The 134,871-nt window shown below is 37.0% G+C and overlaps 21 protein-coding genes, 1 long non-coding RNA gene and 2 other non-coding genes across 37 annotated transcripts in view; 10 read left to right on the top strand and 14 right to left on the bottom strand.

The window, feature by feature from the left end:
• LOC113743738 (eukaryotic translation initiation factor 1A-like) overlaps positions 1 to 406 on the bottom strand; it is a 719-nt gene extending 313 nt beyond the window's left edge. The window contains exon 1 of the mRNA XM_027271819.2: positions 1 to 406. This exon is cut by the window's left edge and continues 313 nt beyond it. Coding sequence (XP_027127620.1) covers positions 1 to 221 — 221 coding nt within the window. The 5' untranslated portion in view covers positions 222 to 406.
• Positions 407 to 803: 397 nt separating this feature from the next.
• LOC113688930 (putative BPI/LBP family protein At1g04970) lies at positions 804 to 6,269 on the top strand. 2 transcript variants are annotated; one of them, XM_072049329.1, is made up of 7 exons: positions 807 to 1,252; positions 1,358 to 2,148; positions 2,714 to 2,853; positions 3,734 to 4,085; positions 4,290 to 4,538; positions 5,178 to 5,303; positions 5,812 to 6,269. In XM_072049329.1, the coding sequence occupies exons 2-7, from the start codon at positions 1,735 to 1,737 to the stop codon at positions 6,004 to 6,006; spliced, it is 1,476 nt and encodes a 491-aa protein (XP_071905430.1). In that variant the 5' UTR covers positions 807 to 1,252; positions 1,358 to 1,734; the 3' UTR covers positions 6,007 to 6,269. The 2 variants fall into 2 exon arrangements, with proteins under 2 accessions (XP_071905431.1, XP_071905430.1); XM_072049330.1 differs by having other exon boundaries at positions 804 to 2,148; positions 5,792 to 6,055.
• Positions 6,270 to 7,493: 1,224 nt separating this feature from the next.
• Positions 7,494 to 15,175, top strand: LOC113688320 (uncharacterized). 2 transcript variants are annotated; one of them, XM_027206117.2, is made up of 8 exons: positions 7,494 to 7,603; positions 7,789 to 8,256; positions 9,695 to 10,064; positions 10,566 to 11,872; positions 12,322 to 12,435; positions 13,259 to 13,413; positions 14,138 to 14,263; positions 14,827 to 15,175. In XM_027206117.2, the coding sequence occupies exons 2-7, from the start codon at positions 7,846 to 7,848 to the stop codon at positions 14,184 to 14,186; spliced, it is 2,406 nt and encodes an 801-aa protein (XP_027061918.2). In that variant the 5' UTR covers positions 7,494 to 7,603; positions 7,789 to 7,845; the 3' UTR covers positions 14,187 to 14,263; positions 14,827 to 15,175. The 2 variants fall into 2 exon arrangements, with proteins under 2 accessions (XP_027061918.2, XP_027061919.2); XM_027206118.2 differs by lacking the exon at positions 7,494 to 7,603 and having other exon boundaries at positions 7,688 to 8,256.
• A 1,583-nt stretch (positions 15,176 to 16,758) lies between these two features.
• Positions 16,759 to 20,410, top strand: LOC113688179 (protein HOMOLOG OF MAMMALIAN LYST-INTERACTING PROTEIN 5). The gene is made up of 6 exons (XM_027205891.2): positions 16,759 to 17,071; positions 17,248 to 17,348; positions 17,812 to 17,921; positions 18,749 to 18,824; positions 18,949 to 19,089; positions 19,498 to 20,410. The coding sequence occupies exons 1-6, from the start codon at positions 16,978 to 16,980 to the stop codon at positions 20,296 to 20,298; spliced, it is 1,323 nt and encodes a 440-aa protein (XP_027061692.1). The 5' UTR covers positions 16,759 to 16,977; the 3' UTR covers positions 20,299 to 20,410.
• Positions 20,411 to 24,249: 3,839 nt separating this feature from the next.
• On the bottom strand, positions 24,250 to 27,082 carry LOC113687727 (indole-3-acetate O-methyltransferase 1). The gene is made up of 4 exons (XM_027205266.2): positions 26,911 to 27,082; positions 26,100 to 26,510; positions 24,866 to 25,141; positions 24,250 to 24,751 (listed from the first exon to the last, which is right to left on the bottom strand). Exons 1-4 carry the CDS (start codon positions 27,019 to 27,021, stop codon positions 24,395 to 24,397), a joined length of 1,155 nt encoding a protein of 384 aa, XP_027061067.1. The 5' UTR covers positions 27,022 to 27,082; the 3' UTR covers positions 24,250 to 24,394.
• Positions 27,083 to 37,626: 10,544 nt separating this feature from the next.
• LOC113687903 (65-kDa microtubule-associated protein 1) lies at positions 37,627 to 42,715 on the bottom strand. The gene is made up of 10 exons (XM_027205432.2): positions 42,530 to 42,715; positions 41,512 to 41,594; positions 40,977 to 41,180; positions 40,588 to 40,836; positions 40,280 to 40,495; positions 39,689 to 39,844; positions 39,288 to 39,599; positions 38,837 to 38,924; positions 38,219 to 38,367; positions 37,627 to 38,104 (listed from the first exon to the last, which is right to left on the bottom strand). The coding sequence occupies exons 2-10, from the start codon at positions 41,581 to 41,583 to the stop codon at positions 37,802 to 37,804; spliced, it is 1,749 nt and encodes a 582-aa protein (XP_027061233.1). The 5' UTR covers positions 41,584 to 41,594; positions 42,530 to 42,715; the 3' UTR covers positions 37,627 to 37,801.
• Positions 42,716 to 46,957: 4,242 nt separating this feature from the next.
• On the top strand, positions 46,958 to 51,522 carry LOC113688138 (phosphatidate cytidylyltransferase 1). Its single transcript, XM_027205816.2, has 12 exons — positions 46,958 to 47,023; positions 47,773 to 47,901; positions 48,351 to 48,604; positions 48,703 to 48,854; positions 49,001 to 49,142; positions 49,690 to 49,846; positions 50,006 to 50,053; positions 50,134 to 50,220; positions 50,337 to 50,465; positions 50,554 to 50,610; positions 50,785 to 50,868; positions 51,129 to 51,522. The coding sequence occupies exons 2-12, from the start codon at positions 47,830 to 47,832 to the stop codon at positions 51,225 to 51,227; spliced, it is 1,281 nt and encodes a 426-aa protein (XP_027061617.1). The 5' UTR covers positions 46,958 to 47,023; positions 47,773 to 47,829; the 3' UTR covers positions 51,228 to 51,522.
• A 95-nt stretch (positions 51,523 to 51,617) lies between these two features.
• Positions 51,618 to 56,634, bottom strand: LOC113688137 (trigger factor-like protein TIG, Chloroplastic). Of its 2 annotated transcripts, XM_027205814.2 has the most exons (13): positions 56,278 to 56,634; positions 56,013 to 56,096; positions 55,654 to 55,782; positions 55,417 to 55,505; positions 55,015 to 55,198; positions 54,815 to 54,905; positions 54,203 to 54,357; positions 53,630 to 53,722; positions 53,443 to 53,535; positions 52,893 to 52,973; positions 52,624 to 52,773; positions 52,391 to 52,486; positions 51,618 to 52,054 (listed from the first exon to the last, which is right to left on the bottom strand). In XM_027205814.2, the coding sequence occupies exons 1-13, from the start codon at positions 56,566 to 56,568 to the stop codon at positions 51,977 to 51,979; spliced, it is 1,614 nt and encodes a 537-aa protein (XP_027061615.1). In that variant the 5' UTR covers positions 56,569 to 56,634; the 3' UTR covers positions 51,618 to 51,976. The 2 variants fall into 2 exon arrangements, with proteins under 2 accessions (XP_027061615.1, XP_027061616.1); XM_027205815.2 differs by lacking the exons at positions 51,618 to 52,054; positions 52,391 to 52,486 and having other exon boundaries at positions 52,631 to 52,790.
• Positions 56,635 to 57,647: 1,013 nt separating this feature from the next.
• Positions 57,648 to 59,616, top strand: LOC113743196 (uncharacterized). The gene is made up of 3 exons (XM_027271152.2): positions 57,648 to 58,120; positions 58,652 to 58,810; positions 59,301 to 59,616. The coding sequence occupies exons 1-3, from the start codon at positions 57,851 to 57,853 to the stop codon at positions 59,349 to 59,351; spliced, it is 480 nt and encodes a 159-aa protein (XP_027126953.1). The 5' UTR covers positions 57,648 to 57,850; the 3' UTR covers positions 59,352 to 59,616.
• A 383-nt stretch (positions 59,617 to 59,999) lies between these two features.
• Positions 60,000 to 63,158, bottom strand: LOC113743195 (grpE protein homolog 2, mitochondrial-like). 2 transcript variants are annotated; one of them, XM_027271151.2, is made up of 6 exons: positions 62,845 to 63,155; positions 61,953 to 62,193; positions 61,672 to 61,865; positions 61,149 to 61,316; positions 60,856 to 60,984; positions 60,000 to 60,474 (listed from the first exon to the last, which is right to left on the bottom strand). In XM_027271151.2, exons 1-6 carry the CDS (start codon positions 62,989 to 62,991, stop codon positions 60,379 to 60,381), a joined length of 975 nt encoding a protein of 324 aa, XP_027126952.1. In that variant the 5' UTR covers positions 62,992 to 63,155; the 3' UTR covers positions 60,000 to 60,378. The 2 variants fall into 2 exon arrangements, with proteins under 2 accessions (XP_027126952.1, XP_027126951.1); XM_027271150.2 differs by having other exon boundaries at positions 61,672 to 62,193; positions 62,845 to 63,158.
• A 3,397-nt stretch (positions 63,159 to 66,555) lies between these two features.
• LOC113743642 (EH domain-containing protein 1-like) lies at positions 66,556 to 69,631 on the bottom strand. The gene is made up of 6 exons (XM_027271689.2): positions 68,646 to 69,631; positions 68,517 to 68,556; positions 68,351 to 68,415; positions 67,715 to 67,828; positions 67,503 to 67,606; positions 66,556 to 67,409 (listed from the first exon to the last, which is right to left on the bottom strand). The coding sequence occupies exons 1-5, from the start codon at positions 68,670 to 68,672 to the stop codon at positions 67,529 to 67,531; spliced, it is 324 nt and encodes a 107-aa protein (XP_027127490.1). The 5' UTR covers positions 68,673 to 69,631; the 3' UTR covers positions 66,556 to 67,409; positions 67,503 to 67,528.
• Positions 69,632 to 69,752: 121 nt separating this feature from the next.
• Positions 69,753 to 71,349, bottom strand: LOC113743643 (upstream activation factor subunit UAF30-like). The gene is made up of 3 exons (XM_027271690.2): positions 71,056 to 71,349; positions 70,386 to 70,577; positions 69,753 to 70,166 (listed from the first exon to the last, which is right to left on the bottom strand). The coding sequence occupies exons 2-3, from the start codon at positions 70,557 to 70,559 to the stop codon at positions 70,038 to 70,040; spliced, it is 303 nt and encodes a 100-aa protein (XP_027127491.2). The 5' UTR covers positions 70,560 to 70,577; positions 71,056 to 71,349; the 3' UTR covers positions 69,753 to 70,037.
• A 476-nt stretch (positions 71,350 to 71,825) lies between these two features.
• TRNAG-GCC (transfer RNA glycine (anticodon GCC)) lies at positions 71,826 to 71,896 on the top strand. The gene has a single exon. It is a non-coding gene; the product is annotated as a tRNA-Gly (tRNA).
• Positions 71,897 to 72,849: 953 nt separating this feature from the next.
• TRNAG-GCC (transfer RNA glycine (anticodon GCC)) lies at positions 72,850 to 72,920 on the top strand. The gene has a single exon. It is a non-coding gene; the product is annotated as a tRNA-Gly (tRNA).
• A 3,588-nt stretch (positions 72,921 to 76,508) lies between these two features.
• LOC113690549 (EH domain-containing protein 1) lies at positions 76,509 to 81,505 on the bottom strand. Its single transcript, XM_027208509.2, has 16 exons — positions 81,289 to 81,505; positions 81,081 to 81,160; positions 80,651 to 80,719; positions 80,505 to 80,562; positions 80,287 to 80,342; positions 80,158 to 80,197; positions 79,992 to 80,056; positions 79,376 to 79,489; positions 79,162 to 79,264; positions 79,019 to 79,068; positions 78,648 to 78,776; positions 78,290 to 78,541; positions 78,109 to 78,188; positions 77,304 to 77,430; positions 77,040 to 77,183; positions 76,509 to 76,962 (listed from the first exon to the last, which is right to left on the bottom strand). The coding sequence occupies exons 1-16, from the start codon at positions 81,371 to 81,373 to the stop codon at positions 76,777 to 76,779; spliced, it is 1,638 nt and encodes a 545-aa protein (XP_027064310.2). The 5' UTR covers positions 81,374 to 81,505; the 3' UTR covers positions 76,509 to 76,776.
• A 1,460-nt stretch (positions 81,506 to 82,965) lies between these two features.
• LOC113690548 (uncharacterized) lies at positions 82,966 to 86,722 on the bottom strand. Of its 2 annotated transcripts, XM_027208508.2 has the most exons (5): positions 86,069 to 86,722; positions 85,829 to 85,972; positions 84,308 to 84,757; positions 83,906 to 84,215; positions 82,966 to 83,476 (listed from the first exon to the last, which is right to left on the bottom strand). In XM_027208508.2, the coding sequence occupies exons 1-5, from the start codon at positions 86,237 to 86,239 to the stop codon at positions 83,340 to 83,342; spliced, it is 1,212 nt and encodes a 403-aa protein (XP_027064309.2). In that variant the 5' UTR covers positions 86,240 to 86,722; the 3' UTR covers positions 82,966 to 83,339. The 2 variants fall into 2 exon arrangements, with proteins under 2 accessions (XP_027064309.2, XP_027064308.2); XM_027208507.2 differs by having other exon boundaries at positions 85,829 to 86,722.
• A 6,397-nt stretch (positions 86,723 to 93,119) lies between these two features.
• LOC113690547 (ethylene-responsive transcription factor 3) lies at positions 93,120 to 94,618 on the bottom strand. Its single transcript, XM_027208506.2, has one exon. It carries the CDS (start codon positions 94,250 to 94,252, stop codon positions 93,527 to 93,529), a length of 726 nt encoding a protein of 241 aa, XP_027064307.2. The 5' UTR covers positions 94,253 to 94,618; the 3' UTR covers positions 93,120 to 93,526.
• An 11,614-nt stretch (positions 94,619 to 106,232) lies between these two features.
• Positions 106,233 to 108,307, bottom strand: LOC113688069 (glucan endo-1,3-beta-glucosidase 13-like). Its single transcript, XM_027205707.2, has 2 exons — positions 106,828 to 108,307; positions 106,233 to 106,558 (listed from the first exon to the last, which is right to left on the bottom strand). Exons 1-2 carry the CDS (start codon positions 108,266 to 108,268, stop codon positions 106,524 to 106,526), a joined length of 1,476 nt encoding a protein of 491 aa, XP_027061508.1. The 5' UTR covers positions 108,269 to 108,307; the 3' UTR covers positions 106,233 to 106,523.
• A 5,998-nt stretch (positions 108,308 to 114,305) lies between these two features.
• LOC113743506 (small ubiquitin-related modifier 1-like) lies at positions 114,306 to 116,099 on the top strand. Of its 2 annotated transcripts, XR_011814604.1 has the most exons (4): positions 114,306 to 114,518; positions 114,943 to 115,092; positions 115,197 to 115,443; positions 115,586 to 116,099. XR_011814604.1 is itself a non-coding variant. In XM_027271552.2 (3 exons), exons 1-3 carry the CDS (start codon positions 114,444 to 114,446, stop codon positions 115,260 to 115,262), a joined length of 291 nt encoding a protein of 96 aa, XP_027127353.1. In that variant the 5' UTR covers positions 114,306 to 114,443; the 3' UTR covers positions 115,263 to 115,457. The 2 variants fall into 2 exon arrangements, 1 of the variants encoding a protein (XP_027127353.1); XM_027271552.2 differs by lacking the exon at positions 115,586 to 116,099 and having other exon boundaries at positions 115,197 to 115,457.
• Positions 116,100 to 117,483: 1,384 nt separating this feature from the next.
• Positions 117,484 to 121,484, top strand: LOC113688166 (endoglucanase 11). Its single transcript, XM_027205859.2, has 5 exons — positions 117,484 to 117,785; positions 117,947 to 118,159; positions 118,513 to 118,713; positions 119,040 to 119,294; positions 120,567 to 121,484. The coding sequence occupies exons 1-5, from the start codon at positions 117,549 to 117,551 to the stop codon at positions 121,230 to 121,232; spliced, it is 1,572 nt and encodes a 523-aa protein (XP_027061660.2). The 5' UTR covers positions 117,484 to 117,548; the 3' UTR covers positions 121,233 to 121,484.
• Positions 120,473 to 124,451, bottom strand: LOC113688167 (uncharacterized). 7 transcript variants are annotated; one of them, XM_027205871.2, is made up of 4 exons: positions 124,291 to 124,451; positions 123,240 to 123,451; positions 122,953 to 123,105; positions 120,473 to 121,166 (listed from the first exon to the last, which is right to left on the bottom strand). In XM_027205871.2, the coding sequence occupies exons 2-3, from the start codon at positions 123,429 to 123,431 to the stop codon at positions 122,965 to 122,967; spliced, it is 333 nt and encodes a 110-aa protein (XP_027061672.2). In that variant the 5' UTR covers positions 123,432 to 123,451; positions 124,291 to 124,451; the 3' UTR covers positions 120,473 to 121,166; positions 122,953 to 122,964. The 7 variants fall into 7 exon arrangements, with proteins under 7 accessions (XP_027061672.2, XP_071905428.1, XP_027061662.2 ...); XM_072049327.1 differs by lacking the exon at positions 120,473 to 121,166 and adding an exon at positions 122,048 to 122,393 and having other exon boundaries at positions 124,279 to 124,450; XM_027205861.2 differs by lacking the exon at positions 120,473 to 121,166 and adding an exon at positions 122,048 to 122,393 and having other exon boundaries at positions 124,291 to 124,450.
• Positions 124,452 to 126,357: 1,906 nt separating this feature from the next.
• Positions 126,358 to 127,306, top strand: LOC113688241 (uncharacterized). 2 transcript variants are annotated; one of them, XR_011814603.1, is made up of 2 exons: positions 126,358 to 126,616; positions 126,721 to 127,306. XR_011814603.1 is itself a non-coding variant. In XM_027206001.2 (2 exons), the coding sequence occupies exons 1-2, from the start codon at positions 126,527 to 126,529 to the stop codon at positions 127,021 to 127,023; spliced, it is 387 nt and encodes a 128-aa protein (XP_027061802.2). In that variant the 5' UTR covers positions 126,369 to 126,526; the 3' UTR covers positions 127,024 to 127,306. The 2 variants fall into 2 exon arrangements, 1 of the variants encoding a protein (XP_027061802.2); XM_027206001.2 differs by having other exon boundaries at positions 126,369 to 126,610.
• Positions 127,307 to 127,498: 192 nt separating this feature from the next.
• On the bottom strand, positions 127,499 to 130,580 carry LOC113688240 (aspartate carbamoyltransferase 1, chloroplastic). The gene is made up of 6 exons (XM_027205998.2): positions 130,183 to 130,580; positions 129,192 to 129,740; positions 128,982 to 129,121; positions 128,433 to 128,606; positions 127,999 to 128,235; positions 127,499 to 127,902 (listed from the first exon to the last, which is right to left on the bottom strand). The coding sequence occupies exons 2-6, from the start codon at positions 129,724 to 129,726 to the stop codon at positions 127,795 to 127,797; spliced, it is 1,194 nt and encodes a 397-aa protein (XP_027061799.1). The 5' UTR covers positions 129,727 to 129,740; positions 130,183 to 130,580; the 3' UTR covers positions 127,499 to 127,794.
• A 2,554-nt stretch (positions 130,581 to 133,134) lies between these two features.
• Positions 133,135 to 134,620, bottom strand: LOC113743769 (uncharacterized). The gene is made up of 2 exons (XR_003461195.2): positions 134,177 to 134,620; positions 133,135 to 133,579 (listed from the first exon to the last, which is right to left on the bottom strand). It is a non-coding gene; the product is annotated as an uncharacterized lncRNA (long non-coding RNA).
• Between the last annotated feature and the right edge of the window lie 251 nt (positions 134,621 to 134,871).

The raw sequence follows: 134,871 nt of genomic DNA, 5'->3' as shown, positions 1-134,871 counted from the left end.
CCGGTGGTGATCCAGACCTTCTTGTGCATTTTCCCTCTAATGTGACAAAGTCTCTTGTTCTGGTCAATGCACATGGCTTCACAGCGGCCATTACCTAACATGCGCAAAACCTGGGCATACTCTTGGCCGTCTTCTTTGAAAACCAGCTCTCGCTTCTCGTCGTCCGCCTCATTCTTTCCTCTCTTCCTGTTCTTGCCACCTTTGCCCTTGTTTTTTGGCATGATGAATGAGGTGAAACTATAAAACTGCAAGTGCAAATGGGCTCTTCTTTAGTGGGGGATGCGGCGGGCGGGGGGCGGGGAATTTGCTATTTTTACGGATATTTTGTGGCTTGCGAGTAGTGACCCAGACCCATGAGGGAGGAGAGGCAGGGAGAGTATTGTGCTTTTCTTTTCAAGAATGATTATGTCTTTGGTCAAGGACTCTTCTTGGTGCCGTGGCTTCCATTTGGTATATCATTTTGGGTACCTTACGGAATTTGCTATTCCATGAATTCCTGTATCATTTTGGGTTCCGAAAGGTCAATTGGACGTGAGTTTTGCAAACTGTAACTTTTGAAATGCCTGAGATTTATAGCTACAAATCACTCAATAACCCCACCCCCCCACCAAAAAAAAAAAAAAAAACAAGAGAAGACAGGCATTGGTAGCCTATGGAAGATTATTGGAATATGCATTTTATAATCCAAATTTAATGACTGTGGCAAGGGAGCTCTGTCAATTCTCAAATGGTACTTAACCCATTGGTGAGTTGTCAACAAGAAATCATATTAAAATCGCAATTCCAACTTTGCAAATTAGGGTGGGTTGTTCTAGGCAACCCACAAGTTTGCAAATCGCAATTCAAGTTTTGTGGAAGTAATTTTGTGAACGTCCGTCCATCCAAGCATTAAATGCTTCTTAGCATATCACTCAAGTTGATTTTTGTCCAATTTAGTGGAATTGATATAATTCTCGCGACTTTTGATACAATAATGATTTCTACTTTAATTTAATTGTATGAGTTAACTAAATTACGTATACACAATTGCCACTAATTTTACGCTAAATATTACTAGTACAGGAGTGATGTCGGATGAGGTACGGTAATTAGCAGCAACTGATCCATTCTCAGCTACTCACAACTCTTCTGAATTCTCCCGAGCCTCGACTGAGAGAGAGGAAGACAGCGAATAAACGGATCCCCATCCCAGACGCCGGACTGGTGGCAGGCTTATTGCAGTTAGAAGAATAGAACTAGAGATTGAATGATGGTAATTTAGTACCACTACTGTGCTCCAGTCTTCAGCTTTTAATTTTACTCAGATTTACTGCTCAATTTCTTGACCGATTATCAACGTCAAGTATTCTTTTCCCAGATTACTCATTGGACGCTTCTTTCTGTTCATATCCACCGGTTTTGATAATCTGGTCACCCTTGGAGCTGAAAAGCGTGCTCCTCTGCTGATGATTCATCCCTCCTCGTTTACCTCGTGATTTATGAAGTTCCAGCCAACTCCCGAACCAGAAGTAATATAGAAAACTCCAAAAAATCTTATCAACATAGACCCCCTTTTGCATTTAACTCCTCCTGCGTCATGACCAACATACCTGAGAGTTGCTTTCAAGTTTAAATGTACAATTCTCTCCCACACACGTTCTCATCCTCGACAACAAATACCCAATTGAATTATTCACGAGGGATTCAAATTTGTTTCCATTTATTGAGGTGTTTGTCTGGTTTGAATTTTACTTCATGGGACATTCAGTCGATTCAGCTGGATTATTGGTAGTGCTGTGGTTAATGATTTCTTCTTGGGCCTATGTTGGATCTAGTGAAGGGTACATATCTTATGAGATATCCGATAAAGGTCTCGACTTTGTCAAAGATTTGTTAATTGAAAAAGCCGAGACTTCCTTGGTTCCACTTGAGCTGCCTAATATTGAGAAGACTGTCAAAATTCCAGTGATTGGTACAGTTAGCATGGAGGTTTCGAATGTTACCCTCTACAGGGTTCATGTTACTTCCTCAACTGTTAAAACTGGTGATACTGGCATCCTTGTTGATGTTGCTGGCGCCACCGCTAATTTGACTTTGCACTGGGGGTATTCCTACAGCACCTGGTTGCTTCCAATCTCAATTTCGGATCAAGGGGAGGCAGAAGTTCAGGTGATACCACTAATAAGTCTCAGTTTTGCTTGCTATACTTCTGAATTATAATTCATGTACATGCCATTGAGCTTTCTTATACGTGTTACTCTTTGGATTAAGCTTGTGAATGATGATGCAGTGTAAATATGCTTTGCATCGCAAAACAAATTATGCGAGCTTACTACTTAAATCCTATGAGTTCATCAATTAATTACTAGCAAAATTGATGCCTTTGTATTGTTTGTTGCCAAAGCATTCAGCCTTTTGCGTGAGGATGTGCAGTTCCTCCCTGCACTGGCTTCTCAGGAACTTAGATCATGTAGAATTGATGCATTATGGAAGCATTAGCATTTTGCGCTAGCAAACATGTCAATGTTAGTGCTCGTGTCCGGACATTCTTTGTCATCAGCTGAGTAGTTCAGCTGGAACTAGCTAAAACTAAATGTAACAGTATAGTTAATGTAGCTGCTTACAAAATACCATGTATACGGTGTTGCTTTGCTCTCGTAACATCTCACAGTCATGATTGCCTATTAAATTTTTGTCTTTACAAAGAGAATTGATGAAAGATACGTCTTCAAAGATTGAAGGTATGGAAATTGGGCTTTTGCTTGATTTGAAGAATCAGCAAGGATCTCTTAAGCTGTCTCTCGTGGATTGTGGTTGCTATGTGAAAGATCTATCCATTGATTTGGCTGGTGGAGCGTCCTGGCTATATCAAGGGTAAAGAGTCATTTGATGCCCTTCCACTTAAGAAACCTCTCTCTCTCTCTCTCCCTTTTCTGGATGCCTGAAGTTATTTTTTCTGTCATTCAAAAATGTGATTTGGACCTAAAACTAAATGAAATGTTGTTGCTTCACTTCCATCAGACAAATGAGAAATTGATCATCTCATTTTGCTTCACAACATCAGGAAGTTTTTCCTGATATTGATTATTTGCTTCTACCATTTTTAAAGATTCACAGTTCACCCGGTATCCAAAGTCCCTTTGACAGAAGATGGAAATCAGTCCATCAAACTTCAGTCCATCAGTTTGATGGGCAATTTAGCACGTCATTGCAATTGAAACCAGTGAAAAGCCATGAGCATAGTTCAAGGAAATTTGTCTTATGTTCTTTGATTATCGTTCTCCATCCCCTTGCTTTCAGCGAGAGGGGCATGAGGTGTTGTCAACAGAGATAGAAAGCCTACTATATAGGTTTCCTAGGAAAAAACACATTTTATAATTGTGGGCACAATGCACTTAGGCGATAATGGAAGATAATCATCTTAGAACTATAATCTCTATCTTATCATGATAGTGATCCAATTTAATGTTTGGCTTATTATACTCCTGATGAGATGGGGGCTTGTAAAGAATAAACAGACTTTCCTATGAACACACCTGCTGCTTTAGCTTAATAGGGCTACTATGGTTAGCATTATTTTGATCGTATTTCTTGGAACTGCTTTGTGTTGATACAACAGACTAATCTAATGAAATTATCAGGCTACTTAACACACACACGATCCTCATTGGTTTTGCATGACTTTCATTTTGCCTGTCATTATTCTGTTTGAGCTTCCAACTATCCCTATACTGATTCCTTTGTTGTTTTCAAGATTGGTAGATGCTTTCGAAGATAAAATAGCATCTGCAGTTGAAGATGCTGTTTCGAAGGAATTAATAGATGCAATTCAAGAGCTTGATTCTTTTCTGCAATCTCTGCCGAAAGAAGTTACAGTAAACAATATTTCTGCTTTAAATGTCACCATCGTCGGTGACCCAAAATTAAGTAACTCTTCTCTTGAACTTGAAATCAATGGTTTATTCAGTCTCAAGGATGAAGCTGCAGTTTCCAAACTTCAGCATGAGAATGTTCAAGTTCCATTTTCCTGCAATGGTCCAGCTAGGATGGTGGGGATCTCAGTGCATGAGAATGTCCTCGAATCGGCATCTGCAGTCTACTTTGAAGTAAGTCTTGAAAGAAAAGTTTCATAAACTCTGATCACTTTCTTTCTGTTAGCTATTCCTTTGGTTCTATGTTTTGTGTTGGTTATTGATTGCTAGCATCAGCTTGTTATTTATAATATCTTCTGATTAGTTGCCAGGCAATATTGGGGTGTTAATTTACCTTTTTGTTGGACATCTGTCTAATGATTTTAATTTCGTGTTCAGGCCAATAAATTGCATTGGATTGTTGACAATATACCTGATCAGAATTTGATGAACACTGCTGAGTGGAGGTTCATTATTCCTCAGCTCTACAAACAATACCCAAATGATGACTTGAACCTCAATATTTCTGTGTATTCCAATCCAATATTAAAAATTGGTGAGAAGCAGATTGATGCAACAATCCCCTTAAAAGTGATAATTGATGTGTTGGACGATGGTCAAGTAGTACCGGTTGCATGTATTTCTGTGGTAAGCTTCTGGATGACATTGCATCCAAATCTTGTGAACTTTCTCATTTCACTTCTCAGGTTGACCGAGTTTGGTTGATGCTAGTGTTCTTTTACAAGGATACTCTGACCCACGTACTGAACTTAAGTTGTCTAAGCTTTCCCATGTTTTTAAGGGTAGTCGTGGACATAAATTTTGATCACATGATTGTGTAATTGGACCGTGCTTCAGTTTAATTACCGTGCATTTCCTGACTGAAAGAGGAAGATGGGAGGGAGACCTTTTGTTGTGACAGACTAGGTCTGATTATGCGGGTAGTGTTTTGAATTGTGGAAGCTGTTTGTTTGAGGATTATTACACCATATCTTCAATACTTAAATACGGGTGGCCTTTGTGATGATCTACCCATTTAGATGGAATGTGACGACGCACAGCTGTTTTAGATACATCATTCATCTGTGATCTTTTGAAAAAGGGACTTCATTTTCCTAACAGCATCGGGATTGGAATGGTCAAGTTAATAGGACTTATGATTCTAGGGGTTGATTTACTTGCAGAAGGCAGTTTATTTTGCCCGAGTTAAGACTTTATTGTTTGTGTTTGTCCATCAAAATTTGGCACTGTCTTCCAGACCTTATTATAGCTTCGTTATCTTGCCAGGTAATTAGCGCTGCTGCTTATCCAGAAGTCTCACGTAATGCTCTAGCTGTCAGCGTGAAGTTAAATGAATTTACTATGTCCCAGGATTGGAGCAAAATTGGTAACCTCCACATGCATCTTGTTCAGGTATGTCCATTCAAGTGCTCATCCAACTTCTTCCTAATGCTGTGATGCGCTTATAACATCATCCTAGTTCCAGCAATAAAACCTAACAAGCGTCAGGCATGTCTGTCCAGATTCATTTATAACTTTCTGAAATAATCGTAATCAGCAGACTTAATTAGCAAAATTTGTGAAAGGAAATTGTTATACAACTCGTTTTTGTACTGCTGCTGAATAAAAAGGTTGCTTGCATGTAGCCCTTGTGCAGAACGTGAGGGTAAGATGTCTCGTATAGCCGATAGAAGTGTATCTCATACCAGCAAGTCAACATCTTAGAAATGGTTAATGATGTGATCGATTTCCATTTTTAACATGACAAAGTGTCGCGCTTTACATACGTTCCTGTGATTCACACAGTGTACTGATTTGGTATACGTTTCTCTCCTCTTGTATGCTGTGAAAGGACTGTTATAAGTCAGATAAACTGCAGTAATGGCGTCTAATTTAACCAGGTTTTGGCCCCTCCATGCAGCCTGTGATCTCGACGTTGCTGAGAACTGTCGTCTTGCCTTATATCAATTTAAAGCTGAGCAAAGGATTTCCAATACCAATTTTCCATGGTTTTGAGCTTCAAAATACTGAGCTGCTCTGTACTGATTCCAGGATCATCATTTGCAGTGATGTGGCATTCATTGAAACAGCGCAACCTCATACGGTCTTTGTATAATACTAACTAGATCTGCATGGCGATATAGAAATTTATTTCAATACTTAAACCATTATTATTATTATTATTATTATTGTAGTCTTCCATCCTGTGATATATCCACAGTTTGCTTAGACTCGATCGGGTTGCTCAATGTGTACGGTAGTTTGGGGGGATGACATTTGTTAGTGGTATTTGTAACATGAAGAAGTTGTGCTGTGCATCCTAAAAAAAAAAAGAAAATGGAAAATAAATTTCTGGAGTGCTAGCTCGTTCTTCTGCCATTTCACGTAGTATGTCTTCCTTGAAATCTTCGGAGTATTGACGGCTGATATCAAATCAGCTCAACATCATTTCCATCACATTTCCAACTCCATCTTTTGTGGGTTAGATGTCAAAGCTCATGTCTTATTCACCCAAAGTTTATGACTCAGCTCAGGCAGCTGTCTCCGAGGTCCAAGTTGATGTCTCGTTAACCTGATATTAAAGACGAAGGCCACTTAATTGTAGCCGGAATCCTATGGACATTTTGCCTCTCAGTTTCAGACTTGTATAATACGAGTAATAATTAGTTGCTACTCTACATTTAGATCCAACAAGAGGTCTAGAATATTTTGACTGTACCTATGAGAAGGAAAGGATACCAGGAAAGCAAAACGTATTGGTAAGGACAAATGGAAAAGGTGTTTTCTTTGATGAAAAGAAAGAAAGATGACCATTTTTTCAGTGTAATTATGGGAGAACTAAAATATATCAGTAACTTTCGAGTAGAAGCAAGTTTATTTATGGACAGATAAGTTTTTAAATTCTGATTTTCAGTTTGACCAATTATCATTTATGATGTAAGTATATTAAAATGTGCCCGAAGTCGAGGCTAATAGTATATATTGATAAATACGTGTGTATTTTGTGAGACTGGAATTATAAGTAAGTATTGTAGATATATCGCTTTGTGTGTAATAGTAATGTAGTTCAAACCGCTCTAATTTCATTAAATAAGTCACGGATCTATTTGGTAAGAGAACAAGAAGAGCATTAGACTATTAAAAAAGGCGTGTCATTGCTAGGGAGAGTTTTGTACGAGTAGTGAAGATAAATTAATGCCGAAATTATTGTAAGTAAAGCTAAAAGCTCAAGCAAAGCAAACCACATATGACCATAAAACTATCAGGGATTCATGTAACACAAAAAAAAAAAGACAATTTATGATAAAAAAAAATAAGAGTGATGCATGCGCTCATATTTCTTTAAGCATTTTTCTTCCTTGATTTCTTATTTATCTTTCTTAATGTCACAATAAACCTATTTATTTCCATCCCAACTAGTATAATATTAATATTGAAAAAAGAAAAAGAAAAAACAAACTAAGCATCCTTACTTATGAATTTTAGGAGCTAATCGAGAACCAATAAAGATTTAGAGGAAAAATTATAAAATCGTACAAATTGAGGGGGCAAAGTGAAAAATCGCTTAATATTAATACGATCGCGTTTTCTCTATAATCTCTCCCTCTTTGCCCTGCACATAAGTTTTTGCTGCCCTGTCAACAAACAATATGCACCCCGGCCTCACCATAACAACAACTCGCAGCTCTATCTCTCAATTACCCGCCAAAAAGGTAGTATAATTCTAATTTTTAATTTTTAACGCATCGCAAAATTTCTCTTTTTTATTTCCCAAATTTCATCTCAACGTCTCTCTTGAGTCTTTCCTTCCCGTCTCTCCTCTTTTCTCTTCTCTCTAGGGTTTCCCCGTCCTCCTGTCTCCTCATTTTATGGCTTCTCATCTCTCTTCTCTTTGCAGGTTTCTCCCAATTCGACGCCGTTTATGGTTTTGGCTTGAGTTAGGGTTTTGTCAAGGATGGATTCGGTTGAATCCGGAGTGAAATTGGGTGAGAAAAGATCGGCCGAGGATACCGCTGGAGGAGGAGGAGGAGGAGGAGAAGATGTTCCGCCGGCGAAGAAGCTGAGGCATGGAGGCGCTGTGGTTGGTAATATGAGGAAGGTGGCGGAGATGGTTTTGGTGTTGGCGGCCATGGGGAAAATGAGGGGAGGCAAGGTTCCGACTGGTGTTGAGAAGGAGATTATGGCGGCCGCTCGAGAGAAGTTAGTGGAGGTTTGTGAATTGTTTCCGCCCAAGGATGTGTTTCCCAGGGATGTTTTTGGGGCACTTATTGAGGATCTCGGGCTTAATAAGGCGAGGGAACAGAGGTTAGGGTTTCGGCCGCCCAAGATTACCATTGCTGAGAAGTTATTGCTTTCCAAAAGAAAGGTTGGTTTGATTTTCTTTACATGATTTTGAACTCTTTAGTTTTTTAGTTTGTTGGTCTAAATTTTGTTTGGATTGCATTCAGTTGGTGAAATGTGCTGTTATTGAGTTTGGAAACAGAGGAGAACACCTTAACAGTTCAATTTGACTGTGACTATCATACCGTTCTGGGCTGTAAAGAGAATGTTCATTTAAACGATGGGTTGTGGTGAGAACTTGCACTGAAGAATTTGGCAGTGATTTTCCGAACAAGAAATCTACTAGTCTTTATGGCTAATCAGATAATCTGTATTCTTCAACTAGTATTGCAAAGCCATGATTAGTTCTGTTATAGAAAGCTTGTGTGAATGTCCATGTGAGTAGTTGTCCAATCCATTGGCTTAAACAACTTTTTACAAGATGATACCGCTAAAAAGGAAATTTTGAAAAGTCAAATTATAGGCGGGAAGGCAGTGCTTGTTATTTACATTGAAGTCCTTTTATGATGCAGTTATCTTCTTTTGTCATTAGGGGAAAATACTGTTGTTGAGAAAAGTAGATGGCTCGTAAGATGACAAATTTAGGCTACTAAAGTTCTGCTTGCTCATTTACTTGCTCGATTTTCTAAGAATTGACTTTTAGCTGTATTTGTGGATCCATGTGCCGAGTTAGAATATGGATATGTTTGAATAAAACGTGTAGTTGTTCCATGTAGCGAACATTTAACGGGCATAAGAATGCACATCCATGTGTTTGCATGCCGTCATTATTAGCTTTCCTTAGTTTCATGCTATCTCAACACGTTACAAACACTTTTACTTTACCCGGTGTAAAAGTTAATCCTTCTGGCGGTGGGTATTCATAATCGAATGTAAAAAACAATTATTGTATTTCACTTGTTTGTCGGGTGTAATTAAATGCACATTGCAGCCAATTACTCTTTTTATTTCTGGTACTATTAGTTCATAGTATAAGTTCCTGAATATGCTGAACTTTGAAAAATTGAGATTACTTGGTAATTCTGTTGTCCTTGAACTGATTTCCTGTGGTTAAAGTATTTTCTTTGAGGTCTCAACTTTAGCACCTTCTGTTGAAAATTATTTGGCTTAGAAGATCAAACTTATTTTGCTTTTTTTTTTTTGAAAAATTTTCTTCTAAGATGTTTCATTTTTTGTTTGATGTATTAACTGAAGGGTACTCAGTTAGGCGCTAATATCTTGTGTGTGTGCTATTATTTGATAGCTTTTTGACTGTAATTATTTTTTCTTATTATGATTAACAGTTTCTTTTGATATTATCAGCATAGGGTTTCTCTTTTCTAAGCAGTGTCAGAATTGGATTCTCATGTTATGCAGCATTAATTGATCACTTACATGGTTGTAGAATGCTGTTTACAGATCTTGGTTTACATATTTTTCCTTATCTTGTGCATAATCTTCCTTGTTTTTGGCTGCACCTTTAGATGGAAAAAGCTGAGGACTTTACTCTACCTTCTGCTCAACACTCATCGCAAAGATTGCATACAAAGTCTGGTGTGGCGGTTGAAAATCGTGCTCCACCCCCTGCTGGCCGTGTTTTTGCCACAGATAAACCTAGTCATATACCAATTTCTTCTGGAAGCTTCCAACCTTCACCTCTAGGTCATGTAGCTGGTACAACATTGACATCTTTACCATATCAGCTACCTACAAGTGAAGTAAGACCAACAACTCCCAGTGGATTGCCCTCCAGTAATATGGCAAGGGATGCTACTCCAGTTGCATTGCCTAGGATTGAAAGATTCAGGTTGGATGGAAGACCAAATGGATCTTTGCCAACATCACAAGTGCAAGGTAGCAATCACTTCCTTGTTTTAATCGAGGAATGATTAGTGATAGGTACTTTTGCAATTAATTACCTGATATCTACAAAAGCAATTCTTTTCTGAGTTGAATGTGCTGCATACTATTTGGGTTGTGCATTGGTCTCAACATATATATTATCAAGTAGACTAAGCAGACCCTTGCACAGAGTAAGTATTGAATTTGCTTTAACTACGCATACTTGGTTGTTGGATTTTCTAGCTGATGCCCCTTGCAAACATCTGGCTTTTATGTCTAGAAGTGGTTTCTGGTATTTGTACCTTAATAACTTTCCTGGATTCACGAAAAATCTTTACGTAGGATTTCTGTTTGTGAATAAGATGTCTTTGGTGCTCTATTAATGGAACTTCAGAAACAAAGTCTTCCCTGGAAAATGGTTGGTCTTAATTGTACCGATCTCTGTGGTGAACTATCAGGTCACCAATTTCCATAGCATTGTAAAATGATGTGTCATGTTCTTTTGATGTGCAGCAAATTCTTCTGGGGATCAGCCCTCTGTCAAAACGCCAGCTTGGTCTCTGCAACCCCAATCTACCACCGCACCCCCTAAAATTGGAGCTGAGAAGGTGCCTGCGAAAGCTACCGTTAAAGTTGAGGGAGCAACTGATGCCAAGTCCAGAATAGGCCCACAAATTGCAATATCAAAACCACCAGTAACTCAGATTACAACTGGAAATCATGCAGTTGGTGTAAATCAGCATTTGCAAGGCACAAACACTATTCCGGCTCCCATACCAAGAAATACCCATGCTGAAATTGGTAAAATTGTTCAAAAGTTATTACAGCCACGGGTTTCTGAGCGCCCTGTCTGGACTCCACCGTCCAGGGATTACATGAACAAGGCTTCGACTTGCCAAACATGCAAGTCTACCATAAATGATGTGGACAGTGTTCTTGTTTGTGATGCTTGTGAGAAGGGTTATCACTTGAAATGTCTCCACATAAATAATCCAAAAGGAATTCCTAGAGCAGAGTGGCACTGTGTAAAATGCTTGCAGTTAAGCAATGGGAAAGGCTTGCCCCCTAAATATGGTCGTGTCATGAGAAACAATAATGTTCCCAAAGTGCCTTCTAGTGCAGCTGCTCTCCCATCAACTCCAGATAAGAAAGCAGCCGCTCTAGATGTGAAGGTGAACCAGCAGAAGATAATGGTTAATGGGAATGCTGCAAGTCAAAGGGCCTCTACTGGTAATAGAGTAAGTGGTCATAGCGATCCAACATCTGCATTGAAGGTGGAAAATACAACCGAAATACGAGGGAATACTATTGTTGGCAAAGGAAAGATGGATGACAAGTCATCTTCACGAATTTCTTTAAATAATCTAACAGAAGCCTCCTGTCCAGTCTCTGTTTCTCCTACTTTGTCATCAGTTAAAGGCCTGTGTGAAGAGAAACTGCTAGAGTCGAATTCACAGACTCCTTTAAAATCTGAGACAGTTCTTAGTTTCTCTTCTCCGTCGCAGTCCCCTGGCAACGCACAAGATAATCGCCAGCCAGGGGCACCAAATAGTGCTGTTCTGTTGCAGCAATCTTCACAAAATGATCAAGGGACTGTGCGAGCTATTCCTGCTGAAACTTCTGCAGCCAGTTCTGGACTTGCAGAGCATGGAAAGTTTCTACCAGATTATGTACACAATGTGGATTGGATCGGCGGTATACTTAAAGTCGATGAGGAGAAAGCTTTCTACCAGTCTTGCTGCATTAGAGGAGTTGTCTACAAACTCCATGATCATGTTCTTATTCAATTCAATGATAGATTGATTCCGTCAAAACTTCAGGTACTAATATAGGATAATTCAGGTCTTGTGGGACACCTAAATGTTTTGCAAGTTTCATATACTAATCCACAAATTACTTTGTATAGCTGATGGGCAGAAAGCAATCATAGGGATGCTTGATTCTACCCTATGAGTGGTTGACATTATTCTAAATTTAAAAACTGCATGTACCAGCTAGGTCTGTCCGTTGCCCTGATATTTGTCCTATGAGTGGTTGACATTATTCTTTTGATATTTTTCATCTCATTTGCTCTCAATTTCTGAGTTGCCACTTCCCTCAGCTCTGCACTAGAACTGCTATGTACTTGGTAAAAGTAGAAGGTTGCTTTTTGAAACAAGTTAATCCCTGACCTTAATGGAGTACAAAAAAGGTGAAAAAGAAAAGACGTGAAATAGCAAATAATTATTGGTGATCTTTTTGATTGGATTGCCTTGTTTTCCCTTTGCAGGCCATGTGGGAGGATATTAAGATGAAAACTAGGTGGGTGAGTGTCAATAAGTGCTACTTTCCTGCTGATTTGCCACAAGCCGTTGGCCGTCCTTGTGGCCTGGAAAGCAGTGAGGTGAATTTTAGCTTTTATTTCCATGCATTTATTATCTGTTATGTTAATCTTTTTCCCGTGCTGACCCAGTTACAAGCTTTCAGTTCCTATTGGCTAGCATCTTCCTTAATTACTTTTATCCATTAGAAGATGCTAATAAATTGAACAAGGTTTCTGTAGATATAGTTGACAGACTTTGAGACAAGATATAATGTTCAAACACCTTATTAAAAATTAGAAATGTGGAAGAAATTGGTTGGTTAAGCTTTCAGGTTCCCAGGCGACAATTGACTGGAGAGTACACCAAAAGTTTTACCTAATGAGAAGCTTTCCTTGTGCTTTTTCTAAATCATGTTGTGTAATGATTGGATGGCAGAGTATTAGCCAATATCACCAAATGTAAAATGAATAAAGTTACGGTCTGTCTGATATATAGTGGGCTTTAGGGTAAATTGAAGATGCAGTTAATTGTAAATTGATAAGCCTAAGGAACTTGTCAAGAACTTTACAATTGATGGAGAATTCGATGGTGGTGGTTCTATTGCGGTCTGGAGTTGGATTTTTAATTTCAAGTGTTTTATCGATGAAGAAGAGAATGGATTAGGGCATGAACAAAATTAACTACTTAAAAGTTTCACTTGTTACTTGAGAAAATCATGTCATTGGAGTGATTAAAGTTTAACAGCTCAGAAAATTTTGATAAAGGAAAATCAAGAACTAGTTCTCTGCTTTATGAATTTACAATTTAGCTAGACAATTTGGCCCTTGCAATGTCTGGTCTGACATGTTTACTTTACTAGTTAATGTATGCTCAACTCCTTAACTTCCGTCTTGCTCTCTGTAGGTCTATGAGTCTACTATTAGTTGCACAGTAATGGCTGGCTTGGTACAAGGCCTTTGTGAAGTTCTTCCTCCTGGAAGATTCATTGAAGAAAAAGAAAAGAGAACCAATGGAGGAAAAAGGCCGAATGAGAGTTTACAGCCACTTTACGTATGCAAGTATGTTGCTACATAGTTTTATTGTTTAATCATGCACTAATCTTCTGTCAAAGGTCTATGATTGTGAAATATCTCTGTTAGCACCTTTTGACTTTCTCATCTATTCTTCCAGTACGTGTATCTCTATTATATCGAAGCTTGTTATGAGTATTGATGCATCTATTTTTATTTTTGTCTGACAAAAATTCTAGCTCTCTTTAATTCTTTAATTTTTAAATGTCTGAAATTGAAATGGTTTAGCAGTGAAACATTTATTTTCTTTGATTAAAAATCTTTGTTGTGTCCATACGAAGAGCCACCTTCTCATGCCATGAACTGTCTAGGAGTCCCTCCTGTGTCTGTTGTCTCTTTCTCTGTATGCATTGTATGTGTGAGTATAAGTGCTTGGAGTGAGGAAAATTGATGTAGATATCCAGCATTAAGAGATCGGATAAAGATGGTTTGTGCTGGGGGAACTATATTTGTGCATATATGTACACTAGTACCTATAATTTTCAGGAATACTGATCAATATATTGGACTGCTTTGTCAAATTTAAAGCCAAGCAAATTGTGGCTGTTCTATTGTTGATGCTGGATGCTTCGGGTCAGAATCTTGAAATTTAACATAACACTTATTACAGGAGGGAAAACCTATTGTCATTGACACTTGCACCACCGATTATTGCTGTTTTTGTCCTTGTTGCCTTGTTTTGGTCTCTGATTAATTCTTAAACTTTTGGCAGATGGATTTATGATGAACCAAAAGGGCTGTTTCGTGATGTTAACTGCTAATCAGTCAATTACCAATCATTTTGGGTGTCAATGTCCTTGGGCTTTGGATGCAGCTACCCTCTGTAGACTTTCTTCAGGTAAAACATCTCCCAGTTCCTTTTTCCCTGCCAGGAGGGGTTCACGGCAGTGGATGGGGAGGGGGGTGTAGGGTTTAGGCTGTTGGGTTTGGTATTCTGGCGATATAATCTTTCATGTTCCTTTGTAAGAGTAATTTGATTTACAACCTAAATCCAGCATTTTGGTTACGTAGATTCGGCTTGCATGTCAAGTATTGGCAATGTAAGCATCTTTTTGGTCTGATGAAAAGTTTGGTCGCAATTCTGCTCCAGTGTCTTTTACTTGTGCCCTTCTATCACAATGCCTAACATTGTGGAGTGCCAGGCCAACTTATCCAAGCAATTCCCCACCCCACCCCCCCCCCCCCCCCTGCTTCTTCCCCTTTCTGCCCTGACAACATTGGCCATTGAAAAATCCAGACTATTGATGAGTAATATTTTGTTTGCATTCTTCTGAAGTAATGGACATGGGGACTTAGGCCTAAGCTGTCAGAAAGAAGTACTTGAAACTTTATCTAAAACTAGAATACCGGTTCCTCTTTGATTTGTCTGCAGCTGATTGTAAGTTGTGGGCTTATGAACAGGTGGTGGTGGCAGCAGAGGCCCCGGGACAACTAATGGTGGAATATTCAGTTCGTGTACAATCTGTAGTTCTTTTAATTTGGTTTTCTTTTGGGCTAGAAATTATAGCTTTTACAAGTACATGTATCGGTTCTCATAATAGTTTATTGAAAATTTTCTAGTTGTAGTCCAGAGTAGGAACCTTGTCATGCCCTTTTCTTTTTTTTTTTTTGGGTCAAAATTACTCGACATCCTGGGTGGCTTGGCGTATCTGATAACTGGCTGTTTTCAGCTCTCTTCCGCAATTGCGTAATATGTTGTCCTGGATGAAGACAATCACAAAGTTAGAAATTAATATGTTTTTTTCGATCATTATGAATTATTCGTGCATTTTTCGTTTGGGGCTGTAATAGTAACTTTTACTTCTTAACAACTAGTCCGTCGCCAGTGGGTGTTTTTATTGAACTTCAGTGTAGAAAAATAATTGTTATAGACGGTTAGAAGGTGTGTGTTTTTTTGGCTTTTTGGCTTTTTTTTTGGGATATTTTCTTCGTTCCCTTCTCTGCCCCTCCCCCTACCTACTCCTTGCACCCCCGTAGATGACCTATCCATCACTATTGCCCTCTTTCACCGCTATCCCTCCCTACTCCCTTCCCTATCTTTTGTCCTTGCTCCTTTCTTCCTTTCCCTTTCTTTCCTCCTATTCTTCGCCCACCATCCACAATCTAGACCAGATCGGTTATGGTTGGATTTGGATGCGAATGGCTGAAGAGGAAAAAGAAGAAAAGAGGAATAGGAAAAGGAGAAGGAAGAAGGGAAATGTGGAAAAAAAGGAACAAGGAACAAGGGAAAGGGTGGTGAAGGATTTAAGTGGAGGAAAGAGTGGATGAAGGAGAGTAGAGGGCGTGGGTTTTTGGATGAGAGAGGGGGAGGGGGAGAAGTGAAGAGAAAGGGGCTTATTTCGAGTGGTAGTAGTTGGGAGGAGTGAGAGTGTGGTGGTGGTGGTGGTGGTGGAGAAAGAGGTGATTATGTTGTGTTGGTGTGTTTGTAGATTTTGTTGGAAATAAAAACTATTTTTTTGACAAAAAAATTTCAATTCAAATGCACCCAAAATATCGAGTTATTATTGATAAAATGGCAATCTTTTCTTTCTAAAAAGATTACCCAAGTCAATTCAAGAATATAATTGTTTGGATAAATTTTTGTTTTTTGCTAATAAATTTCGGGGAGATTCTAAAATTTGCTTTGGGTAATGAAATAAGTGTTATTGACTCTTAGGTTATAACAAGTTTATAAATAAATCAACAATGAAATAAGTGTTCTTAACATTTACATTAACAAGTTCATAAATAAATCAATATCATCACTGATGAATATATATTGAGAGAATAATATTCTAACAGACTATAGGATTTCGTCCAATTTAGATGCATAACAAGAAATAATTCTTTGTCAAGTTTAAAATTTGAACATATGATATACATACAAATAATTTTCTCAAGTTTGGATGCATAATAAGTAATTTTTATTCAAGTTTAAAATTTGAACATGCAATATATATCTACAAATATTAGGATGAAAGAATAAATCATTACACTATTAATCAAGAAAAAATTAATTTGTAAACTCTGGGGGGGGAGGGAGGGAGGGGGGGGGGGAAGGGGGGGGTTTTTGTGAAATATGAATTAAGCTTGTTATTTTATTCATTACTAATCAAATTAAGGTAAGACAAGGTTTAATATTGATTGGCTCTTAGATTTAACTTGAGTTTGATTGGATAAAAGAATAATGTGTTTGGATTGAGTATTATTTAAAATAATTATTATAATATTTTTTTTTATAATTTGATACATGTGAAATAAAAAAGATTATCGGAAACATAAAAAAAAAAAAAAGATTACTGGAGAATATTTTATAATTTGTAACACACAGAAGAAATGTGGGCATTTGAACTGTAACATTTTTTTCTTTCACTTTCTAATCATTCTCAAGTTTCTCGACCCGAAAGAGGCAGAGAGACATTTAGCACCCCACACGCCATCGCCGTCTTTCGGTGCAAATAATTACATAAACGTCTTATGAGGCAACCAATTTAGCAAAAGGTTAGAAAAGACAAGGAAAACTTCTTACATCAAATTTGAAGACGCTTTGTGTGCGAGTTGAGAAGAGCAAAGATGGCAGGGGAAAACGAACCAGCAAAGCTGTTATTGCCTTATCTTCAACGAGCCGATGAATTGCAGAAGCACGAACCCCTCGTTGCTTACTATTGTACGATCATATTCTATACTTCTTTCATCATCGTGCATATTTTTTTTTAATTTTTAAGTTCAAATAGTGATGTACTTGTATTATTGTGCTGATTATGCAATCAGATTAGTACTTTACTTAAACCCTAACTTTTGCTATTTGCTGATTTCGGAAATTCGACGTCTTTTGGTTGTTAGGTCGATTATATGCGATGGAACGAGGATTGAAGATCCCCCAGAGCGAGCGTACTAAGACCACCAACTCTCTCCTCGTTTCCCTCATGAATCAACTTGAGAAGGTTTTTACTTTCCCCTTTCTTTTGTATTTTTTCTATGTATTCTTTTGTACAAAGCCGATCATTTGAGAGATATTATATGATGACGATACTCCATTTTGGAGTCTTGTTGGAGCCTTTTTATTGGTTATCTCTCTTTCTAATTTGCTTTTATAGATTCTTCGTGAGAATGTTTATGCAATTAGTTGATGATGTATGTTACGTGTATCAGGATCAAGCTTCTCTTAAAAAATAATACCCTTTTTTCTTTAATTTTTTTAAAGTTTTTTATTTGGTTTTGGAAGAGATGGACTTTGTTGTTATGTACAAAAGAAAATGATTGAATCTTTCATATCTCTGAGGGGATTGGTTCGTCTTTCATTAATATTCCTACTGCCATACTTCAGAAGTTGGTTAAACTTTCAGGAAGAAGAAAATCTCTTACTACAGGTAGTTTCTTTCCTATCTTCTGCCCTTTTTGGTACAGGACAAAAAGTCACTGCAGCTGGGGCCTGATGATCATTTACACCTTGAGGGATTTGCCATGAATGTGTTTTCTAAGGCAGACAAGCAGGATCGTGCTGGAAAAGCTGACCTGTATGATACTTTGCTTCCACTTCACCTCTTTAATCTAGGCAGTGATATGATCTTCATATTATGCTTAATGTATTTTTAGGCCAAGGTCTGATCTGTGGCTTCTGGTCAATGCTTCAAGTATTAAAATCGCTGGATTCGTTACTGTTGAGCTTGAGGCTGTCATGATGTAACCATGTGTCTCTTGAAGTATTCATTTTATTGTTTTCTGATTATGAGAAAGAGCTGAGCTTTTCTTAGAATATCAGACCTGAAGTTTTACTTAGGTAATTGAACTTGTATTTGTCGTGCATGCAAGCAGTCACTTTGTCACATTGCTTTCTTCAGCTTTGTAGTGACAAGAACATACCTGTTATTTTTTCTATAACCTTCATATACATGAAGTTCTGGAATCCAATTTTAAGCTATATTGGCTATTGATGAGAGTTAATATAGTCGTCCCACTTGATATGGTTATGCGATAATTGTTTCTTGGACATTTTTATATATTTTTTTTTATGACTCGTGCCAATCATCCCGGCTAGATTTACTGATTTTGTTGTTTTCATGTGAAAAAATCTATGTCTTGGTGTGATGAATATGTATTAGCTATTTTTTGCATAGGAAGTTTGCTTTTGATGATTGTGGCTTTAGAAAACACATACACATAAAGGGTTGCGTTCATGCTTGGTTGATCAGCTTCTTACTTGCCTTTTATGGCATTTAGTCAATGTTTTGTTCGTCAATGAAATTTGGTTTTCTGTCAATAGTTCCTCGAGATTTTGTCACTTCCACATTGTCAATCCACACAATATGTCTGTAAACAGTATAATTTGCTACATCTCCTACAGGAACACAGCAAAGACTTTTTATGCTGCTAGCATTTTCTTTGAAATAATCAACCAGTTTGGTGAACTTCAGCCTGATGTGAGTTTCTGATGAAAAATTTTGATAGTTTTGTTTGTTCATCCGTGATTGTTTACATTTGAAGGTAATTTTATGATCTATATTGCTAACACTGTTGAATTTGCTTGATCACTTCTTTTATCAGCTTGAACAGAAGCAGAAATATGCGGCCTGGAAAGCAGCAGATATCAGGAAAGCTTTGAAAGAAGGGAGGAAACCTGTACCAGGTCCTCCCGGGGGTGAGAAGGACTTATCTGTGCCACCAAGTACATCAAGTGGTGAATACGTATGACCTCAACCCCTATTGTATATCTTTAGTTGTTGCAATCAATGTGGCCTAGAGGCAAGTTGAAACTTTATTCATTAAGAAGTAGGGACCACTAGAATGAGATAGGCAGAGTTTGGGTTTCTCAAGCTATCATGGAAAATCATTTACTTCTAAGTTTGGAAATCCCCTCTTAGTTCTGCTGTATATCTTCTTCCTCTTCCATTTTTTGCTTTTAAGGATTAAGTAATGGATCACTAAGTTGGTTATTATACTCCTGGGATTTTGAGTTATGCATGAATTTCTGGCTCAAGGTCAGACATACTATTTTATGAAGTAGCATGAAGAAATCCAAAAGCTGATTTGAACTTCTTTTTGGGGCAATTGAGTTGGTGTGCAGGCTAGTGACGCTGACCTTGCTTTTTTCAGGACCTTGAATCAAGAAGTAGTGACCCAGCACTTCAGGACCTTGAACAGAGAACTGATGTGCCTTTCCAGGACATTGAACCGAGAAGTGATACCACCATTATTAGACCCTCAACCGGAGCTGATTATCCACCTCAACCGGGAAGTGATGCTGCTACGAGACCTACATTTGAGTCAGATTCGTCTCCTCAAACATATGACACAGTTAACTTCCACCATTCTGCAAATATTCCTCCCCCTTCCAACCTAGTGGCATCACCTTCGTCAAATTTACCTCCATCTCCTTATCCTGCTGATGATTATCCTTCACATACTTTCCATCAGCCTCCTTCAACCAACGGATCTGAAAATTATTCCCAATTCTATCATCAACAAGCATACCGACATGAAGCCCAGCAGCACTATCCTTCACATGATGTTCCCTCTTACTCATATCCCCATTTTCAGTCTTATCCTAGTTTTACTGAGAGTAGCCTTCCCACTGCTCCATCTCATTATCCTTCACAATATCAAGGCTCTGATGCTTCCTACTCTACAACATCAGCTCCTAGTACCACCAATTATGCATCAGGTACACAGTATAATTCAGCTGGTGGAAATGGGAGTGTTTCAGAACCTAAAATAACTGCTGCACAAACATATCACTATGACAGCAGTTACCAGCCTCCGCCTGAAAAGATTGCTGAAGCACACAAGGCTGCAAGATTTGCAGTTGGAGCCTTGGCATTTGATGATGTTTCTGTTGCTGTGGATCACCTTAAGAAGTCACTTGAGTTATTAACACTTCCATCTGCTGGTCACTGAATTCTTGATTTTGGATATTTGCTTTGGTGATGTTCCTTTTATGGCCAGCTTCTTTTCTTGTTTACTTGTAAAGATGGGTATCAGTTATTGAGAAGTTATTGGATTTTGTACACTTGCTGGTTTGGAAGTTGGTTGTGCATTAAGAAATTTGTGCGTCATTGTTGGAAGCGTGAAGAAATGCCCCGTGCTATGGACCTTCAGTAACCTTCCCTTCCCATCCCACATTTCTCACACCCCATGTCTAATGTGTACCAACTGTAGTGCTTTTGTAACAAAATTGCTGAACGCACCGAAAAATTGATGCTTTTATCTTCCAACCATTAGATATGTACCTTTTTTTTTTAAGACGATGCGTTAGTTGGAATCCTTGCTGTCTGCAGCACAGCACCATAATTAAAAGCAGATTTGCGAGTATTTATTTAGATCCTTTTAGTTCAGGGATTTCGAGGGCAAAATAAATACGCAGTTTACAAGGAAAAAACCTTACGATTTGTTCTTTTTGAAATATAAGGTATAATTAGAAGTTTTCAGATGCTTCTGCGGTTGAAACGACGTAGGAACAAATTTTATGATCCGTCCCTGCGATCTTCTCGTAGTTTGTAAGATTGTGGATCTCAGTTGTCAAGTCTTTTAATTTCGGTCTTTTAATTAATTCAACAGCCTTCATATCTCTATTTACCGTAACTGGAAATCGAAAGTGTATATGTCTCGCTAAAATTAGCAATTAGTGACCTTCGGGAAACCTCATAGGAAATTGATTTTTAATCTTCGAGATTCCAAGGAAAGGTTTCCAATAACAAGATACCAGTTTTTCATTTTTCTGCCTTTCTTCTTCTGGGGTGGGCGTGGGGGTAGAAGAAGAGGTAATGAAAGTTTCTGTAGATGCGGCCGGCAGGCCTTTTTAATTGCTATTTTTAGGAGTTATTTTTTTTTTTTTTAAAAAAATATACTATAATAATTTAATATATGTGAGATAGAAAATATAATTAAAAAATGTGTTCGTGAAAAATAATTAAAATTTTTCTATAGAAAACTACAATCCAAACGAGAAAGCTATGGCTGGATTAACTTTATACCTGTAGAAGGAAGCTATGAATCTTGATTTCTTTATAGTTGATGCCACATTCTTGAAGTCCTTGTAGAAGTGTGCCAATGCTTCACTAATATTAACAGCACAAAGCTTGTTCTGTTAGCACTATTTACCCGCTGTACAATGCTTGTTCTGTTCTAGAACCAGGCCGCATACGAAGACGCATGACAATAGTTTTCGTCTGATTTTGAAGAAAAATTCAAAGGATTGGATTGTTTGGACGTAACTCACGGAAGCGACGAGGTTTTTCTTGTATCGTAGAAATAGTATCGAAAATTATCCACAGAGGAATCTGAATAATATTTGCTTTGCTTGGGGACAACCGATGGATAACAAAATGGAGTTTCAGAATCAATCCTAATAATGAACGTTTCTGCCTATGAAAAATGGTTCCCTCTTGGAGTACCCGCCCGAGTTCCGTTTTATATTCTTCGTCATCCTGCAATCAAAACCATCTCATTAATTTCCTTGAGTTATTTTTTTTTTCACGAATATTAGGTGCGACATTAATTATTTGAGCAGAAAATAGTATGAAATCAAATCTTAAAGGTTTTCGCGAGAAGAATGCCAGAGGATCATCTAAACAAGAATCTGAAGTTGGTTTAGCAGCATCCATAATCAATTTTGTGAAGCAAGGATGCCTAGGCGGAAGCACAACACAGAAAAGGGGAGAGAAGAAGTCCCATCCGCAAAAAAAGAAGTATCATGGGTCAAAGAATAAAGTACAGTTGGTAACTCTGGAGGAATGGATTTTAGCATCACCTTGCTTAAGTCACGGTAAGGAAGCTGGTGATCACCATCAGTTTGCCCTCTCTAAGCAAGCCAACAAGAGGGTCTATCCATCACTTGATCATACAGCTAATGACGAAGGCTGCTTACCTAATTCTAGAGAGAATTCCGTGCTTGAGAGATCATCTTCGATGAAATTTGATAGACTTGATGGAGGAGAGATCGGAGATTCCTCGTTCTGCCGAACCCAGAGTGGGAAGTTGAAGAAGAAGGTGAGTTTTAGACGACCAGAAGTGGCTCATGTATTCATATTGGACTCATGACCCACGGTGACAGATTTGAGAATGTTTGGAGATTATGTAACGCTATTCTTACACTTGCATCCGAATTTTCCTCAACCTTACCTTACGTACTCTTTTTCTTTTTTTCTTCTCCCGGGGGAAAGTCTTTTTTAACTTTATGTGATTATATACCTTGAAATTAAGTGTGTAATGGCAGTAATGATTTAGCAACGCTGATGGGTCTTGGAAAGAAGGATGGCTGGAGTTGGAGATTCGGAGTGATGGTGCATGGCTGCTTTTACAGGGATTTAGCAATGTCGTGTTTTTAGCAATTTTGTATGACTTTACAGTAGGGGCTTGATCTGATATAGGCATCGAAGTGGTTTGAGTTGGAACCTGGAATCGTATGGATCAATGAAGAAGTCTTCACATGCTGATTATTCAAAGATTGCTGATTTGGCAGAACAAGCTCGATTGTTATTGAATTCATCATCAACATGAAAGATTGGACATGTACGCAGGACAGGGATAGGGAATGCTACTGCTGCATATGTCCTTTGCTGATTTTGATCGGGTTTAGTTGAAGTCTAGGCTTGTTTGGTGGGATTCTCTCCCATATTTTCTCCTACAAAGTGGTGCTACAAAGTGGTGGTCTTTAAAAATCTCACTTCGTTTGGTTGAACTAGTGGAGTCAAGCCTTCAAAATGGTAAATACAATGTTCTAATAGATCCCACACCATTGAATCCACCATGTCATTTATTCGATTTCCCTTTGCTTCGACGATGATGATTATTATCATTATCATTATCATTATTATTATAACAATAAGGGGTTATTATAACTTTGAAACCAAGAGAATGCACTAGGAGCATACAGTTGCAGACATGAAACTTGGAACCGTAGGGATTTGGAAGGGTTTTAACCGAAGCATCAAAATTTACTTCCAATCCAATTTAAGATCGTCTATATTGTCCACCACAGGTACCCGTATCCATTTTACGATTTGCGACTAATTCTGCTTGAGTCGGATCGAACTTCTTACGAGGAAAATTCTGCTAACGTTATTATTTTTATTTTCATAAATTTCAAACCCGAGACTTCATAGTTAGAAAGTGCAACCCCCCTCCGCTTACGCCAACGTCCGTTTTGGTGTTCATATTGTAGTATGATGCTGCAATTGCAAATTTGCAACCCTTTTCGGTTCCCGATAGCTAACTGCAGCGTGAGCCCAGTTAGACAAAGGCAGTCTCGATTTTCGAGAACTGATGGAACGTATACAAGAAAAAAGAAAGACTAAACAGGCATTCCAACTGTGGAAAGTTTCCACAAAAGCGCTATAATTGTTGTTTCACGGCAAAAGGAGTCATCCAATAGATTCCATTACGATGTTAATTAAAGGTGATTTGATTAACACAATGTTGGATAAGATGGATCCACACCTCATTGACTCTCATAACTTTTTTTTTTTTTTTTTTCTCTTTGCTTTCTTCTCATTTTGCTTTTCCTTTTGGGCTGAAAACCATGTCGGCTGTTTCCTCTCTCCAAATCCGCATAAGCAAGCAATATTTCAATATGGGAGATTATGCCAATGTACTCTACATACAAATAAATATAATATATTCTCTGAAGCTTTTCTTGGCACTACAATTGTGAGGCTCAGCTGTCCTGTTGATAATTGAGTTGAAGCCTGAAGGAAGTTTCAATCACTTTATTTACTTAATGAAGTGATTTTTTTTTTAAACTGTATTTCCAAATTTAGAAAAGAGAAAACTTATTCACTAATTCCACAAAAAAAAAAAAAGGAAACACGAAACCAGCAATATATATATATATATATATATATATATATATAAAAGAAAAGAAAAAATTATTATAACTTGACAGGTGCAAACAAACAGTCCCTATACGCATACATAAATATATATATATATAAATATATGGACTGGAAGTACAAGATCCTCCTTCCAGTATCTGCCTTTTTGTGGCAATTTGAGACTATATAGCCAAAGAAAGAGAGGCAATTATATGAAAGAATTGGAGGTGTTCTAGTATGTCTTTAGCGTGGCTTGTGGCTCGGCGCTGGACACGGGAGAACAGCTCCTCGCTGAGGTGATCGCCTAAGTGGGCATCGACTAGGACTCCACTGATGCTCCTGCAGCTGTTGGCTAAGGCTCGGCCCACCTCAGCCGCATCATCTGGGTGATTCACCACCAGCGGGCTTCCTCCTTTGAATACTTCCAGCTTGTTTATGACAAACGACCCATCGGCTTCCACTACCTCCTTGAAGTCTTGCAGGCTCGGCGCGTACACCGGAATGTTGAACTTGTCCCTTTTCTCGCTCGTGATTAAACCCTGCTCGATTAATACATTGTATTACCATAAACCCTGCTCGGGCATGAATGAATGTTTTTCTAAACCAAACAAATTATCCTAATAATAATGATGATGATTTGTGGTTATGATTACCTCTCGGACAAGATCATCCCAGGCATCTTGAAAGTCAGCCCCAAAAAGAAGCCCTGCCCCACCTTGGTCTGTGGGGTCGAGTGAAGTTTTGCCTAAACAGGCCAAGAACATTGATCCGCCCCTCTTCATTTCCACTGATCTTGACCTGAGGAAACCGGCTAAATCCGTCTGGAACTGCTTTCTATAGGCGTCTGCTGTGATCTCATTTGCACCGTGGATGAATATTCTTCCTTTGTTGTAAGCCGCTGATCTATTGTCCACCACACCATCGGGCACCTGCACCCCACTTATATTATTATTATATTTATTTGTGATGACTTGCGCCACCCGGCCTATACATAGTACATACACTACTGCTAGCCTGCTACTAATCCACAATAGCCAGCGCTGCAGTAATTAGCACTTCCGAAACCGAAAGAAGAGGATGACTAATTACCCCATGATTTGTCATCGGATGACTAATTAGCCCATGATTTGTCATCTTATGATAACTTTTTCTTTCTCAAATCCAAATTTATATAGCCACTAGCTAATTTTTTCAAATCTTTCATTTGACTCTCTGTCCTATCAAGTAGGGTAGGAGTAATTTAACTTCCCTCTGACTCCTGATAATAATTCCACTTACTACTTATGTCAACAATATGAACATTTGAAGGCGTGTTTTGGGAACTTACAATTGAACCCAATTTGAAGGGGATTTTGTTGAAACCAAAAGAAAGTTATTTGCTTTCATAAACTGATACCATATGCTACTCTACTATAATGAAATCAAAAGGGTCGAAGATGGATTCAGCAAGTCTTTGAAAGGCGGTTTTGAAGTTTGATTAAAGCCAAGGCGCATTATAATTATTACCCTACTTTTTTACTTTTTGACCTTCTCAAAGTAAATCAGACGGTACGTTTTGATCGTTAACAAGCTAAAGCAAATGCGTGATTACTTCACTTGGTATAATCAATCAATCTGGTTTAGTGTCATAATTAAACTGCAAATCATCATCGGGATTCGAGAATAAAACAAACGAAGTTTTCTTAAACTATTATTAGTTAGTCTAATTAGGCAGCAGTATTATATATGAACCTTTTTCCTAAAATATTTCATTTGCTGTTTAATCAACAATGAATCATGTTGTCCTACTCATGAAAGTCTACATACAGTAAAGGTCATCAAAAGGTGCTTCTTCTTCTTCTTGTAACTTTGAAAAAAAAAAAAAAGGGTCATATGAGAAATAACTACCTGAGAAAGCCAGTGCAGGGAAAACGCAGAGTAAAAGAAATCAACTGATCTAGCAGGGAAGAGGCGGCGGTAAAATGAACCAGGAACTCCAGCAGCAAAATACGAGCGGTGGCTGTCGGAAGCGAGGCACTCCTCCATGCTACCGCCGTAGGGTGGGAGGAGCTGAAAAAGAGTGTTGAAGTCGTTAGAGGGGAGATCAGAGAAAAATGCTGAAAACTCCGGTGGCTCATCGTAGCCTAAGGCCTCGTAACGCTTGATCATGTGCTTGATGATCACGTCAACGATGAAGAGAGTGTTGCTGCCGCAAGAGCATCCCAAATCAGCCACCGCGAAAGGGGTTTCCGGGCTGTTTAGTTGGACTACGTCCAGGGTGTCTTTCAGAAGATGGAGCATGGACCGAGCATGTTGAGCCTGCAAAGGTATATTTATGGAGAAGAACCATATATAAAAGGCAGAAAAAAGAAACCCTGAAAGTTAAAGAAGAGCCATGTATAAAAAGGTAGAAAGAAAAGAAAAAAACAAAACCCTCTCTGATTTTATGCGGTCATGTAATTTTTGTTATGGATCAAAATAACGATGTATTCAGTGGTAGTTATGTTTGCCAATATAGTAATGCATATGTTAGATTGATGATCGATCAACATCTGAAGATGAAATGAAGGCATTTGGACAGGGACCAAAAGTTTGCTCTCAAGTAGTACTAAATCCAACGTGCAAATTTGGAGTTTTACTAGTCCAGGTTGTCCGCAAACTACCATGTCAGGATACCAACAAAGTACTAATAAAAAAAAAGGTTGGGAGAACGAAGAACCTGGGCTTGAGAGTTATTGACATAGCTAGCCTCTCCCTTGCCTCCTTTCATGCTCAGCAACTTCTCAAGCTTCTTGTGTGGAACAACAACGTTGTCTTCCGCAGGAGCCATTTAGAAATTTTTCGTCGATATCTAATCTAATCAGGAGAATTGCTTTGGTAGTTAATTATGTGGAGTGAAAATGGCTTCCAAGAGTAGAATATATAGGTGGTTGAGAAAGTTCTTATTCTACTACAAGCCCTATAAGTTACGGTATTGTAGTACAACCCCCTCGTCGCCCCACCCTCACCCACCCAACCAGCCAAAAAAAAAAAAATTGAAATTTGGTAATGTAGTACGAAACATCATATACAATTTAAGAAAGTAAATTATGGGGTGGTAAACTGTTGAGTATGGGTCTCACGTGCATGTTCTTTTTCTTTTTTATTTGAGAAAAAATTGGAAAATGAAAAAAAAATGGTAAATAAAAGCATGTCCGAGATTGATGCCGGAATCCCGGTGAATATCCCATCTCCGGTGAATATCCGACTTCAAATTTTCAGACAAGAATTCGTGTAGTTAGTTTAGTATGGACACCATAGAAAGAGGCAGGAGACCGGAGAAGAGAACTAGTCTAAGCAACTGAATCGATTCATTCAACTCTTGACAAGTGTTATGCATTCCACGTATACTGATACACAAATGTGCTATTAATCCTGGGAATACTTGTGGCATAAGTGCTTTTACTTATACCTTACTAGTTTTGGGGTGCCACGCCAATGCCCAGGTTTGTGTTTAGTATGTATAATTTTAGTGTTATGCAATGGTGTGGCAGGGCTTAGTTATTATGGAAAATTTGTTATTTATTAATCTTTATTGTAACGTTTATTGAAAGAATTGAATGGAGTGCCAGCCGCTTGTCTGGATATGTGGAGATTTGAGATACATGACGTGTCAATTGAAATTGGTTGTAATTCTTGCATGAGTGCCAAATATTTTTAGTTTGTATGACACTTGTATGTATATAGGTGACAGTTGTAGTATGTTTACATGTGAATACAAATGACCCAAAGTCTGAGCAGGAACGAAGCTGAGCAAAAGGAAACAACAAAAGCAACTAAAATTTTAAATGGATACAAGGCAATGTCCACTATGAGAATGAACACATCTCCAGCAGCCAGCTCAACAATGACGGAACGCACCATATAAAATATAGCGCCACGCAATCACCAACAACAGCATCCACTAAGAGCATTTACAATGGTTTATACTCTTTAGAGTGTAATTCACATGTTACGTCAGTATTTCACTTTCTCATTTTTTATTATACTCTCACTCATAATGGATTACACTCCACAAGGTGTAATAGCATGAGTCCATAATTAAATCAAACATTTATTTTAATAATGCATAACTCATATTTTATAAATAAATAAAGTAATTTTTTTAAAAATAATTTCGTTATTTTAAAAAATAAGTTATTAACTTTCATTAAATTTTTTACATTTTGAATTTTTTTTCTAAAAAATAATATTATTAATTTCTAAGTTTGGACAATATATCTTTTTCTATCTCTCAAAAATAATATATTGTTATTTTTTGAAAAATAATTATGCAATTATTAAACAAATATGTGATACCTGAAATGCGAATATATCATAATAATCCATACTTAATTAATAATTCTTTATGTAATTAATTGAACTCCATAACATAATATTACATAATTTAAATCAAATAATAACAAAATGAATACTACCGATGAAAATTAGTCTATTGCAACTTAAAAAAATTTGTCTGACCCACCATTACATGCATCATCAGAATGATGCATGTAATGGACCTGTGTCATGGGATTTATTATACCTCCCATGGCACTCCAATGTAGATGCCTTCACATTCACCCGATTCAATAAACCCCGCTAAGGCCTCCTCTTCCGGGGTGCAGGGGATTAGTCGGGCCCCGTAAGGATTGACCCGGACACTCCTGTGTCGACAAAAAAAAAAAAAAAAAAACCCCCACTAAGAGCACCCACTAACAATGGTTATTGGCACCACCGTAACCAAAGGCCTCTCAAATTGATGAAAATTACTGCAATAACCGGACCACAACCAATCCCAATTGCTACAGTAACTTGAGCTTGGTACTTTTATATCTTGTAAGATTAGGGATGGAAACGGGTGCGGGTGCCCGGGGTCTATTGGGGCGAGGTGGGGGGCAATTTTTTCCCCCAGTTTAGAAACGGGGTGGGGGTATACTCCCCCGCCCCACTCCCCGTCCTGCCACCCGTTTAGAAAATAAAAAAGATATATATGTGCATAATTATATATATAATGATATTATCAATTATACTACTAATTATACATGTCTATTAATGAAAATTATTAATTATTTATACTAAATTTATTAATACATTTATATTAAATTCTTAACTACATTTAATACAATAACACGTTTTTCTGAAAAAATACAATAATAATTTAGTGATTGTATTTGTATCAAAAGTAAAAACTTGATTATTTTAGTTATATTTGTTTTATCATATTAGATTGTATTCAAATAACTTTTGTTTAATTATTTTTATGAGTTTCAATTGTGAAGTTGCAATGAATAATAATTTGATGATATGTTGATATTTTAGTACTTGATTATTTGTTCAAAATTAATTATAATAAAATTATATAATAAATTTTTTTTAACCCCGCAGGTGGAAACCCGGGGGGGGGGGCGGGGAGAATTAATAGGCAACAGGGTGGGGGAAATAATGGATACACAGTCGATGACATAGAATGTTTTTTTTTCATCAACGAATAAGATCTCTAAATCACACTTTCCATCCAAAAGGTACATTTGATGATCTAATTGTTGTACAATCTCTGTTCAAAAGTAAAGTTAAATTAAAAAGACAGTACTAAATGTCTTTGGATAGTAGAATATTTGAAATAATTTTTCAAAAAAAATTAATATTGTATCACTTCTTTTTAAATGTGATGTGCGTGAAATAAAAAAAGTTATTAAAAAATATGATAATGATTCAAGCAAATAAATTTTGATAAATAAAGATAATCCAAAAAAATAAGCCTGTATATATACAAATGTTGGAAATTTTTCAAAATTTGTATGATGTACATGCATGTAATTAATGTATATTCATTCATGTTTTGATACATGTATAGTATTGTGAATGTTTCTAAAATGTACATTCATTCATGAATATATTCATGTACGTGGGAATTCTTGAATGAAAGGATAGATTCATGTTTTGATCTTAGGATCATGAGATGCATGAATTTGTACACAATACTTTGAATCTATTCATACAAGTATTTAATGAATTCTTTTGTTTCTTAAACAATCTTTCCTATATAAAGAAGCCAAGTAGAGAGTGCATATTAGAAAATATGATAATGATTCAAGCAAATAAATTTTGACAAATAAAGATAATCCAAAAAAATAAGCCTGTATATATACAAATGTTGGAAATTTTTCAAAATTTGTATGATGTACATGCACGTAATTAATGTATATTCATTCATGTTTTGATGCATGTATAGTATTGTGAATGTTTCTAAAATGTACATTCATTCATGAATATATTCATGTATGTGGGAATTCCTAAATGAAAAGTTAGATTCATGTTTTGATCTTAGGATCATGAGATGCATGGATTAAAGTGCATGAATTTGTACACAATACTTTGAATCTATTTATACAAGTATTTAATGAATTCTTTTGTTTCTTAAACAATCTTTCCTATATAAAGAAGCCAAGTAGAGAGTGCATATTAGAAAATATGATAATGATTCAAGCAAATAAATTTTGACAAATAAAGATAATCCAAAAAAATAAGCCTGTATATATACAAATGTTGGAAATTTTTCAAAATTTGTATGATGTACATGCACGTAATTAATGTATATTCATTCATGTTTTGATACATGTATAGTATTGTGAATGTTTCTAAAATGTACATTCATTCATGAATATATTCATATATGTGGGAATTCCTAAATGAAAAGATAGATTCATGTTTTGATCTTAGGATCATGAGATGCATGAATTAAAGTGCATGAATTTGTACACAATACTTTGAATCTATTCATACAAGTATTTAATGAATTCTTTTGTTTCTTAAACAATCTTTCCTATATAAAGAAGCCAAGTAGAGAGTGCATATTAGAAAATATGATAATGATTCAAGCAAATAAATTTTGACAAATAAAGATAATCCAAAAAAATAAGCCTGTATATATACAAATGTTGGAAATTTTTCAAAATTTGTATGATGTACATGCATGTAATTAATGTATATTCATTCATGTTTTGATACATGTATAGTATTGTGAATGTTTCTAAAATGTACATTCATTCATGAATATATTCATGTATGTGGGAATTCCTAAATGAAAAGATAGATTCATGTTTTGATCTTAGGATCATGAGATGCATGGATTAAAGTGCATGAATTTGTACACAATACTTTGAATCTATTCATAAAAGTATTTAATGAATTCTTTTGTTTCTTAAACAATCTTTCCTATATAAAGAAGCCAAGTAGAGAGTGCATATTAGAAAATATGATAATGATTCAAGCAAATAAATTTTGACAAATAAAGATAATCCAAAAAAATAAGACTGTATATATACAAATGTTGGAAATTTTTCAAAATTTGTATGATGTACATGCACGTAATTAATGTATATTCATTCATGTTTTGATACATGTATAGTATTGTGAATGTTTCTAAAATGTACATTCATTCATGAATATATTCATGTATGTGGGAATTCCTAAATGAAAAGATAGATTCATGTTTTGATCTTAGGATCATGAGATGCATGAATTAAAGTGCATGAATTTGTACACAATACTTTGAATCTATTCATACAAGTATTTAATGAATTCTTTTGTTTCTTAAACAATCTTTCCTATATAAAGAAGCCAAGTAGAGAGTGATTTGCTGCAGAAAATCACTTTCCTATTACTGTATATTCTCTCAAAAGCACTCCTTAGTTCACAAGGGTTTGTCTTATTTGTGTAAGAGTTTAAGACAAACAAATTTCATCTTATCCTAAATGATATTTGTCCAAGGTTATTGCACGCTATACAGGACAAATAAAGCCTAAAGGAAATTGATATTCTATCACGATTTGAAGCAAATTCTTGTCACAATATTTGCCGGTTCGTTGCAATATTCCCAATAACAAATAAATTGAGTGTACTAATTAGTACCTTTGAACATTCATTGAAAATCTTATTATTTTAGCGGGGTTACTGTTTGTCATATGGACCGGTAGCTGTTGTGCAATTTCCGTTTAAAAGAAAAGTTAGAAGTGTCTAAATAAATGTGAGGATAAAAATAAAAGTAAGTCCCTAAATATATAGGGCTAATATTGTATATATACTGACACCGAATATTGAAAATTATAGATGCACGCCACATGTGTAAAAGAAAAAAAAAAGTAAAGCTCAAATTCAAATTGAAATTAAGTAACCTGCATCCAAGGGTGTCCCGTATACAACAATGTGAGTGTTTACAAGATTATTCCACGCATAAATGATAAATTTGAGCGTGTCAAATTAACACTTTTGAACATTCATTAAAAATCATGTCATTTATGGGGTACCATCGTCAGTTATGGATGAGACGACTAAAATAGTGAAGATTGGTGAAATCAATTGAGAAATGAATGAATTTGACAATGGACAACACATTTTCCTTTGATTATTCTCATGATAAACATTCACACCAGAAATTAAGGCTAATCTCAATCTCCATCGTGCGCCTAATGATGCTTGTTAACTACCATTAACACTATAGCTAACATCACTGATGATACCGTAGAACTGTTGGAATCTGCGGCAGAATCTAACGCAGATCTTTGCGGAGATTGGGAGAGGACCCAAAACACTACTGATGAATATGATCGATCGCTCAAACTCGTACAAAAACAAACGGGATTTAAAGTGGTTCCTCTAATAGCTAGGCTGGCTGGCTGGCTGGAAAATTCAGGACATTCCTCTAATAAGTTCTTTGTACAAGCTATCGCATCAACTCTCTTTCTCCACTTGGAACCAGTAATGATTACTCTATGAAAATTCCCAAGCATTAAGGAAAAGATGAGTCGCAAAACCTTTTTTGTTGATGCCCAAGACCTTAAAGAAATGAGCTGAAAGCTACAAAGGATGCATAAATGAGGTTAACTTTTTTTAATCTGAGGCTAGATTGTCCGTTGTCTTATAATTCACACTTGAAGGCAGTGGTGTTAAAAGATTTGATTCTGCCAATTTCAGAATTAAGGCAAATTTTATAATTTCACTTCGCATTCGTGGCCCCATTTGCTGCTTTGGAATTTTCAAAGAACCATAAATACATACAAGAATCTTGTGAAGCAAGCAATATATATATATATATGTATGGATGGGCAATTGAAGTAGTGGTAGTCTGAACTGAATACCCGGAATCTTGTTCCAGGACTCTTTGTCCAACATCATCGTCTCTCTCCCTTCCTTTTCTTTTCAGCACCAAAAAGTCCAAACGGCCGTGATAGTCGCCGATTCACGTGATACTAGGCCGGACTATTTTCTTCTTCTACCGGATGGATCTCTCAGGGAGCAACTTTTTTATCTTTTAACGATCGACCTGAATTTTCAACTACCCTATTAACTATCAACTCCTTTTTTTTTTTTTTGGGTTTTTGGTTTTTAAAGACAAAAGCTTTTGACTTGCATGTGGTAGTTATTACTGTGCAGCCCGACCATGCATGCAAAGGAAATATTTTCACTTTCTTCCTTTTAACTGTTAACGGAATTTAAGATAATCAAAGATTTGAGAGAGTTGGATTAAGAGCCCCGCTTTAGTAAGTAGTAACAGAGCATTTCTTTTCTAGAGTCTAGACCCCTTTTTCCATGGACAGTGCTGAATGTCGGTTGATTTTTTTTTATAAATTACAGCGCGGATCAATAGCGTATGCTTCATTTTCTCATTCGTCAATATACTACATTCTTGATTAGGGAAAAAAACTGTAGGTAATTAAAGAATTAAGATGTTAAGGCCTCTTCTATGATTATGGTCCGGTGTCGACGGCATACTACACCAAAATTGTACCATTTTTCTTTTTTTATATATAAGAAAGAAATTTGAATGGATTCGATTTCTATCTTCACTATATGTCAGATGTCATCGTTGGTATACACTATATATAGCGCAAAAGCCATTTTGGACATTTGCAGTGATTAAATTTTCTTGCCCTCAAGTTTCACAAACCATACAGTGTGAGAATGAGTACAATAAGTAATGTGTTTCGAATTGACCATACAGTGTTTTGCTTTTGCGGGTGTTCCCCTTTCTTGAGAAGAATGAAACTTTGCGCTGAGGGGGGGGGGGGGGGGGTCAAAAGGGATCGCAGCAAATGGCGAGTAGTTATGTTTCCTTTTGCCAGTTTTTGTGTAACATCATCTTTGTGAACCCCACTTTGATTTTTGTAGGTGATGATGGATCGAATAGTTTCCTTACTATTCTTTTTCTTTGTCAAGATGAATCACAAAGTTATTACTAAAAGATTTGGAATTTGAATTGGCAAATTGGGCGGTTGCTCCTGCTTGTCTGCAGACGGAAAGAGTTCGCAATTTGGACCCAACACTCAAATTCTACTGTTCTACCTTGTGGAAAGAAAGACAAAAGTGCATGCAACAACAACCAGCACTATTGCTGCAAAGTCACAATATGTGCTTTTTTTTTTTTGGTCTCGCTGTCTGATGGTCAAAAAAAAGACCTTGCTATATTGACCCCCACCTACAAATACGAGCTAGGAAAGGTTTCGATGATCGGCTGCTAGAAGCCTACAGAAACAGCTTTCATAAGATCCATCATGATGTTCAATTGGCCAGCAATGCAAACTTCAGGTGCCACACTAGAAAAAATAAAAGAAAAATGTTACCGTTAAGTAGCTACAATTAAGACTTTTCTACTACTCGATCACTTTATGGCCTTAGGCCTTGCAGTTGCTTCATTTTTTTTGTGGGATTAACTATTTAAATGCTACAGAAGTGGGATAGTTAAAATCAATGGCGTGGACTCTAAAAACAAAAAACTTTTGTTTTAAATTTTATCATCTCATCCCTCTCCACATCCTTCCTATCCCCTTAACTGTCAGGATTTGAACCTTGAATCTGACAGAGAGGAAGAAAAAAAAAAAAAAAAAGTGGCCTTGTTAATTAGTAAGTGCCAAAACTGCATGATGGCTTGTTAATTAATTTCATGGGTACTTGCACAACTAAAGATAGCTAGACTTATCTGGTGCTCTTGGTTTTGAAGTCATTCACATTTTTGAAGATACTTGATCATTATACTGTCATGTCCCCTCTTTATTGTTGGGGGGCAAGAAAAGTTTATCAAGAAAAAAGAGGAACAGAATGATCCAGGGCGGACATAAAATCAATAGAAGGCCTTGGTTTCTTATTACTTTTTTTATGATGCGGACTATAACTTGCAAGTTTAGCTCAACAAATTAAGCGCAGCCTGTAAAATCTAAAAGAGGAATTTGGCAAAAGCAATTGATGCTGAAAACCAGCATGCATGTCTTTTTGAATACCGAATGCACATATCTTCTCGATCTGCTGCTTGAACAAGAAAAAAGAAAAGAAAGTTAACAACATATTAATGTTCTCTACATCTCAGACAAGAAAGGCGCTTTTCCTATGGGTTGAAAGTTGAAACGAATTCATGCTTTCGTTTTGGATCTATCAGGCGAAACCAAGAGCGAGCCAAAAACTTCGTGGTCTTGATCCAAGGGCACGCGGGCACTTAGCAGAGTAGATAGGTTTGATTTGGTCAATGCTGGATATATAGGGACTAGGGAGAGAAGATCTTAAAATTACTAGCTAGGTTGATAGGCTGCACGTTCTCTTCTCAACGTCCTCCTGCATGCATGGTTACTTGTACATGAAGTGGTGTACTTGATATTGTTTACTTACAACTGAAGAAAAATTGAATTATGTAAGCGTTGATTGTGTACTAATTTTCGGCTTCTCTAGATCTCGAGGCAGTTGATTGCTAGCTCTTACCCTCCAAACTATTCAATGCGACTTCAATATTTGTCCTATTTATCCCAGAACCAATCCCCTACTTCCGCAATTCAGCCATAAGAATATTCCAACCGATTAACTCATATGGTAGATAATTCTGCTCTCTTAAGCGTAACATATAATTGCATCTTCTGGCGAGCAGCGGGTGTGGCAAAACCTGCTGTGTCTAGATGATAAATTGCTATGATTGTTATGAGTAAAGTCGGGAAGCATTCAAGAATTAATGACCTCAGGTAACGTTCAGATCCAAAGTAGCCAGTTGCTTGTGAAGTTAGAATAATAGTGTCTCATTCCCCACCCTGGGTCTCTCCCGACAAGGAATTATTCAGTGGATAAATGTGTCATGATAAGAACAAGCAAGCAGTCGTGCATGCTGGTGCGGCCTTGTGGATGTGGCTTTGAATTCCATGAGAGCAAGCACTAAATATCAAACTTCTTTTGGGAATGGATAATGTCAACGACCAAACCTTTTCTGATGTTATAGCCTACCAATGAACTTGAGGCCAGAAGACATGGGAAACTGTAGACATGCATGTAAAATTGGGGAAATGTGGTTCAATTGTCAGAGGACAACATCATGGAGAAATGAGGAAATGGATGTAATTTATCTCCTATCATTATTTGCATGTGCCTGTTGTGTTCTCTCATATGATTAGAACTTCAGACTGGCATGTCAATTGAGGACCTCATGACATCTTGTAAAGTTGAAAATTCAACTTATTCCTGCCTGAAATTAATTACCAATAAATTATCTAAATCTCCACAAATGTCCAGGGCCATCGCAGAGGGAATTTTAAGCTGTGATGGGATCTCTCGATCTGGAGGTAGAAGCATATATATAATTTTCCCAAGGAGGTGATACATAAGCCTTTCCTACCTTTTAGACTTTTGATACGGAAAAAAAAAGGTAAAAAAAAAAAAAGGGAATGTTTTCAGTGGAGCAAAGATGCAGCAGCATTCGGATATCTTTAGCATTTAAACTCAAGAATTTGATACCGCAGGCACTCATATGAAAGGATTAGCACTTCACGGTGCATCATCAAGGGAAGGATTAGTCTCTCGCAAAATATAGAATCTGAAAGTGCAGGCCGAGTGCTACACAAGAGGAACTTGGACTCTTGTGCATCTCTCGGAATGTGACATAGGAGCGTCTAGGGGACATTCCATCACGACCCACTTCCGTAATTGGTTGTCATCACAAAGATTTTAGAGGACAAAAGGCAGACCCCAGGACGAGATTGGCCCAATTGAGGATATCCGTTGTCTAATCGTCGTAGAGAGCTGGCCTAATCGGGCTGCCTACAAGGCCTGCCAGTTAGTAGGATAATGAGCTTTTACACGGTCGCTCCACCTCTAAAATGCACTACATCGGAGGTACGCCCAATTTTTCGTTAATTATTTTTCCAAGACAATGAATGGGTAGCGCGGTCTTGTCGGGGTTGTAATTACTAGTCATTGCAAACGGAGCAGCATTGCACTTCTTTTTCATTTTTTTTTGGGTCTATCGCCAATCATCTACTTTATTCCTATGCTATGGGAGAAGGGAGAACCCAACCCCTAAATGCACCAAGCGGGAATTAAATCCCCAACTTGGTGTACCACAGTGCTCTAAGAGGCTCTCTCTGATCACCGGACCAAAGACCAGAGGTTGAGCAACATTAATCGAACAGCCCTATTTGATACAACGAGTATGACACGGTACAGTTATCTCAGTCCCTACAGTATCAAAATCACTTTTTGTCCCAAGATGTATACTACAGCAACTAAAGCCAGTAACAACAAATACACAATGCCACAAATATCAGATCTCTCGAGGCAGTTTACTATGGTGTACTTGGAAGTGGTTCGGTGCCCGAAATATGTGATGCAGCATCTTCTTTCGATATGGCAACATAATTCACAGGAGCAATTGGCCTCGAGCTATCTCTCTTCCCGTCCTTGTTAATTGACCTAGAACCATTTTGATGGGCAGGAAGAGACAGTCGTCTCCCTGCAGTTCCATTAGCACCTCCATTTGCCCGTGGACCCACCACCTTCTTCACACCAACCTGTCGAGCAGGGCTAGGTGTTGTACCAAACATTGCTTCTTGTTCCTTGCTCAGCTGCTCATGGAATTTCTTTTGATCCTGTGGAGGGCAACATATAGATGTTATATACTGTTACTATGCCAGGCATAGATGGGCTCTAAATCATTTGAACGTTACTAATGTAGTTTGTCCTGCCAAAGATGTTTGACTTACCCTCAACCTTCTTTTCTCTTCTTCTCTGTCATGTCTGAGCATTGCATATTCATCTAGCATCGCCAGTAGTGGAACACCATCATACGTGAATGATATGCCACGATCTTCTTCCCATGCTCGAGTCTTGGTAACCAAGGTGTCAACAAGAGCTACATGCCGACAACCAGATTATACAGTTATCCATAAAATGCTCCATATAACCACACAAGCGTTGCCATCCAGAAGAGATCATATTTGAAGATTGTTTTAAAGCTTTCTTGTTAGGTAGCGGAGTAGTCATACAAGTCATAAAAGAAGCTACAGTATTCCAGTACATTATATGCCACATAAACTTCAACTCAAAACAAATTATTTTATCATTGCACCGGTAATCAGTAGATCTATTGTCCACTGGCTCACTGAACTGTACAACAGCATTAAAGAGCCAAAATTCACTTAATGCAACCATTCAGACATGCAAAAAAATATATGCTGCTTGATGGGTATCACTCACATCACTTTGTAATTGAGTGTCTTTCATCCTTGACTGAGCTCAATATGAAAAAATTCATTTATAAATGAAAAGAAATATAATAATCCAGCAAGTAGCCCAAACATACCAATAGATCTGAAATGTACCTGGTATTTTGTTTACTAATACCCGAGCCTTCTCAGCACGCTTGAGATTCAAATGTGCACCACGACTTGCATTGTACCTGTTATCATCCTGTTCAAAAAAGATGCAAGTCATCACATATTTGGTACTGAGAAGAGTAAAAGAGAGAACACAGAAAGTACATGTAATCGCAGGATTCTTTAACTTCACGTATCCTATTTTTCCCTGGAAGAAACCCCAGCCTTGGCCATTCAAGAATAAAATTGCAAACAACAAAGAAATATCTTGGGGGCCTGAAACAAGCTTTAACTAACTTGCATTAAAATACTAAACAGATAGGCTGATCTTTTCTTGGATACCATAGAAAGCAACTACAAGGAAGAAACTGGACTTCTAGACCATTGACTTTTTATCCATTCAAATGCATGTGATGAAAATACACATAAAAAATGGCACGCCAGAGAAGAAAGTTACCCTATTATAGTCCTCAAGCCAGCTCTCTTCTTCACAAGCTGACATCCACTTCTCAACCTTATCCAATATCTCTTTCCTGCTCAAAGCCTCGTCTTTCGCCTTTGCAATCTGATTATCCATGTCTGCCAGTAAATCTGCAGGCTCAACATTCCCAGAATCAATGAGAGCCATAATTTTGTCTCGAGCAGCCTCCGAATCAATCTCTATGTGAGCACGAGCAAATATCTCTTCAAGCTCAGCCTGCCTCTTGAAAGCAATTTCCTTCATTCTACTAGCTTTTAGCTGATCAAGCCTTTCAACCTCCACCTCAGCCTTAACAAGAAGTAAACAAGATGAATACTTGTGTTTTCAGCTTCCATGTTAGAACTTAAAGCACAAGAAAAAAAAATAAAGGCCTATACCTGTTCAATCAGATCCAGCGCAAGGGCCCCAGGAATGGTAACTTCATCAACTGAAGCTGATATATTACAAGTAACATGATCAAATAAACTCCGTTCTTCTTCAGGGGTATCCATCAAATTCCAAAGATCAGTTAGCTGGGTTGCTAATTCTTGAAGCTGCAAGAAAGGCATGTCTTAGAAGGTGAGTACATGGCATACAGATAAGATGAAAGGTAATACAAAATTTGCAAGCAGACACCAGAGTACCATAATGGAAATAAGCCACAGAGTGTTATTATTTCCCATAAATGCCAGACTCAGATAACATGCTAAAGTTACTGATCACAAAGTAAAATTTCTAAACGAACTAATCCTGCAGTGCTAGAGATATCCTTTTTCTTATTTAGATGCATATTGTTGAAATAAGCAGAAGTACAACATAAAAAAATCCAGATACCCCCTACATGCAATTGATTAGTAGTTGTGATTGGATGGCTAGTGTGACTGTACAAGCACCATTCATGGCAACTTTCAAATGATAGTTTACCTTCCACAAAACAAATATCTATCAATGCAACAAAAATACAATGTTTCACACACTGAAACAATTACCTTATGCAGCCTCTGTCTTTTATCCTCCTTTAGTGCTAGGACAGTCTTGGCCAATCTTGACAGTGTGTCATTGCTTATGCTTTTAGATTGGACACCAGTAGAATCATTCAAGCTAGGATGCACTTCTGTCACAGTACTGAAGAAATCCATCCCAAGCACAGCACAAAGATCGTGCACGGTGCTGACAAATTCAAGTACCTTGTGCAATCTCTCACTCTGCATTTTAAAAGTATGGGCCTGTTAAAAACTCAAGACGGGCAAACCTCTTTAAATACAAAAATTCGACCTTAACAGCAGAGTGACGTGACCTTTTCTTTCTGAAGTTCTTGTAGATGAGCATGGAATTCATCTAACTTCTTGAGCGATAAATCAGACTCATCCACGGACGGTCTTTCAACCTGCTCAGTTGTCCCAGCAATCTCTCCACATATTTTTTGTATTTGTGACTGCACGTCAGAAAACTCTTTTATCCTCTCTTCTTTCAGTTTCATCAATTTCTCCAATGCCGGTGCTATAGCAGCAAGTTGTTCCTTGATTGTTCCAGTAGTCTTCTCAGGCTGCACAATCAGAGCCAAAAGAAGATAATGAACTTCAGCTCAAGGTTGAATTGGATGTTAAGTTGACACTGATCCAAACATCCTAATTTCCTAATTACCTAACATTTATGAAAGAATAGCATCAATAGGCGGCTACTTACAATTCCAACAAAACTCTTCTCGCCTAGTGCAGATAAAAGACTTGAGAGTTCAACTTTGGCATCAGCTAATGCCTGAAGAAGGTGTGCCCTGGACTTTGCAGCCTGGTCAACCTTTCTCTTGTACACATCCAAGCACTCTTGCTCCAACTGAAGAAGCATCTTATCCCGCTCCTCATCAGTTTCACCAACCTCATCCCAGATTAGCTGCACTAAGACAAGGATTTCAATCATTGAAATGGTAAATGCACGAAATCATTGAGTAATGCTCAAGTGGCAAACAACTCTAAGTGCTAAACTGACAGAATGATGTGCCATTATTTTATAAGAGACACAAAAGGCCAGTATTGCATGCACCACTTTACTTGCCTAGTGTGTTTCAATAGAATATAACATGTCATCAAGTGGGTTTTCTGAGTTTCACCAGTTGTCAAGACTTCCCATGGCTAATTATGCGCTTAACTATTGTTCATGTCATGAACATAAGAAAATAATAAGTTGAAAAATATGTAGTGTGAGTCAAATGAAGGGGAATTGCCTGCAATTGCTGCAGTAAAGAACCACAGGTAGTCTCTCCTAGAAGAGGACATTGGGCGTCCACTGCTGCCATCCTTTAACAACCTAATCAAAATCATGTGAGATTCGAAATTAGTCCAACAATCACGACACGTCACACTTAAGGTAAAGTAATGTCAAGCACAAAACAGTGTGTCTATTTTCTATTTTTTTCAAAGAAAAAGAAATGAAAAGAAATAGCATCTCAAATGAAAAAAATAAATGCAGAACGAAAATGTAAACCTCAACTAAAGTCAAAATCACGTAGCAAATGCTTATATTGACCTAAAATGAACAATGAAATGCCAGATATTCGCCAGTGATTTTTTTTTTTTAAATCAATTGAAATGTAAGATGCACAAGCTATTAACGATGTGAAATCATTCTAAGCTTCATCATCTCTGGCAACCAAAAACCACGCTGAAAAGAAGAAACAAACAGGTAATTGCCATCTCGAGACTGTAGAATACAAGTTGAACACCACCAACATTATGGCATAACACCCGCAATTTTAATGGTTACCCAGACCACCAACTCATTATGAACATCAAATAACAAAAAATGCCAGGTTAGAATGTAAATTTCCGCCTAGGGGATGAATTCCAGCAGCCAAATCTTTCACAAAAACTCAGCGAATCCTAGTTAAAGAACTTCATTTTCACTTGCACAGACAAAATCAGGTCCCACAAAAATAAAAGAAAAAGCAAAAAGAAGAGTTCCACTGTTAACGATAAACCCGAAATTTCATCACACAATTGAACCCCGCAACCAGCACTCATCCAATACCAAACCACAAAAACAAAGTAAATGCTGAGACGACGATATCACATGGAGTTACAAATACTCAGATCTCAAAAGAAGCACTAAATTCATCAACTTTACTACATTTTCTCGACAAGCGATCAAAGTAGAATTACAACTGCGAGTTTGTGCGTGCACTATGTGAAATAATTTTCACGTAAAGAGAGAATAAAAAGGCTGAAAATGTAGATAATACTTACAGCGATCGTACTGCTAGGATGGAATTTTGGATGGATTTAGGGCTCAGATCTGAGGACCTTTGTTCGATTTTTTGGTGTGTGTGTGTGTGTTGTGCGTGTTTTTGGCAAGGACAGTGAGAGTGAAGCAGAGGAGTGAAGAAAAAGGGCAAAAGGACAGACTGGGACTGAGACTGATATATATTATTTATTTATTTGTGCATAGATTTTAGATGAGGAAGAGGAGACTGATTGTGAGTGGGGCCCCGGTTTTCTAACGTCGTCGTCCAAAGGCGTTAGAAAATTACTCCTATGATTGTCGCGAAGTTTTTTGGTTATATTCTGGCCCGTGGTTTTAGGGACTATTTACGATATTTGACACTGTCGGAGGATGTGAGGTACTCATTTTGCCCTTCACCCTTTGACCGCCGTTGTTTTTCTTTGACTCGTCCCATTGCTCGAACGGGCCGGGCCCTTTCCGCCTCTCTTTCTCTCTCTCTCCTACTAGAAGACTTATTTCCCAAAATTCCTTTTGACCCGTTATGAAATTTGAATTGAAATTTCACACATTTATTTCCTTACTTAAGTTCCGCGGAAAATGCATACAATTGATTGTTTGAAAGTTTTCCTTTTGGAAAAAAAATTATGGAAGCAAATATAAGTGCAACTGCTTTCAATTTTTACATTTGAACTGAATATTTGCAGTATTATTTGATGAATATTCTCCTAGTACTTCTTTTACATTTATGCATTACTAGAGAGGATATTTCATTATATATTGAGTTGTCATAAATTTCTTTAATCGGATTCGTATTCAATATCTACTAAAATATAATTGGTTTGAAAATTTGAACATAGCACATTATACCCATATAATTTTTTTGCAAAAAATTTTATAGTAAACGATAACACGATTTGAGTGATAGAAATAAATTAAAAGATAGCTTATTCCCTTGTTTTGAGGAATTGCATGTTGGTGATAGAAATATCGTGATTTTCAGTCTTTTTTTATAGGTAGACTCTCTTTTGTGAGCTCTGAAAAAAAAAATATTGTTTCTTTGTAGTTCTACATTATTGTGTTGGGAAGCTAAATTATATTATAAGCATAGGAACCCTTCATAATTCATATGTGCTCACTTGTTTTGAAACCACTTTTATATGCCTTCAATTTTTTGTTGAAATAATATAATACTAGGATAGTTTTAATGGAAAAACATTAACAATAACCAATCAATAAATAATATAAATCATTACAATTATAAAAACTAGGCAATTCAAACATTTTCCTATTTTGAGTGAAGAGCATTACTACTTTTTCATGTGACATGCGTAACAATTCATGTATATAAAAAATCCATAGAACGAATTATATTGCCTTGTGATCACAGCTATATATCTAATGACATAAATAAACAACTTGTTTGGAAATTAAATAATAGGACGGAGAACATTTGAATTGAGACTATTCAAACAACACCTCAAACATTGGCTATGGTACTTGAGAAAATATGAAAAGGAGGGGGGCGGGGGTATGTGATATTTTTAAACTTCATGGAAGGCCAATGATATTGGCAAAAAGTTAAGGGAAGGTTTTTGGAATTATCCCATTTATCATTTATGCGGCCACTGAGAACAGGGCAATTACGTTATTATCTTCCAACCCGATGGCCTATATCGTAATTTAAGGATGGACACGGTGCGAGCAACGGTGCATGGAGGAATAAATAAGATTTTGGGGGCAAAACTCAAAAGTCGCGATCATTACCGGGTGTCATCACGAACCATTGTGCACGTCTTTATTATCCGGATACACTCCATCGCAAAAGTCATATTGCTGTCAATTGCAGATCACCCTGTTGATAATTTTCAACTTAAATTTTGGACCCAAAAAAAAATATATATATATAGAGAGAGACAGTTAAAGACAACAATTTGTATCATAATCCCTGTGAGGCCGTGATGATGCATAAAGAGCGAAGGAAAGCATTAAATAAGAAAATTGAAGCTTAGATAGCCGACGCATAATTAATTGCTGTACTATTAATCAAGTGATCTCTTTGTCATTTTCCTTATCTTGGACGCCTAGCTAATCAACTGCACTTAGCTTTCTGCTTGGCTTGTAAAATGAGGAGAAATTTGGTTTTGTTTGGATTGTATTTTTAAAAATTTTTTTTTTATAAAAAAAAATTAGTGTAACGATTTAATATGCATGAGATAAAAAGGTGATTGAAGTATGTGTTCATAGAAAATGTTACAATTTTTTTTAAAAAATTCCTTTGAAACAAACAGAATTCGAAGTTGTTATGGCCAACAATAAGGGCATACCACATAAATAATTAAAAAGTACAAATCACACTTCTAATTAATTAGTTTCCCTTTTCCCGTGACTGGCAAATGATGATTAATTAATTGTTTCTTTCTTTCTTTCAAGTTATATATATATATATATATATATATATATATATATTCTACAAGAGATTTTTCACTTGCGACTTATGTCATGTAGTAGTATTTTCATTTTCCGCATCATCAACTTGAGTCAGTTTGAATTTGTGGGGGAATATAAGGCCATGCTTGGATTGCTTGTTTCCGTCGGAAAATATTGTCGTTTTCCGTGATCACATTTCCCTATCACCTTTTTCCCTCACATATATCAAATCGCTACAGTAATTTTTCCATGAAAAATGACGGAAAATGCAATCCAAACACAACCTAACACTACTTTCCGCTTCCCTCGTTTCTTGACCATGCAAGGTAGGAGTTCACCTAATCATCCCATGAGTAGGTCAAAGTTGAATCTATTAATCTTCACAGCCTCTAACAAAAAATAATATTGAGATTCAAGCAAATATAAACTAGATCCACAAATTAAAGCTGAAAGTAAAGGCAAAGTGCAAGCCAGTGATGCTTTCAGCTACCAACTTTCGCCATTCTATCTCATCGTGTCACATTTTACGAGAGTTTCACGTTGTCATCAAGAAGAATGTTACTTGGTTAAAGTATAATTAATGTACCGGGTTTAGCCATTAATTTTCTAATGCTCCAAGACTGCTCGGTAATAGGCTAAGCTGGAAAACCTGAGGCAGAAAAAATTAGGAGGTGCTGTGCAGACTGCAGAGCTGTGTTTCAACTTTCATGTGACCCTGAATGCTCAATGCTATGGCTAAGCAGGGAATGAATGAATGAATGTGCGTATGTATGGGAGACTTGTTTGCTTGCATTGAACCCACCGCCGCCGCCCGCCAGCAAACAAGGGAAAGGACCGTCACATGCATTTCCTCATTATTAGCAGTACATTTCTTACCCAGTACTAGCTACTATCAGGTAGGTCTCGACCAATCCAAAATACCAAATGCTAAGTGCAATTTCTGATTTCTTAGTGCACTTTCTTTGCCCACCGGGAATTGTGGGGGACTTTAATGAAATTGAAGGTTAGGCTTTTCCTGACTGCCGAAAAACGTCCACAGGCTTACTACAGAAACTTCACAATCTTAGCAAAGCACTTTGGGGGCTATGTCTGGATAAGCCTTCATAAATCCGGATAATATTTTATCTCATTTACAGAGGCTCCCGTCGTACCAAGAAAATATACGGGGATTCAAAACTTTCTCGATGCAGAAATTACCATTTATATGTTGGCGTAGCATAAGCCATTGTTTTTTTTTTTTGGATAAATAAATGTTTTTTGGATAAATATATGTTGGCGTAGCATTCAGCTTTGATCGCTGCTACTACGAACATGTTTCAGAGATCGCCCACTAATATAACTCTTACATTAACAGCAAAATTCGAACATGCACGACCTATGTAGTCAAGCAGCATTTCAAAGTTTCCAAGGAGGACAATTCCTTCAATGCCATACACCTGCTGAGGTATGAAGTGGCAAATTATACAACATATTTCATAATTATGCTTATGTATTATTTAGAGTGTAATTCCGGGGAACAATTCGTTTGTGTTCTGTTGCACTTGTATGATGGCAATGGTATCCTTTCAAGTCTTAATAGCTTTTCCAAGAGAAAGGGGTTATTAGACATTATTAGGGAAGAAGAGTTTGGCAGCGGAGTAAAATTATACTAGCTTCAATTCAATGCAAAAAGGTGCTTACCGTAATCAACCCTTCTAATTTTTATTTATTTCTTTATTGAGAAGGACCCTTAAATGATTGAACAATCTTTCTGCTCTACCCGATCGATGAAAATACTTTGCCATGAAGATCCATGATTACCTGGTTTTAGCTTCTCTTGGCTTTGGGCATGAACACTTTTTTTAGAAAGCTCTTTTTCATGGGATTCAATACGGTGTCCAAAACCCACGTGTCATTAGTGGGACTTTTTCCGTTTGGTTGGAAACTTTAACTCTTCAAACTTTAACCTTTCCGCTTTTTCCTGCAACTTTTCTTGAGCTTTTATTCCAGCAGATTGGGTTTTTTTTTTTTTTTCCTTCCTATCTCTTTGATTGAGAATCCGGTGATGTAGAAGCAAGTATTGGAAGCTCAAATCCAAATCCATTGTTTTTGTAAGTTCTCTTTTGTCACTTGGTTAATGTTTTTGCAATTCTTGAATAGCTTCTTTTCCCACTTCTCCGTTGGTTAAGCTGGCAGGCCTTCTTTTTTTTTTTTTTTTGGTTAATCATTTTACTCGTATGATGCCATGCATAATGAGACAGAAGGCATCTATTGCTCGCTGCTGGGAATCATTAAAACAGGAAAATTCAACCAAGATATTTAGGTGATAACATCATTGCAGCCTGCCCCCAGCAGAAAGATTTTGGGATTAGTTTTAATAGTACTACAAAATACGACGATGACTTCTTTTGTCCGGATTGCCTCATTGTATGGGGTACCTGTTGCTCTGTTTGGTGGGTCTTATACAGGGTTACGATTTTCGTTATGACTCTTAATTGAACAGCATTAGCCTTTTCTTCACCAAGTAACATAAATATGCGGAGAGGGATAGTCCTTTTTAAAGCACAAATCACTTAAATCATGTAAATTTATGAAACTAAGCAGGAAGAACTTTGCTAATTGACGGGGTCCGAAACGGGCTCAGTCTGTGGAAACTTGGTCATACATGGTAGTGAAAACTTTGATGCCTCTGAATTGATCTCAATGAGGGACAGAAAATAATATCATATTTCGTTTGCTGAATTTCTTTTCAAAATTTAATCTGTTTTCACACAAATTCAGTAGATGGTCGTTCAGATTGGATCATTTCTTTTTATAGATTCTGTTGCATTATATGATATGATGTTCTTCTATTGGTCAGGCTTATTCACTCTGCAAAAAAAAAGAAAAAAGTCTTCCAACAAAATAATACAGAAGGATGACACAGAGGGATCATGGTCCTGCTTCTCCATCTACTCCTAGATTTCGTCATCGTAGGCGTTCAACTGAGGTGAGCGATCAAACGATAGCAACCTATTAGTTTCTTCTAACTTCTAAGGTCCTTTGAGATGAGAACGTTTTGATTGTGCGTACTAGGATCGTCCAAGAAATGGAGGCCCATCCTATATATACCTTAATTCCTAACTTACGCTTTTCATGCATTTATCCCGTCATTTAGTCCATTTCAATACTACCAATATGTCATAATTGAATGAGGTTGAAGGCACAGGGATTTCTGCTTCTGTTATTGGTTTTCGGAGAAGCCACGATTTTGCATGTCTTGTCTTGCCACCACAGTAAGTTTAAGTTATGGCTTCAGGTTGGGGATCAAATTGCCCCGGCTTGCAGTTAATCCAAAGAGTGCGTTTGATCTAAAATTTTCTCGGCCATGTAAAACATTTATTCCTCATCAACTTTCATGGTATATTTAGAAAACTAAACATTTCATCCTCTCTTCAGTCTTTTCCGGATGTACGCAAATTGAGCGGAAGCTACTTACTCGTTGATGACGAGAACAAGTACAGATCAATGCGGATCCGCACAGCTTCTACGTTTTGGATGCTTATAAGTATACTATTCATTCTTTACATGGGTCATCTTTATATCTGTGCCATGGTGGTTGTCATCCAAATATTCATGACTGGAGAGCTATTCAGTTTATCGAGAAGAGTCAACGAGGAAAGGCAGCTTCCAGGATTTAGGCTGCTAAACTGGTAATGATTCAAATCAGCGTTCCTTCTCGTTTTGAAGGCTTGTTAATTCCTCGCGGCAGAAGATTAAGGTCTAAAACTAAGATGATGTGTTGCTCCAGGCATTTCTTCTTCACAGCAATGCTGCATGTATACGGCCGTATCCTCAGTCAACATCTTGTAAAAACTGTAACGTCTGAAAGGGCCTTCTATAAGCTGGTGAACAAGCTTGTAAAATACCAGATGGTCATTTGCTATTTCTTATATATTGCAGGTTGGACCATGCTGTTATGAGTCCTTACCTTAGGTCTTATATTTCTCTCCTCTTTGATTGGTTACTAAATATTGTTGCATGCATCTGGCTTCATGTTTTATTTGCACATTTCTTTATGAAAATGAACGTTTAGCTCAATGTTACAGGAGTCGTGTGCTTCATTCTCACCCTGAAGAAGAAGATGTACAAATATCAGTTTGGTCAGTATGCGTGGACACACATGATCCTCATTACGGTATTCATGCAGTCATCGTTCACTGTAGCCAACATTTTTGAAGGAATATTCTGGTAATGTTGGGCCCCCAATTGTTCATTTTTTCGCTGCATTTTTTTTTTCTTTCATAATGAACTTCTGAAGCAGCAGTTTTTAAGAGGGAATCATCACTTTTAACACACTTGGTTAGGTGCTCTATTGTCGTCGAACAACAAAGATTAGCAAAGCTACGAATTCCCTGGAGACAGTTACATTATATGCCTATTTTTCTGCTCGACTTTGGCTAACCTAATGAATGAACCTGCAGTAGAAGCCCGAGTTACACAGAAATCTGATCTTTTGGTCTTTCTCATTTTTTGTTATAGAAATTTATATATGATGTTCCAGAAATGTGCTGATAGGATTTGGGGTTCCTATGGATGTAAACAAAGTACCTCTCTTTTAAAAAAAAAAAAAGGAAATAAAATCCAGATGAATATTGATTTCTTCAAAAGTTGTGGAGATTTCAATCTCTTTATGCTTTTCAACTGAAGAATTATGTGGCCAATTTGCAATGCTATCAATTCTTCAGTTCGTCTTTATGCGAGTGAAAAAACAAGTTGATCATCGTGATTGATGCAGGTTCCTTTTGCCTGCATCACTTATAGCTATCAACGATATAGCTGCTTATCTTTTTGGTTTCTTCTTTGGAAGAACACCACTGATCAAACTTTCTCCAAAAAAGACCTGGGAGGGTTTTATCGGAGCATCTGTTGCAACCATGGCATCAGCATTTCTGGTAAGCATCTTCTGGTGCTTTATGATGACGAAAAGTAAACAGAAAATATTATGTTCTGCCCTGCTAAATGCCTTTACTACCTCTCGACTTCCAGGATTTCTCAGACAAATCTTGTCCTTAGTGACTATATATATATATCCTAATAAATTTCACATGCAGCTTGCAAACATCATGGGCCGTTTTCAGTGGTTTACTTGTCCAAGAAAGGTGAAATTCTCCATACAAACCATTTCCCAATGGTTGGAAACTAGGTTTATGACATGACATTCTAAAATAACCAAGTGCAGGATCTATCAACCGGTTGGCTCGAGTGTGAACCTGGTCCATTGTTTAAGCCGGATTACTACTCATTATCTGGGTTGCTTCCTGAATGGGTAATTTACAGACTGTCAAATGCTTCCATTGAAATTTTTAATACTACTTTCTTGCTCAAATATCTTGCTGAAAGACACGGTAGTGTAAATCTGTTTTAACAAATTAATGGGTGCAGTTCCCATGGAAGGAGATATCCATTTTGCCCGTGCAGTGGCATGCTTTATGCCTGGGCTTGTTTGCATCAATGATAGCACCTTTTGGAGGTTTCTTTGCGAGTGGATTCAAGAGAGCTTTTAAGATCAAGGTAATCATTCCTATATTATTGTCTCTGGATATTAAAAAAAAAAAAATTGTGGAAATCATACCCGTCTTTTCCTCCATTTGTTATTCAGGATTTTGGTGCCAGCATTCCTGGACATGGAGGTTTTACTGATAGAATGGACTGCCAGGTGAGCTACCAGAATCTGTCTTTGAACACTTCTCTCGAAATTCCCTCTTTCACGAAAGGGTGCAAAACATACCTATATTTCTTTTCATCCTTGCATTTTCTCATCATCGATATGGAGTCTTGCGTCTGATCTCAAGCGGAGGACACTGATGACCAATGCCAACCTTCAATGCAGATGGTGATGGCCATATTTGCTTACATCTATTACCAGTCTTTCGTTGCTTCCCAAGACAATCCTGTCGAGATGATCTTGGATCAGGTGAACTGCTCATTGTTGGAACAGCTACTTCATATAGATTTGAAGATACTTCATTTTCAGTTTTCAATCTCGTGACAACGGTGTGGAAGTTAACAATGCCAAAGATTTGCCTGTGGCATTAATCTTAAAAAACACGAACATGCTACAAAAATATTGCATTCAATTATTAATCGGGAAAAACATTAGAAACTAGTCCAGCCACGAGTATTACTTGATTTCCCAGTCCATACTCCTAATATGCTGAAGTTTTGGCGTTGCAGATTGTACGGCATCTCAGCTTCGAGGAGCAAAACGCACTCTATTTGAAGCTCAGTCAGATATTCGAGGAGCGGCAGTTTATCACTTCCTTGAGCAGATAATTCTCAGTTTCGCTTGGATAACAATTGTTGGCAATGGCTATGAAGCAACTTCAAGGTTATAGGATTCAATTGTTTCGTCTCCAATTGCCCAAGGTTATAGGATTCAATTTTGAAGATAGGCAGGATCCCATTTACAGGTTGCAACCATGGTTTGGAGGAAATAGAATAGAGATTAGAATGGTGGGATTGCTGACGTTTTATTGTAAACTAAGGACATGGGGCAATCCCGAACCACCCCAAGAACATGAAACAAACGAATAACTGTGTGCTACCTTGCACGAGTTGCAATTTTCTATCTCGATCTTTGTCATAACGTTTTTTGGTTCTGCTTTGTGGAGACCGAGGTTTTGAATGCTTGGTCAGAACTCACAACAGAGTAGCAATCTCAAGGAGGAAAAAGGAAAGCAGCAGGTTTTTTTTAAAAAAAAATCTGTTCTTGGGGATTTGTTCAATATGGATCATTAAGCTTCGCATGTCCAACGACCCGAATGCTAAACAATACGGATCATTAAATGCTATAATTTCTCTGATTCCGTAAAGACAACCCCAAAACAGTGGACCTGAGACCGGCAAGTCCAAGACGAATCTTGCAATAACTTCGCATGTCCGGCCGAAAACATTGGAGATGTCATCTCTTCTCATAGTTCGCGACCAGAAGGTGGACCGTTCTTAAAAGTGAAAGCCACAACAGACATATATCTCCTTTCCTTGCTATCCAAAACCATGCATTATTTTCTAATTGCTTTTATCTACCGAGTTGTGTATTGTATTTCTGCATTTTCTCTTAGCCATTCTAGCACTTTTGCCCCCTCCAGCACCTCTTGCACCTGTACGAATTTTCAAAGGGAAAAAGAGCAAGTAAAAGCTTTGCCACTTGGTACACCTTATGCACAGATTTAGGATGTTCCTCAACAGGCCGGAGATTGAATTCAGAGCAAAGCAGCCCATTAAACCACGTCAACATTCCTTTTACTTCTTTTCTATACAATTTCTAATAAAGGAAAATTGCTCAGCTCTGAATCCCTTTATCTACCAAAATTTCTCAAGGTTTCCCAATTAGTTCAAAACATAGTTTGTCTGTGGACCCCAAACTATTTAGTCTAAAAGAGAGATCAATTTTTTTAAAGTGGCTATGAGGATTACATCTTGCGTAGTGTACTAACCTGTTCCTTCACACGCTCCTCATCGTATTCCTGATTATGTCTTTTGAATTCGGCAATTGAGTTTTTTACTTCTTTCACCAGCTCTTCTGTTGAAAACTGCAGCATGGGAAGGAAGTCATAGATGAACACTAGGTTTTCCAAACTAAATGGTTAATGAAAATATACGAGATAAGCAAAGGATGAGTAGTTTGAATATCACGGAGAAAGAATCAGAGGGGGATAAAAGGGTGCACCTGCAAATTTTCACGTTTAAATATGTCACCAACAGCTAGATTCTGCTTTATCAAATGATTTATGTTTTCCTTGTTGTTCTCCAAGAACTCATTGACTGCCTTGGCACTTGATAAATATGCCAACTGTTGATCATTCAGCTGCCTATTTGCCTACTCCAATTACAGTGCTTAAATGAATACGTGTTTATTAGATGCATAATGATGTCAACTTCTAGCATTCTAAGAAAGTCAAGAGTGGCCTACAAGAAAATAGGATTGGAAGTAATCACCTGCATTTGCAAAAGTTGGGCTCCATAAAGTTCCCTTCCTTGTTCCTCAAACAAAGACCGAGGGATGTCCACTTCAACCATCTTTAGAATGCCAAAGAGAATAGCTAGACTTGTAGTTAGAAGAATTTACATGGGTACGAGAATAACCAAACTGCTGAGGTCATGATGGTTAAAGTTCAATTGAAAAGAAAATTCTCTTAAGTGCCCACTTGTAAAAAAATAAAAAATAAAAGTGCCCACTTTTAGATACCACATAGAGTTGGTGACATGGCCCTCAGTCCAGGAGAACAGGGAGGGGGAGGAGAGATTATTCTCTTATAGCTATTATAATGCCATAAATAACACCATCATCACACTACATCAAATGTCGACTTGAATAACATATAAAAAGACAACGAAAAGAAATAAAAGCAGACAGATCAACAAGATAAAGTCCACTTTAACAGCAAGGGTAACATGTAAGTTGGATAGGATAAACTGCAGCCAGAAGATGTCAAAGTGGATATTTCTGATATATCTAATGTTCATCATGCCTCAAAGTATAGAATACCTTGCATAGTCGATCAAGAATCGCATTATCTGCTGCTTGTTCTTTGGCAGTTTGCTCCACTTCTAGGCACTTCTCCAGTAATGCTTTCTTGACCTGCAGGCACATGTAGCAAGTAACAGTGTGAAAAAAGGATGAGCAATTACATCAATCACCTGAATTTAATTACAACAGGACTCTAAAAGCTCACCTCCTCCAGTGTAGTGCACCCAGGAAGTAGCTTATCAGCAATGGAGTCATCAAGATTAGGTAGATCTCGATGAAACAGTTCCTTACATTCCACCTAGAGTAAGTGAAGCATTACACTGCATCATTTTCCTCAAAATGTTCCATTATCATGTATAAGGTTGCATGCAGAAATATATTAAACTATTGAATAAAGTTTAGATGAATCAAAAGTGAACATTAACCTAACAATTTGATAATTCTGTCAAACTGATTAAATAACACTTGTTAGATGCATTGACAACAAGGAAAACTTTACACGAAGGTACCCTGTCTCAATATTGGTAAAGTTTCAGGGGACTCTGCGAGTTCTAATAACAGCTAGTATCAGCAAAAATGAATACCAGTATGTTCAAAATTGCTCAGGCTTTACACAGGCTAGAACAGTTACGAATTTCACAACTCATCTTGTGTACTAAAAGGCATAAATGAAAAGACGAAAGAAGAAAATAAGCAAAGCTTATCATGTAGAAAATAAATGAATTTACTAGTCAGTTTCATCAATCTGAAAGACCCTTAAAATAGGAATGTGACTCACGGTAAATTTAGCTTCAATACCCCGAAGATTTTCTTGTGCCCATGATTCAGGAAATACATACTGAAAGCTCTTTGTTTCACCACGTTGGATCCCAGTAATCGCCTCCAGGAAACCAGGAAGGATTCTATCTCCATCTTCTGTATCAAATTGAAAACCTACAAACAGATATTGAAATTTAAGTATTTCACCATAGTGTCAACCTTAATTCATAACTACAGTAAGAAAATGCCTTAAACTTTTATAATCATGAAGTCTAGAGACTGATCCATCATACTGCTCCTATTTGCAATAAAACATCAAGCATGAAATCTGCAAAGTTTAGTACTGCAGACATCTTCATAGTTACAGCTTTGAGATGCATGGTTACAGCTTTGCATCTTCATACGTAATTTCTAAGGGGATACTTGAGAATAAAGTCCATTCACACCAGAACATATATGGATAGATCTTGGAATGGGAGTTCTTTCTTTCTATCGCAAAAGTAGAGGCATGCACCAGAAACCAAATAAAGTGAAAAAAAAAGGATATATAGTTAAAACAGACAAATAACATCTTGATCGGAAGATAATCAACTATTGTTTGAAGAAGAAATATGGTCGAGGATGGGCAAACCTCTACTCTCTGCCGATGGAATGCTTTTAGCATCTGAGTCATCTGCCTCTATTGTTGTTGCAGATATATCAAGTACAGCAACATCCCCAAGCTGTAGAAATTTACTCTCAAGTCCACAATACATTAGAAAGCAAGAAGACCTATTTCAGTTACTGAACTTGGAATATGTATCATTCCTACGAAATAAAGCATGCTTTTACCTTTACTCCTCTGTCAGTTACAATTCTAAGTGAACCTAGAGACTTATGGCGACGCCTTAATTCTTCTTCAGAAGCTTTCTTGGCATCTATCTCGCTGTCTATCTCTACAACAATCTTCAAATTCTTGTACCCATATTCAGGAACCCATTTGACTTCAGGCGCCACATCAACAATGACGTCATATCTAGACCCCACTAAAAAATTGCATGAGCACACGGAAAAATGCATATGAAAGTAAGAAAGTATTGAATTTCCATCACTATTTCCTTGCCTCTGAATGCAGTAATACTATAACAACATTCTACCATAGGGAGCTGTAGCTACCTAATAGCAACTAAGTTCATAAGCTCCATTACATGACATGCAAGGGTGAAGTTACTTGAAGTTAATACTTTAACAAACCTCAGAGAGTTCAAAGAAGAGTATGTATTCTCCATCTCTGAAAATTTTGTCACAATACGAATTGAATCTTCCAAGGCTTTTCCAGTCATCTGTGAAATAGCATTCGAAATATAGTCAGCAAACCAAGTAATGAGCAGTTCCAGCAGAAAGAGAAGCGCGCTATGCATTCCATGTTCGCTAAGAAATAATCTAGGAATAGTCGTTAACAGATGAAACCAAATAGAAAAGACAACCTACCGAAGACATAGCATGTGGAAGGGTTCTCTTCAAGATAGACTCAACAATAGCCTTCTGGATATTCTGTTTACCTATGTAATTGATAAGAATGCTTTCTGGAACATTCTTCCCAGGGCGAAACCCTGGCACCTGCACCCAGTAGCAATATACCAATCAATTTGCAATTCGTTTTGCCGTATTCACAAAGGAAAGCTCAAATTTGACACTTCCCATTTCACATATCAGAGAGCTTCTCTCAAAATCGCTTCTTTTTTTTCATTCTTCCTTCTCTTTTGACAGACAGAGATAAAGATTCTTATAAAGACTATAACAATTTATTGGCAGATATTAACAGACTGATAAAGCAAGGCAAAAAGCACCTTTGCCTTCTTCATGAACTCTCGGATGACTCTGCTGTAGCAATCCTCACAAACAACAGGGGGGACTTCTACGCTCAACCTTACCTGCAAGCAAGAGTTCAACGATAAAGAAAAAGCTCGTTAGCAGCATTCAAGAGGTCATTTAAAAATTAAACACAAAGAAAACATGCGTATGGGATGTTCTAAACAAAGAAATAAAGTTTTCACCTTTTACTGAGATTAGAAATACAGTAAGGAGAAAAAAAAGGCGCACAAGATTACTCACTCTAGAATTGGGTTCTTCGGTTTCAGTAACATTGAGATCAGCTGGAAGTTTTTCAACAAGGGTATCAACTTCAGCAGTAGAAGCTGAAGCTTCAAAGGTCTTTGAGATTTTCTTGAATTGCTGAGACGGTGAATTACTAGTAACGTGTTTAATAGGAGGGAACAAAATTGTGTTCTTGACGGGCTGAATAAGAGGGTTCACAGGTCGGGAACTGAAAGAAGGGCAAGGGGAGAGAAGAGAGGCCTTGAATTCGAGTAATGTTGATGCTGTTGCTGTGCCATAGAGCACCATTTTTGGCTCTGTGGAACAGCGAAACTGTTAACCTGCCGGGGCTTTTGAAGTGAATGATGGATAGGATGTCCAAGTAGTAAGGTATTGACATGGTCAGGCCTAAACGACACAGTTCTGTATTTCAGGAATTTTTTTTTTTTTAGTTTTTGAGGAAACTGGAGATCTTCGGTGTAAAGTGTAAACTAGCTGAGCGAAGCGCAAATATTGCCCAGCTTGAGTAAAGGCTCGTAAATTTCACCAGTACTGTTCGAAATTTGATGATGGAATTTGCCTCGATAACATCATAAAGAAATTAAATTAGCGGAGTTTCACTGGTGTTTAGGTCAATAGCAAGGAACTCAAACCAGTAGTTCAAGTCAAGCCCTAGTTTGGTGTTAATTCAAACGAGTATTTTGATTGTCAAACTCGACTTGTACTTAACTTGTCAAGACTCGAGCTCGCTCGATTTAGTGAACGAGTTTTAAAATATACTCGAACTTGACTTGACAAATAAGACATGTGATTCAAGTTCGAATTCGAGCTCGACTAATTTATCGCAAACTAGTCGAGATCGTACGAATTAATCACCATAAAAATATATAATTTTTAATTTTTATTCTTTTAATTTATAAAATGACATATATACCCTTTCATATCAAATTCAAGCGGCCTACTCAAATATTAAATGGTTCGAACTTACGCGAATCATTAATTAATCGAATAAATTTTTAATTCAAATTTGATTGATTTACGAAAATTAATGAGCCTGATTCGAGGTTTATCAAGTCCAACTAAACTGAGAGTTTTCAAGTTGCTCGTTTTATTTAATAGCCCTATGCCCCAGTAACTTCAACCTCGTTAACGTACGAAACCAAACATCCTCCCTAGTCAGCAGTCAGTAGTCCCTACCTGCATGCGAAGTTGCAACACTGCCATTGGAAGGGAGGACAAGTGGACAGGACAACTGGAGGGTGGAATAGCAAAACGGTACCAGGTGGCCCCCGCTAACGGGGCAAGCTGCAATGCAGATCATTATTTCCGTACTGATATACGACGTCGCTTTTCGTTTTTCGTTTTTGTATTTTTTTAAAGATCTTTTCAAGACTGAAGTCTGAAAACTGGTGAAATGGAACCTTTGCAGGCTTTGCTTGCTTACTCCGCCGCGATCACCAGCCACCCATAGAAAGAGAACCTAAAAAACATCTCTCATCCTCCTCTGTTCATCAATCGCAGTCGCAAAGAAAGAGAAAACAGACCCAACCAAACAAAAAAACAAAAACTGAAAAATCATAGAGCTTTTCCAATGGAAGGAACTGGGCAGCGGCTCAGCCGGTTTTATTCCAGATACGGATTAGGCCCAGCTCCATCTGCTCCAGTCTTCACCGGCCCTGTCCGAAAATGGAAGAGGAAGTGGGTTCCTTCAGAGCCCAACAAGGACAATGCCGTCGCCGGCAAGCGTGGCCACCAGCACCAGGAGCAGGACGCACCTAGCCTCCTCCTCTGCCGCTGGACCCCGCTAAACAGCTCCGGTGAGTCGTCGGAGCCCTCTAAGCGCAAGTTCCGCTACACCCCGGTATGGCCCATTTCTCACCCTCTTTACTTCTTATTTTTTATGTTTTGAAGCTTATTTCCTTCTTTTCTCTGGGTTGATCAATGTTTCTAGTGGTTCTGGCCTTCTGATGGTTAGGCATGGTTTTGAAATGGGATTATTATACCGTCTCTTAACTCTCTGTTACTTCGGAATCGCTTAGTTTAACCTAGGGGACAAGGGAAGCCAAAAGCCCAGCCAGAAGGAGAGATGGGAAAAAGAAAAGTCTCTTGGTGTAAGTTTTCAACGTGCGAAAACAGGAAACCATTTCTTCAGTTTTTTTTTTCTTTTCCCCTTCATCAAATTAATGTCTCCTCACCTGATCGTTTTGAAAAAGTTTTGAGCTTGTGATTGACATCTCATTGAAGATGTTGATGCTTATAAGCGAGGAAAATTGCGAGGCAAAGCAGTGCAAGAAGAATTTGATGTGAACCAAAAAAAACTTGGAAAGGAAAGCAGAATTTAGGCCTATTACTATCTACATTGATCCATATTCTGTGACCTTTAACCTTTTAGGTTATTGCGTTCGAAGAAAAGAAGAAAGAAGCTGTCGAAAGGCTGGACGATGATGCTGCAAGAATTGAAAAGAACCAATCTAGAGCAGATGTGATAATGACTATTGATATGCCCTTTGAGAAGCCGCACTTTAATGATAATTTCGTGGAAGAAATGAAGGTGACTCATTTTAAAATCTGCTTTCTGTTTTGTTTCTTAGCTCATAACCCTCAGGTCTCTGTTACAGATTTTGTTGACCCTCCATACATTTAGATCATTGTCTGTCTGTCTGTATTCTGTCAACTGAAGACAGAAGAAGCTGCATTTTCCTACATTTGCATTTGATGAAGGACTTGTATATCAGCATTACCATATACTTGAATAACTGCCTTATGAGACCCAAGTATCCTCGCACATGAGGGGCAAAATGATCAAGAAGGAAGTAAAAATTTAGTACAAGAACGCGTATTCTCTACGGTAGAATTTAGACCTGATTCTATAATAGTGGAGAGTATCATTTTGTGTAAAAGGTATACATTTGACACTGCTGAATGGTAGAAAAAACATGTCAAGACTGATATCAGTCCCTAATAACGCGCCTTTCGAGATTGATCACTTTCCAGAGGTAGCTGCTATGACTTTCATCGTGATCTCCCCTTCTCTGATGCAGGAACCTGGTGAGGACCACGCATATTTTGAGAATTTGGATTTGCAGCTTTGACTTAAAGAAGCCATTATGACGGAGTAATTGGGAGAGCAGTTTACTGTATGAGAAGATCTGAGCACTTTAGATGGCCTTTTTCGAAAGTTAATTTCACTTGCATTGAGGACTATGAACTGAGAGAGAGTATGCATCACCTCGAAGCCCCTCCCTCTTGTAATTATGCTCCACTTAAACCTTCTGCTATTAAGCTCCATGTTTGGCATGTGTACTGCTGGGTCGGTTTCAGGGAAAATCAGCAGTAAATATCTCTAAGTTTTCTACACCCCTTGTTTCCAAACATCCATGGATGTGCTTTGTGCACCACTAGGCGGAGTCCTCTCGTACTCATCAATAGAAGAGAATGGGTCAGAAATCAATATCACCGCCTAGTCCTAGACTGACTCGGGCAATGCCCTGTCTCGGCTAATTAAGCATACGGGCCAACGGATTTATATTGTCTTTCTAATTTTTTTCCCCCACTTTTTAGCCGTGACAACCTTTGTCGGCGACAACGATTTCAGAGGGACTTCGAGCGAACCCTGATGCTAATCCCGCTGTCCCGTTTACCATTGTGAGTTCCCTCCTCGTGTATTTGTTTGACTCAGACTATTGATATATCAGAAGTTACCTTAATAGTAATCATTGAATTAAAGATACTTGCCAGTGTTGAATTTGAACCCTCAGTACCCATTGCCCAGGCAAAGTTTGCTCGCCGATAAATAGCTCCGCCATCAACGATCCATCGAGTTGACGGGAAAAAGCAACTAGGAGCAAAAATGTTTATCCCTCTAATCAAAATTCCTGTTACAAAACTTCCGAAAAAAAAAAAAATCCCGTCACAGAGCTTAAGATTTAGACACTGCTGCTCCTAGTGGCGCCATCTCTGCAACGTCACAATAAATGAAAGCTGAAAACAGGAAAGAAATTACGATCTATCCCCTAAAATGGAAAAGATTAGATTGAGCTTATAGGACTGGAACCCCATGGCATTGATCTTCTTCAGACAAGCTCAAGGACTATGCATGCAGTAAGCTATACATTTTGATCAGGTTTCGGAGCTTTGTTCTGCATCGTTTTCCACAGCCCGTGTCACACCAACTTCTGCTGGCCGAATGACCCGGTCATGTAACTTGTATCCGGCCTGCACGATCAAATACAGATATAACATCCTTCACTCCTTCAGGAAGCGTGCGACATAAGTAGTTAAGATAAAACGGGAACCTACGGAAGTAAACATCACTCCAATGATACTTCTGCTTCCTAGTCTAATAATAATAGCTGCTGTAATACTAATTGACCAAAATAAATTTCCAAAACGAAACAAATATGTAGAGGGTTAAATGCACTCATGATGTCAGGCACCATATGACAATAACTTGTTCATCTGTCTAAACGAACATTCATATCTATATCTAAATTGAGAATTCTTCAAATCAGACCAAAATTGTCAAACTTCCCCTCCTGCAGTTCATGAAACCATATTAAATTCATGGAAGGGGCAAAATTGATATATAAAAGTTACCTTCAAAACAACTGCAACAGTGTTGGGAGGCTTGGAAGGATCTGGTACTTGAAAAACGGCATTATGCCTATGTGGATCAAATTCTTCATCTACCGGATCATATTTTTGCAATCCATATTTTTTGAATACCTGAAAGTGATAATTAATCGATATATTTTTAACTGATAAGGCAATGAGGTTAACACACTATAGACCATGTGATATGGTAATCATTCACTACTCCAATCCATAACATACTATGGTGACGTAAGAGGGAAACTACATGTACATTGCTTAGGGCAAGAAAATCAGACCTCAGCCAGCTGTTTTTCAGTCATTTCAACACCTTGCAGAAGTGTTTTTAGAAGTGGCACAGCTCCAACAGCATCTTTGGATGCATCAATCTTCAAGAAATTGTCTTTCACAGCCAAAGAAGCCCTACTAAGATTATCCGCAACGTCCAATAAGTTCTTGGCAAAATCCTATGACAATACCCAAATAAACAGAATCAGTACTTCTACATACAAAAACTGTACTTCAAGAATTCTACACAATGTCTACACAGCTTGGCTGGTTTCCCAGCTTGAAGAATTTTTTTGGGACTTCCTAGTCTTGCATTATTATTTGTTTTTTTGCAGAAAAGCGATCCATCTGAGTGGAGCTAAAAATTAATGTGCTATGGCTAGTCATACAGGATGTTTTGACATAATTTTTCAGCATACATAAGAAAGGGTGTTTTTTTTTTTTTTGGGGAGGGGGGGGGGATTTGAAACAGGTTTGCTGTGCATAAGATAACACTGATGCATGTGAGATAAACTAAATATCGTTGTTATAAACCTGAACGGCAAATTTTTTCAGGTTTTCTGCATCACGTTTTGTCCTATCCATGGAATTTTGCATGTCAGCATAAGTACGAAGAGCTTTATCTTGCAATTTCTGCAACTCTTCGTGCTTGATCTTCAATTGTTCTTCCTTCTCCGCCACAAGTTTCACGAGGTCATCCCGCGAGAGATCACCCTCTGAATCTGAATCTGAATTAGAAAATGAAAACCATTTAGTTTTTCTTCTCCTTCTTTTGACAGATTGTGATGTGATAGAGTTAGGCTCCACATTAGAACCTGATACATCTTTTTCGTCCTTAACTTGAGAATCCGTAGAAGCTGATGCTTCAGTTTTATCATGAACTTCTGTTTCTGTACTTGTTCCTGCAGCAGCAGCATCACTTCCATTTTCTGCTCCGGGTTGTGCTGTATCCTTCTCATTATGTTGCGGGGAAGCAGATGATGAAAAACCAAACAGTTGAAATGGAGATCCATTCAGAAAGGAGCGATGTAATAAAGCCACTTGTCCTGAAACCACCTGGAGCAAGAAAATAAGCTGCATTATTGCTTTTTTCTCGTAATAAACTCCCTACTTAAAAAACACAAAATAGAACCCTTCTAAGTGGAATTCATCCAATTTAAACCAATTATTAGACTTCAACCAAAAAAGTATAATCAAGTAACAAAACTTCAGGTAACAGTTTTACACCAATAGATAATTAAGAACAACTGTTGATTAGTGCATGAATTTACCAGAACAAGACAACGTCACTGCAAAAGTGATTGCCAAACTTTGGTAACTTAAAAGCTTACATTTTCAGGGAGAGTTTAATCTAAGCAAAGGTTGAAAAACAATAAACAAGTCAAACAATTACACTAAAAAAATTCCAAACTAAACAAAACAAGAACATTACGAATCTCAAAAATTGAACATTTACAACAAAAGAACTGAAAAATCCTATCCATATTCAAACGAATCATAAAAATTTAATCTTTAGCAAAAGAAACAACAGCAAGACATATAAAAGATCAAATAAAATCATCCAAAACAATTGAGAGAGTCAAACATCAGGAAAGAGAATAACAAATGGTCAAATTAACTAACATAACCGCTTAAACCCTAGCAAAACCCTTTTCACTAAAACCCGTAAAAACGTAAACCAATGTCAAAATTGGATCAGAAGAAGACCTTATTTCGGGGTTCGACAAGGGAGTGGTATTGACTGGAGCGAATGGGGATAAATGGTTGCTCTTGGCGAGCCAAGAGAAGCAACGAGTTGCGGCACTGAGTCACCATGGTTCGAGATGAACGAGCTGCAATTCTACTCACCAACATGACTGAAAGTTGGGATTCTCGGGCAAAATTCGGGATGAAATAGTTAAGATTATAAAAGGCTAAAGCTGTAAGGAGGAAGATGATGGAGAAGGCCTTGAGAAAACAGGGATAGAAAAGCAAGGAGAAGAGGCGTGCTTGGGGAGAAAGAAAAGGTTAGGATGGAAGGTTGGAGAGAAGGAAGTTATTATTGAATGACAAAAATAACCTCATTTCTATTGCACTTGAATTATTTTTTTTGAAATATTGTGTGATTATTATGTGGTAAAATCTTTTACAAAACCAAATACTCCTGTAAGTAAAACACGTTAAATAATTCTTAAGATTCTCCTCACTAAAATTGAAGAAAAAAAGAAAAAGAGAGTATACTTGAGATTTCGTGAAAAATATTTATTAAAATAGTTATATTTATATTCTTTTTTTTGTAAGAAATATTCGTTCTCTCTTAAGAGTATATAACTAATAAAAAGCAGTCTAATTGATAAAATTCTTTATTAAAAAGAGGTAACGGATTTGGATCATTAAATGAGAAAATAAAAAATTATTGTCAATCCTCTCTAATAAAAAATGTGAGTGATAATATGATATCATGTACCAAGTTGTAACTAGTTGGACTAAAGTTAATATATAGTCTTTCTGTAGGCATACTGGGAATTAAAAGGAATAATCAACAGAGTAAAATTTAAAAAAAAAAAAAAGGGAAAAAATATCCTATCTTGCCTTGGAGAATTTTCGAATGGTTGACACGATTCACGGGGGTAGAAACGTCCAGTTGTTGGAGTTCTAGGAAGAGGTTGGATTAGAAGCATCGAGAAGCTTGTAACTTGTGGTGACGTGATTGGGCCAAAGGCGTTACAAAGTTCATAAGCGTACCACCGATGTAAATGTGGGCTGGCGCCAATTTTAGCACGTCCCATAGAGTTTGTTTGGACAAAGATAATTTGGTTTGTAAAATTTATTTTCACAAATTTCAATCACCTTTTTATCTTTCCAATCACCTTTTTATCTCATATACATCATATCACAAAAAGTGCTACAGTAAATATCTCAAATAAATCATCCAAATAAACTCTTATCCGCCCCCCTTGGTTAGCTCGGGTGGCCTGTGTAGCCTCTTTAGGTGAGACAGGTCTGGGGTTCGACCCTGAGCTCGAGCAACCGGGGTAATTTTCTGAGGATCGGTGGGGCCCACTCTCCTCGGGGTTGGGGGATTAGTCGGGTGCAGGCTCGGATACCCCCAACTGAAAAAAAAAAAAAAAAAAACTCTTATCCAAACAAACTCAATTGTGTTGCGCCGATTAGATTGCTACTTTTTAGGAATTTTTTTGTTAATATCTTTTTTATATTTTTTAAATTATTTTTTTATTTTACATACATCACATTTTAAAAAATACTATAACACAATATCACATTTTAAAATGTACCAAAAACATTCTAAAAAATGCAATCCAAAGAATCTCAAATCTCAAAGTCTTCTTGAAATTATTAGAAAAGAGATGGATGATTTGCTGGCACGCTCGAGCAAAAATGCATAGTTTTCGACTTTTTATAGGAAGAAATGGTAAATTTACTCAGTTAAGTTCTGGAGTAGTTTAGCACAGGAGAAAATTTTGTGAACCAGTTTTGCTCCAGTCTCTTAGATATAGGTAAATTGGTACACCATCTTTTTAAAGCTAACACATATTATTCGGTGAATTTTTAAAATTTCTGTTGTTACTACATTGTTAACAAATAGATGTCAAGGTCTAAAGGATCACCAAGGATATTAGTAATTAGGTAAATCATGAGGCTTCAGTCACAAATCCTCCACCTTCCTCTTTCCTTGTGTAAGGTTTAGGATCTTTTCATTATTTAATGAAAAAAAAAAAAAAAGATTAGAAGAAAAAAGGGTCAAATTGATACCGGTGTTTTCCAACCCATATGGAATTTTTTCAGAAATCATTCAAAATCCAAAAGAATTTGGTAGGAGTTCAATGGCTTGTTTTGTTCTCTGATTTTCGTGATACGTTATATTATGTGCAGTTTCAGTACATGCTCATTCACTATCAAAACCCAAGTTATTTTAGATTTTCACGTTCAAATTCGCCATATTTTCAGGTGCAGCAAGAGTCTTCAGCATCTATAGTGAGGCCTTTGACTGTTTATAATGTTTAGCAGTGATTTGACATTAAATTGAATGTATCTTTTGGGTTTTGACACTGTGGAAGGAAGAGAGCTGACCGCAAATTGTCATCGCATTCATGCAAACCCCATACAATCACTTAGTAACGTCAAATTAACAGATCAGAGCAGAGCATATGAAGCAAGCAATGGAGAAAATTTTTCTAGCACCTTGTGTGTAGACATAAACCACAAGTACACGCTTCAAATCAATGAAGTAGCTCAATCAAACAAGCAATCCTGAACCTGATGACAAGAACGCAATAAAATCCCGAAACAAAAATATAATATGTTATCAAATCGGGGGTCAGTAATGGAAGAAGATTGTAGTATATCAGAATGGAGGTTGTCTAACATAGTAAAAGCCTGTCCAGCCATAATATTGGTACCCATAACCTTCATCGTGATGATGACGGTCCCCATGATAATCGTGATGATGACATTGGAACCCACAGTGTTGATGAGCATACATGTCCTCCTCTTGATGAGGCGTCGCAAAGTGAAATTGGTCATCACCATCATCAGAATTCAAGCAATGATCTTTATGGACAAACACTTGCTCTTCCTCCGCATCAGATTCAGACTCAGAGTCGGTACTGTCAGGAAATGTTACGGTATATTCTTGATCAGGACACAAGCACCCGTCAGGCACCTTCGATAATTCATCAGCACCAGAGTCGGAGTCGGAGTCAGGAAACGTTACAATATAGTCCAACACATGACTCTCTTTCTCCTCCTCCTCCTGCTCCTCGTCTTTGGTGTCGTCGGCACCACTAGAATCTGTTGAGTATTGAATGGGAAGTGGACAGAAAACTGGTGGTACACTCTTTGGTGAATGAATTGCAGCCGGTGTATGATCAGCATGATCACTTTCGCTAGGAGAAGAGACGGAAACACGAGGGGTGGGCTCGCCACAAAGATGAGGATTAGAGGTTCTGTCGATTTTGAAAATTTTGCCGAAGTTGCAAGCCATCATAAATTGGTGTATTTTGGCTCCTACGTTGGCCATCAGATCCTTCAAGGCCTTCTTTGGATGCAAAAGGGTTTTTGTCGATCTAAGAAACGACATATTTGGTGACCACAGAGAAGGTGAATATCTATTGAATGGGGCGGAAACGGTAATAACGTAAATTTGGTATGATATCGTTTACATATACAACATATTCGGACTCCAGCCATCTTTTGGTATGTTCTCAATACAAAATATTGAGAAGCAATATTTTTTGGTATGTTCTTACGCTTACGCAGTGGAAGAGTGGAATACCATCAATTATGAGAAGGCAAATCTTGGTAAATTTTGTGTCTTTGTTAAGATTTCTCTTGTTTCCTTTTACGCCATGTATCTGAGAAAAAGGAAATGTACTTGAAAACGCTGAGTTTAGTAACAGTATCTGGGTAGGAACTATATTAGTTTTGTAAATGGAATTATATATTATTTTTGTAAGAATGCCAAGAAAATCAAAAGACAATACGATCTGAATAATTATTCATGTCACTGCAAATTTCACACTAGCTCGCCTATTCGAAGTGTACAGCGTCCTAGTTTTCCGCATAAATCATGCCGTCAGAAGAAGTTGAACGTATGGGCGGCCAATCATCAGCAATATTCTTCTGATTTCTCTTACCCAAAAAAAGCTGCTGTTATTTGATAGCAGATATATGCATATCAATCATATGGATTCCGGAAATTCTTAAGAAGTTCTGGGATATCGTATCCAAGCATATCATCAACAGATTGTACTCCCTCCGTCCCACTTTGATAGTCCTGTTTTTCTTTTTCATCTGTCCCAAATTGTAGTCCACTTTCCAATTGAAGAATGTAATTGTATTTTAATTTTCCTAAAATATCCTTATTCAATGTAAGTTGTTGTTACTATAAACCTACCCCATTTAATGAGAGTTGATTCTTTTTTTATCATCAATTCAAGTTCCCATAAAGTTGTACTCTAATTAATATGAGGGTATTTTAGAAAAATAGCTACCTAAATTGATTGTTCCAACAAAGTTAACTACTTTTTCTTAAACTATGTGAAAAAAAAATCAGGACTATCAAAGTGGGACGGAGGGAGTATCATTTTAGGCTTCAATTTCTCGAACTTATCAATGCTATAACCACTCGGGCCTCCCGAAAGTGTTCAACCTTCGGAAAATCCCCCGCTGGCAGATGGAACTCCCTCTGAACCTGTTAGCAAACAAGAAATAAACATAATTGTGATATTTCTCTGTACAATTGTGATATTTCTCTGGTCCAATGAGAGCACCTGTGAAAATAACGCATAAAATGATCAGAAAGGTCCTATCTTCTGAGGAGATGTTAGAGTAGATACGCAGACTCCGCATGAAGGTCTAAATACCTGGATAACTCGTTTTGAGCAGATGTTTAATGAATGTTGTTTTCCCAGTTGAGTATTGACCCAAAAACCATCACCATGGGCTTAGCATCAAAATCGCTATTTGTCTAGGGAAAGGAACAATCCAGTCAACTATGATTTCAGTTAATTAAGACAATGGAATCACAACCATATCCAATCCCTCAAGTGAAGAACAAAGCAGATGCATGACTCACCAACAAAGGGGAAACAAAATCATTGAAACGATATGTTGCTTCCAATGGCTTCAGTTTTTGGACGTACAACTTCTTCAATCCATCAATAATTGATGTAACAGAGCTTAGAGACACCTGACAGGACACAAAGCAAAAGCAAAGCTCATTATAGGACCCAAAACAGTAAGTAAAGTGTGTTTACAAACAAATGGTCATTTGTTAATGATGCAAATTTAATCATCAAGAGACAAGTTCTTGCACATTAAGAAGTGCTCTTTGTGGAATAGTGTTCAAGTCCTACTAGCATACTAGTTGATGTACTACGGTACATATCAAACTTTTTCGTCATCTTGTCATGCACTAGAGTCCTATGGCAGCTTCGATAATGTCCTCAGAAGATATATCAAATCTTCCAGTCTGACCTCTCTACAGCCCCAAATCCATTCTGTTTATCATCTCGTTGCATCACATTACTTTGAAACATAATAGAGAGTATTGTAAAACAGTTTACCCAACACTAGAAATAAAAGTCTATAAAGAGAACAGAAAATGCAAAGAATTAAATAACATGGATTGTGTAAACTGTATCGATGCAAAAAGTATAGGAAAAAGTGCAATATTTCATCCTTTAGAGACAAAGTAATTGTTACAATGCACCTTCTTTGCAGACTTTGACGAAGAAAACCAATTAGCAGATGGTGAAGACTGCAACTGAGGAATGCCTGGATTGCAGAACAGATATGAACTTTACGAACTCAGGTCTCTAAACAAGGAAAAGAGGGAAGAAACACAAAATATGTAGCTAGATCAATAACAGTCTCACCATTTTGTTCTAGTTCACTTTTCGGTGTATGCTTTTTCTTCTGCATAAATGCAATAACAAAGGGAGAATTATCAGTGAATGATCCAAGAAATTTGCAAAAAGAATTAGGTAGGACATTGGTATACTCACAGCTAGTAGCGCATCCAACCCTTCCATTGCTGGAGGTTTCAGACTTTCAAAGTCAACTGCAACAATTATAATTTGCTAAAATAGTAAGGCTAACATATGAAAAGATACAGTAGATTCCAAGATAGACAGGACCAGAAAGCATCAGGCATAAATTCAGAAATTAATTACAAATCAAGCATTAGTATAATGCTCACTCTAGGATGTTCATCCTGTGTAGATTTTGCCAAGATAGTATGAGATCTTTAATGTTCAAAAGACAACAATGTAAACAAAATATCTCTCATTTTAAAATATGTTGCTTATCCAAAGAAACGTCTGCCATTAAGAAAATAAAGACTTCTACACCATCACATAAATCATAATCCAAAGTTTACCTGGTCAATCCTTCTTTCACACTGGATGAATCTTTGAGCTAGAAAAGACACTCAATAAAATGATGTACAAAGTTTAAGCAGGAGCATACTCACCTCCCCCTCCCCCACTTGATTTTGCAGTTTATAGTTTTCCATATTGTTTCTTCTCTTCATCATCCTTACTCTATTTGTTTCAAATATAGAAGACCGTCTACATTACAGCTAATTGCCTGAAATTTGTAGGACATGTAATTCAGGTTTCTGTTAACGCTATCTCAAAATGCCTTCTGAATTTGTTGCCCTAATACAGGATTTGAAGACACAGCAACAGCATGTTGCGGGACTGGAACTTTTGAGATGCATTACTCATGTGACAGGTATAACCCTTTCAGATGCAGAGATGCAACCAAATATGCATTCTGGGATTCTTTTCATGCCACAGAGAAAACGAATGGCATAATAGCACATCATGCCATAAAGAATTCTCTTGCACTGTTTGCTACAGAAAATGTTTTAATGTGTTCAATTATTGAAAAATTTGACTAATTTGTCAAACTATTGAATCAGTTAAATTTTCTGACCTTTTCTCGTGAGGTTTCTTTCAAGAAAAAAAAAAAAGGAAAAATTTTCCCTCTAAGCAGTTAATGATACACCTGATGCAAAGAATCTAGAGAGAGAAAAAACAAATAACACCTGAACGCAATGCTTTCTCTGTATAGCCATACAATGAAAAGTTAAAAACTAAAAACCAGAGTAAAAGAGAGTTCATTATCATTGTAATGGGATTTTTCTCATGACGGCAGCAATAACCAATAATATATGTAGAGCTGATATCCATGTATGTCATATTACTAACTACAACATTTGAGAAAAATTCTAAAGGCAGCGATGGAAAGGATAACCTGCCAACTCGCCACTAACAGAAATAATTCCTTGACCATCTGACTATTACATAAACTTTGTGTTTTCATCCGATCTATAGAAAGGAATGCGAAAGCAAGAGTTGGTGTCAGCCATCTTTGACTTGCAAACGTGAAGATCATTTCTGCTGCTTCGGGAAATGCAGCTTAATCAGCATAGGAAGTTCAGCAAGATCGACTTGGCCTTTACCCAACAGAATTTGCTTCAATTTAGCATCACAATTGACCAGATTCTTGTTATTTGGATCCTAAAGAAAACCAATAGAAAAGCAAAGGTTAACTAATATTAAAAAAAAAAAAAAAAAAAAAGATACACCCAAAGTATCAAAACTACTGGCACTCGAGTATTTCTCCTGACCATTCGTAATTCAACCTTGCATCACAACGGCTTTACCATGCTGTTTCAAAAATTTTCCAGACATAAATGTGAATAGCGAAGGAATGGCATTGAGCAATAAATCTCAAACCTGGAGTTTGTTCTCCTTGATGTACGACCAAACACGCGTAAAGCACCCCAAACGCGAGGTCTGCGACTGACCCAAGAATTCTCTGAGCGTTGAGGGCAGGTTTACAAGGTCGATCAAGTCAGCAAGTTGTTTTGGGTTGTCGGTAATGACCTTTTTCATCCTCTGAGGCAGCATTTTCCTTCCCACTGCAACCTACAAAATGCGGTAATCATGTCAAGGTTCTTGATTTAATCATATAATACGTGCCGTTTCATTATCATGGTACATTACAGCAAAATCCCACGACTTTGATGGCACGTTGAACCAAAAAACTGGCAATTACGTTTACATATCCCAACCAGAAAGCTCCATTTCAACAACTTCAAGAAAAGGTAAGCCACTGACCATTTCTTGAACCTTTGTACGTAAAATCCAACAAGGTGCTAATACAGGTACGAATTTTGGTACAAGTGTTTGATAAGCAAGGTGTTTACAGTAGTTACACAGGGTTCAACATTCTCAGGGGAATTTCAACAAGCACTTCATAAACATAACAAGCATAGTGCCAGTAACAACGCCTCCATGAATAGCTAAACAAATTAGTCTTGTTTATGAATTTTGACCCCAAATAGATTAATGATCACTGATTCATGTAAATTATTCTTATGATGCTTGACCTGTGCATTTTTACCTGCTGATTTGAGGTACAACTTTTTTGTACGACGTCGTCAGCGAGAAGTTGCGTGAGGAATGCCACTGAGATTGAGCTTGAGCTTGAGCTTGAGCGTCTTCTGCTGCCAAATAGGGGTTTCCGCTGCGGGCCTTGGTTTCGAATCAATAATTAATTAGTTCTCGAGGGTCCTAATTAAACTCTTATACTGATAAGAGTACTAATTTTTACCTTATTCACCTAATCCAATTCTCCCAACATAACTACTCATACCTACTTAAAGTATTGTAATAATTATCCACAATCGCTTTAAGTATCATAACAATTAAATTATTGTAACCTTATAAATCAAAGTTCTTTAGAAAAATAATATGAATATAATTTATGTAAAAAAAAAAAAAGCAAAATCATACAAAATTAATTCATTTTAAATATTTTAAATTGCACACACATTAAATGTGCCCTTACACCAGTACCAATAAAAGAGCATCAAAATCCCTTCAAATGCAACAAAGTTTTTAGTGTAGTCTATATCTCTTTCATTAATACAAATTGTCATTTATCATATATTATGATAATTTATACCTTTTTTAAAAGATACCTAATTGCCTTAAGAAAAAAAAAAAAAGTAGTAGAAGACACCTCACGACCTAAGTCCACACTCAACAAGTGCTCGGACTTGGGTGTATAATGTTCATTATTTAGCTATCATCCATGATGGCGTGATAAGATAAAATGATATCCACCATTAAACTTGAAATTTTATAAAAACTGACGAAGCACATCACAAGGCACCAGTGGTCTAGTGGTAGAATAGAACCCTGCCACGGTACAGACCCGGGTTCGATTCCCGGCTGGTGCATTCCAGGGGTTGCCGTGACGAAATCAGTGCCTTCTGTGGTGTTGGGTCGCCACGATCGTCTGCCCACTCGGACGAAGCTAGCGCACATCTGAGCTCTCCTTTTTGCTGACCACTGAGGTTTCTAAAAATTTCACTGAGCTCCCTCAAAATTTAAAAAATTACAATACCTCTCTTTATTTGATAGTTTTGGTAATAAAACCTTAAAATAATATTGACATGGTTAAATTTTTAAGCGAATATTCATAGTGTAATGAGTTTTAATTTATTTTTCTTTATAATTATAAGATTATCTAATACAATTATAAGAAAAAGATACCAAATTTTTCATGTCCATACCTACTATTTGATAAACAAATATAATAATAATTTATCATTATGATAGGACATTTTTATGGTATTTTATTCTAGATTTAGATTTATAAGATAAAAAATAAAATGTTAAAATAATTCATTCAGAATTTATGAAATTTTCAAGTAGTGAGATTATCATAATTTAATAGTGATTTTAGGTCGTTTTCTTTTGATTTATTGTTAATTTTAATATAAAAATAGAAAATAAAGATCAACAAAAACATTGGATTACAGATAAATTAACTCATCAAAAAAATCACTAATTTGACATTTGGATACAATAAAAATTAAAGGTAATATTGGTAGTTATACAGTTTTATTGGCAAAATATTAAAAAAAGGAATAAGAAGGATAAAGAATGAAAAAAATAATTTTAAAAGTCATTCTAAGTATAAGCATATAAACAAGAAAATTTCATTAAAATAGTTAAGAGTAGTGTTGTCATTTTGAATGATATGGGAGGCATGTGTAATTTTTAAAACCTTGATAGAGCTAAATGAAATTATTAAAAATCTCAAGGGAGGTTTCTAAAATTATCCCTAAAATAAAATGATATCCACCGTCATCTTGACATCTATTAAAAAGGCGATGTACACCACAAGGCACCAGTGGTCTAGTGGTAGAATAGTACCCTGCCACGGTACAGACCCGGGTTCGATTCCCGGCTGGTGCATTCCTGGGGTTGCCATGACGAAAGCAGTGCCTTCTGTGGTGGGTCGCCACGATCGTCTGACCACTCTGACGAAACTAGCGCACATCTGAGCTCTCCCTTTTGCTGCTGACAACCACGCTTTTTCATTCTTTGCAGTTGCCCTACTTTTTCCTCTTTGCCTTTTTGCTGAACTAACTACCACGCTTTTTCTTTCTTTGCACTTGCCCTCTTTTCCTAATTCCTGCATGGCAGGCAATTATAATTTACTCTTCCAAAAGCTTGGTAGAAAATTTTGTGTGTATTTCTACATACCTTCAAATTTATTGAAACCTCTGATTTGTTGAAGGGATAATTTCGAAAACCTCCACTGAAATTTCTAACAATGGCAGAGAGCTCCTCTCAAGTTTATTAAATTGCATTTACCTCCCTTGCTTTTATTATTCATGTAACAATATAGATCCAAAAGACTATTGCTTTTCACAAAAATCCTAAACTACCTTTTTTTGTTAAAAAAATGAAACAAAAAGAGTTTTGCCAAATGCCTTTTTCTATATTTCCACCAAATCCACTGTACTAGCAAACAAGCTAATTTCAAATCTAAACCCAAGTAATTCCATCGTCACAATCATAAAATTGCTTCTCCCAAAGCATAAGCATGCATCCAACCTTGAAGGTTCGTTCCATCTTTCAAAAATATTCTTACCATATGGTATTATGGAATAGTCAAACTCACAATCAATTACTCTTATGTTTGCATGATTTTCAACATAGAATGCCATGACTTGGTTCCATACAAGTGGCTCAACTCCAACTACGTGAGTCACATTATGGTTTTGAAGAAAATCCTTAGAGAAGATTTAGGCGTGGATGGGATTAATTAAGTTTAAGAAAAGGAAAGGCATGATTATGACTATGGAGATTTTCAAGAAATTCATTTTCCCAAAAATCAAAATACTATTCACAACTAATCACACCCCAAACTTCAAATCCAATGCCCACACCATCTCAAAACAAAATTACCTAACCTACCATCAAATCCCTAAACATGTTAACATCTTAAATATAGAGAAGAAGCTCTACCTCTATCGTAAAACTATAACCAACAATTGCAAAGCATAAAATGAAATCCAAATGCAGTTATTAACATCGAAAAAAAAGTATTATGGACGGATGATAAACAAATTACCAAATTTACCAACTTTGGTTCCCCTTCCTCTTTTGCCCAACGCCTGCATTATTTGTTCCATTATTATTGTGAGCCTCTTTATCTCCTTTTATTTTGACCATAAAATTAAATTTTACTTTAACCATTAAATTTGATCCTTCAACTGAACTTGTAATTTAGCTAATCCAAAGGAAGACAAGAAGAATGGGGATATATAGTAGACTTTAGAGGGATCACTTGTGATATGATTGGAGGAAGTTATAAGCAATGGTTGGTAGGATTTTGAGAGCGAGTTATAGAATGAGAACGGAGTGATAATTAGTGAAAGGAAATAGTTGTTGGTTGTAACTTGTAAATAGGATTAGTCGAAGAGGTATGATTTCTTTTTCATTTTTTTAATCTCATTTCATTATACTATCTATTAAGTGAAGGTCATTATAATCATTTTATTATAACAAGAGAGGTCAGTGTAATTTGTAAAACCAAATAAGAGCTCAATAAAATTGGTACAAACCTCAAAGGAGGTTTGTGAAATTATCCATGTATTGAAAGGCGTTTACGAAATTACTTTCTTTCAAATTGGACCTTGTTGGAACAACACGAATCCTTTTGAAGATAAAAAAACTTGCCTTGTTGGAGTAAAGCTTCCGCAACAGTTTAAATCATAAAAAAATGATCTACAACGAACCTATATTCATCTAATATTTGCAAAATGATAATGTGTAAATAGATAATTTGCATTTTATAGGTGGCATTCTTGCACTACAAGATCTGATTACAAAGATTTTGTACCAAACAAAACTAGTGATTGCAGTATGAAGTTATCAAACAAAATAATACTAGTGATTCTTTATTTTGATTAAGGGGAGATTCCAAATCTTAGAAGGAATAAGAGAAAAAAGGAAAAAATTAAAAATTCTTACGATTGCGTAACCCTACCAATTAAATTGGGTATTAAGCACTAGTGATTTGACATTAATTGAATGCGTCTTTTGGGCTTTGACACCGTGGAGGGGAGACACGCAGCATTAACTTCTTACCTTTTGAGCTGACCGCAAATTGTCATCGCATTCATGCAAACCCCATACAATCACTTAGTAACATCAAATTAACAGATCAGAGCAGAGCATATGAAGCAAGCAATAGAGAAAAATATTCTAGCACTTTGTGTGTAGACATAAACCACAAGTACACGCTTCAAATCAATGAAGTAGCTCAATCAAACAAGCAATCCTGAACCTGATGACAAGAACGCAATAAAAACCAGAGGGCAAAACCCGAAACAAAAATATAAAATGTTATCAAATCGGGGGTAAGTAATGGAAGAAGATTGTAGTATATCAGAATGGAGGTTGTCTAACATAGTAAAAGCCTGTCCAGCCATAATAACCTTCATCGTGATGATGACGGTCCCCATGATAATCGTGATGATGACATTGGAACCCACAGTGTTGATGAGCATACATGTCCTCCTCTTGATGAGGCGTCACAAAGTGAAATTGGTCATCACCATCATCAGAATTCAAGCAATGATCTTTATGGACAAACACTTGCTCTTCCTCCGCATCAGATTCAGACTCAGAGTCGGTACTGTCAGGATATGTTACGGTATATTCTTGATCAGGACACAAGCACCCTTCAGGCACCTTCGATAATTCATCAGCACCAGAGTCGGAGTCGGAGTCAGGAAACGTTACAATATAGTCCAACACATGACTCTCTTTCTCCTCCTCCTCCTCCTCCTCCTGCTCCTCGTCTTCCTCTTCCTCTACATCTTCCTCCTCGTCTTTGGTGTCGTCGGCACCACTAGAATCTGTTGAGTATTGAATGGGAAGTGGACAGAGAACTGGTGGTACACTCTTTGGTGAATGAATTGCAGCCGGTGTATGATCAGCATGATCACTTTCGCTAGGAGAAGAGACGGAAACACGAGGGGTGGGCTCGCCACAAAGATGAGGATTAGAGGTTCTGTCGATTTTGAAAATTTTGCCGAAGTTGCATGCCATCATAAATTGGTGTATTTTGGCTCCAACGTTGGCCATCAGATCCTTCAAGGCCTTCTTTGGATGCAAAAGGGTTTTTGTCGATCTAAGAAACGACATAGTTGGTGGCCACAGAGAAGGTGAATATCTATTGAATAGGGCGGAAACGGTAATAACGTAAATTTGGTATGATATCGTTTACATATACAACATATTCGGACTCCAGCCATCTTTTGGTATGTTCTCAATACAAAATATTGAGAAGCAATATTTTTTGGTATGTTCTTACGCTCGCGCAGTGGAAGAGTGGAATACCATCAATTATGAGAAGGCAAATCTTGGTAAATTTTGTATCTTTGTTAAGATTTCTCTTGTTTCCTTTTACGCCATGTATCTGAGAAAAAGGAAATGTACTTGAAAACGCTGAGTTTAGTAACAGTCTCTGGGTAGGAACTATATTAGTTTTGTAAATGGAATTATATATTATTTTTGTAAGAATGCCAAGAAAATCAAAAGACAATACAATCTGAATAATTATTCATGTCACTGCTAATTTCACACTAGCTCGCCTAATCGAAGTGTACAGCGTCGTAGTTTTCCGCATAAATCATGTTTATGCGTCAGAAGAAGTTGAACGTATGGGCGGCCAATCTAGCAAATCATCAGCAATATTCTTCTGATTTCTCTTACCCAAAAAAACTGCTGTAATTTGATAGCAGATGTATGCATATCAATCATATGGATTCCGGAAATTCTTGAGAAGTTCTGGGATATCGTATCCAAGCATATCATCAACAGATTGTATCATTTTAGGCTTCAATTTCTCGAACTTATCAATGCTATATCCACTCAGGACCTCCCGAAAGTGTTCAACATTCGGAAAATCCCCCGCTGGCAGATGGAACTCCCTCTGAACCTGTTAGCAAACGAGAAATAAACATAATTGTGATATTTCTCTGCAGACATCTAAATGCACTTTAGAAAGAGAACAACCTTTCCGAATTCCACTTCCAGGTTATCAACGAGTCTCTGCTGCGTTTTTGCCTTGCCCATCATGGCAGGCATCTCCTTTTTTAGATGACTGATGATATAAGCATGAATCTTGGCAGCCCTAGCACGCTTTACAAATTCATTTATCTGCACAAAAAAAAAATTCAGGGAAACTTATCAACCCAAGAAGTTAAACTCCCCGACAAGCCAAATTAGTTCATCTGAAAGCAAGCAAAGCATTCACGTAAGCAGAACTGGTCAACTTACTCTACGATCACAAGCCTTTTTGGGTATATTCTTCAGATCTGCAAGGAGGTCATCTTGTTCTTTCTCAAAAAGCTCTTTTCCAATAGGACCAGTGGCGACCTCATTGATAGGCTTGTCATTGAAAGAACTGTGCCAAAGCAAGGCAGTCATAAAATTGCGTGCAACATGGAGAACTGATGGGATGAAAAGGAAAATCTATGATAATCGTACAGCAGTACACACAGAAATCATTCCCAAGTCCTCATGTCGGTCGGAAACACTAATCTCATCAAAAAATAGTTGAAGATATGACGAGCATGGTGAGGCTAAGAGAATTCCATGTCTACTAATTAACATAAACACAAAGTGGAGATGATGCAGTAACGTGCTTTGGCACTAAAGTTATTCCAAATTATTTATTTATCTGCCTTGGGCCTTATGTACAAACAGAAGAGTGAGAAGGACAATAAAACTTTATTGAAGCCAAATGGTAGACATTCTTGTGGGCTTCAAAACGTTCTTGTACTGCCATAGGGTGACTGTGCTTATCATCAAAATGAGCAGCAGTTATTAGATTAGTCGCTTAAATGAGTTAATGATGAGCAGCAGTTACAAGATATAGTCACTTAAATGACTAAATGGTCAAAGCTGAATATCATATCCTATTAGCAATCCCTATATTGAACATGACTCAGATTTGAAGGGCTCAAGATATAAATACATACTCACTCTAATATTCCGTGAAGAATAAAATCTTTCCTAGTCTCACAACATGCGATGCGTGCTAAGCACATACAATGAACAAAGACGCAAGTATAGACCATACCCAATATAGACCCGAGTAACCTCAGGAGTGTTCAGAACTTTGCCAAGAGACCACATTAGAGCTCCGTAAACTCGCATAAGCTACAATTCAGGGAGAAGGGAGGCAAGTATATCAGAAGACTAGAACTATATTTTGATATTTGGCACAGTGTTGGATGATGAAATTGATTCTACCTACTTACTTGTTGAGTATCAACTTGATCAGCCTTATTCAAGACTACCCGAATCTTATCATCATGACCTCGTAGAGATGCAATTACACGTTTGAATTCATCACTTATATCAAGTTTGTGAGGATCAAACAAAAGCAAAATGAGGTCACATTTTGCAGCGAACCACGATATGACGCCAGTAAAGTCATAACTTCTCTGTGTTCGTTGCTTTTCTCCTGATAAAACTCCGGGAGTGTCCACAAATGTAATATGCTCCAACAGCTTATAAAGTTCAAATGAACAGTGAGTTTGAAAACCATTTCAGGAGATTCTGCTAGTTTTTTGCAGGGAGGGGGGGGGGGGGAAGGGGGAATAAGTAGCCACTTACTGGGTGTGGCATTTGAGAGCACTCAAATTTTGACAAAAAGGAAGTTCCGAAAGTAGTCAGACCACTGAATGGCATATCTGCTTGTACAGCAATGGTGTTCCCTGGAATACTTCTTTCATCAGGTCCATTCTGTAGAAAACACAATAAAGCAATAAGCCCAAGAATAAAAGTAAACAAATTTCCAATTACTTTCCTTATGCCTAATGTGGAGTTGGAATTCTGGAATAAGAAATCTTGAAATCTAATATTTGAAACTTTGTGGGGTTATACTGGTAAGGCAAATATTTACTTTTTTTTCATCCACTGAATAATGATTTGGATACAGATGAACTATTAAAGAAAATTGAAAAATAATTGAGTGGCAAAAATACCATAACAACAACAAATCTGTCTGTTGTAGGCTCTGGTCCAATGTGAGCACCTGTGAAAATAACGCATAAAATGATCAGAAAGGTCCTATCTTCTAAGGAGATATTAGAGTAGATACGCAGACTCCGCATGAAGATCTAAATACCTGGATAACTCGTTTTGAGCAGATGTTTAATGAATGTTGTTTTCCCAGTTGAGTATTGACCCAACAACATCACCATGGGCTTAGCATCAAAATCGCTATTTGTCTAGGGAAAGGAACAATCCAGTCAACTATGATTTCAGTTAATTAAGACAATGGAATCACAACCATATCCAAATCCCTCAAGTGAAGAACAAAGCAGATGCACATGACTCACCAACAAAGGGGAAACAAAATCATTGAAACGATATGTTGCTTCCAATGGCTTCAGTTTTTGGACGTACAACTTCTTCAATCCATCAACAATTGATGTAACAGAGCTTAGAGACACCTGACAGGACACAAAGCAAAAGCAAAGCTCATTATAGGACCCAAAACAATAAGTAAAGTGTGTTTACATGATGCAAATTTAATCATCAATAGACAAGTTCTTGCACATTAAGAAGTGCTCTTTGTGGAATAGTGTTCAAGTCCTACTAGCATACTAGTTGATGTACTACGGTCCATATCAAACTTTTTTGTCATCTTGTCATGTACTAGAGTCCTATGGCAGCTTCGATAATGTCCACAGAAGATATATCAAATCTTCCAGTCTGACCTCTCTACAGCCCCAAATCCGTTCTGTTTATCATCTTGCTGCATCACATTACTTTGATACATAATAGAGAGTATTGTAAAACAGTTTACCCAACACTAGAAATAAGAGTCTATAAAGGGAACAGAAAATGCAAAGAATTAAATAACATGGATTGTGTAAAATGTATCAATGCAAAAAGTATAGGAAAAAGTGCGATATTTCATCCTTTAGAGACAAAGTAGTTGTTACAATGCACCTTCTTTGCAGACTTTGACGAAGAAAACCAATTAGCAGATGGTGAAGACTGCAACTGAGGAATGCCTGAATTGCAGAACAAATATGAACTTTACAAACTCAGGTCTCTAAACAAGGAAAAGAGGAAAGAAACACAAAATATGTAGCTAGATCAATAACAGTCTCACCATTTTGTTCTAGCTCACTTTTCGGTGTATGCTTTTTCTTCTGCATAAATGCAATAACAAAGTGAGAATTATCAGTGAACGATCCAAGAAATTTGCAAAAAGAATTAGGTAGGACATTGGTATACTCACAGCTAGTAGCGCATCCAACCCATCCATTGCTGGAGGTTTCAGACTTTCAAAGTCAACTGTAACAATTATAATTTGCTAAAATAGTAAGGCTAACATATGAAAAGGATACAGTAGATTCCAAGACAGACAGACCAGAAAGCATCAATATGCTTATCACTCCTCTGGACCACATTATTCCCAAACAAAGAGAACGAAGGTGAAACCATACTGCTACTTACCTTCAGCGTATATGATATCACTAGTTAATGCATGCCCCGCTTGTGCCAAAGAAACTAACTAGAAATTAAGATACAAGAGAAAATTAGCATCTTTTCCGATACTGGAGCTAAGCCAAATATAAATGAGGGAGAGAAGATATCAGAACCTGAACTGCCGTAATAAACTCTTTAAAACCAAGAAAACCTTGTCGTTTAGAATCTGCAATAGCCCAAACCTTGTGGAAGACAAGGAAAATAATAAAAAAAAAAAATCACCAAAAGATACATAAACGGCATAAATTTGTAGGAGGCTAATATTTACATGACTTAATTAGAAATGCTAGTAAGCTGAGAAATATACACGTACGAGCATCCATGCTGGTAATATGGTTTCAACAACACAAGCAACCACAATATGCAGTCATATAAAGCCGAAGCAGTGTCGATGAGAGACATTTATTACGGAATACTATCATATTACCATAAAAATCTTTTATTAAACCAAAAGAATTAAATAAACAAATAAGTGAGATTAAACTTGAACAAAAAGGAAAACAAGAGAGGAGACAATGCTGAATACGTAGCTAGGAACAAAACCTGTTTAAGATCATGGCGAGGTAAATTTGAGAGGGCAAAGAATTTGGTGGCATCAGCTCCTGTAAGTCGCCCATCTCCATCTGAAATTTGAAGAAAATTTACAAAAAATCAAAATTTATCAAATAGAAAGAGTTCAAAAATTGAATAATTTTGAAACAAAAAGGATAATGTGTAAGAGAGGGGGGAGATTTGGGGAAGAAAAAGAGACCTGAATCAGCAAAAGCGAACCAGTCCTGATAGATCTTCTGGTTTTCTTTGGAGCATCGGCTGATTGGAGCGGAATCAATTTCCATGACTCGATTCCGCTTTCCAAATGATTAAACGTTCTCTGAAGCGAATGCACCAGCCCCCCGCGGCTTTAATTTAGGAGTTCGTTGGTTTTTAAGCAACAGGATTTGAAGAAAGATTAGTGCCATCGCTTCCGTTAGGCGGAAAGGAGAGAGCCATTTTGCGGACGCGAGGCAATTAAATTTAACTTTCGACGTCGTCGTTTTAGGTGTTCAATTTCTTTTTCTTTTTTTTTTGGCATCTGATTTATTATTATTGAAAATACCCTTCTCCATGTCCCTATGATTTGTCTCCTTAATGACTAAGGTGTGCTTTTAATATGGAAACAACAAAAAGCTATAAACTCCTTGAACATTAAAAATAATAATAATAATAACAAAAATTGGCATAGTTGCACATGTTTTCCAAAGAGTTTATGCTAACAGAGGCCACATTATGAAAGGCAATAACGAATTAGAAAAGCACACTAGTAAGTTTTCACAACCATGACATAAGTATTTAAATTTAGTCTTTGCATGTGGTAGAACAAATTCTATTAATATCGAACTATTAATATTCACTCAAATAATTATTATCGCTAAACTATCCCATTGAGAATTGTTACTCATTGAATGTATTGTTCATTTTGAGTGTGTCTTGCATATTTGATTATTTGGAAAGAATTTTTTGTTGTATCATAAATACATTTTTTATAATTTTTTTTATTATACTTTTATCCAGTACAAATTACATCAAAGAAAGAAAGTGCTAATATGATTACTAAATAAAATTTAAATAATTTTCTACCCAAATACACTCGACTATTAATCTTTTTTGCGTCTCTTAACTTTATCCTGTCATTAGTTTTTTTTTTTCCCCTTGGTACACATCCAATTTTCATATATTATTCTCGCGTTAAGAGTGCTTTGTTTCTTTATTGTAAGCAAAGCCATGGAAGTAGGCAGCGATCTTGACTTGGGTTTTTAGAACTTGTGAATAAACATTTGTGTATATCCATATTGTGGTTTTGCCTCCGATCACTTTGTTATTATTGTGATTTTTTTAAATTCATATGAGTGTATCGCACACTCCGTATGATTCAACGATAGTTCAGCTCTTCGTCGATTCCGTTGATCCAACTGTATTATCCCTTAAAATATATTAGAGTAGAAATATAAATAAAAATATGGTAGAAAAAAAAAATTTTGTTTAGCTTTCAAGCTCCCGAGATTTGCGAGGCAAACTGCACAAATGACAAAACGGAACACGCACACACGCATTTCCAATTCCAGCATGGACACGTCAGAGTGAAGGTCACATTTCGACCGTGGAGACGTTGACTGAAGTTTTTTTTTTTCCTTTGAGAGTACAATCGTTTACTCCTATATCATCATTAGTGCTCATCAAAGGAGCGTCTCAAATTTCTTAATGCCTCCATCCCATGTCCCCACTGGGGAAGATATTTTTCTTTGGTGTAAATACCAAAAAATAGACTCATATTACTTTACCATCATAAAAATAATCCCAGCTGGACATTACCAAGAAAAGTGGTGACGGGAGCCGTACTTATCCAAATTTCTTTTCTTAAAAAAAAATAAAATAAAATAAAATGATGACAGTAGCTCAACAGATATAAATACGTTACATATCATCTGCAGCATAAGTACAAACAAAGAAACATTAATCGACATTGATACTTCACAAGAAAAAATAGAAATCAAGAGCTATTTGAAAAAAAAAAATACACAAAAGAAGAAGATGAAGAAGAACGCACGAAGGATATTTTGACAAAAAAATGTTGAATAGATGTCGCCAGCTAGAGCTATAGCTAGACAGACCTTCCTCCGTCGCTGTCACTCGTCGCTGATCGTTCATGGATGGTAATGGGCGGCGACAAAGCAAACCGCCTCAAATCTCTTCTCAGGGGTCAATTGCCCAACATGGCCTAAATGCTAATCCCACACAAAATTTCGCAACCCTCTTGTTTCTTTTCTATGAAATACCGATGGTCTTTCCAAGCAACCAAAGCACAAGGGACAACTCTATGCCAAATATCGTGTGAAGCGAGGTCCTATCCAGCATGAATCCATAGACTGTCACTCCCGCTCTATTGTTTTCAAAGTATGTCACTGCGACATGCATAGCAACATCCAAAACAATCAGCTGCCTCGCATACACCATCAAGTCTCTAATTTACAAACTCAAAAAACAAAAAATTGTTTCTGAGGATTGGTTATTTAGGCGACAAAGATAATACGATGAGATAGCCAGGTTGTTCTCAATTGATTCTGACTTTCGTAAAAGCTGCATTTTTCAAAAGCCGAAATCAGAATTCCAGAAACATGTATTGTGTAGTTTCTGATTGAATTCGGCTTTTCCTAGCTTTAAGAAAGCCAAAAGTTGAAAGAAGATACAGTTGAGAACAGCCCGGCATCATGATCATGTGACAAAAAATCAATAACACAAGTACGAATTTGATGCACTATCATCCACATTCCTGATGTAGTGGTAGTAAAAGGCTTTTTTCTTGGACTGTATGAGGTTTTATACCAACTCACCTAAGGCTTGTCTCTTTTGGAATGAAATTGTGTTGTAGTTGTATGATGGAACGAGCTTGGTGTGGTCTATATCATCCTCTTCATCGCCAACATCATCATCAGCGTCAGATCCATCAGAACTCACCGGAAAAACGTGGTTGACAGGCACCCTAGAAATAGGCGTCTCAGCTTCAGTTGTATCGAACGAATCTATTGTTGCACAGACATGCCATTTGGCCGCAAGACATGTAACAGCTTGTGCTTTGTGTGTAATTCTGGTTGCACTTCTTAACAGGATCATCAGCCCTGCAAGAAGGCTGACGGAGCATAGCTGCATACCAAAGATGAGGCATTCAGCTTCAAATTTCTCTCATAAACAGATCATGGAAATATTGGAAAAGAATATGGAATTAGGAAACGTACAGCAAGTTCACCGGTTTTGTATATATTAAGATCAGCAGTTGAGCGCGTAGTCATGAGTAGGGATGCAAACTGGCTAACTGTTATGATGATCAATGCCCATAAAATGAATAAGCGGTATCTGTGGCTTATAATTCTTAAATGCCTTCTGATCCTGAGGTGTTCCCTCAACACTGATTCGACGTCAGACTCTACCTGGAAGACTTGTGCAAAGTCTTGTAATCGGAGGATCTGAAGATAACAGATGAGGCGAAAGAGAGTGCACACCAGGAAGAAGACCACAGTCCTGTAGAGCCATGAGCAAAGCTCTAAAATACATGCAACAGTGTCACTCACTATTATGTTGCCCAAGAAGGGAATTCGGGTGCCACCCGAGCTATACCACCAAATCTTGTAAGCGCACTCCACTGTGAAACAAGGTATCACAAAGATGAATACGATCTTCAGGGATCTCTGCATATAAAGACAATATTGCCAATCATGTTGATCAAAGCAGAATAATGGCCATTAGAAAGGGTCTGGTTGTCGAAAAAAGCAAATTACTTGATTGGTCAAAACAGAATAATGGCTATTAGATAGCGACTGGTTGTCAGAAAAGCAAATTACTTGATTGATTTAAACATCACTGCAATTTCACTGCCAGAGCTATGATCACTTGCTAGGCATCAAATCTTACGCCGTTAGCAAACTTAATGCACAGATTATGACTAGTGCTTTAGTATTATCTCCTGACCTGATTATTTTCGTTATTGAAAAGGAACTAACCAAGAATTTTATTTCCAGGATTGCCTATGAAATTTAAGCACTTAACAATCCAACCACAATATACCACCTTTTTCCTTCACAATGCTGACAGAAAGGTTTAATTGGGTGATAAATGTGGTTCTCAACAACAGGGTGATAAACAACAATTTAAGTCTTGAGCTGTATATAGCTCTCCTCCCCCTATATACAGCTATTTTGCGCCCCCCCCCCTCACCACTACTTCCTGCCCTCAGAATTCTTCAATCTAGAAAAGTTGATGGTTTGAGAAGAAGAACCTGTTCTAAGTTGACACTTGACAGGTTACAGTTCACCAGACTACTAGAGGACTGACCTTTCGTTTCCAGGAAACAAATACTACTTTTAGGCCACTCATCAAAACAATTAAGCAAAATGGCATGTTCCAAGAAGATCCACACTAAATTTACCACCCTACACAATCATACATGTTTACGAATTCATAGTTCTCCGAACTCGCAGGTGTATATACACTATTCCTATCCTAATCACATACTAGGATCCCCATTTGACTATTTCCAAAAACCAAAGAATGAGATCCTTTACCATAAACGTGGACGATCAGAATACCAGGTTGATTTAGCCGAAAAGACAGAAATTTCAAAGTCGAAACCTCTATTGTCTTGACCCCTAACGCGTGATTGATCATCAACCATACATGAAAACAAGTCGGATGCTTAAACATCAAAGCCAGTAACTTTAAATAATACAAAAAGTAACAAAGGAAGAAAGAAAGAAACTTACATTGAACTGAACGGTGTATCCTTTTCTGACGGTCTCGCTGTCATCACAAAGCCTATCGAAGAACAAGAATCTCCGGAGCCCATATTTCCTCACAAACTGGGAAAGGCAAATGAAAGATAGGGCCGCCAAGGTGCTAAGAGAAAGCTGCACAATGGTATCATAAGGCCTGCTGTGTCTGCTATCACAATCACTACAAGCCAAAAAGAAATGGGAGAGACAAGGGACGACGATAGCCAATACCACAAAAACAGACCACGAAAGAAACGCAGTCCACCAATCAGATTGATCCACGCACATCCATTTCAGCCATGTCCTGAAACTCTTCAATTCATCTTGTGCATGTGATGCACTTCTAGCTAACAATGCCTTCTTGCTGTTTTCGTTCAACGACGCTTCCCTGTCGGCTTCCATTGATCATTTAGTATTTACCCGAAAGGGAAAAACAATCAGTTCATCGTATGAACGAGGGTTAAACTATTATGAATTGAAGAGGCAGAGAGAAATAGGAGTTGGGAGGAGGGTGCGAAATTCGGAAGGCTCCTTGATTTTGGTTTGAAATGGGGTCTGATTTAAGGTTTTTATTATACTAGGAAAATAAATATAGTACTATTTGGCTTGGTTGAGATTATGAGTTGGCTTTGAATCTTGATTCTTGGATGCTTGGCTGGGATTGTGAGTCAAACGGGAAATATGGGGCGCGTAGGAAGGACGGACGAATGGGGCGGAGAAATGTGGCAGGTGAATTATTGGCTATGGTGGTGGTGGAATAAAAAGAGTTGGCTTGGCCACCAGGGTGGGGATGAAGAAAAGAAATGGGAGGGGATTCCGGCTGCGGGAGCAAGTATTTTAGGATTCTCCCCCGACACCTTAAATTGTTGGTTAATTTACTTGCAGTTAACGAGAGGGAGCATTGCTATGTTCTACAATAGGGGCAGATGGTGAATCTTTCGAATCATTTTCGTCCTCTTTTGCGATCATTTTGTCACGACTCTCGTCCTATTTGGTCCACAAATTTTGTTGTTTATCGAACCACCAAATAAAGAAAACAAAAAAAATCAAATGCAACTGAACGGGGAGTGATTGACTGATTACTGAGCTATAAGAATGATTTTCCCTTTCGATTGGACAGCTTGTTTCGAGTTTGATCAACATTTCGCAGCACCAAGTTAATGATCAAAATATTTTGATAAAAAAAAAAAAGTTAATGATGAAAATAAATTTGTGAATTAAACAAGAGTACATGCACAATTGGGAAAGGTGCAACTCTGTTTGGATTCTACAATTTTTTTTAATATTAATTTTTTAAATATTATAAAAAAATTTAAAATATACTCTAAAAGATATTCTAAAAAGGAGTCTAAATTTTTTTTAATGTTTAAAAAATATTTCGAAATATATTTTAAAAACTCTAATATTCTTAAATATTTCAAAATATTTTCTAAAAATATCTCAAAATATATTCTAAAAACTCTGCTACAATAAAAATTTTCAAAAATACCTTCAAAAACAACTAATCCAGACGAAGCATATTTTCTCTCTTTTTTTTTCTTTTCTGTTTGAAAAGTAGAGAATGCATAGTTAGAAAGGGATTTTCGAAAATTCACCACATTGCAAAAATCAAGAGTTTACCTAAATGGACTGTATTTTCTGAATTTTTTTAAGAGTCATTATTGTCTAATACACAGTCAAGAAAACTGACAAACAATTTGTTTGGATTGGTTTTTATTTCCTCAAATTTATTTGCTTACATCATCATTACAATTTCCAATACACCTTTTTACCTTCCCAATTACCTTTTTATCTCACATACATCACATCACAAAAAGTGCTACAGTAAAAATATCTCTAATAATTCACAATCCAAACAGAAGTAAAGTACTCTTATTTGATTTTAGATTGAGTCTAATAGATACTAGCAAGTTTCCACCATGTCCGTAAAACGCGCGGTGTTAAAAAGCAATAATCTGATCCGAGTCGATGTCACGGAGGCCGAAGTCGGGTGCACCTAAAATCTCAAGCAGCATGTGAGACAGCGAGAGCTGGCATCCATCTCATGCTCATAGTTGTTTCCTTCTTGCCTTTGTGCTTTGGGTAGTTTTCCTTCTAATAAAGACCAGCCCGTGCCACCACTTTTGACTGATGAGAGTATAACGATTCATCTTCTTCCTGTAAACGCCATAGAACTAGTAGATGCGTGTGTGCCCCCGGATGGATGTCGATGCAAGTAGTGTATTGATTGGTGTAAAACTTCCTGTCAGGGGGTACTACCATTGATTGCTTATAGATAGTGATGATGATTGGAACCGAATTTATCCAAATTCATTTTGAACAGAACCAGTCGAGATGAGCATCTCCAACTGCAATAGTCGTGTGGTAACAACTCTTTTACTCCTTTTTTTTTTCCCCCTTAACATCAGATGCGATCTGATCTGGAAATGTTAAAAATTGCTAGCAAGACTTGAATCCTCGAACCAAACTTGTACGTCTGGGTAGGGTTGTTCAGGCAGGATGAGTTCTTAAAATATTAAGGGATTTGTGGTGAAAAGATGCCTCTTACATTAGTGCATCCAATCACAGCTGTAATTAACTGAAAAACGACACTGCACATATGAGCGTTGGTTTGCAACGTGTAAAGTTGGAGATTCTAATTAAGCACAAAAAGGCCAGCTCTCCACATGATAATGTCAGACCAGTCGCTTATAGAAAATCATATTATAAATTTTGTGCTGCTAAAATATTTATTTCCAAATTTTTTTAAAAAAATAGGCATTGAATCTTCGGGATTACGTCTCGATTGCTTGTATTTTAATGGAGTGGTGGTATAATACAACATTATCAGTTCTTCGGCTGAAGATACCTTTGCAGAAACTAATCGAGATTTTTTTGTCAATTGTATTCGTTGAATTTAGCGTTACCTGGGACTCATCTGGATGCAGTTCTTTTTTTTTTTGTCAGCAACGATACATGTGTATAACCTACTCTATCCTAATCTAGGGGGGAGGGGGAGCCTAAAGAGGCTGTTGTAAGGGTTAGTGGGTATACAGACCCAACTAGACCAAGGAAATGTTATGGCACAATTCTTAAATTTTTTTCGCTGCTGATGAGATTTGAACCCTCACCAACAGTCCAACCAAGAAGGGACTTAATCCCTCCTGGTGGCCACTGAGCCATTGGCCCAGTGGTTGATTGGATGCAGTTCATGAGTCCTGCCTTTGGTTTTTTGGTTTTTACAGGTAGCAAAAAAGTTGGGATGGAAATTGACGTCAAACGTTCATTGGCTCATCTGTTTTTTGTGGAAAAGAACTCAATGCGGTTGGGATTCCGTGCAATTCGGTCCGGTTATCATACTTCTTGTATTAATTAGTATACAAATTACATTATGTTTATAAATAAAACGCTTGACATATATATTCAGTATAAGATGTACTTCTACTACGAGGAGACCTTTGGAATTGGGTCAATTCCTACTCCTACACCTACTAGGAACCTATACTTTGCCGAATGACCAATTTAACTAAGAAGACTTGGTTTAATATGATTAAGGGTTCGTTCGGGGTTACGGTAATTTATGGAAAAATACTTTTCTAAGAGAGCTCCTGATAGAAGTACTTATTAAGTGCTTTTAAGTATACTATTTGGAGACATAGTTCAATAAGTACTTATTGTATTAGATAATATGTGATTCGAAAATTTTTAAATGTATTTATCTCTTTATTTAGTTTATAATATAGAATAAAATAATTAAATTTAATGTTTTATTTTTTAAATAACAAAAGTTACTCTAAAAGCACCAAAATTTTTTTTTTTTTTTTGCAAAAAGTGCTTTTAACACAAAAAAATTTATTCATAATTTTATGGGATAATATTCACCGAATGCCTTGAAAATACTTTTAACAACTAAACGTGCTTTTTTACCAAAAGCACTACAACCCCAAAAGGGGCACAAGATGAGCCAAAATTCAATTCTCATATATTGCATTTGGATTGAGAGATCTGTTGAAAGATTTGAAATCCTTTCAAATCTCTTTAATTGTTTTGATCACTCAATATATATTTATTTTTGTAAATCATCAATTAATTTAGTGTTTAAAATATATTTAAATAATTAATAAATTATAAATCCAAATATACCTCAAGTAATCCAAACAACTAGAGGGATTTAGATCAATTTCAAAATTTTCATCAAATTTCTCAATTCAAACGGAGCTCTAAAAAGGTTTTGTTTCTTTTCCCTTTGGTTTTTCTCTTCCAACATGTCTGTGCAGGTTAGCGGCCAAAATGGGGACGTTAATTATTTCGATCCCAAAAACTTGCTCCAATCTAATATGCATGCCACTAGGATTCCAATTGGCTGTATTCTGACAAATGGGTTGATATACATAATTCGACCACGGACACGAACGATTATCCATGATAATCTTTTTGAATAATATAATATTTTTTAAATAAGATATAATTTGCGTGAACTATTTATAAAACTTAACAATAAAAACTAATTATTATATATGGAATCCACTTAAACAATAACAAATATCTCACTTCTATTGTAAAAAGGATGTACAGAAAATTTACATAGAATTATAAAAACATTCAAAAAAATATATTGTTTGGATAGTGAAATTATCTCAAATAATATTTCGCTTGCATCATAAACACATTTTTCAATTCACCTTTTTATATTTTCAATCACCTTTTATCTCATATATATCACATCACAAAAAATACTATAGTAATTATTCTAAATAATATTTCAAATAATACTCTCTATCCAAACACAGTAATTAAGGGTCAAATATTGTTCAGGATGGTTGACCGTCCCTGCCCCGCTCCTTATATAATCGTCCACCATCTAAACAGAACCTGCAATGCCGGTTCCCACCAAAGATTTTGATGTCTAAGGAGCTCAAGTACTTTCCCCTAACACCTCTCCATGGTCCGAGGGGTTGATAGATTCTGGGACATGGACTAAATGTAGAGTTTCAATCTCAACGGCCGCAAACTACGAGAGGAAGGTGGACTTTGACGTAGGGAAATATACTTGCTCAACGTATTATTATTAGTACATAAGTAGCTTTGAGGACTGGAATGCTGGGGAACCCACTCACCTACAATTCCAAATCCAAATATATTAAAAAGCCTAGTTCATTTCTCCAGGACAAGTTTTTTTTTTTTTTTTAAAAAAGGTTTTTCCACTACACACTAAACTGTAGAAATGGATTAAGATTGCAGAATATCTTGCGGGCAATTCTTTAACTTTTGACCAATTGTTTTCAGGGAAATTGACTGCATCTCAACTGGAAAGAATGAATAAAAGTAGGATACGACGAGAATTGCAATTAGATCTCCCTTACTCCCTAGTCTCACTCCCACTTCCATGTTTATTGGAGGAAGCAAAGAATTACAGTACCCTTTTTTATTTATTTTAGGCAATTACAGTACTTGACATTCAGCCAGTTCAACATAACTACGCCAAATCAGTCACCAGTACATGAGCTAATTCCAATTCTGGTCACTTACACAGGCGCAAGAACCGGTCAAATCATGACAAATAAATACTACTGTTAGTCATTCCCCCAGACCAAAAGTGCCCGCCTCACACGAGTTTGTTCTTCCATGAGATCATAAAATGCACTGCTGTATACATCATTTAAATTGTGCATTACCCGCCAAAATAGCTGATGGTTATGATAAGTTCATTCGCATTGAAATCCAACAGAACACTTGATAACAAGACTCAAAAGGAAGACCTTTGCAACTATGTCCCCATGGTACCAAAGCGCATTAATCTCAGCAGGAGATTCTATTTGATGCCGAATAGCAGGATTAAAGGAAGCAACTCAGAATAAGAACAGGGTGTTTATTTAAGTTTTTCAGAAAATGTTCAAAAAGTAGGCATCGGCCTTGCCAGGCAAAAAAAGGAGTTTTCGACAGAATGAAACACCAAATATATGGGGAAGGGAGGAAGGAAGGTACAGATCCTATCATCTTTCAGTGAGCCAACGTGTACAAAGTCAAAGTACCTAGCATCTACAACACAGTATGCACATCTAATGTGACCATCAAGCAAGAGAGGTATAAACTACCCTCAACAAAAATCAAAGAAGCCTCCATAAACCTATCCATCCACTCACTAGAGTATTCAATGCATCACCATTTGATCACAAAACCTCTCATTCACTAATATATAACTAGCCACAATCCCATGGTCCTAGCAACCAAGTAGAGCATAGTGTTTGGCTATTCCCACCCAATCAACTTCTTACCTTGCAAAAGTGCTAGCATGTAACTTGCTCCTAGAGGTAATTTGCCAGATGCAAAACAAATGAAAAGAAAAAACACAAGTGAATGGTTAACAAGAACAAGCTTCGCAGTTCTAAACATATGAGAGGCAAAAAAACTGCCAGACCGAATTATCTCAAGCTAATTGTATTTACATATCATTCTGGTACAAGATTCAAAGCACAAGTTCATCCATTGTGATACAACTAAGATGCTTATGCAGAGCAAAGCACAACCACAGGGAAAAAAGGAAGGGCATTATGATGCAAGTCAGAGCACTACAAAGGTATACTACATGAATTCAACAAACTTCTGCAAGCAATAGATGATGTCAAGCTCTAAAAAAAGTAAGTATTTAAGATGGTAAGAAACAGATCGATAGGCTAATAGCTTTGTTATTACTAGTACACCAAACAAATTAGCCAACAAATTCAATCCTCAACTTAGATCCAATCAGTTGAATATTTCTAGGTTCAATGCTTCCTCATTTCAAGCATCCAAATGCCGAAGAAAGAAACATAACAAGAGCCATCCACAAATCAAAAAACAAACAATACTCCATACCACACACGATAACTTGCAATTCATAACTTCCAACAGGAAAATCTCATGCATGGCTTCAAGTCTACCGACTTGATCAATCATTCAATGCACTTTTTACTTCAACACTGACTACATACTCATGCTTAAATACTAAACTAATGACAGGGCTTGCATATGAACCTCTACACCATTAATACACAAGCCTAGCAAACAAAAACTCATCAACAACCAAGATTTACGAAATAGCACACAAATCTACAGATTCATTTAAAGAAGAACTTCCTTTTGACCGTCAATCAAATTAGATAAAGCTCTCATTTTACATAAAACAAAGGGTGGCAATGTTCATATCCTCGTAAATCAACATGAGCTGCACCTCAGAACTGTTTGACCCAGTCTAGTTTTACAAGTAAATACTAAAGTAAATATCGTATCACTTCAAGAGCAACAACAACAGTAGAGACTGCTCTACATCCCAAAGCTCCCATACAGTTAAGATACAAAAATAAGAGTAATCAGTTCATCATACATTTATGATATCATATCACACTCTAGCCCATGTTTCAAAGCATCCATCTCAGTCATTCCTCTAACCATAATAACATTAAAATCATAATCTTAAGAATATTTTTAGGAAAAAAGAGGTAATTTCTCTTCAGACAACAGACTCATAGCAGACAGACCAACATATGACCCGCCAATCTCATCTCTCTTACAGCATCACCTTAGTCTTACCCTGCCTATGACCCTTTTTTTCAATTTTTTTTTGGGGAATTTTTCCGGCTTAAAACGAAAAAATAGAGAAAAAGGAAAATCCGAACATCCATATCGAATTGTTCGGAAATCATATTATCATCAGACAGATCAGAACATCCATTAAAGGCATAGAGCTGTGCAGTGAAGGTCATCAGCGTCAACATCCACCGGCGCTGGCAAGTTGAGGTCAAATGGCAATGGCGGCTTCCGGATGGAAGACGAAGCGATGTCGCAATCGCCGTCATCAATAACGGAGGAGGATGAATCGCAGTCGCTATGACAATCATCAGGCACCACCGGCGGCGACCGAGGATGTCTTCTGGAACTGGACGGAATCATGGAAGTCGCCGCCGCGGCCGTCGTCTGAGGTCTGGGACCACTGAAAGATTCCACAGTACTACTCAAGCTGCTAGAAGTGGGCCGCTGAGGGTGCAAAATCTGGTGCGGCTCCGGGTGATACAACCGGTTTTGAGGGTGATCTATAAACATGGCAGGGTCATTATTATTAAAATTAGGGTTATTAGGGTTTTGATAATTACTAAACTGGTGGGGATGATGATAAGAAGAGGTTGATGGCAAAGGGAAATTGGTTTTAGCTTTCGGACCCCGGAGAGTCCGAGCAGCGGCGTCGTAGGCTCGAGCCGCATCTTCGGCTGAGTCAAAGGTACCGAGCCAAACTCGAGTTTTTTTCCAGGGGTCTCTGATCTCGGCGGCAAATCTTCCCCAAGGTCTTTTTCTTACACCACGGAATCTGATCTCTTTAGATCCTCCAGATCCATTGGTTTCTCCGGCTGCTGCAGCCGCCGCCGCTTGCTTGGCCGCTGCGGCTGCTCTGCCTCTCCGCATGGCCGAAAGTCAAATTTACAACAAAATTACAAACAAAAGAAAGAAAAGAAAAGGAGAAGAGATCGAAAATTTCTTTTATCTACAAATAGAAGAAGAACAGAGAAATGAAGATCCAGAAAAGAGAGGAGAAGAGAGGAGAGGAGATGAGATATCTCTTTTTTTTTTTTTGTTTCTTTGGCAGTATTTTCTCTTTCCTTTCTCTTTTCTCTCCTTCTCTCTCTCTCCACACAACTTTCTCTCTCTACTGTATGTGGTGTGTTTGGTTGAGGAGGAATTGAGGGAGAGAGAGAAAGGAAAGGGAGGAGGGTCTTTTTTTCATTTTCCTTTATTTATTTTTGGGAAGTTTCCATTTCATTAGTTCGTGTACTGTACCTTTCTTGGTTTTATTCTACTATTTCCTTTATTTTATGTTCCTCCCTTTTCTCTCTATTTAAATTCTTTTTTTTTTTTGGTTAAATTTAAACATTTTTCTTTCTATGGTCTTAGGGTCTACTGTATAACTTTCTCGATTTTCTCTACCATTCCTAGCCCCACAAACCCAAGTTGTTTTCTCTTCTCTTCCGTTTCCCATCCTTTGGCTTTAATTCATCCATTTCATTCCCTCAAAAAAATAAAAATAAAAATAAAAATAAAAAACCATCCATTCATTCACAACTTGGGTTTTCTTCTTTCTTTTGCCTTTCTTAATCGCCAGTAGAATAACTGGATGACTAAAAAGACAAAATGGTCCTTGGAAATCACACGATTATCTTACATTATTTTAAAGATTTTTATTGAGTTGCATTAAAAGGTGAGACTCTCTATCTTTTGGTTTAGTAAAAATTCTTCATGATTGGTCATAGATATTAATGGACCAATTTTGTAAACCAACCAGAAATTTGTCTATCGTTTTTCTTCTTGAAAAAAAGAAAAAGAAAAAACGTGATGCTTCTAAATATTGAATATTAAGTTAGTGTGTAATAAGATTTTCCTCTTCTTGCTTTCTTTTCACTTATAAAGGACGAGTCCTAGTTTTCAAAAGAAAAACAAATATGTCAATATTTGCTTCTTTTTTTTTTGTGCGAGGATGAAATTGAGGATTTTTTTCATTAATTCGAGAAATAGTGGGTTTGTTTGGATACATTATTATTTTTTTAAATTACATTTCACTTACATTATAAATACATTTTTTAATTTACTTTTTTATTTCACATACATTAAGTTACAAAAAATACTACAATAATTATTGTAAATAATACTCTATCCAAACAAATTTACTTTTTAAAAAAAAAAATAATTCCAGAAGTACTTCGGTCCCGTAGCGTTGAGTTGTCTCAGCAGAATGTTTTATATATTCTCTTTTTTACGATTGGATTTGCTCCAAAATGTCGAGCATTCGCTTTGAGATGCTATTGCCTAGGAACAGAGAATATGCGACTTCGTCAGATGAAGTGATGAACAACAACGACGAGGGTGGCACCCAAAATTGACCAAATCGATTCCATGCTCCCAATACTTTCCTAAGTAACACACGTTTCTTCTAATCTTTTGCCCTTTTTGTCCCAAATCCAAGTTCATTATGCAATGCCGCAATTTTGCTTCTGCATAATTTTGCAGGATAACTCGCGGCCAAGTAATTTTTTCTTACCTTGCTCCCTTTTTCTCTTTCATTTTGAGATTTGACACGGTCATTGACCAACCACCCTGAATGAATGTTCATTCACCGGCGTAGTTAAGTTTGGCAAATGTCACATATGATGAGTCATTTGATAAGGTCAAGTACAAGAACAACATTTTTCTCACAAAATGTTTCGTGTGTGTGTGTGTGTAAATCCTAAATTGATGTGAGGGTAATCTGTAGTACTCCTATGAATGATTTATGGTCTCGCGAAATATACAAAGAAAATAAGTTCGGCAATTGGTTTATTAGCTCCAATCACATGAAAATAAATTGAAGAATAACTAGCCTATGTAAACTAGTAGTACTTTGAGCTATTTATTTTTTTTGACATAATAATGATAGTCTATTCTACACCTACTCCTACTCTTATTCTAACATATTCTATGAATGACCCAACTAGACCTATAGAGAGGTCCAACAGGAACTGAACCACCATTGGATCAGTGCATCCATCTGAATTTTTTGAAGAGCCACATACTGTGACGATTAGTGGGAGACGGTTCAAAGTAAGGCTCAAGATTTGAATCTTTATCTCCCACCCCACCAAACTTTCATGATTTGATGGTGGCCACCAGCCCTGAGCTGGTGGTTACTCTGAGCGGTTTATGCATACCTATATTTCTTGTACACTATTTTACTTCCCAACAATTAATAAAGCCACAACTGTGACCAATAAACTCAGAAAAAGCTGTGCGTACATACGTATATTTTGGCTATGGATCACCCCTACATCAGAACTTGTAAAAAACAAGTGCAATAAATAGATTTTGTTGCAAATGTAGAAGCCAGCAAACAAGTTGAGATTGTGGTCAAAAGAAGTAATTTGACTGAATGATTAGGCATAATAGCCAAGCTAACTTGCATAAGTCTATAGAAAGGAGTAATTTTACACATATGTTAGGGTCATTATTAGAAATTAAATTGTGAATTGGAATAGGCATGCTCGCACTATCATCCTCATGACACCTTGGTGGATGAGGCCACCACCGCTTGGTATGATTTGCCGTGACGGTGCCGTCCTGCACCCAACCCTAAGAAACGAATTATTTGCATACCAGGCTCCTGGATTGTTCAACAAATCTCATAATTTTCCATGAAGCAAATTGACATCAAAGACGGAACCAAATAACTTTACTGTTTGTATATGGGTTTTTCAAACGGATACCCACATTAACACATCTATATTTCATTTAACCTATTATGTATATACGTATATTAATAATTACTAATTTTTCTTACATTTATACATTTTTCTAATTAATCCCTTTACATTTATACTCTTTTTCTAATTAATCTTATATTTTAAAAAAATTAACGATTATGATAAACCTTTACGAGTATCCATAGGGCAACCGTTAACCAGACCATTTCAATAATGCTATTCAAAGTTTTTGATTGATGATCACGGAGACGGTTGCTTATTATCACACTGAATTCAGATTTACCTCTAATGATTATTGGATTTTCTTAGATAATATCAAATTTGGAAGATTACGGTCTTGTTCATAATGCGGTTTTCTAAAGAAAATTTTTATATTTTTTGTAAATATATTTTTCAATCATATTTTTACTTTATATATATATTATAAATAGTACTGTTGTGATATATTTTTCTTTAAAAAATCATAAAAATAGAAATTCAAACGGGACCGTCCACTGCAAATAAATGTACTACAAGTTCCCCCTCTCCCCTCCTCGAGTCTCTCCGACTTTGAAGGTTGGAGGAGGCCTAAAGCAAAACGCAAAACGGGAAGTAGTAGTATTATTTGTTTTATGATCCAAGATTTTCTTTAGACATGGACATTTCTGAACAAAATAAAGTATTTTAAGTTAATCGCGCATGGCAATTTTCCTAAAGAACAAGCACAAAGTAGAATTTGGAAATTAGTACTCATGAATTTTTAGAACTTTTGAATTGGTCGAAATATCAAACATGAACAAAAGAATTAGGCACTTACTTTCAATTCGCATTAGGCATAAAAATTCAATTTTGTTTGGATTGCTTCATATTTTTTCAATTTTATTTGCTTACATCATCTTTACAATTTTCAATACACCTTTTTATCTTCCCAATATCTTTTTATCTCACATACATCACATCACAAAAAATGCTACAGTAAAAGTATCCCAAATAACTTACAATCCAAACAGAATGTGTCCCTTCAAATTATGGGAAGGATTGAAAATTCATCCACAAGTACGATGAAAAAGGATAAACCAGCAAAAAATTATGAAAATGAGTAAAAAGTGGAGTTTTAAATAGTCGTACACCTTTGACAGGGAAAGAAAAAAAAAAAAAAAAGTGGCACTCCTGAAAAGGAAAAATTACCTTGACCAGCATGACCATTAAGTCTCGACCAGGCTGCGGGGTCAACAAGGGACAGACTGTAGACGCGCAACTATCGATAATCTAACCCTCGCGGCCCACCAACCGAGAAAATTGCTTAGCCATCCCTCTTCCATGATAAATATAGTAAATTATGATAATCTCCCCTAGAGTTTGTAGCAATTGCACTGACTTCCCTTAGTATATCTTAGACTACAATATTCTCTCTTATTTTTCTTATGTTGATTTTGTTAATTTTGATAGGAAAAAATGATATCCAAACACTCCTTTAACTTTTTTTTTTTTATAAATATCATCTTCACTATTTTTTATCGCAAATTTTTACATAAAACTTACTTAAGAAGTTAAATAAACCCACATTTTTTCAAATAATATTTCACTTGTATCATAAACACGTTTTTCAATTCATATTTTTATATTTCCAATCATCTTTTTTATCTCACATACATTATATCATAAAAAAGTGATATAGTAATTATTTTAAATAATATTCTATCCAAACAAACCAAATGTATAGATATCATTTTTGACACTTCATGAAATTTTGAAATAATAGATATCATTTAACATTAGTTAGTTCAGAAACCATTGATAGCTTACACTACGAAATGAGCTTTCAATTCCTAAACTACTGTCTCAAAGGTTTTGCAAATGCTATATTTTGGATTATTATAAACATAGAAGTGTGTTGTACTAGCATCGCAATATAGGACAAATGAGAGGCTTATTTAACAAAAAAAAAAATGGGAAGAGGTTAGCACAATTTTGCAAAACGAAGAAGCAGGGGCAATTATGTAAGAGTTTAGGGAAGGTCAAGGTAATTTGGCAAACAACTACGTGTTGAATTTCGAATTTTCTACACACACCAAGTCATAATAAATACACCAACCCGCGACCCACCAGCCCGACCCAACTCAACCTCCCGGGGACCATCCACCCTCCTACCCTTCCTCAGCAGAAATTATTTTTCCATTTTGTACCCCATATTTTAATGCTAATTAAAATATGGTAGTAGTAGCAGCCTAGTAGGTACTACCATTTCTCAACCTCGAGGGGTATCTGGTGTGCGGGTGGGATCCATCCAACTGACCACGTTGTCAGCCAAACACAATCATGTGATCCAGATCTTCCCGCCTTTATTCAGCTCACTGGCTAGGCTAAGGTGAGTTCCGGTAACCAGTCGTTGAATCGGCGGGAGAGTGGGGACATAAAGCAAGCTGAATCGGGGGGCCGGTCCACTCTGACTAGTTGACCCATTATCTCGTAAATTGAGGGGGCTCCGTGTCACGCCAACCGGCAGATGGTTTTGGCTTTCACAAGGCTTGGTTGAACAATTGAGCTACACGTATGAGGCTTCGCATTGGATTTTAGGGATAATTTCAGTCTCACGACCCTCTCCTAAGGTTTTTAAAATATCAGAAACTTCCCGGTCAGATTATTGGGTTCAATTGCCACGTCAATCCTGAAGAAACGCCTTAAATACCCACACAACTAAAGAGACATTTCACAATTATTTTCACATGACTAGTTAAATTGTTATTAACTAAATTTAACAGAAATAATGACATTTTATAAGTTTTTTTAATTCAAATATGCCATTACAAAAGAGGGGTCAAATATAGGCATCTTTCTGTGATTGATAATTGATGTGTGTAAGTGGAAACAATTATTCAAACTTTTAGTAGTTCTTGTGGAACAAGAGAAATTGAGTTTCTTTAAGCATATCTAAGGATTTATGAGACTTGAAGACGAAATTTGTCCTCAATTGTTTGGTGATTGTGAAAATCTTATGGTCAGCCTCTAAGATTTTTCTGCCCTTAAGTTTTGAATTTTTTATTATTTGATTGTAGATGTTAAAGTAATTCTTAATGGTCATGCTTAATAGTGACCTTGCAAGTGAAATGAATAACTTTGATCAAACAAAAAATGAAAAATATGACATTATCTAGTTCGTATTATGTTCTATATGATCCTCTTCATTTGATGATTGGTATTCAATTATAGTGTCTTTTCTTTTTTCTATCATAATTGTTACTTTTATTATAATGGAAAATAGGTGTTGATGTTGTATAAAATATAGGTAAAGATTGTTATTACTAAATTGAAAAACCTTTTAACGATGACAAATTTTTTTTTTTGTTTCTGATTATTCAACAAATGATATTTTTTAAACCAAAATGTTGGCTGTAACTGGGTTAACATGCTTTATTTCTCTTGTAGCAGATTATTATGCAACTGATGTGTTATAATAGATGTGATAGTATGATATTACACGTGCAATATGTAAATGAGACATTGAGTTGCTAAATTTGTTGTACAGTTAGAAAGCTGATCTTTTGTTTACACTCTATGAATATGGTAATAGTTACACTCCTCAGATTTGATAAAGTTAAAAAAGATATATATTGTTCGTAGTAAATTAACATCCTAATGCAAAAATTGAGGGTAGTTATGGAATCAAATTGCGTTCTCTCTCCTAATACCAATTTTATATTACTTTTGTATTTGAGTTGGGCTGATTTGTTACTCACTAATTAGTTTTATAGGAGGTTTCTGATATTTTGAAAACCTTGGAGGAGAGTAGTGAGACTATTATAAACCTCAGGGGAGGTTTCTAAAATTATCCCTTTAATTATTATTGGGTTTTTTTTTTTGTTTTCCATGGCCCATTTTGATTTCTTTTTAATATCTAGTGTGAACAAAAAGTTGACTTAGAAATGGTTGTTTGATTTGTTTTTGGTTTGGTGATTTTGTGGCCCAAGGCCGACCACGGCACCAACACCAACCAACCATAAAGAGTGGCATAAGACCTCTTTGCAGCTTCCTCTGCCTAAGTTCGACCTTTTCCTATACCATATTAATCTCAAATCATCAAATACACTACTTACTTGTACACCTAATTTTTAGTTGTCATATTTCTTGCGCTAGTGTGTTTTTCTTACGGTTTTTTTTTTTTGAAATTTTTGGCTATAAAGTTTACATATCCTGGTAAACAAGCATCTCAAATATCACGAAGGTTGCTAAAAATTATCTTCATAATCATAACATATTGAAGAGTAGTCTATCTAACGTTTAGCTTCGAATGAACGAGGCTCCTAATGATAAATGTACAATTCCTTCAAAAATCCCCTCCCCCATATTTAGATATATATGATTTTGTCTCTTTTTGTTTTTGTTTTACTATGTTCTCCTATTGGAAATATGAAAAGTCTGATTATAGAATAGTGGATTTTCTGATTCCAAATAAAAGATTAGTAACTGCAGAAAAGAGAAAGTAATAGAGATTAGTAACGTTGCATAACGTTACGGTTACATTTTGGAGAAGGCAGCAAATGAGGCCAATCACTTGCACAAATCAACTTGGAAAGACTTAACTTTTTAAAAAAATTGTTCAAAATGTCTCTCACATTTTTGTCAAATAAATTTTTCTATCTCTCACTTTTGAAATATTAGCTTTACGTTCATTACAAATTCAAATTAATAAAATTTAGTCTCCACCTAAGTTTTCGACCACTTTTTTAGCCTAAGATCACTATGTGATCCATATGCAATTATATTTTACATACAAAAAGGCTAGATCCTACTTTTTTTAGTAGTGCAAATCAATATAAATTAAGTTAGTTTTCACTTTTTTAAGAGAAAAATAAATATGGATTAGGTTAGATCATATATTTTAGAGGCAAAAATGAATATGGACTCACCTAAAACATGATCGTGTATGGGTCACGTGATAGTTTCAATGTTAAAATGGTTAAAAATCTAGATTGGAATCAAATTTTATCGATTTCATTTTATAAAGGTTTTAAAAGTAAATGACGAAAAAATTCATTTGACGTAATATGACAGACATTTCGAACGATTTTTCCTTACTTGAACCTTTTGCTTTTGTTCAAAGTTTGAGCATTCAAGGATCTATAAAAACAAAAGGTCGGTTTTTAATTTCGATTGCAAGTTTTTCAAACAAAAAAAAAAGTTTTAAGAGTGTTCGTTTACTATATTTCTTAATTATTTATTTTTTACCTTTCTATGGGAAAATGAAAGCTGGAGTAAGAATGTGTGAAACCAAAAGTCCGTTTCGATTGCCAGATTTTGAAGAAAAGGTTTAACAATGTTTTGTTTAATATACTTCTTAATTTTTTTTCACCTTTGTATGAGAAAATGAAAGCTTGACTAACTTTTTCCTATGTCACTCAAGAGGTTCTTGGGTTCTCATCCTTTCTCAAGTCAGGAAACCGTTGAATGCCCTCTAATCTCGAAAAGCATCCAATAAGCCAGCCATGAACCATCCTTGAGAAACATCCCACACACCGGAAAACATCCAACTTAATGGTAGAAACCTTTTATTTGACGCTCAATCTTTTATTTTTTTTTTAAAATTCTTTTAAATATCCTTAACCTTATAAGAGGAAGGAAAGGGGACAAGGGGAATGCTTGGACTCTGCCATTCTTCTTTAGCTTCAACAAGATTTAAATTACAAAAAGGTTTCACTGTTAAAGTTGCAAAAGCCGAAAAGCAATAAACGTGGAAAGCGTACGCATAAATACACAAATACCAGTATGGTGGCTTTGTTAATAATCAGTAGTGAAAGCTGAACCAGAAAACATTAAAAGAAACCCGACAAGTACACAGGTTTTCTCGTGTTAAACGTAATGAGTTTCTTTTATAAGTAGTCATTTTCACAACTTAAGTGAATTTCTTAAAGCGTATTGAATGGAACGTAAGAACTGAATTATATACCATGATGTGTAAGACACAAAGTGAAAGCAAAAAATATGTACGAGACTCTCCAATACAGTAAAATTTTTTAGGAAAGGTTTTATTTATGAGTAAATCTGAAAGGTTTTGTTTACACTGAAAGGTTTTAGGAAAGATTTGTTCATGAATCCAATATTTTTCAGTTTTTTAGCAAAACTGAAAAGTTTTAGGAAAGGTTTTGTTTGTTAGTAAATCTTATATACCCCTGACAGTGTATACACTATCATCGTTGGATTCATGACATGTGTGCAAAAGTTAAATTTCAAATTCAAATTTTGTATAGTTGTTATTCATTCAATGCTGACAGTGTATAGTGTAGCAGGAAAGATTAATCCTTTGTTTGTTCATCAGGCCAGTTTATTAAGGATTAAAATATCCTCCTTCCTCATTCTAGACCAACCAAAAAAAAAAAGAGAGAAAAATACTAGTAACAAATTCATCCTCTAGAGCCACGCTTGATGTTTTGGCCCCGTGCTGACGACTGATGACATAACTTCAAATGCAAGCTACCGTGATGCATGTTTCGGATGTGGATGTAGTAATCAAAAACTCATCTTCAAATGGGTTGGTTCCTTTCACATTACGCTTGGATGCCTAAAATAAACCGACGCAGCTTTACCATTACCCTCGCCTTCCGACCATTTTACTTACTTTTCCCCTTTTCACCGAAAGTTTTCTTTTATTTTAGTTTTTAAAATTTATTATTGTTGTTATCATACACAATGCATAATCAAACCATTACGCAATGAATATTGAGATAACCAATTAACAAAAGCAGATATTTCCGTAGACAGCAGCCGTTCCTATCACTGTAAACAGATGCATTCGCTTGTTAAAAATACTCGGTTGAATTAATTTTGTGCAATTTCATGAAAATTAACTCCACAAGAAAGGAAAAAAACGCAAATCAGCTGTTATTACTTGGGCCCATGGATTGTAGCTGGTGCAGAGCAAAGTTGTTAATTCTGCCGATTTGTTGGTCTCAGGTGCTTGTCAATTAGTAGGGCGTGACAAGTCGGGTTTGAGTCGAAATTGAAAATTTTTGACCCGAACATGTTTTTATGTAATACACTCGGACCCGACTCATATACCCGACGGTCTTGACTTTAAAGTTCCGAAACCAGGTTTGATGGTCCCGAATCAAATCTAGGTCGAATCCGAGTCTACTTGGAAATAAAAGGTCAAAATTTAAACATTACAAAATTAAATCCAAAACCAATCATAGATCCAATCTTCAAACTTAAACAAATCAAATTACAAAATTAAATCACAAATAACTCGTAATAGTCAATCCAAAAGTAACTAGAAATCAATCTATAAAGTCATTACTAAATTGTTAATTTGATAAAAGAATATATATAGAAATATTTTTTATAATTATTAATATATTGTTTGGCCGGGTCGGATAATGATCGTAATCCTATATTTCGTATCCGCCTTGTTTTTTTTAGAGTAAATGGGATTGGATCCGAATCCAAATATCAAAATTAGTTTTCAACCCAAATTCGAAAAAATTTATCGGATATAAGTCCGGATCCAAATCCCGACCCATTGACACCCCTGTCAATGGCTGGCTTGTGTAGAGGTGAAGTATTCCGTTTGGGTCGCCAATTATTTTGGTAAAATGATGGGATTGTTTGCTAGTAACTTCGGAATCAAGGATTATCGTTGGGCAGGCAGGCACCATAAAGAATTGCTTTTTTCTTCCCCTTTCACACACTAATACGACTCGCATGAATTTTTACACTACAAAATGATTGAGAGAGAATTGCAATGTATATGGACTGATGACGGTCGGTATGATATGGACCTTATGTTGTTCATGTCCATAAATTTGACACGGGCCTCTCTCTCTCTTTTTTTTTGGGGGGGGGGGGGGGGGGGGGGGGTTGGGGGAAGGGGGGTGCGAAATTGTGACAGCTTGTTAGTCGTAAATCAATAAGAGGGTGCAAAAATACATTCGCAAAAAATGGCCTATTTTTGGTTGCGTGCAAATTGCAATTCCTTAAGATGTGATAGAAAGAGATCTTAAAAAATGATCATTTTATGCTTCACACGGGCAATTTCCAGTTTACTTGGAGAAAATCCCATCATGGGACTCCAGATCACAGGTAAAAATAATATTTTCATACGTTCTTTATTCCATAGTATAATGCTATTTTACGTATCTCACGAGAACCACCTAGAAAATACTCAGTATTGATCCCTGTGCCGATGGAAGAAAAAAGAAAATACAACGTTGGTTTCGTTCTGTTGTTTGGGTGACAGACATTCATTGTGTAATTGGGTTTTATCCGCAAAGGTAAGCCGTAAGCCCAGGCCTGGTCACATAACTATTATTCCTCTTTTTTTCTTCTCTTGAAAGAAGAACAAAGTGTGGGAAAGAGGAATGCACATATAATACGAGAATCTCTACACTCCTGAATACTAACTAAGCTATTTTCAATTCATCATTGTATTAAAAAATACACTCTTCAAATCACACTACAATTTAGTCAATAAACAATATTTGATTTCTTTTTTATGGTTTGTGAATTGTGTCAATGTAACAATAATTCCCTTAATGATTGGTGATATAAATGCAACGAGGAACATAGAGGCTACTACAATTATGTATATTGAGAAACAGAAAAAACTTCCGTCTAGCTACAACTGCATCAAAGGTTAATCTTGTTTTTGGAGATTTTTGGCTTGTAACTGTAATTTCTTTTACTTTTTTTTTTCCCTATCTAGATATGGTTTTTTTTTTTTTTTTTTTAAACAGGTCAGTAAAGTGGAATGGGCTGCACAAGTAGGAAAATTTGAATGTTGGGTGGTGGGTTAGTGATATAACAACATAGGCTGGTCCAACTCCATGTTAAGATTCATGAGCTTGGGCTCCCATTCCATCGTCAAATCTAATATTTCTTGTGAAGATTTCTGCACGCCAGCCACAAGCTCTCGCAGGAAATCTGTAGTGAATTTTAATCCTTGTCTTGAAAGCAAATATGATTTAAGTCGTGGCAGAGTAGAGTAAATTTGAAGCCACAGATGAGGCACCCACAATCTTTAAGTACAGAACAGAGAGGAAAACTAGAGACCATTCAAGTTTCTAGAGAGATTGATTACTAACTAATCATGATAGATATCTGATCACGGGAGAGGAAGAAAGCGTTGAAGCATATGATATAGCCGACCTCAAATTCTAAAATTGCAACCAACCATGGAAAACTGGAACTTTCACGAAATCTAATCATCATCATCAACGCACCAAAGAGTAGGTATTTAATTACAGAGAACAAGTCAAATAGCCATACCAACCCGATATATAATACTACTACAGTACTACTCTCTCTATAAAAAAAAAAAAAAATGGATTACTTACATGATAATTTTAAAAAATAAAATAGAGTCCCTGAAGCCAATATAGCAGCAACAAAAATTCTGACCTAACTACTCCACAATAAATTCCCTATGTAATAAAGGGCCACTAGTAGTAGTACAATCAGCTTCCATCGCAATGTGCCTGTCAATAGCCCGTCGGATAGTTGCAGCTCCCATACTCTGCAGTACAAATTTTCCATCAATACACACATAATTATCCGGAATCAAATTGGAGAATCAACCAATAATTACATTGCTAATTATTTAAGTATCCATCATTTGAGCAATTAAAGGTGGCTAAAAAGTATAGCACACGGGTGAATATAATCAGGTTCATAAATTAATAATGCAATATATTCATTAGCACCCCCATGAAAAAGCAAATCCCCCCTCCTTCCTTTTTTTTTTAAAAAAATTACTACTAGTATAGTATTTTGAAGAGAACTTACTGGGAGATTGAGAGACCACGTAGGCTGCACCCCCAAAATAACAGGACCCACTTCTTCGTGCTTTCTTCTGATAATAGCTATTGAAAGCGTATGATGCGTGGGCCACAAGGGTGTTCGGATTGTAACACGTGGCACCGCGCTGAATGGGACGGCAATCAGCAGCTCCTTCCCCACAAGCATAATCCAGTGCGTCCTTCAACTTCTCCTCCCCAGCATCTCCACTCGCCACGCACCAAGTCTGGCCCGCGCTGCTGGGGGAAAAATCACCACCGCTGGATGTGGACGGAGGCTTCGTCGCCACCCGACTCGTGTTCGACGGCGAAGCCGTGGGTGCCCTGGCCAAGGCCTCCAGCGTCAGCGGAACATCGTAAACTTTCTGCTCGCTCGGATAAAAGAGCCCATAATTCCTCTCGGAGGTGGGCCCCGTCTTCTGATTCTCATTGAACAGAGCAAACAAGTAGACGTTGAGCGGCTCGTCGGGTCTCAAAGGGGTCCCACCACCCGCAAGCACCCTGCGCACCAGGTTCCCGTTGTACGACGCCGCATTCTGCTGGCTTGCACCCACTTCATTTTCGTCCCCCTTGGACGGCCACCCGGTTTCGGACACCACGACTTTGACGTCTTTAAAACCCACCGCATTCATCGCTGCGAAAACGGCGTCGAGTTGGGCCTCGAACAGGCTCTTGTAGACCAGCCCGTTATTCGGGTCTGTTACGCCTTTATTGTTGCGAAACAAGGCGTAGTCCAACGAAATCGTGTCCGTGTTCGCCGTGTAAGCGAAGAACGGATACGCATTGACCATGACATACGAACCGGTTTGTTTCAAGAAGTTCAGCATCGGTTTGATCACCGGCTCCATCAGCTCCGACTTGAACGAACCGGAGGACGATGGGTACGAGGTTTGCAGTGCGCTGAGAGCAATGGGGGAAGATATCTTGATGGCGGAAACGTTGTACTTAACCAGCGAAGAGTAGACGTTTTTCATGGCGGGTACGAGGAAAGGAGTGGTGTTCTTGGGGTCCGCGAAAACTTCGTTCCCGACGGCAATGGCTTCGATGAGAGTTTTGGGGTAGTAAGCAAGGATGTTGGACTGCACCCACGAGTCAGTGTAGGATTGGCCGGCAGCGGCGGAGGAAAGCTGTTCGTTGGGAAGTGCAACGGTGACTGAGATGCCGGAACCGGGGAGGGCTGAGAGGACATTGGAGTCTGTGTCGTAGAGCTTGACTTTAGTGAGGCCTTGGGCTTTGAGAAGCTGGACGACTTGGGGCGGGGATGGGAGGTCGTTGGCAACACGGCCGTAGTTGATGGCAATGGAGCCGCCGGCGGAGAGGGTGGAGGGGAGGGAAGAGAGGGAGATGAGGGAGAGGAGGAGGAGGAGGAGGAGGAGGTGCGGGGCGGAGGGAGTTGCCATGATGCTCTGGATCTTTGGTACGCAGAGCATCGAGGAAAGAATCTAAGGGGAGATTTCTTTTCGGTGTTACAAGTATTTGGTTCTAGTTCTATGGTGGTTTTATAGATAGAAGTGCATGGAACTTGCTAAGTTTACTTACCGTTGTGGTATATTTGGGCGGGGGGAATTCAGGTAAAATAAAAGGATCGTGGAGTTAGTGGGGAAGTGTGTGTGGGAACGTAAAGATGATAAGAGGGCCGAATGGGAATGGGAATGGGAGATGAGATGAGATGAGGAGGTGGAATATTGGGACAACGTGGCCAATTATTGATGATTGATCTCATCCAAATTGTAAAAATGGACTTGATAAAATAAAGTAAATTTTTTATCCCAAATATATATTATTATTGTTCTTTAGTAGATTTGATTTGGCATTGATGTATTTATTTTTGAATTCTTGTCCTCTATTAGGCCTTACCCCATGAAATTGCCCGAATGTAAGCACACTGTCAAGTTGCAAATTTTACAACGAAAAATCAGAATTGGAAAGAGAAAAAAAAAAAGAAACTCTTACATTGCCTTACCTTGGAACTCACCTTCGTTTAAGTTCTCAAATTTGGAAAACGATTTCAAAAGTTTATTGGTCAGTGGTAGTTTACAAAGAGTACTTAGTTACCTTGGAAGTATGAATTGGTAAGATTATGTGGTGCCCAAGTGGACGTGTGGAGTCGAGGCTGGTGTCACCCACAAATTCTCTGTCGCTGCTATTTTGAGCTCCCCTAACTTTTCCAGACAAAAAAATATATTGGGTAAAAATAACGGTGCCGGGTCAAAGAAAAGTATGATATTGGGTAAAATGTCGCAATCTTGTTGGCCTACTTCCTTCCTCGAAGAGAAAAAATAAATGCCTCCCCATGCTAGCAGTAGTATTTGGGGTTTAGGATCAATCGAGTGTTTATTCCATGCCAGTAGTAGTATTTTTTTAAGAAGTGCAAGTGAAATGTTGGGTCATTTTACCATAGTAAACATAAAAAAAAAACAAAATTGTCATGTCTAATGTAACTCTCTTCTAACAGACTAGTTTTTAAATGAATTAGTAACAAATAAAAATCAGGTGCCACAGCAGTAGTAGTTTGAGAAGGGATCATTTTCTATCGAATGCCAAATTCTGGTGACTCTTGATGCCTAAAAGCTAAAATACAAAAATTATTAAAGGATATTTATCAAGCAAATGAACTAGCCGTCCTTTTAACTTCTGGAATTACTCATTAATGTACATGCTTACAACCTATAGTTGTATGGTTTCCACCTTATGGACAAAATGGCAATTCATGATGATCTTGTTGAAATTATCTGATTTCACCAAATATGAACGTTGGACTCGATCACTTGCCAGCTGTGATTGGCGTTTCGCAAGAGAGTCTTATTATAACTTCAGTTGATGCTGGCCCAGGTCAGGTCATGTCACTGTACGGATGGAGGCGCCGCGCTACCATTTTTCTAATTGCGTAACGGCCCAAAATCTGTCGCACGGGAAATTAAGTCAGAGTCTGCAGCCTCGGAGATTTAGCATGTTAAGTTATCGAACTCTTGACTGTACTTTGATGAATATGAATGCTATTAGTGACATTCAAGACGAATTATAAGCTACAATTCAGAGTGAGAAAAGTGGCATATGCTAGTGGTGCCCCGAAATCATAATCCTACTGCTATTGCTCCGTTTTTCCTTGCTTTCATATTTCAAGTTGTACATACGTCTCCATCAAGTCATTGCTTCGAGGGAATAACAAATCTTTACTAGGGGGTGTTATCGAGTTTGAGTAGCACCATATTCAAACTCGAACTCGATCACAGTCAGTGCTACTCGAGCTCGAACTTGAACTCGAACGAGTAAATAAATTTAGACTCGAGCTCGACTCGATAAAATAAAATTAAACTCGAACTCGACTCGTTTGAGCTCGAGTAAATATCAAACCCGATTTACTTGAGTTCGAGATCGAGTTTTAATTAAACCTATAAATTTTTTCTCAAAATATATAATATAAATATAATATGAAAACTCGATTAAGCTTGTCGAGCACTCGAATATTTATTTTTGGAGCTCGAACTCGACTTGTTGAATGTAACAAGTAGATCGAGCTCGAGCTCGGTCTCGGTCAAAGCTACTCGCGAGCGACTTGACTTGATTGCACCCCTAATCTCTATCCTTGGAAAGGGATTCTTCATCAAAAAAAATTTCACACTTTTCGTGAACACATATTTCAATCATCTTTTTACCTCACATATATCAAATCGCTACAATACATTTTTTATTACAGAAACTCTAAAAAATGCAATCTAAACACGATAGCAAGAAGAACACGAGCCAGATAGAGGGAAACAAGTAGACCTGTTCGATCAATTCCAGAAAATAAGCCACTCGGTTGGTACTATATGAGGATTGAGGTCGTTTGGTTGAGAATGTAGTAATACGTAATGGACCCTTTTTATTAGCAGAAAACACGATACTAACGACTAACGTAGGAGGACCTCGAGGCCTCCACCCAAAAGAATAAAAAACCGTAGGAGGACCATTGCTTTGTTTAAGGCGCGTCTGTATCCACCAAAACAGGGATTTCAAGGTTTTCGTCAACTACTAAAACCTACGTGGACTTTATCAAACAAAAGCCTGAAGATCATACGTGGTAATTGGTAAACTAATCACTACTAACCATTCCGACAATCAGACGTAACTCATCACATACAAAAACATATTCCGAGAAGAAGGATGAGAACAGGCCAAATCTCGACAAAGCCAAATCTTGTGTCTCCAGTTTTAACCGTTGCTTTCGTCCTTCATATACAACGGGATGCAACCAAGACTGATAATTATTGGGAATGGGAATGCGTTAGGGCTCCAGCAGCCAATCAGGAATTTCGGCATGACATTGGCAGTGGAGAGATAATGACATTTTAATGGATAATATCATCATAAGCAGTTGTGCTTGCGTAGATTTTTCTCAGAGGTTAAATGAATCGGGATGAGGGGCAGGAGATGGACCGCTCCTCAGTTGTTCACGGCCAAGATTTGTGCTTGTGTGGATTTTTCTCTTTCTGTTTTGGGTCAGAGGTTAAATGAATCCGGATGAGGGCCAGGAACGGTCATCAGATGGACCGCTTCTGAGCTGTTTACGATCAAGATTTGGTCCCCAAAAATTGTACAGTCCAGATCACTTCTTGTATCTCGTTTTTAACAACGTGTGTGGGGTTCATAAAAATTTTTCTAAAGTTATACGTTATACAAACAAAGTTACACCGTATGCAAATAAAATTACGCGGTGTGCAAAATATACAACCATTTCTGCCCGTGGTCCAATGAATCCATACTCCTCTGTCTAAATCAATACTTTATCCGATTATCATTATTCATTACTCATGACACATGAAAATTTCTACAGTCCCTTTAAAACCATTCCCTCAAATCAATATTGCTCCATATTTTTGAATAATTCAAACTACAATAATAAGATTCAAAAACACTTATATACCATCTAACGATGAATTTGACTTGAAAATATAATACCCAAAAGAAACAAACGGCAGAAGAATCTCAGGTAGTATAGATCACCACAATGCATCGAACTTGTGGAATAAAGACGGAGGCTTTTTTTATTTTCTTTTTTTTTTTGGAAAAAACCTGGCAAGGCAATTACGGTTTAGTCTGTATTGTGCATTATACCAATTGAGTTTTTCTTGGAAAACATAATTTATTGTGTATTACTGTCTCAGACAGGAGAAACATGATTAGATTATGCTTGTTCTTTATTGTACCTCAAAATCCGGATGAGATAGATAATTTACAATTTTAACACTTTTCGACCTGAAATAAAGATATCCCGTCAGCATGGCTCTCCAAAACCGTAGAATTTTCACGAAAAAGGGAACTCATTTTCTATCTTTTAAGCTTAGAAGTCATCTCCTAAATGAATCAAGTGATTGATTATAGAAAATCTCCTGCCTTTCTTCCTTTGGCGTTGTCTGACCACACTTTATCCCAAAGTCGGTAGAGGCAGTTGAGAAAATGTGATTTCAGTTTAATGCTTTCGCCAGAAGTGGTGTGGTGAATTACTCCACGACTTGCCATAGGAAGCAATTCGTGTAGTCCTGTGATGATCCTATCAAGTCTAAACTCTCCATCAGTTGGTGGGCCTTTCCCTGGCCAGTATTTCTTTCTACACAAATTCGTATTCCTTTTGTCACCTTCGAATGCTTTCCGAATAGTAGGTGCAACTCATATCCCAGAGAAGTTGGACAACGCTCCTTCTGGATTAATTATTTTTGAGAATATTTTTGAAAAATTTTACTGTAACAGCGTATATGAAAAATTTTTACTCTAAATATTTAATATATTATATGAATGAAATTTTTTTGACTTATTTTTATTTGTGCATTACTGTAGTGTTGTATTTGAAAAATTTATTTTTGAAAAAAAATAGCCAATCAGTTTTTTAGATTGTGAGTGCATGGTAAAGTGAAAATCAATATAAGGATGTAGATGTATGCTTTGATATTTATGCGTTTTCTTGCGTAAGCCTTTTTGAGTATTGAATAACAAAAAGCTACACTTGTGCAAATACGTAGGTGATAGGTCGGCCGAGATTGTGGCCTCTGCTCCTTCAATCATCATTTGATCAACCACCAAAACAAGACAGTGGCTAGTGTGCGGGGGATTCATTGAAATTCAGGCATGTCGGCCTACTTAGTGCCTAAGCTAACAACCCAATGGGTCGGCATTGCTCTTGGATATCGATAAGCGGCTGCACCTAATGCTGCCAGGTTATGCTACTACTAGTTTACTATCTTTTACCTGTTTGGCAAACAAGTTTTTAATTAAATTTGCCTGTAACAACTTTAAAAATAGTTATTTTTAAAAAAACTTCAAAAAATTTAAACTATATATACTTTAAAATATCCAAAAATTTACACATTTCAAATATATATTTTTTACAATTTATACAGTAAGTTATAGTAAAATTTTAGATAAACATCCAAAAAAAAACTCATTTGTCATATGGGACCCAAGATTTGAATTTTTTTTCAAAAAAATTTCCCTTTTTGGTGAAATCTGGCATGGTTGGCAAGCATAGGCAGGTAAAAAGGAATGGTTGGTTTTCAACTATTGCTAACTACTAAAGCGTGCGTGACTTTGATTGAGCGGATGATCACCAATGCCTTTTGTGTTTGTGGCAAAGTCAATCGAAGTTCTGCGCTTTTGGGGTTGGGAAGGAGGAGTAGGTAACGGTTAACGGGCCTTGTCGCAAGTACACGCACGCTTTTGTGTTGAGAATTTAATCCATACTTACGGATAACTCCCATGGGTGGACAACAATTGGTCCATTAAGTAAAGCCTTGTTCACCTTTGGATTAGTTATAGCAAAAATTAATTACTAAAATTGACACTAGAGAACAATTAGAATTAGTAAAAGCTAATCTTTTATTGACTATAGATTTTAGCCTTTTTTGGTTCGTAAAAGAAATTTATATTTTAATACAAACGCAAACAAGAACATTTTAAAAACTGCAGAATCTATAATCAACTACAATAATCCATCACGAACAAGAGCAGGAGTTTTTTTAAAACAATTATTTTTGTTTAACGAGCAAAGTTCAAGCATTATAAAGAAAAATGGGGAATCGATAGGATTTGAGAGTCGAACCAGGTAACTGCAGCATGAAAGAGCCCTTCGGTATTTACATTAGTGTGATTTCAACAAAAAATTGTTACTTGAGTCAACATGTTTCAAAGAACGTTAGAGCTCATTGGGGAAGTTGAAAAGAATTCGTGCGGAGATTCTAAGAAATTGGGCTTTTCGTGGCGCACCGACACATCCTAATTGGGCCAGTTGATATGATGATTGCTTTTCTTGGAGAAACGACACATCCTACTTGGGCCAGTTGATATGATGATTAAGTCCAAATAGCATCTTACACGGGCCAGGGCCCTATGCACATTTTGATTCCCCGTGAACAGTCGAAATGTCATGCGACAGTACAAACCTTTTTAGATAACCAATCTCGCCCATTGATCATGTTCAGCCCCACTACATCTTAGCCGTCCAATTAACCCAATTTCACCCAAAATTCACTTCAACATTTGGCAGTGCCCGCTTCTCCCCGAAGTTTCTACATCAGCGGCGGCCAATTCAACGGCGTCAACAGCGGCTGTAATTGGAGGAGGAGCTGGAAAATGTCAGGCGTCACTACTCAAGAGGAAGATAAGAAGCCCTCTGAGCAACACATTAACCTCAAAGTCAAGGGACAGGTCTCCTATTATTTTGGCTTTTGTATTTTTCTGAATGTTTTATGTTTCATAATCTCTGTCTTCTAGCATGGTATAACTCCGTTTAAGGGGTTTCTTTGTTTTCCATTTTCTTTCTTAAACAGTTAACGCGTGTAAAATGTTTGTCAGGGTTTCGTTTTTGTTTTGTAGTACTATGTTTCTAAAATTAAGTTATTTTTAGGAATTTGATTTTTCTTGTGTTATTCTCCGAATGTTTGTGGACTATTGTACATGGATCTGTGCCATGTTCGAGTTAAGGTTCCTAAGCTAAATTTCGCTTTATTACTTGGTGTTTTGGTGCTTCAATTTCCTGCTGGCATTTAAGCTCTTGGCTAACATGATCAAAATATCTGCATTAATTTTTTTTGGCCGTTGAACAAGTAGTCGATGACGGTGGTTTGTGTAGGATGGGAGCGAGGTGTTCTTCAGGATAAAGAGGAGCACACAGCTGAAGAAGCTCATTAATGCTTACTGCGAGAGACAATCTGTGGAACTGGGCTCCATGGTATTCTTGTTTGATGGCCAACGCCTCCAAGGGGAGCAGACTCCTGAGCAGGTTACTTTTCCTTCTTTCCTTTTAAGATGTCTTTCCAAGACACTACTGTTATGTAATTTGCAATCAATCCATTTAGTTTTGTTTACATTTTATTTTGTACACAGGTGAGTATGGAAGATGGTGATGAGATTGATGCTATGCTGCACCAGACTGGAGGTGCCTTTGCCTAAGCGTTGATATGATGGGGAATCTGGAAGGCTTGATGATATTGTAAATTTGTAATATTAAAAAGTGAGATGTTACTTTTAACCTTGAGGGCTTTTATATGTATCTATATATTAGTAGTTGATGATGGATGCTAGAGGTGCTGTTCTGGATTTTTGACGTTATGACATATAGTTACCACGTTTGGTAATTATCTTTTAGATTCGATGCTTTTTCATCAGTGTTTCAGATTTTTCTTCATTTTTGTTGTTGTTGTTGTTGTTTTCCCTTGGCATGGTGCAGTTTTTAACTTGTGATTATGTTCTTCTCGTTTGTTCGCCTGTTCTAGGGATGAGGGCAGATGCATATTTCCGTCAGCAAGCTTCTCCGGAAGCTAGCTATTAGATCAAAAGCAAAGGTGTTGTTGGTACAATTTCAATGGTTACCGGATTCTGGGAGACTGAGCGACCTAAACTAACTGCTTGCAGTCCTGGGAAGGAGATGTAAATTGAGCGACCTAATGTCCTATTGCAAGATGTAAATTGAGCATCATATCATAGGTTGTCATCATAGATTTGTTGGAATGAAGACGTCTGACCACACTAGTCATGGTAATTGGAATGAAGCCCTGTTCTGTTCTGTTCTGTTCTGTAAAGTACAGAACGAGACAATTTATTAGAGGAGAATGGTTTCTAGGTCAATAATTCTGAAGGCTCAAAAAAGTCCTTCGCAGCTATTGTGATTCGGGTGGGGGTTACATTGCAGACTTCTAGGATAAGCATTTTCTTGAGCAGTAACGACTCTGCTTCGTACCGGCTTCATTGTATCAATGGAATGTAGTTGCTGGGAACACCATTTGCATATTTGTTTTAGTACCAATCTTGACTGCTTCATAACCTTGGAACACCATCTACATCTTCCATTTGGATTGGAAGTTGTTATAAAAAAAAATATTATACTATAGTGATGCGACATATGTAAAATAGAAATGTCTTAAACAACAAAATGGTAACGCCTATTTAATCCAAATCATTCATAAGGGTTTCATTCAATTTTTCTACGTCTTTCACTTCTCTTATTTTCTTCTCTCTTGTAAGTTGTCATCTTGTCTCTTTTCTTCTTCGTTTTTTTCCTTTTTTGTTTTTTTTTTTCAAGTCTAAACTCTCAAACAAGCGCAAGAGTCGTTCTCATTGACGAGAAAGGACCTTCTGCGGATTGCCAAGTTAAGGCCAGGAGAAGAACAAAATCCTTTTTGAAGAGAAAAGAGAAAAAAAAAAAGAAGAAAAAAAAAATAGAAGGTGGACAGGAAATAGGAATGGAAGAAAGATGGGGACAAAAAAGAAAAAAAAATGCTACATCCCTATGATTGGGAAAAGAAAACTGCTTAATAATATATTATAGAGTATTTGTGTAAAATAAATGTATCGAAATAATAGTGCAGTAGAGCTGGTTAGGGAATTATAGGTATACTTACTCGCGCATGGTAGTAGATTCACAGTTACGAGTTGGTGGAACAAGTGCATATACTACTGATCCTCAAGTAATGCTATACATACGACCGTTGACCGGGGGCATAACGATCTTGTTCAGTAGTTCACAGGTCATTAAGGCTTGGTGGTGCGGGCGGTCAAGGGTTCGAACCTTGCCTCCTATAAAATTTGTCACAATATGTGATGGTTTTCACATCGAGTCCCCTCCTCCTATAAGAATTCCTTGTTTGGATTCCATTTCTCTTCAAAAAAATTTTTTTTTTAATGTTTTTCCTGAATATATTTTTTAATTACTTTTTTTTATCTCACATACATTAAATCGTTATAATATTTTTTTCTACAAAAACTCCAATAAATAATAATTCAAACGAATTACGAAAAACAACCAACAAAAGGCTATGACAAAAAGATTGTTCTCGTTACCCTCTTGAAGTACTCTGTTTGGATTAACCATTTTTCTAAAAATAAGTTTTTCAAATATAATGTTACAGTAATACATAATAATTCAAAAAACATCTCATCCATATAATATATCAAATATTTCAAAAAATTTTTATAGTAAAATTTGTTCATATGCACTACTACAGTAAAATTTTCAAAAATACCCAAAAAAACAGCTAATCCAAATGGAGTAAAAAAGGGGAAAAAAGAAATGGAGAAAATTTAAAATTCGAAAATCTAAAAAAAATAAAATAAAATTAGAGACATAAGCCACGTAATGGCACAAGCGAACTTTTAAAGAAGTCACATGCCTCAGATGTACATACGAAGGCGAAGAAGAAGAGGGAAAGGTGGAAGTGACTCAAAAGCTGAGAGAGAGTAATGGAGGAAGAAAGGAAATGCAAAGCTCCCAGGAGGCAATGGGCTGCCGCTCTAGTCTCCATCTTTGCCTTCTTCCACCTCCTCCCTTTCTCTGAATCTTCAAACCTTTCCCGTTACAGAGAAGCTCTTTCAAAAAGCCTCCTTTATTTCGAAGCGCAACGTTCCGGTCACTTGCCTTACAATCAGAGAGTCCCTTGGCGACACCATTCTGGCCTCACCGACGGTTTGGAACAAGGGGTTCGTACGACCACAATCTCACCTTCTTCTTCTTCTTCTTTTTTCTTCCGTCACATTCTACTTATTATGATCATATACGGTATAGCATGTAATTGGAACATTACTTAAGATTTTCTTGTACACTTTTTTCATGTATATATATATATATAAAAAAAAAATAGGCGGACTTGGTAGGAGGTTACTATGATGCAGGGGACAACGTTAAGTTTGGTTTGCCAATGGCCTTTACCATTACGATGCTTTCCTGGAGCGTCCTACAATACGGGGAAGAGATTGCGGCCGCGGGCGAGTATCGCCACGCGCTTGAAGCAATCAAATGGGGGACTGACTATTTCATCAAAGCACATTCTCAGCCTCATGTCTTGTGGGTTCAGGTAATTTATACCCATTTTTACTGCACCCAATTACTATTAAAAAATAAGTGACGACGAAGCAAGCGATTCAAATTTCAAACTGTTTTTCTTTTTAAGCAAAGAAATTATGCCCATGTTGAAAAAATTATGGACTTGTCTAAAGTCTATATGTAGCAAGACATGCTAAGTCATATCAAATGTTCCCTCACGCGCCGCATTCTGCCCCGAAGAAATTGCTCCAATCACGCCGGAGACGTGATTTTATTCATTCACACCATAGATTTTTTGCGTGGGTCCAAATCTTTTCTGGTCAAATATTTGTGCAAACAAACTGTTTTTGTCCTAGGCATGTCAAGTTAACGTTGATCCTTCAGGTGGGTGACGGGGACACGGATCACTACTGTTGGCAAAGACCGGAGGACATGACGACGTCCCGAAGAGCTCACAAGATTGACGAGGATCATCCGGGTTCGGACGTCGCCGGAGAAACGGCGGCTGCAATGGCGGCAGCATCCATTGCGTTCAGGAGAACCAATCCTCGTTACTCCCACCTTCTCTTGGATCATGCGCAACAAGTAAGTTGAGTTCAGATAGTTAATGAGGTTGTTATAACTTGTTAGTTAGAGGGATAGGTACGTGGGGTTTGATTGATCTTCACTAGATTAGATTCAACTAATTACGTACACAATTCAGACTATAATCTATACCCGCACGCGAATTCAATTCAATTCAGACTGCTTGAATAGAATATCTTTGTGCCATGCCATCAGATGATAGCGACCAACCAAACTGAACTAAAGGAGAATGTCTGATTAATATAAGTAATAGTAGTATAAGTATTTCTTTTGGAGGTACCGTTCAGCTAATCAAAGACTTAGGTTTGATTAAATTTGTTGCGCAGTTGTTTGAGTTTGGTGACAAGTATAGAGGGAAATACGATAGCAGCGTAGGAGCGGCGAAGGGGTACTATCCGTCGGTGAGTGGTTACATGGATGAGTTGTTGTGGGGAGCATTGTGGCTGTATAAGGCCACCGACAGGGCAGATTATTTGAATTATGCAATTGGAAAGGCTCAATTTTTCGGTGGGATCACTTGGGCCATGCAAGAATTCAGCTGGGATGTCAAGTATGCTGGTGTCCAGGTTATTGCTGCCATGGTAAACTTGCTTTTCCCTCTTCCCATTTTTTCCACTGCCTCATCCAAGACCAACACACTTTAGTTATGGCTCTTTTTAGTCTCTTTATAGTTGCCTTTTTCCCATTTCGTGTTTCACTGCATCGTTTCTTTTGCTTTCATTTCAGAAATCAACCAACACACTTTAGTTTAAGGTTTAAGGTTTTACACGTACAGAGCCACCACTGTGGTTAAATCATCATTTGATTAAAATGATGATGATGATATGGTGGTGCCTCCAGCCCCATGCAGACCTGCCCATCCGCCGCCACTAATTTTACTGTTAGGTGTTCAATAATTTGGGAAGGACAAAAGGATGACCCCTCCGACCTCGAGAATCCAATAATCCAAAAGATTTCATGTCTTTCTCTGCTATCCACCAAATTATTTGAGCGGCAGATAGTAGTAGATTGGGGTAATGAGTGCAAGACAGAATTAGGAAAGAAAGCAATTAAAACGTCACATTATTATTGTTAGATTCATGCACAAGGTTCGCACAGATTCCATGACGGTGGGGAAGAATTAGTTGTTCTCAGGGTCCGTTTGTTTCGGTGCAAAATATTTTCCGAAAAAATCTTTTCCAAAATTTTCCAGATGCAATTAGACCACTGAAAACCTTTTTTTTTGGGAAAATGATTTGCATCCTCTAGTGGAAAACAACTTACACAATAGATCTTTAGAAGTTATTTTTTCCACTTGCCATGAGTTATGAACCTAATATTCCAAACTGCCTATTCGTATGTATTACCACTGCATATTCTTATGGAACCTTGCTTTCAAGTTTGGAAAAGAATCAGTTTATGCCTTTAAGAATGATAAACAGAGTACTTGCAGATATTCTGTCGAAGTGATATTTTAAAAGTTAACCAAACATCGGCAAATCATGAAACATCAAAATATTTTCATGGAAAATGTCTTTCACTGAAAATATTTTCTCATGGAAAACATTTTACATCGAAACAAACAGACCCTCAGTATGATGATAACGGGGTCAATTTGCTAATGGCCCCATTTGGATCCCAGACTGGGTCGATTTGCAAATGGGGATTTCATCCCTTATTCAACAATACTGCATTGAAGGTAAAAATTAGAAATTATTTTCCTTTTTGTAACTGATGAAGCTTAATGGGGATTGTGATTTATGCACTGGGCAGCACTAAATACAACAACAAATCAATACTTGAATAAAATTGAAAATACTTTTCCCTGTTTAATGGCTTTTCTACAATTTATCCATACGTTTCCTTTCATGCAGCTGGGAATGAAAAAAAAGCACGAAGAACACAGTCAGATTCTCCAAGAATACCGCTTCAAAGCAGAATACTACATCTGTGCCTGCCTGAACAAGAACAATATAACCAATATACATCGCACCCCAGGTGGTCTCCTCTACATCCGCCAATGGAACAACATGCAGTATGTTTCATCTGCAACATTTTTGCTTATGGCCTACTCTGATCATCTCCGAGCTGCCAATCAAAAGCTCAATTGCCACGGAGGAGTCTTAGTGGGTCCAGATGATGTATCATCCTTCGCGAAATCACAGGTTGATTACATCCTAGGCTCTAATCCGATGGCCATCAGCTACTTGGTTGGCTACGGTTCAAGGTACCCCCAGAGGGTGCATCACAGAGGTGCATCCATGGAGTCTTATCGGAATAACGAGGGATTTATCGGATGCACACAAGGTTATGATAACTGGTATGGACGCCAGGAATCAAATCCTAATGTCCTGGTGGGAGCACTGGTAGGTGGACCAGATATTAAGGACCAATTTAGAGATGGTAGGGAAAATTATGTGCAGACAGAAGCCTGCACTTATAATACTGCGCCTCTTGTTGGAGTTTTTGCTAACCTGCATGCATTAGAACAGAAGAATACTAGTCACGTTTTTGATCCTCCGTTAATTGCTTCAAGCTAGAGACCATGTACAGTAGAGGAGTCAAAAGACAATCAAGGTGCCATTATCCCACCTCAAATAATCTTTGCAGATTTGAAAAAAAACCAAATGATATAGGAAAAAAAGAAAAGAGTGACAAATCTTGTGTGAAATTTTGGTGTTCAACATCCTTGTATTTTCCTCCAATTTGACTTGGAGATCATTATCATTTTCTATGCTATACTTTGAGCAAAGGGCTACTCGAATACAATGGGTTCCACTTGCAATTCACCACCTTCAATTTCTACCACTACCCAACAATTCTGAAGCATTAGAACAATCTCAAAAGTTAAAGACAAGCATGAACTTCCTTTTACCAGCTTTAGAAAAAAAAAAGAAAAAAAAGAAAAGGGCTAAGTAACCAGATAACTACTCAAGATTACTGGTATCATTTCTAAATCGTCATTCACCACCTTCAACTTTCTCAGAAATTTGACCAGATTTAAAGCCCGTTCAACAAACAGGGTTTTCTATATAAGCTGATGCATCCAACGATTAACATACACCAGACATGAGCAAAAATATAACATTTCTGGTTTTCTTTTGTTTCTCTCTCTCGATTCCTTGGTTAAATGAGCTGGAGTTGCTCTTGTTTCTTGGCTGGTGTTCAAGGTTGGAGAAGGTAAGAGAGGTTTTCTGTTTTTCCTTGTTGTTTCTCGGTTTTAGCCAACAGAGGAAGTGAATGGAACGTGGTTTGTTTTCCTTTCTTGTTTTCTCTCAGCCAACTAAGAATGAAGCACTAGCTTTGATTCTTCCATTAGTTCCTCCACTAGATATTAGTAATGCTTGGACACATGTGAAGGCAAGTATCTTCCACTTTTTCTTTTCTTTCTTTCTTTTTTTCTAATACCACAACATATTCTAAATAATACTAATGGTTTATGGTGTAAAACGGTTTTCTACAAACATGAGTGCCAAATAAATCCGACGGTTTAGTCCACTAATCTATGATCTCATTCCAAAAGAAAAAACCTCTCATGAAAAAAGCATTAACTGCCTATGTCTCTGCAGTCTGAACTAAATTTGCAACACTTCAAATTTTATTCATCCGCCAGGAGATTACAAGCTTTAACACAAGTTCGGCCACTAATGAAACTTCTGTTCTTCAAAGATCTGAATCACAATCAGTACTATGCTATGTATCTGCAGAACAGAGAACATTACATAAATGGAAGGACCAAACCAGAGAATTACACTAATGGATAAGACAGCAAATAAACAATTGCACGTTCAACTACATCGGATAAAGAAATGAAAACAGCACAATGAAGCATAGAATCTTATACACGAGCCTTGTATCCAACCCTCTTTCCTTCCTCCCAAATTCGATATCCTGTTTTAGTCACTACGTCATGTTTCAAGCCAGACAATTCTATTGCTTTGTGTCACATTTTAAATAAGACAATTTGCAATGACAATCTAGCTGCAGGAGACAATCTTAAATCTATTTCTCAAATCAATACGATTTCTTCTGTTCATCGTCATCCCCACTTATCTCATCTAACCTGAAATTTTACAAACATCATCCTGATATAATTTGTAGAGAAAAAAGGTCCAGCACTACCCTCACCAACCGCAAAACACATCACCATTTTACCTGTAGACACGTTATTAATGCTTTATCTACCTTCAAATGTGTGCTTCTGTGTCTGTGTTCACTTGTATGTAGAGAGATTAAAGCAGAAAAATAAAAGAAGCATGCCTCGAAGAATCTCTAAGATAACTGAAAGGATTCAGTCTTTGGGGCTGGATGATGACTAATAACCAACGGTGCTCGCAGAGCTCTGTGATTAGCGTCTCTTCGTTTCCGAGCCTCGTGCATTTCCTTTGTCTCAATTGCAACCAATCGTTTTACCTGATATGAACCAATACACATAACAGAAAGAATAGTAATGACTATTTGCAATCTTATTGAAGAATTGTCAGTTGCCAAACCAGAGTATGACCACATAAGACAAATATGTAGTTGGATCAAGCTAATTTCAGAACCTGCTGAAGCATTCCACGAACTGTAGGAGTATTTTTTCGCACAACTGTGCGGTTGCATTTGCGAAGGCGCAGCGCCTCTAATGTCCGCCTATGGAGCTCCCTGGTTCCAGGCATACCCCTAACAAGGGTTATGTAGAGCTTATCACTCCATTCAATTGGCACGCAAGCTTTAAAAGCCTTGAAAGCGCTCATTTCTTCCTGGTTGAGCAATGCTGTCCAGTTTCCAGATTGATCAGTAACTGAGTGTGGCTGTAACTTGGCAGGTCATAACATAAATTATCTTATTAAACCTAGCACTCAACAATAATCTGCTAGCCAAACAGGCAAAGCGAGAAAGAATTTGTTACCTAAGTGGTTAACAAAAAAGAAACTGCTTTGACATTTGAAACTCACAAGCAAATTAATGTGCTAGTAACTCTAGGGTGTTCATGAGCCTAATCAGTTGGACACTATGTTAAAGCTTGGATTAATTTTTCACGAGCATAATTTTGCAGAAAAGCTTTGCTTGGTTCTTCTATATGCAAATTCTCAAGTGTTATCCTTGTCAAGCAGAGCCTGAGCTTAAATAATTAAAAGGAGTAAGAAATCTTGCTCGCGTTAGATTTGATTACTTGACGAATCAATTTAGAACATATTGTCATTGAACAGAGCTCCAGTCTAGTATTGACAATTGAATAGCATGATTATGTTTTTCAGCTGTAGCTAAATCCAAGTGCCAATCACTTTAAACTTGACGTAAACCAAATAAAATCCATATGAGACTGGAAAAAGTTTAATTCCCCAAATTTCTAAACCTAGTAACTTGATAAAAAAATTTAAAAAAAAAGCGAAAAACTCTATAATCCAGAATATCCGTTTCACAAAAATCCCCAATCAAACAAGTTTATTCGGCTAAGCACAAAGACTCAATTTTTATTCACACCCCATGTTTACAAAGTAAGAGAAGCGCACAAATTTATTAGTGCATTGCGAATGCTGCTATATATGATGTAATTACTCTTGAACATCCGGATTAATAAAAGGGCAAGAAGAGTAGTACAAATGATGTTACCAAAGTGGTTTCCGAGTCCTGGGAGTTTCAGTTGGAGCAGAAGACGGGTGAGGTTTGTATTCCGGCTACAATGAAAAGTTTGAAAACTCGACTCCTGAGAGAAAATGGGCTCACTACTGAAAGGTCTTGGTCCCACCTGACTGAAATGGGTCGGACTAGAACTCAAATACTTACTTTTTCTTTTTTTATCCTACCATCCACCATACCTTTTTTTTTTTTTTTTTTTTTTCTTGAAGTAACCATCCACCATTCTTCGCAACCTTTTTAATTTTTATCTCTAATTGTGAGATATAAGATTTAAACTTAAATCCTTCCCTTCAATTCAAATTTTTAATTTGTGAATAATAATTTTCTTCACTAATATACGTCCAATAGCCGGAACACAAGATATGTCAGTATAATTGGAACCAGCAGTTGATTAAGATAGTTGATATATAATGAAAAAATATAAAAAAAAGTTATTTATACTTCCATTTTTTGTTAATCAGACACCCGCTATCATATTAATCATATAAATTTTATTTATTAGATTATATGATAAAACAAATGATGAAAATACAAATAATAAAAAATAAAGTGTAAATAACATTTTTCAAACATATACATAATAGCTAGGCAATATACATTGCGTAATTTACCCATCAAAAGCTACGAAGTAGTAAGGTAAATCATTCTCGTTCAGTGAGCACCAAACAAAGATGATGCATGATCAAGTGACATGCCACCTGATGCTTATCCTTCCTTCGGCACCTTTCCAGGCTATCATACTCAGTATACGTAATTGAGGCTGCGTTTGTTATTTGTTATTTGGGATAATTGCAGAAACCTCTCTTGAGATTTCCAACAGTTTTACTCACCACTCTTAAGGTTTGAAAAATAACACTAACCTCCTCTAACGTGAATTTGGGGCATATAGTTGACTTAAGATATGATAAATTTACTTCTATATCATAAGAATTTAACATTGTTAGTAAATAAATTTGGGGCAAAAAAATTAGAGCAATAAACAAGTCTAAGATAGCTAATTAAACAAAATTAACATTTACTTTATTAAGCACTGTAAGTGCACTTACAAAATGGCACCAATTGATGATCCAACATGGTGTTATTTTATGATTAACAACACTTGAGAAAACAATGCAAATAATATATTTTCTACATAGAAAAGAAGCAGAAGCAAGAAATATGTAGGAGAAATAAACCTCCAAAGAAGGCTTCATAGAAGAATAAGTTTTGGTGGTTTTGGTTGGATTTATTTCATCTCATGCATTCATGAAACAAAAGAAGAAAGAAAGTAGAAATCAACGCAAAATCTGAGGATTTTTCAGTTAAAAATTTGTGACAATCAGAAGATGATAGGTAAGTAATTTTTTATCATCTCAATTTAATACACAAAGTTGTGGTGTTAGTTATAGTATGATAAAATTGTTGTGTTGATCATGAGAGAGCATAACTATGTACGAAATATAGTAAATAGTGTAAAATCAATATACTATAAGGATTAATCTTTTCAAATTTTGCATAGTTGTCATTCATCCAATGCTGATAGTATATACACTGTCAGTGTAGGAAAGATTTACTCATACTATAAGGATTAGCATGACAATAAAAAACTATCTTGTACTGATCAAAGGTGAATTTTCTTGTTTTATCAACAGTCACTTTATATGCTTTAGAATATCAGATTTCTGAACATATGTTTGTTACTTCTTGTAGATTTTACTGCTGCCATTGTTCTTTTTGCACATATATCCTCTAAGTTTCACTAATTGTTCTCATCTTTAATGTTTTTCATTCTTTTACTAATACAACCTTGCAAGAGGCAAAACGAGTACAAATGAAACAAAATTATTATCTCACTTTTCAAAAGATTTTTTTAATGGCACTTTCTCTAACATCGGCTAAAGTTGCTATCAAAATCTTAAGTTCAGGGGAGTTAGTGCTATTTACAAACCTTAGGAGAGATGAGTGCAACTATCAGAAACCTCGGGGGAGGTTTCTGCAATTATCCCTAAATATTTTTGCTGCCTGCCACGTGGCAGACTAGTGTCTTCAAGCTATAAGCTTTGCACCAGTGACTTGCTGGCCTTAGCAAGTGATGAAAAGGTACATAGCCAATTCAATTTCTTTCTCATTATTTTCAATTCTTCTGGTGCTTTAGGATCACCGAGACAAAGAGTAATCAGGATTTGTGTAAACCAACAATTCTCTTTCTTCATCACTGCTCGAATTCAGTATGGGAGGCAAACTTCTGCAATTCTATAACTTGTCACAGACTTGCCGAATCAGATGTCTACCTGTCAAACCCATTAGCTTCAGGGTACAAGTAATCATCTAATTCCTTCCTGTTCATGCCTTTTTTTTCCTTTGTTAAGTGTTTTAGTGTTTGCAGTTTACCTAAGACATGGTTTGTCTGGTGATGGTGATCAGATGTATAGCCAACTTAGCAAGCAGGGACAGAAAGAAAATGGTTCAAAAAAGAAACCAGACCACCACCGAGATGGCCGTCCAGCGGAGAGAGCAGCTTCGACGGCTGAAGAGTTCAGACGAGTGGCGGAAGAAAAAGCTCGCCAGGGAACAACTAGTCAGACCGTAGAAAAGGAAGCTGATGCGTTTCAAGAAACCATGGCTGGTGACACCAGTTTTGAAACTGTGAAAGAAAGTTTCAAGAAGCCTCCTGGTAGGGGAAACATCCACAAGACGGGTGATGAGAGTGATCCCGTGGAGAAATAATCAAGTCTTTGCAATTTTCCAAGGCTTTTGTATACATGAAAAAGAAGTCAAGTGATCAGTCAGAACCCTTTTTGTGTTATGCTTAGACGTTTGATTCTGGGATTTTGTTCTTAATTAATGTAGTATTTAAAGTGCTATATGATCCAGTCTTTGATTGCATGGATGTTTGGTTTGTTCTTGTTCTGAAACACTAGGTGAAATGGCTTTTTGTATGTAATATTTGCGAGATAAACTGCAGATCTTTTCGTACACAGTGCTGAAAGAAATAATTGCTTTTATCTTATTTTCAACTCCGTTGAAAACGGATGACCATCTTGTATTACTACTACTACTACTACTACTACTACTACTACTACTTGAATAGAGAATTTTCAATCTTCCTATTCTGGATGGACGTATGTTTTGTTACAGATTAAGCAACGCCATGAAAAATGATATAAACTGCAAGCAACGTGGGGAAAGTTGGAGCAAAGAGTGCAAATCGCAAGGATTTGGCAAATAGTAGCCAAATATATCGATTTCATCATGCAGAACTGAGGGTTTTTCATTTCTCGGGCACATCATCATTGATTAGAATCGGAAAATGCAGCAAAAGTTAGCCATCAATGTGTGCCAAAGTAAGGTACAACTCGGCAGCAAGTATGAATTTTGTGCTCATATCAATCGTCAAAGGAAAATTAGCCAAAAAGCCTCTTAAAAGTGAAACCTAGCTGCTCCACATAGAAGCAAGCACCACTGGCTACTGTCGGAAAGAAAACCCATGGCCGTCTTCTACCAACCAAGAAGTAAAAGCTTTAAAAGAGCCATTCTAATGTAGAGACCATTCTTCGCTTGTCTGAAGTAGGCAGCTCTTGGATCTTTGTCCACATCCACCGTTATCTATATTACAGAGTGAAGGAAAACAGCTGGTAATCAGGGAAAATTATGGATGCCAAGTATCACCTAAAATCCTGCTAGTACGGGTGGCAAGCTTACCTCGTCAAGCCTTGGGAGAGGATGCATCACTACTGCATGTTTTTGCAATACATTTAAGACGTCCTGGTTAACAATATACTTGCCTCTAGCTTCTTCATAAAGATCAATCCTTTCTCCAAATCTTTCTCGTTGGATTCGGGTTTGATAAATGACGTCACATTTAGAAGCAACATCCATTAAATCTGCACTTTCTTCCCATTCAATCCCCATAGATGTCAGATAATCCTTTATGTCATTCTGAAAATACAGTTGAAAAGAAATTGCTGAGTGGCAATCCTCTGTTTCACATGTAATTAAGCGTCCAAATTATTAGCAGAAAGCAGGAGGAGCATGACTCCCAGCCTCTCTAAATCAACAAATTAAGTTTATTGGAATTGCTTTGAGGATGCAAAAGCAGAAGAAAAAACCAAATTTTGAAAAATACTACACCGTACCTTCATTCTTACAACATCAGGTGACACAAAGTAGATTTTCACATCATGGTACTTGGCTAGTAAATGAGCAAGTGATCGAACTGTTCTTCCATAGGCAAGATCTCCAACTAGTCCGACTTTAATTCCATCGAGCTTTCCAATCTCTCTTTCAATGGTGTATACATCAAGAAGGGCCTGTGTTGCAACATGTGATAGAAATTATTGACAAAACATTATTGCAAAGAAACCAAAACATGAATGTATTGCCCCAGAAAAAATCAATGGAAACATGGAAAGATCTTATTTAGATGCTTGAGACATTCCACATAATCATTAATATTTGGAAGTTGGATGAGAATTGCAGTGGAAGTACTTTTAATCCCTCCAAAACCACATCCCATCCAGAATCAAGATAACACTCCGTATCGCAGAAATGCATGCTACTAATTCACAACTTTTGAGATACTTGTGACAAATGGAGATGAGTAACATTATGGACAAACCATAACCAGCAAAGCAGAGCAGAATCTCGAAAGAATTATCAGGATTAAATTAAACGTAGCAGAAAACCTGAGTTGGATGCTGTCCGGGACCATCTCCAGCATTAATAATGGGAATGCTGGCTGTTGTTGCTGCTCTTCTGGCAGCACCACTTTCAAAGTGTCTCATCACAATTATGTCTGAGTAACCTTCAACTGTCCTTATAGTATCTGCATATAAAAAGCCCAACTTACAATGGAAACAACAAAACCACTTGTCAGGGGTTTGGAAAATGACTACCTTCAAGTGTCTCGCCTTTTGCTGCTGATGAGAACTCGCGTGCATTTTCTGTCGTCAGAACCTCCCCACCCAAACGCTTCATGGCAGACTCAAATGACAGCCTAGTCCTAGTTGAGGGCTCATAAAAAAGTGTGGCCATTAGATACCCTTTAAGAAGTTGACTTCCAGGAGTATTCTTCTCAACCAACTCCATCTCACGTGCCACTTCAAATATTGCATTCAGTGTCTCTCTGTCAAATTGCTGAGCCTCAATGACATCCTCAAGTTGAAACTTATTCCCAACCATGACTGATGGTGTATTCTCAACCTTGAATGCACTGCATATGATTCTATTCTTGGAGACTAACCTTCCATTTGGTTGCAGTTCAAAAGGAATTTCGACCGACAAGGAACTAGGCTTACCACAAATTGATTGCTTTAATTGCAGGATTGAACAACTGTAAGTATGCTCATTAAAAGTATTGGCCCACATTGTCCGCGAAGCAAGCTTACTTCCATGCAATGCATATGTAGAAAATGCAGCAGAAGATGCCATTACAGTAGGAATATCTACCAAACAGAAACATGAGAAGTTCTTATTAGAAAACTTTCTCACTAGAGAAGGAAAATGAGCAATAAAATTAAAGAAACTATTGAAATCATTTAGGAATAAGAAACAGCAACACCCAGGGTGTGACAGACTTAACAGCTGAGAGAGGAAAACAAACACAGAATTCCCAGGCAATGACTCCAGAGAAATATAGTACACATTGAATCAAATTACAAGATGATGATTGATGTAGAAATCCCTTTTTGTCTTTTACCTTAAATGCTCATTCTCAACTAAATCTACTCGAGTACTTGTCTTAGGCATTTTATCAAGCACGTAGAGGCTATCAACGTAAACATCCATGGCCTGCTCCGAATACAAAAGCATTGATGCAAATGCCGCTTCAAGTTGTCGGCTACGATCAGGCAAAAAGTTTGAGAAAAGAAGGGTAGTGGAGAGTACCTCAAAATCCGAATTTTGCGCCTTGCGGGATGGCTTAGAAAAGGCTTCCAAGGGTGTTCGATGGAGACTGCGAAATTATGGAACCCAGACTAAATTTCACCGTCCATACGTATCATGGATTTTCACTACTATTTTGTTAAAAGGAAATACTTATAAAAGCCGTTTTCAAATATTAGAATTTACATACTTTCAGGTGAGCATCAACATTTCAAGCTTTTTTTTTTCCGTTGATTTTCTCCAAAGAAAATCTTTAATGCTCAAACTTTCTGGTCATTAGGTGCATTTAAACAGGCAAAGAACTGAAAAACACCATATAAAATTTAAAGGAAAAAGAAAACGGCAAGTAATTAATGGTCGGGACTCGGGACTCGGGATCCTCTGTCCAACGGCATATCTGTCCAAGTCTCCTGCCTCGAACAAAACGACGGCGTCTTAATCTAGAACTTGTTGACGTGGCTTACCTTTTCTATCCTGTCTTTTCCTTTTGTTTTTGTCAAAATTCTACCGTCTTTCGGCTTCCCCTTTATCCAGATTTCAAGTTTTACTTTCATGCGGGGTAAAAAAACAAAAAAAAATTACTATCATTCTTTCTGAAAAAAAAAAAATGCAAATCTGAAGCTTCAAAGAACCTTGCAAACGGTAGAGTCCATAATTTGATGGCAAATCATGAGTACTTTTAAGGGATATATACATACCTCAAAAAGATTAAAACGCAACCATAGGAAAAAAAATTTAGTGGAGAAAAGCAAGCCAGAATTCTGATATATACATACTTCTTCTTTTAGAAGGGTTTAATTGATCAAATTTTTGTTTCAGAGAGTGGGATTCCTCAGCTACTCTGGATTGGCATTTTCCAAACCGTTTGGAGTAAAGAATTAGAAGATTTTCTTCTATTACTCCATCGACACAAGGCCCTGTAAAATATTGCAGTATAAAAGGAGTTCTACCTGAAGGTGGTAGACGTTGGGAAGGGTAATATTTTGACTGCAACGACGTACATGAATGTGGATAGTGAAACCAATTGGGCCTTGTTTGTTTGAAAAGGAGTTTATTTGGATGATTTATTTGAGATAATTACTATAGCACTTTTTATAATGTGATGTATATGAAATAAAAAGATGATTGAAATTTATAAAGTAAATTATTTTATTTCAAAACATATCAATCCAAACACTATTTTATCCCAACGACGTCGTTCGTACTGGATAGTGAAATCGAAACTTGGAAGATATTTTAGACAGAGTTATACACAGATCTGACTAGATCAAAGGAATGCGTTGACACCTCCTTTGGATTTTTTTCACTGCAAGTAGAATTCAAACCCCCAACATAAAGTTCAAAGAGGGATTTAGTCCCTTTTTAATGGTAGTTTCAGACAGAAGTTCTCAAGGCAGTAATTATACATTACCCCTCTTTCACATCAAACATTTTAAGTTTTTTTTTTTATTTCATTGGTGTAAGTTTCTTTTTCTTAAACATGTATGTATGGGTAACTGGTTTCCATTTCACTTGCCTAGCAAGGAAAAAAATTGGTAAATGCGGTCTGTTTGGATTGAGATTTCTTTATAGAAAAATTGTTGTTACATAATATGTTTCTCAATTACCTTTTTTATTTTTACAATTGTCTTATTTATCTCACATATATCATATTTTAAAAATGCTACACCATTATTTCCACAAAAAAAAAATCTTCCAACAAATAATATGATTCTTAAACGAACACAGTTTCCATATCAAATAACCACAACGGTTCACATAACAGTGCCTTCTTCCAACAATAAACGAAGAGCTTAAATCACAGTATTCTCCCCGCCCCCCCCCCCCTCCCCCTTCCAGCTTTCTTGACTTTGGCGAAAGATTACTAGTTAATCACGCCATGCAAATTAATTTAGCTAGCCATCAATCCGAAATTTGTCGCGCTTTCGTACTAAGTTTAATACTTGTCTCAACATGCTTTGGCGCAAAGGGAAATAGGATCCCACTTTCGGCTTTTACCTTACATTCTGATTCTGACTCCTTGAGCCTTGTTGAACTATTGGCAAGAGATTACTAAGCAGAACAACCTTCATCATTAGTAGAGAATTTAATTCCTCTCGCAGCATAAGAATCACCATTTTGCATACAGATCAGAATACCTCAAGCGAAATTTGAACATAATGCATACGCCCCTTCCCATTTGAGTTCAAAAGCTGGCCATTTAGCAAACGGTGGCAAACCGGCTTTGTCGAATCAGACGCATATCATCTCTGCCCAATAAATTAATTCTGCCTCTTAAGGAAAATATGAGAGATTTTACGAAGTCTCTAAACGAACAACTATTACAACATCAAAAGCATTTTAAATGACTCGCAATTCCGAGCTCATGTTTTGCAAAGCCAATAATACACAGTAAACAGACAAGTGACAGCCATAAAAACCCAGCAAAGACCTGGTTGCGTTATTTAAGCCATATCACACAAGGAAAGGGCAACTGAACTTCATTAGCACAACAACACAGACCATTAAAAAGGGGGAAAAACAAGGTACCCAAACTGGTTGAACTAATGGTTATCAGTTTCTATAGTATATATCGTACTAGCACTCAGCTAGTTGGAATAGATAGTCTGGAGGAAAAACTTCGTCCTTTAGATTATCATGTGAAGATTAAGGACCTCTAACATGATAAACTTATGTTTGCAAAACTAATCATAAATGAACAATGAAGAAAATGAGCGATCTCAAAACTAAACAAGTAGAAAGAATAAGATTCAATGCTAAGACAAGTGGTTGTTGTTTGCCTAAAGAAGAATAAGCCTAGAAACTTGCAGGCTGCACCAAGAAATGATAAGAATAAAAGAAAAGGAAATAGAATCTAACACCTTGCATAATCAAAGGTACATTTGTCATATATCCTTAATTCAACTTGGCAGAGAATACCGTTAAGATCCAAAAGAAAACAATAACAATTGCAAAGAAGATGAAAGGACAACCACCAGATACTGAAGCCCTTGGTATCCATTCTGTGAAATATTACCCATCAATGTCCATAAGAAACCATTAAAAGTTGTCAATTATGGAAAAGAAATGATGAAGCATATGTGCTACCATGCACGATAGTGTAATGACAAATGAAAACAAGGCATTCCATATTTGGTTCAGGGAAAACATAGAAATGTATCATTGCTCCTGCAAGTGAAAGGATTTACTTCTCTTCTGTTTCCTCTACCTTCTGTTGTTCATAACGACGCTTAAATTTTGCAATCTGGCCAATGCCTTCGGTCCTCTCCTGTCTACCCCTTATGTGATAGACTTTAACAACTTGGTGTATTTTTGTCATCATAACGTTGATCAATCGCCCACTCTGGGTTACGTAGGAAATCCATTGACGCTGTGGATGAATTCCTTTTTTCATCTTCTCCTAATACAATCCAAATTAGGCAAAATTACCAGCAATTTACTATCAAAAACAGGATTCAGAAAGATATAAACTTAGGCTCACGAAAATATGAATGGATACGTTTAAGATGTGCTAGAAAAAAATGAAACTCTCAAGCTGCTTAATCCAAACACAGAGCCAAAAAAAAAAAAAAAAAAAAAATCTTTTCCTTTCCTAGTTCTCCTAAAACATATATTCCCTAACTAAACAAGTAAGCAACCAGAGCAACAAGTAATTCTTCGGAAGAGACACCCAGCGTGGCACAGACTTACAGCTAGGAGAGGAAAAGAAGGAAAGAAAGAAATTATTCCCAGGCAACGAGTAATAAGAGAAGTATAGTTCACAGTGAAACAAATTACAACATGATGATTTACGTCACAATCCCCTTTCTCTTTTTGACCTCACACGATCATTCTTAACTAACCTTACTCGAGTACTTCTCTTGGGCATTTTATCAAACAAGTAGAGACAGTTACAATGACCATAAGCAGGCATGGCCTTCCCTCCAGGTGAATATATTGATGCGAATGTCGGATTATAATGAGGGATAAATTTGGAAAGAAGGGCAGTGGGCGTTACCTCGAAACCCAAATTGCTCCTAGCGCAATGGCTTGGACGAGAGTTTTGTGGAGGTGCGTCTTCGCTTTCGTTTATGAGAAGAAGAGGCTTGAGGGTGGGAGACTGCAGAATATGAAGGAACCAGAGAGACTAGCACTAACTTTTTTGCTTCCCCGTAAAGTAAATATAATGCCCTGCAAGTGCTTCTCCAATGTGCCCATACTATTTATCTTTGAATGATTTAACTATAATATTTTGTTAAAACTAAAAAGCACATTTATTAAATGTTACATTTTTATAAAATAATTTCAAGTTTGTTTCCTCTAACGAAACTCTTCTATTATGCTTAAACTCTTGTTAGTTTGTTTAAGCTCTTTAGCTCTCATATGTTGCACATTGGTCCAGATGGTTTTGTGGGTGATGGAAATGACATTTTTACCGTTTTGACCACAGAAAACAAAAATAAAAGTTAGGTTCATGTGATGTGAATGGGCAAAGAATTACTAATAAACACCACCGTTCAAAATTTAAATGAGTAACTAAGCGGATGTCCGAAAAAAAAAAAAAAACTAAGCGGATGTAAATATACATTATGCCTTTTCAAATCAAACATTTTTAACCTTTTCAATCAATTGATTATTTGGTACTAAGTTTTTTTTTTTTTGGTTAATAGAATATGTGTTGCGAGGCGTTTTCCGCCTTATTTTGCCCCAGTA

This window comes from Coffea arabica, chromosome 5e (genome assembly GCF_036785885.1).
Source record: "Coffea arabica cultivar ET-39 chromosome 5e, Coffea Arabica ET-39 HiFi, whole genome shotgun sequence".
In the NCBI taxonomy this organism is placed as follows: Eukaryota; Viridiplantae; Streptophyta; class Magnoliopsida; order Gentianales; family Rubiaceae; genus Coffea; species Coffea arabica.
This window is presented reverse-complemented; position numbering and strand designations above follow the sequence as displayed.

Coding starts and splice junctions, on each gene's coding strand:
- LOC113688930 (XM_072049329.1), top strand. CDS start 1,735: ATGGGACATTCAGTCGATTCAGCTGGATTATTGGTAGTGCTGTGGTTA. Junction 2,149..2,713: donor AAGGGGAGGCAGAAGTTCAG/GTGATACCACTA, acceptor ACGTCTTCAAAG/ATTGAAGGTATGGAAATTGG. Junction 4,086..4,289: donor CATCTGCAGTCTACTTTGAA/GTAAGTCTTGAA, acceptor TTTCGTGTTCAG/GCCAATAAATTGCATTGGAT.
- LOC113743643 (XM_027271690.2), bottom strand. CDS start 70,559: ATGCTGCCTCAGAGGATGAAAAAGGTCATTACCGACAACCCAAAACAA. Junction 70,167..70,385: donor TCAAGGAGAACAAACTCCAG/GTTTGAGATTTA, acceptor GGTTTTCTTTAG/GATCCAAATAACAAGAATCT.
- LOC113688241 (XM_027206001.2), top strand. CDS start 126,527: ATGGGAGGCAAACTTCTGCAATTCTATAACTTGTCACAGACTTGCCGA. Junction 126,611..126,720: donor TCAAACCCATTAGCTTCAGG/GTACAAGTAATC, acceptor GATGGTGATCAG/ATGTATAGCCAACTTAGCAA.
- LOC113688137 (XM_027205814.2), bottom strand. CDS start 56,568: ATGGTGCTCTATGGCACAGCAACAGCATCAACATTACTCGAATTCAAG. Junction 55,506..55,653: donor TTCCACATGCTATGTCTTCG/GTAGGTTGTCTT, acceptor GCTATTTCACAG/ATGACTGGAAAAGCCTTGGA. Junction 54,358..54,814: donor TCCATCGGCAGAGAGTAGAG/GTTTGCCCATCC, acceptor ATCTGTTTGTAG/GTTTTCAATTTGATACAGAA.
- LOC113690549 (XM_027208509.2), bottom strand. CDS start 81,373: ATGGAAATTGATTCCGCTCCAATCAGCCGATGCTCCAAAGAAAACCAG. Junction 80,563..80,650: donor AGTTTATTACGGCAGTTCAG/GTTCTGATATCT, acceptor CTTAATTTCTAG/TTAGTTTCTTTGGCACAAGC. Junction 78,189..78,289: donor ATCAAGTTGATACTCAACAA/GTAAGTAGGTAG, acceptor CCTGAATTGTAG/CTTATGCGAGTTTACGGAGC.
- LOC113688138 (XM_027205816.2), top strand. CDS start 47,830: ATGACACAGAGGGATCATGGTCCTGCTTCTCCATCTACTCCTAGATTT. Junction 47,902..48,350: donor ATCGTAGGCGTTCAACTGAG/GTGAGCGATCAA, acceptor TCCTCTCTTCAG/TCTTTTCCGGATGTACGCAA. Junction 49,847..50,005: donor CCATGGCATCAGCATTTCTG/GTAAGCATCTTC, acceptor TTTCACATGCAG/CTTGCAAACATCATGGGCCG.
- LOC113690548 (XM_027208507.2), bottom strand. CDS start 86,239: ATGGAAGCCGACAGGGAAGCGTCGTTGAACGAAAACAGCAAGAAGGCA. Junction 84,758..85,828: donor GATACACCGTTCAGTTCAAT/GTAAGTTTCTTT, acceptor CTTTATATGCAG/AGATCCCTGAAGATCGTATT. Junction 83,477..83,905: donor CCAAAAGAGACAAGCCTTAG/GTGAGTTGGTAT, acceptor TGCATGTCGCAG/TGACATACTTTGAAAACAAT.
- LOC113688320 (XM_027206117.2), top strand. CDS start 7,846: ATGGATTCGGTTGAATCCGGAGTGAAATTGGGTGAGAAAAGATCGGCC. Junction 10,065..10,565: donor GCCAACATCACAAGTGCAAG/GTAGCAATCACT, acceptor TTTGATGTGCAG/CAAATTCTTCTGGGGATCAG. Junction 13,414..14,137: donor CAGCCACTTTACGTATGCAA/GTATGTTGCTAC, acceptor AACTTTTGGCAG/ATGGATTTATGATGAACCAA.
- LOC113743195 (XM_027271150.2), bottom strand. CDS start 62,991: ATGTTGGTGAGTAGAATTGCAGCTCGTTCATCTCGAACCATGGTGACT. Junction 61,317..61,671: donor TGAAAAAATTTGCCGTTCAG/GTTTATAACAAC, acceptor GTATTGTCATAG/GATTTTGCCAAGAACTTATT. Junction 60,475..60,855: donor CTGTTGCAGTTGTTTTGAAG/GTAACTTTTATA, acceptor TTGATCGTGCAG/GCCGGATACAAGTTACATGA.
- LOC113688069 (XM_027205707.2), bottom strand. CDS start 108,268: ATGCTCTGCGTACCAAAGATCCAGAGCATCATGGCAACTCCCTCCGCC. Junction 106,559..106,827: donor CGTGGTCTCTCAATCTCCCA/GTAAGTTCTCTT, acceptor TTTGTACTGCAG/AGTATGGGAGCTGCAACTAT.
- LOC113687903 (XM_027205432.2), bottom strand. CDS start 41,583: ATGGCAGCAGTGGACGCCCAATGTCCTCTTCTAGGAGAGACTACCTGT. Junction 41,181..41,511: donor CTTTACTGCAGCAATTGCAG/GCAATTCCCCTT, acceptor GTCTTAGTGCAG/CTAATCTGGGATGAGGTTGG. Junction 38,368..38,836: donor ATTAGTAAACAAAATACCAG/GTACATTTCAGA, acceptor GTCGGCATGTAG/CTCTTGTTGACACCTTGGTT.
- LOC113743642 (XM_027271689.2), bottom strand. CDS start 68,672: ATGGAAGGGTTGGATGCGCTACTAGCT. Junction 68,416..68,516: donor AAGTGAACTAGAACAAAATG/GTGAGACTGTTA, acceptor TCTGCAATCCAG/GCATTCCTCAGTTGCAGTCT. Junction 67,607..67,714: donor ATTTTGTTTCCCCTTTGTTG/GTGAGTCATGCA, acceptor TCCTTTCCCTAG/ACAAATAGCGATTTTGATGC.
- LOC113688179 (XM_027205891.2), top strand. CDS start 16,978: ATGGCAGGGGAAAACGAACCAGCAAAGCTGTTATTGCCTTATCTTCAA. Junction 17,922..18,748: donor CGTGCTGGAAAAGCTGACCT/GTATGATACTTT, acceptor CATCTCCTACAG/GAACACAGCAAAGACTTTTT. Junction 18,825..18,948: donor TTGGTGAACTTCAGCCTGAT/GTGAGTTTCTGA, acceptor TTCTTTTATCAG/CTTGAACAGAAGCAGAAATA.
- LOC113688166 (XM_027205859.2), top strand. CDS start 117,549: ATGGAGGAAGAAAGGAAATGCAAAGCTCCCAGGAGGCAATGGGCTGCC. Junction 118,160..118,512: donor CTCATGTCTTGTGGGTTCAG/GTAATTTATACC, acceptor TTGATCCTTCAG/GTGGGTGACGGGGACACGGA. Junction 118,714..119,039: donor TCTTGGATCATGCGCAACAA/GTAAGTTGAGTT, acceptor TTTGTTGCGCAG/TTGTTTGAGTTTGGTGACAA.
- LOC113687727 (XM_027205266.2), bottom strand. CDS start 27,021: ATGGCTCCTGCGGAAGACAACGTTGTTGTTCCACACAAGAAGCTTGAG. Junction 26,511..26,910: donor TCAATAACTCTCAAGCCCAG/GTTCTTCGTTCT, acceptor ATACCTTTGCAG/GCTCAACATGCTCGGTCCAT. Junction 25,142..26,099: donor CCCTGCACTGGCTTTCTCAG/GTAGTTATTTCT, acceptor AGTGGGGTGCAG/GTGCCCGATGGTGTGGTGGA.
- LOC113743196 (XM_027271152.2), top strand. CDS start 57,851: ATGGAAGGAACTGGGCAGCGGCTCAGCCGGTTTTATTCCAGATACGGA. Junction 58,121..58,651: donor GCAAGTTCCGCTACACCCCG/GTATGGCCCATT, acceptor TTAACCTTTTAG/GTTATTGCGTTCGAAGAAAA. Junction 58,811..59,300: donor ATTTCGTGGAAGAAATGAAG/GTGACTCATTTT, acceptor TCTCTGATGCAG/GAACCTGGTGAGGACCACGC.
- LOC113688167 (XM_027205871.2), bottom strand. CDS start 123,431: ATGAGCGCTTTCAAGGCTTTTAAAGCTTGCGTGCCAATTGAATGGAGT. Junction 123,106..123,239: donor TTCGTGGAATGCTTCAGCAG/GTTCTGAAATTA, acceptor GGTTCATATCAG/GTAAAACGATTGGTTGCAAT.
- LOC113690547 (XM_027208506.2), bottom strand. CDS start 94,252: ATGCGGAGAGGCAGAGCAGCCGCAGCGGCCAAGCAAGCGGCGGCGGCT.
- LOC113688240 (XM_027205998.2), bottom strand. CDS start 129,726: ATGGCATCTTCTGCTGCATTTTCTACATATGCATTGCATGGAAGTAAG. Junction 128,607..128,981: donor CCGGACAGCATCCAACTCAG/GTTTTCTGCTAC, acceptor GTTGCAACACAG/GCCCTTCTTGATGTATACAC. Junction 128,236..128,432: donor CTGATGTTGTAAGAATGAAG/GTACGGTGTAGT, acceptor CTGTATTTTCAG/AATGACATAAAGGATTATCT.
- LOC113743506 (XM_027271552.2), top strand. CDS start 114,444: ATGTCAGGCGTCACTACTCAAGAGGAAGATAAGAAGCCCTCTGAGCAA. Junction 114,519..114,942: donor ACCTCAAAGTCAAGGGACAG/GTCTCCTATTAT, acceptor TGGTTTGTGTAG/GATGGGAGCGAGGTGTTCTT. Junction 115,093..115,196: donor GGGAGCAGACTCCTGAGCAG/GTTACTTTTCCT, acceptor TTTTGTACACAG/GTGAGTATGGAAGATGGTGA.